Consider the following 144,179-nt stretch of genomic DNA (forward strand, 5'->3'; position numbering starts at 1 on the left):
GGCAGTTTTGGTGTAGTGGATCAATGGAATAGGACAGACAGCCCAGAGATAGACTCATATGTATAACTCTGTAAATGGTAGAGGTGGCATTACAAATCAGTGGGGAAGATATTTACAAGATCTGTATGGAGGATCTTATAAGTGAAAAACATTAACATTTAAAAATTGGAGAAATATATTCCACAGATAAGAAGACTCCATACCACAAAAATGTCAGTTGTCCCCAAGTTGGTCTGCAGATTAAAATCCATCTCAGTACAGTTTTTTTTGGTGAAAATTGACAAGCTAATTCTAAAATTTATATGGAAGAGCAGAGGCCCAAGGATAAGGAAGAGGCTCCTCAAGACAAAGCGGGAAAGCTTTCCCTAATACGTACCAGGACTTACTATAAAACTTTAGTAATTCAGATGAGTGAAACTGGCACAGAGATAGAAAATTTGACCATTGGAGCAGAACAGAGAGCCTAGAAGCTGAACATTTGTATGGAAACGTTGGTAGACTGTTTATTACCTAGAGGAGCACACACAAAAATCACCTGGAAATCTTTTTAAGAATTCACATAACCAACCTCACCCAAATGTACAGGATAAGACATCTCCAGGGAAGGTGCCCTTAAACACCCATCATTAGGGAACCCTATTGAAATATTTCATGATACAGAAATGTGTTCACAACATACTGATCAGCTGAAAAGTTACCTCTGGAACCCAACTTCCAACTTAAGGATGGACAAACTTCTGGGTGGCTGGTGGAAGAATAACCTCTCTTCAGGAAAGCCTCCACCTCATTCCCAGAGAGGTGAGCGCCTATCTTCAGGACCTCAACAGGAAAACTGTGTGCCAAGAGCCAAATTTCAGACAGCATACACTTATGTAGTAACAGCAGAGAAAGAACAAAGAAGCCGACATCTGGGTCCTGGTCTGACACTTAGAGGTACGTCTGGGTGGTGGCAGAAGCTGGCCTGGTGCTCCCAGCTAGGCCCCGGTGATCTCCTTCTGCACACAATCTTACAGAACCACATCAGACAAGCTCACTCTGACTAATGAAGGGAGACAACACAAGACTACGTCACAGTTTTGTCTAAACACAAACACAAGATCTCTGCAAACCACACGATACCAAACACCCCTCTCCTGGCTAATGGGTGACTGCAGCTTCTTCACCAGTTGCAGCTTTAGTCTAGCTCTAATCTTCCCTCCTTCTAGATAGGATCATGCTGAAATAGCTAATCAAAGACTTGACCCTACTTCTGAACAGCACCCAATCCAGAGTGAACCTCTGCATCTCTGGACTCCCCAAATCACCTAACCAAAGCCCAACGTCCAACACCCTCTCACTGAGCTGCCCCTCACTTCCCTAAGGTATGCCCGTGGTGTGCAGACTTCCTGTTGCAACAGCGTTAAACCCAGCCTGTTCACAGACAGGTGTGTGCCAGGAGGCGTTTGGCTGAAGGGCATCAACACAGTGTTGTCCCCTTCCACCAAAATTAGCATTTTGCAGGGTAAACTTAGAACCAAGGAGGTACTGTTACTGAACCAAACTTGGGTCTGCTCGCCTGCACACAGTAAAGCCAATCTACCAACACGGGGCCGTGGAGAAGGAAAGTGCAGTGTACTGCAGGGCTAAGCAAGGAGTATGGGTGGCTAATGCTCAAAAAACCTGAACTCCAGATGGATTTCAGGGAAAGGCTTTGAAAGACAGGGTGAGGCAGAGGGTCTCAGGGTACCTGATCCACTCCTAGACATTCTTCTGACTGGTTGGTGGTGAGGTAGTCAGGAGTCAACATCACCAACCTTCTGGTTCCAGCTGGTCTGGGGTCTATGTGCTTGTGGGCAGCACGAAGTCAACTTCTCCCACCTGGTGGCAGTTTCAGTATCTGCAGAACAGCTCAAAGGACTTGGCTCAGAATATTACCTATAGCCCTTGAGGAGGAACTAAAGGTCCTTGACTTTGTTTAATGGCTAAACTGTTATTATTTTTGTCTTGACTGTTTTCTTTTGTTTCTGCATTTTCTCATTCTCTGATTAAGTTTGCTCTTTGGAACTCAGGGAAGGCCTAGGCGGTTGAAGTTTTTCTACCAACAAGAGGCAGGTGGAGGATGTGGGGGTGGGGGTAGGGGGCGGGCCTGTCCAGGGAAGGACCAATAGGGGCCTGCATGGTTACACCTCAGGTTATACAGGTTATGGCAGGTACCTTGGTGATACTGCCAGTTTGGTTGCAGACCACTGCAATAAAGTGAATATCACAATAAAGTGAGTAACATGAATTTGCCTGTTTCCCAGTGCATATAAAAGTTATGTTTCCACTACACTGAAGTGTGCAATAGCATTATGTCTAAAAAAACACTGTACATATCTTAATCTAAAAATACGTTATTGCTTAAAAATGCTGACCATCGTCTGAACCTTCAAGTCTTAATCCTTTTGCTGGTGGAGGGTCTTGCCTGGATGTTGATGGCTACTGACTGATCAGCGTGGTAGCTGCTGAACGTTGGGTGGCTGCAGCAATTCTGATTGACATCTATACACTAATATGTATAAAATAGAGAACTAATAAGAATGTGCTGTATAAAAATATACATAAATAAAATTAAAGAAAAAAAAAAGTCAGCAATGAAGTTGCCACATCTATTGACTCTTCCTTTCATGAACGATTTCTCGTAGCATGCAATGATGTTTGATAGCATTTTACCCACAGTAGGACATCTTTCAAAATTAGAGTTAATCTTCTCAAATCACTATGTATGGCAGCTATAGCCTTACAAAATGTGTATCTTAAACAATAAGACTTGAAAGTCAAAATGACTCCCTGATCCATGGGCTGCACAATCGATGCTGTGTTAGCAGGCATGAAAACAACATAAATCTCATTGTACCTCTCCATCAGAGCTCTTGGGTGACCAGGTGCTTTGTCAATGAGCAGTCATATTTTGAAAGCAATCTTTTCTTCTGAGCAGGAGATCTCAACAATGGGCTTAAAATATTCAGAAAACCATGTGGTAAACAGATGTGCTGTAATCCAGGCTTGTTGTTCCATTTATAGAGCACAGGCAAAGTAGATTTAGCATAATTCTTAAGGATCCTAAGATTTTCAGAAAGGTAAGTGAGGGTTGGCTTCAACTTCAAGTCACCAGCTCCATTAGCCCCTAACAAGATAGTCAGCCTGTCCTTCGAAGCTTTGAAGTCAGGCATTGACTTCTCCTCTCTGGCTATGAAAGTCCTAGATGGCATCCTCTTCCAATAGACAGCTGTTTTGTCTGCACTGAAAATTTGTTTTTTAGTCTAACCACCCTCATTAATTATCTTAGCTAGATTCTGGATAACTTGCTGCAGCTACTACATCAGTACTTGCTGCTTCACCTGGCACTTTGATGTTACAGAGACAGCTTCTTTCCTTAAACCTCATGGACCAACCTCTGCTAGCTTCAAACTTTTCTTCTGCTGCTTCCTCACCTCTCTCAGCCTTCCCAGAACTGAAGAGAGTTAGGGCCTTGCTCTGGACCAGGGTTTGGCTTAAGGGAATGTTGTGACGGGCTTGATCTTCTATCCAGACCATGAAAACTTCTGTATCAGCGATAGGCTGTTTTGCTTTCTTATTATTGTGTGTTCACTGGAGTACCACTTTCAATTTCCTTCAAGAACTTTTCCTTTTCATTCACAACTTCACTAAATGTTTGCAAAAGGCCTAGCTTTCAGCCTATCTAGGCTTTCCACATGCTTTCCTCACTAAGTTTCATCATTTCTAGCTTTTGATATAATGTGAGAGATGTGTGACTCTTCCTTTCACTTGAGCACTTAAAAGGCCACTGCAGGGTTATGAGTTGGCCTAATTTCAATACTGTTGTGTCTCAGGGAATAGGGAGACCTGAGGACAGGGAAAGGACAGGGAAACAGCCAGCCAGTGGAGCAGTCAGAACACACACAACATAATCGATTAAGTTTGCCATCTTATATGGGCGCGGTTTGTGGCACCCCAAAACAATTACAGTAGTACCAGCAAAGATCACTGATCACAGATCACCATAACAAATATAATAATTGTGAAAAAATTTGAAATATTGTAAGAATTGCCAAAATGTGACACAGAGACACAAAGTGAGCAAATGCTGTTGGAAAAATAGCACCAGTAGACTTGCTCCAAGCAGGGCGGCCACATACTCAATGAAAAACAAACCAAACCAAAACAAAACAAAAGGCAATAAAGTGAAGCAGAATAAAATGAGGTATGCCTGTATTACTAAATGAAATTCTAAGGCTTGGTAAGGATACAGACACTGCAAATAACCTTCAAACAGGTAGAGGAACAAAGACAAATACACTGGACCCTTGAATGGGGGGTAGGAGAGCCCACCCTCCATACAGTCAAAAGTCTCTGTATAATTTATAGACAGCCCTCCATATGGGAGGTTCCAACCAACCTCTGCTCATGCAGTACAGTAGTATTTATTACTGAAAAAATTATGCGTATAAATGAACCCGTGCTGTTCAAGGGTCAACTGTATATATCCTTCACTTAGGTCTGTGACAACATCTTAAGCTATTTGGAACACACCTAGACCTGGGGTAAACTTAAAATAAGTTCGGTAAATCAGTGTCTGTATTATTTTCTGTCTACATTTCATTTCTGATGTTCTTGTTTGGCAACTCGAACTTTCTGTAGAGTAGGTATTTGTTATAAGGACAAAACTACATCCAAGGTAATAACTTCTTCTTAATTAACGAAATTTGAAGTTATCACCAAAGCAGTTAGATTAACAATGAGCACATACATAGCTTGCCCAACTACTCAAGATTAGCAAACTCACCTGTCTCATTTATTCAAAGTCAAGGCCCTCTGTATCCTTGGGCTCTGTGTCCATGGATGCAATCAACTGCAAATCAAAAATATTTGAAAAAAATTTTTTTCCAGAAAGTTCCAAAAGCAAAACTTGAATTTTCCATGCACCAGCAACTATTTACATAGAATTTACATTGTATAAGGTATTATAACTAATCCAGAGATTGCTTAAAGGAGAATGTGTGTAGGTTATATCCAAATACCATGTCATTTTAGATAAGGGACTTGATTTTGGTATCCTCCTGTAACCATTCCCTAAGATACAGAGGGAAAACTCTACACATTTGTTAACATTGTCCTAGCCCCTACCAACTCCACCAATTTTCCCAGTTTCTGTTACTGAAACTTCTAAAGCCATTGCTGCATAAGCTACCATTAACTTTGAGTATTATAGGAAGTTTAAGCACAGGAAAATTATCCACAAAATGTAGAAGATAGGGCTGAGGCTGGTTATTTCTGAAATCCTAATGAAATCTTGACATTAGAATTTACAGATTTACAATAGATTCATTGATTTCCAGTCTTAACGCTGATCTACTCCTCTTTTTTTTTTTTTTCAAAAAAATAATTACAGGGCTTCCCTGGTGGCGCAGTGGTTGAGAGTCCGCCTGCCGATGCAGGGGACACGGGTTCGTGCCCCAGTCCAGGAAGATCCCACATGCCGCGGAGCGGCTGGGACCATGAGCCATGGCCGCTGAGCCTGCGCGTCTGGAGCCTGTGCTCCGTAACGGGAGAGGCCACAACAGTGAGAGGCCCACATACCGCAAAAAAAAAAAAAAAAATAATTACAGAAAGAAATGATAACAGGGCATTTCTAAAAATACTGAGAGCTAAATGTCTTAGAACATTTACATCTCACGAGGGCCCATGTCTAGATTTTAAGAATTATAAAATAACTAATTTTGATATAGATATTTAGTGTTATACAATATATACTTGGTTATATATGGTTAAACATGAAAAGAACTAATTATAATTTATTTCCGGTAATTTTGCACCTTTATTGAAAGATACTTTTCCTCCCAATTTCTATTTTGAAAAGTTAAATAACTACTGAAGAGTTGTCAAAATAGAGCAATGAACAACCGTATACTCTACCTTTAGGTTCCCTAATTGGTAATACTTTGCCGCATCTGCTATCTCTCTTTCTCTGCCAGTGTATTTGTATGCATTTTTTGAGTTATTTGGTAATTAGTTGCAGCATCATGACTCTTCACCTCTAAATATTTCAGTGTGTACCTCCTAAGAACAAAGGACAATCTCTGCCATATCTGCAATATAATTAACATAATCAGGAAAAGTAATGTCAATGCTACCGTCTCATGCAATTTATAGAAAGTTCCCCCAACTGTCCCAATTCTGATCTTTAGAGTTGTTGTTTTTAAATCCAGTTTCCAATTAAAGATCCTATGTTACATTCAAATGTCACATATCTCCTCTAATCTAATACTATTCCTGGCCTGTTTTGTTTTTCACAACATTGACATTTTTTTAAGAGTTCACGTCAGTTATTTTGCAGAATGTCCCTCAATCTGGATTTGTCTGATTGTTTCCTTATGATTAGATTCAAGTCAGACTTTTTTTGGATAAATCCTACATAAGTGAGGTTGTGTCCTCAGTGTATCCAGAGGGTGCATGATGTCAGTTTGTCCCATTACTGGTAATGTTAAGCTTGGTCACTTGGTCATAGTAATACAAGATTTCTCTAGTGTATGGATAACTTTTCCTCTTCATGATACTTTGAGATTATGTAAATATCTTTACATAGATTTACATGTTTTTAATATATGTAAAACTTTTACCCAATGGTTTTCAAAATCCATCCATTTTCATGACATTTTTAATTACAAAAAACTTAGGAAATTTGGAAAGACTTGCTGCTGGTGATCTGTAAGGTACTGAGTGGGAAACCGTGATACTTAGAGTGATGGTATCTTAACTTTTCTTAATAAATATATGGGGGGCAAATTGAATAGAACCTGACTTTTTCTCTTATTGAAGAACGCTAATACCCTTATCAATAGTGCTACAGACCAGATGCAATTACCCTGCATTTGGACTATTAGAAAGTTTTAATGGAAAAACCCATAACTTTTAAAGATCTGTTTATTTCCTCCGCCACTGTATCTCACAGATAATTCACTGCACATGCTTTCTGATTTTTATTTTCTTCATTGCAAAACACACATTTGACTGGCTTAAGTTTACTGCGTGTCAGCTTGAGATAAAATGTGTTGGTTTTGGCTCACCTAATGAATTCCATTTTGGTTTCAATTTTATTATGTTACTAGCTTTCAAACATAAATCAAGTTCTAATGCTCTAATGGTACCAGCTCTGTACTATCCTTGGAAGAATTAAGAAAATAATCATTCAAATCATTTTCTGTAGGAGCCGTGGTTGAGAAAGGCTGAGCATCTAGTAGTGACACGTTGCCTCACTTCTCCACCTACCTGAAACCACACTTAACCTCACACCCCTAGATCCTTCCCCTGCCAAAAAAGCAAATAAATCTTCTAATCCAAGCCACCATATGCAAGTATGTTACTTTTACCAAGGTTTCAACTACTTTATTTCTTCCACCGAGGAAGATTAACTTAACATTCACCTCCTTTCCTGTTTTCTGTAACATATACCTTAGTTAATGATACCTGTCTCTTTTTCTACCTCCGCTTCTACGTTCCACATGCCATAAGCCCTGGACAAACAACATGGGCCTTGGGCTTCTGAGAATCAAGAGTTCAAACCTATAATTCAGCAAATCTAGATTTGAGGCCTTGGCAAATTCTTTGGTTTCTCTGGGTCTAAGCTTCCTCATTTATAAAATGAGAAAGAAAAAACTCTTACCTATTTCATGGGGTTGCAGAATGTTCCTTAATTTGGGTTTGTCTGTTATATGAATTGTATGTTATTCAGTTTTATATAACAATTATCATATTGCCTGAGTATATGAATTATAAACAGCATACGTAAGTGCCTGGTGCATGGTGGGCACACAGTGCTCACAGATGGTAGCTTTTATCTTTCTATGCTCTTTGCTCATCATCCAGAATATGAAGGTGAAAAAAAATCATCAGGTATGTGGGAAGCTTTGATTTATTCAAAGTCCAAATTCCACTGACTATATACACTTCTTGTGAAAAAGGAGCATACATATTTTTTAAAGTCAATAGCCTCAGAATTCATGTATTGAATTGACGACTGTCAATTTCCTGGATTTGCTCAAATCAAAGCAACAGAAGAAAGAAAAGGAATAAACCTGATGGTCAAATCACAATAGATGGTGAGTAAAAGGGAACAGTGGATAACTGGGAGATCAAATGGGAAATGAAGGAATTTTCTGTAATGATGGACATGTTCTAAATTATACTTTGAAAGCTGAGAGTAGTCTGGGTTAAAAGAGTATATGCACTTGTGAAACTCATCCAATTTAAGATTTGTACATTTGACCCCATGGAGATTTTGCCTTAAAAGAATTGTAAACAAATACTGACCTCCTAACATGAGTCATAGTATTTCTGGGTGAAGTGTACTAAGATCTGCATTAAAAAAAAAAAAAAAAAAAAAGATGGTTTGATGGAAGAACAGATGGAGGGACGTGATACAGCAAATATGGCAAAATGTTAACAACTGTAGAATACAGGTGGTGAATATATGGGTGTTCACTGTAGAAGTCTTTCCACTTTCCTGTATGTTCAAAAGTTTTCATAATAAAAACTTTGGACTATAAAACAAACAAATAGGGACTTCCCTGGTGATGCAGTGGTTAAGAATCCACCTGCCAATGCAGAGGACATGGGTTCGAACCCTAGTCCGGGAAGATCCCACATGCTGCGAAGCAACTAAGCCCATGCACCACAACTACTGAGCCTGTGCTCTAGAGCCCGCAAGCCACAACTACTGAGCCCGTGAACCACAACTACTGAGCCCGCACGCCACAACTACTGAAGCCCACGCTCCTAGAGCCCATGCTCCGCAACAAGAGAAGCCACCACAGTGAGAAGCCCGCGCACCGCGACGAAGCATAGCCCCTGCTCGCCGCAACTAGAGAAAGCCTGCGCGCAGCAACGAAGACCCAACGCAGACAAAAATAAATTAATAAAATTAAACAAACAAACACAATGTGAGAGGGCCACAAAGGCATTTGAAAAGCAGGATTCTAGGGCAGGCATTGCCTGACAGCTCACAGAACACCTCAGTGCCTCCTACCACCCCTTCCCAACTGTGTGGTCCCAGTGCAGGTTGGAAAAGAATTTCCAGGCACAAGGCAGAATGTGAGGAAGATAGAGTTTATTAAAGAGAAGGGTCGCTGCAAGAACAGCTGGCCGACTTCCTGGAAGCCAGGGAAAGCCGACCCTGAGCATGGGTTCCTTCTCTGGTTTGTTTGTTTGTTTTAACATCTTTATTGGAGTATAACTGCTTTGCAATGGTGTGTTAGTTTCTGCTTTATAACAAAGTGAATCAGTTATACATATACATATATCCCCATATCCCCTCCCTCTTGCGTCTCCGTCCCTCCCACCCTCCCTATCCCACCCCTCTAGGTGGTCACAAAGCAGCGAGCTGATCCGAGCCAGCAATCCCACTACTGGGCATATACCCTGCTTGTCTGTTTTTACAGCCAGAGAACAAAGGGACTTCTGAGTCACCCGCTGATTGGGTAGGATCTGCATGTTTCCAGTGGGATGAATACCTTTCTGTATATGGTATGGAAAAGGAGCAAGGCATGCTGCTTGGGAAAGCTCAGAGATGTTGCAATGGTTGCTGCATGACAGAGTCATTAAGGGTCTGGTAACTCTCTGTTCCGGCGATGTTGGCCCTTTTAGTTTATCTTGTTCATTGTCCTTGGAGCACACCACACCGACCACGCGAATCAAGCCCGAGGCAGCCTGGCCAGCCTCCGAGCCCTGGCGCTGGGGATCTGCCCCTTCTCTGCCCGGGTCGCCTCCTGCTCGCCCGGTCTCAGTCCGTTCTCAGCACACACTCATCACCTGGTTCCCAGAACTCAGATTGCGCAGTGGTCACGTCATCATCGACCAGGGCTCACAGTTACAGCGGCAGAGGCATCCCTAACCTCCCTCATCCGTAGCCTAACCGGCTCACCCTAATCTCCCAGCCCCCGGTTCCCTGGCCCCATTTCGCCTGACAAGTTTTCATAATCCTCTCAGGCTCCGCCAGCGGCGCCGCCAGCCATGCGGCCCGATCATATAAGGAAAATACAGCGGCTTCATCCGGAGCTGCATCGTGGACCCGGGGGCGCCCCTGACCTACGCCACTCGCTACACTCCACGCCTGCCAACCTCCCCGGGCCTGTCCCCCTCGCCTGCCCCGCAGTCTAGGCCTCTGCCCCTGGTCTGCGCAGCCGCTCTCCCCAGCCTGCGGGAGTCGCTCAGCCAATCCCCTCCCGCCGTCTTCCGAGCCTCCCCCACTCGACTTCCGGTCCGCAGGCAGCGCCCGGCCGCACCCCACCTCCTTCAAAGCAGTTCCACACTTTCGGCTGCCTGGTCACACGTTTAACAAAATTCAGGAGTGGGGGTGAAGAGGCACGTTAATTACCTGTTGGGGGTAGCGGGGCGTAGATAGGATGGACAGGGTAGAGTCAAATCATTCTCTTGACAAGACAAGAGAGACAAAGTCTTTAAAAACAGCGATATGAGGAAAAAAATCCGCTTGCGAGGAACGTTCTCTTGTCCAAGGCCGGTCTCCCCGGGAGGTTTTGGTACCCTTGGTTCCCACGGGGTGGCGCAGAGGGCCGCGTCCTGCCAAAAAAGAGAGAGAGAGCCCTGGCCGAGCGGCGCGAAGTAGGTAAAAAGGCGCGGCCGAGGCCACGCTGGCGCCGCCCCGCTCGCTTAAAGTCCGGGTGCACGGGGCGGTACGTCAGCGTCGCCGAGGAGGACCCCTGCGCTGCCGCTCGCCGCCATGGCCCTGCTCCGAGGTGACCCCTACAGCCTCGCCTCTCTCGCCCCTGGTTGGTGGGGGGTGGGGAAGGGCCCGGTCCCGGCGGGGAGTCGAGGCCTCCTAGGCAGTAAAGGGGACTTGATAAAACCCCAACCCGAAAGCACTGTTTGGGTTTAGGAGAAAACATACTTGTCAGGCACTAGCGACAGTGATCTCCCGGCAACTTCCAGCTGAGAGTTGAGACCACGGTTTGCTTACTTCTGACCTTGAAGGTCATTTGCCTTCGCGCGGTAGTGACCCACCTAGTTCGAGGTTAGTTATTTGGAAGACTGGGGCGGCGCCATAAGCACGAGGCGGCCTGGGGCGGAGGGGTGCCTTTCCCAGGAGCCCGGCGGCCTCGGACTTGGTCGGAGGGTGGGCGGGGCTTGGGGGAAAGGAAGGAATGTTGTCTTGCAGTTGGCAGGGCATTTCCGTTCCCCCCCACAGTGCTTGGTGGCGATCTGTTGGAGAACTTTCCTTAATCCCTTTCCCTTCTATCGAGTGAGTCCAGAAGAGTGCAGTCATTGAGTACATAAATTCTACAGTGATTAACTTAAAAAAAATATGTAAACTCCCTTTTCATAACATGGTCGCAGTCAGTGGAATAAGGATGAAAGCTCATCCTTACTTTATGTGTCCTTTGAAGAACCTTCAGATGGAACACTTTATATATCAAGGCCCCGGGCAGAAAAACACTTGGCGGGAACTGAGAACCATTATTCTGGTGGTCCAGGGCCCTGGGGGCTCTGTGAAGGAAGTGGGGTTTTATTCTAAATTCAAAAGAAGGCAATCTCCTACCTTAAAGTAGAATAACAGGATCTGATATCCAATCTGCCCCCATTTCCTCAGGGCTATGAGGCTGCCCATGTAGCAAGGAGGAGAATTTAAGAATCTATTGCAAAGGCCCAGGCAACATCAGATGATGGTTTTGACTCAAGTGGGGGGCAGTGGAGTTGGGGAAAAGGGGGAGGAATGATTTGAGATAGATTTGGAGTTGGAATTCACAGAACTTGGTGATAGGTTGGATGTGGCAGGTCGATGAGAAGGAAATGTCAAGAATGACCAGGTTTCTGGTTTGAGGAATTGTGTTCATGGTGATACTCCTTATGGAGTGAGGAAAACTGGGGAAGGGACAGATTTGTAAGAGAATATTGAGGTGCTCAGCAGATATCAGGTAGGCAGTTGGTTAGGGGGATCTGGAGCTCAGAAGAGCCAAAATGACATGTGAACAGTTCAAGTGAGAAATAGGTATTCTGAGACAAGAGGATTTCATTTAATTTGTCAGTGCTCTTTACAATTCTGAATTTAATAAAGCAGCATATTGATTTTTTTTAGATGAGGTATTCAGAAAACCCAAATTATTTAAAAGCTGCATGGTCATGAGCTATCATCTTTAAAAGAAATTATATTTTTATTGATTTCTCAGTATAAGAATTTATCAGTGGTTCTGACCACTTTATTTTAATACAGACCCCTTGAAAATTTGATGAAAACTATGAACCCAGTAAGGGGAAAGGATGTACATCAACACCTGCATTAAGGAAGTATGAAGTTTATAAATTTGGGATACCATTCACTATGGTGTTAAAAGTTAGTGATCGTATTTTTATCCATTTCCCTGTTTTACAGGGAAACTGTAAACTGTTTTACAGGGAATGTTTCCCTGTTTTACTGATGTCCAGAAAGGTAGAATGGCTTGTTTCTAATGGTAGTTAGTGTCTTGATTGTTATTGGTTAGTTAGAATACATTACAGATACACACTGCTCTCAAGTAGCATACTAGGTGCTTGCAGGACTAGTGGGTAAGAGAGAATGTGTGACTGATTCTTGTGGGGAAAAGGACACATTTGAATGGGAGCATAATTGATTTTGGTAAAGATTGTCATTAATTTATCAGATTTCTGTAGAACCAATATCCCGGGTTTTTATTAGCACCAATCCCAGGACTTGGTAGAAGGGTTGCACTCAACAAATATTAACTCTCTTACTGCTCCTTAGCTTTGCTGGGAATGCTTGTGCAACCCTTCAAGGCAGGTGAGGTGGGCAGGCGGGGGCGGGGGTCAGGGAGCTGCCAGGTTAATCCTGAAACTGAAGTGGATACAGAAGCAGCAGTTTTCCTTGTTAGCTTTGGTGGCTGTCTGCAGTTGCTGTAATTAAATGAGTAAATATTTGCCTAACAATGTAATAGAAAGGAAGGCAGAATTCCTCTTTCTCTTCTAGTGTTATTTTTCCTCTGTGGTCACATCTGCCACATTGCCAGGCCCTTTCCTGGTGTTTCTGACTCACTATGCTCTGGATTAATATGTCTTTTCATTGTCTTTCAGTAAAAATCTTTAACCTCTGAATTTTCAGAGCCTTTTAAAATACACAAGATCTTAGCTGGGTGTTACCGATTGTTAAGTTTCAGACCTTTCAACTTCCACATAAAATCGGCATCAGATCAAATAATTATTGCCATGGTATCCAGTTTATGAAATTACAGGAAAAAATCCTTTAGATTGTCTAGTCTTTGTACCTGCACATGCCAGATTATTTTTAAAAATACACTTAATAGCTTTTTCCCCACTCAAAATAATTGTATTAGTTCAGTTTTAGCCTTGCTCATGCTAACCTTTACAGCCTGGGAGCTTCAAGTAAGCAGACGTGATGTAAGGAAAGGGGAAGTTCTTGCTTTCATTTTCACACACGCACACTCTTTTGTAGATTTCTCATATTTCACCATACGCACCTCCCACACAAAAATGCTTTCTTAGATTATGAAATACAAGGAAAAAACTCATGACAGGAAATTTATGGAGAAGCAAATGAAATGTGCCTTCATTGTTTCTGAAAAGTCAACGTTCAATTCGAATCATTTTCATGTATGCAATATATCATTTTATCTGGCTTTTGAGATTCTGTCTTTCGTTTTGAGAAGTTTGACGGTGATGTGCCAAGATGAGTGAGTGTGTGCGTGTATTTTGCATTTATTCACTTTGGAGTTTACTGAGCTTGAATCTGTAAATTTATCTTTTAGTTTTATAGAAAAATTGAACAGAAAGTACAGAGCATTCCCATATACTTCCTCGCCTCACTCCGTTATCCCCTATTATTAACAGCATTAATGTGGTACATTTGTTACAATTGATGAACCAATACTGATATATTATTTTTAACTAAAGTCCACAGTTTACATTAAGGTTCATTTGTTGTGTTGTATAGTTCTATAGGTTTTGACAAATGTATAATGGCATGTATCTACCATTTTAGTATCATAAAGAGTAGTTTCACTGCCCTAAAATTTCCCTGTGCTCTACCCATTCATTTCTCCTTCCCTACCACCCCCAACCCCTGATAACCGCTGGTCTTTTTACTGTCTCCATAATTTTGCCATTTCTAGGTGTCATATATTTGGACTCATACAGTGTGTAGCCTTTTCATATTGGCTTCCTTCACCAGCAATATGCATTTAAGTTTCTTTCATGTCTTTTCATGACTTGATACCACATTTCTTTTTAGTGCTGAAGAATATTCCATTGTATGAGTGTACCACAGTTCATCCATTCACCTACTGAAGAACATCTTGGCCGCTTCCAAGTTTTAACAATTATGAATAAAGCCGCTATAAACATCTGTGTACAGTTTTTTGTGTGGACCTAAGTTTTCAACTCACTGGGGTAAATACAAAGGAGTGTGACTACTAGATCATATGAGTGGAGTATGGTTAGTTTTAGGTTTGGAAGCAACTGCCACACTGTCTTCCAGAGTGGCTGTACCATGTTGCATTCCCAGAAGCAGTGGGTGAGCTTCTTTTGGTCCACATCCTCACCAACGTTTTGTATGCTGGTGTTTTTTGGATTTTAGCCATTCTAATAGTTGTGGGATAGTATCTCATTGTTAGTTTAATTTGCAGTTACCTAACAACATGATGTCAAACATCTTTTCATAAGGCTATTTGCCATTTGTATAGTATCTTTGGTAAGGTGTCTGTTCACATTTTTTATGCATTTTTAACTGGGTTGTTAGTTTTCTTATTATTGAGTTTGAAGAGCTCTTTGTATATGTTAGATACCAGCCTTTATCAGATAAGTGTTTTGCAAGTATTTTCTCCCAGTCCGTGGCTTGTATTTTTGTGCTTTTAGTAATGACTTTTGAAGAGCAGAAGTTTTCAATTTTAATAAAGTCCAAATTTTTCTTTCATGGATTGTGCTTTTAGTGTTGTATCTAAAAAGTTATCACCAAGCCAAACCAAAGGTCGTCTAGATTTTCTCCTTTGGTATCTTCTAGGAGTTTTATAGTCTTTGAATTTTTTATTTAAGTCTGTGTTCCAGTTTGAGCTAATTTTTATTAGGTGTAAGGTCTGTCTACTTTGTTGTTGTTGTTTGCATGTGGATGTCCAGTTGTTCCAGCACCAGTTATTGAAAAGACTATCCTTTCTCCATTGAATTGCCTTTGTTCCTTTGTCAGACTTTGCCCATGTTTTTTGTTTTGTTTTGTTTTCCCCAATCATCGTTTTCCTGTGTTCTTCAGATCAGGTAATGTCTATTTATCTCTTTCAAGGTCACTGAATCGTACTCCTTTCACTTCCATTCTGCTTTTACACTTCTTTTTTTCACACTTGCTTTTTCCCATTTGGTGTATATTTTATTTCAGATATTTTTCAGTTTTAGAATTTTCACTTTGGTTCTTTTTTTTAAGCTTTTTTTTTTTCTTTGTGGAGATGTCCTATCCTTTATTATGAACAAAGTTTTCTATACATCCTTGAGCATAGTTATGATAGACAGCTGCTTTAAAATCCTTGTCTGCTAATGCTAACATCTGGGTCATCTTGGGGTTGGTTGCTGTTGATTTTCTTTTATCTCAAGAATGAGTCACACAAGGCATATGTCATTTTATTGCACTTTGCAAATACTGCGGTTTTTTACAAATTGAAGGTTTGTGACAACCCTGCAGTTGAGCAAGTTTATTGGTGACATTTTTCCTACAACGTTTGCTCACTTTGTGTCCATGTTACATTTTGGTGATTCTCGCAATGTTTCAAACCCTCCATCAGCAAAAAGATTACAACTCACTGAAGGCTCAGATGATGGTTAGTATTTATTAGCAATAAAGTATTTTTTAAATTAAAGTATGCACATTTTTTTAGACATAATGTTATTGCACACTTAACAGGCTACAGTAGAAGCGTAACTTTTATAGGCACTGGAAGACAAAAAAATTTGTGCGACTTGCTTAATTGCAGTAGTGTGGAACCAAACCTGTTATATCTCTTGAGATATGCCTGTATTTTCTTGTTTCTTCATACGTGAATAAATTTTGGATTGTGTGGTGGACAGTGCAGGTGAACCATTGTAGGGACTGGATTCTGGTACTTTCCAAAAAATATTGACTTACCGATTATTTAGTTAACTATTTTTGCAGGCAGTTAATTTGGCTGAACTCAAACTGCACAGTCTGTCTCCCCTGTAGAGGGCAGTAGCTCAGATCTAACTAATTCATTTAGGCTTAGCTGAGGCGGTTGTAGTTGTCCCCACAGGTTCATGATAAAGGATTCAGCCAGATATTTGGGCTCCCCACTGCGGTGCTTTTCTTTCACAGATCCCCCCCTCAGTTTCCAGTATCTGTGATTGCCATAAATTCAGTTCTCTGATTCTTCAAGCCAGCAAGACTTTGAGTTTCTGAATTCTCGCCATTCTATTTAGCGTGGGCTGCTGGCCTTCAAGTTAGAGGTTATAAATAACTTGGACACTCACCCTGTGCTATTCCCTTTTCCCATATCTACTCTACATCTGCCTACTTTTGTTCATTCTCCAAGGACTTGAGGAAGCCATTCTCATATATCCTCAGTGTCTACTGGAGAGTTGGTCAAATAGGAGCATACTAGGCGATGACCAGAGCAGGACTGTACCAAAATCAGGAAGAAGGCAAGCAAAGGGGAAAGGAAAATGAAATAAAGCAAACACCAGCATAAAAATAGGCAGAGACTATTAATCAAGGAGGATTAGAGGATGTTTACAGGAAGGCATAGTGGCCCAGAATAACCCATCTCAGAGGAAAACATTTGTAGTGCACCAAACCAATATTTATGGCATTTTGTAAGTATCTGAATATTTTATCTGTAAAGAACTGAGTGGATCTGTTCTAAAGTATAGTTATATATGTTGCTCCTAACATTCTTTTAGACTGTAAATTTCTCAACGTAGGAATGAAAGAAGAAGCTGGAATTTTTTTTAGGATAGATGTAGTTTGTTCCATGGAAAGAGATCTCTAACATAAACAGGAGAATTGTACCCAGATAACAATAGTGGTATAATGTTTGCATGGTCTCAATTATAGGTCAATATCTGGGTACAAACCCATTGTTAAAAGTCCCTTAGTTTCTTGGCAAGATGTGGAAATGTGTGCTCAGATTGTCTTTGGGAAAATTTAGTTAGTGTATACGAAGCATCAAGCATGAAGTCCATCATACAGTAAGTGCCCCTGTATGTTAACTGTAATATTTACCTTGCAGAGTTGTTGGGAAGATTAGATACTATATGACAAGTGATGAGATGTCTAGTACTCAGTAGGTGCCTAATAAATGTTAGTGTGATGAAGCTGCTGTAACCGATGTTGTTCCCCAGTATGCAGGCTTTGCATTTCACAACTCTAATGGGTGCCACTCATATCATAGTCATTGTAGATTTGTTAACCATATATATATATATTTTTTTTTTGGCAGGTGGCAGTAGAGTGCCTTGGGAGGGGACAATTTGTATTTATCTGTACAGGGACACCAATGGAACCAATAGTGATACGCAAATTTGTAGTCTTTGCAATAATAGATGTATAGATAATTCCTCTGTATCCTTTGTGGTTAGGTCAGATGTAGGAAACTTTGTTACATTCTAACTGACACGTTATAATAGGATATTAGCAAATTAGAGTGTCTTTAGGGAAAAACAACCAGAATTAATGTTAAATAAAGAACTGTTGAAAGAATGCTTTTTGTGTATTTGGGAAAAGAGTCATTAGGTCTGGGGAATTTTACAGGTTAGCTGACTCCAGATACTGGAGGGGCTACCCATGATAAAGGTCATCTGTTATGCTCATTTTATTCTAAGAGTAAAAGATAATAGTTCATATTATTTGAAATTTGTAATTTGAGTCATCCTCTGACTCCAGAAGCAGTGACATATGTAATACAAATTCAAAGCAGTGTATGTTCTAGAAGCTATATAATCTGTCTGAGTTTGGAATGCATTTGGATAGAACTACGATTGGTAGATGGAACACTTGGTAAACCAAGCCAGCTCAGTGTGAGAAAAAAAATCGTTAGGTTATGTTGCCTATTCACGGGCACACTGCTTCACACAATGGAGCATGCCTTCTTACTGAAAGTTCTTTAGCAGAAGGTAGAGAGGACCTCTTGTCAGGAATATTCTAGAGGATGTTCTTATAGGATGAGTTGTTGGCCTCAAACAACCTTAAGGTACCTTCTAGTTGGGAGATTCTTTGATTCTATGACTAGGCAATATACTCCAGCAAATAGAAGAAGCCTTTCGTTTTAAACAAATGTTTCTAGCATTGCAAATCATCAGATTATAAGAATGTTATCTAGCCAAAATGGATTTACATCGTAGCCTGCAGTGCAGTTCTTGGTGCCAGCATGTAGGTATTGATCAAAATGATAACTTTTAGTACTGCTTCTGTGAGTGTGACCCATTCTATGTATTATTATGTGACAAAGATTTTTAATTATTTAATTGAAAATTGTACTTTACAATAAGGTTCACAATGAAATTATTTAAAGCATGTTAGGGACACTGACTAACCTGTAGTTGCTCATAAATCTCTCCTCTTTGCAATAGGTGTGTTCATCGTTGCTGCTAAGCGGACACCCTTTGGAGCTTATGGAGGTCTTCTGAAAGACTTCACAGCTACTGACTTGGCTGAGTCTGCTGCCAGGGCTGCCTTGTCTGCTGGCAAAGTCTCGCCTGAAACTATTGACAGTGTCGTTGTAGGCAACGTCATACAGGTTAGTAGGGCTGAAGGGACATTTCATTCCTATTGCTTTCTTTTATCAGTTTCTAAAAATAATTCCTTTAACGTGTTGTAATGGTGTACTAGTTAATAATAGTTGAAGGTATTCATAATTTGAGGAGTCCTCTGACTCCAGAAGCAATGGCATGTATAATTCAAAAGGACATATATAATTCAAAAGAACATATATTCAGAAACTATATATCTATCTGGGATCTGTCTGGGACTTGGGATACATTTTATTGCTTCTTAAATAGCAAATTAATCTCCTTGACTTATTTGAAGTAAATTGGTTCTCTCTGTGTGCCACTAAGGAGGGTAGCAAACCCAAGCAATGCAACACATCTCCCATCATTTCTTACACACAGTAGGAGCTTGGTCAGTGTTTTGTGGGAAATGAGAAGCTCCTTTACCCTCTACCTTGCTATGTATGGTGTACAAAATAGATGATTCATTTGCAGTAATTGAAAGCTGAATATTCCTTCAAAGTGTGGCCATGAAGTGGGGACTGTCTTACTCTTACCAGACCTCATTGGTGGGACGGAGGCTCTACACTGAGTGCATTGCCACTGACAGTACTGGGGCCCTAATCACTGTTCTCCTGACTCGTTAAGGTGGTTCCAGACTGAGAAGGGTGAGGCAGGCTGAGAAGGCTTGAGGCTACTGCCACCTCCTGCGCTGAGCGCTTTCAGCTCTTAGAGCTGGGATAAGGCTCAGAAAAAGGTGCACAGTTGTCCCTTGTGAATAATGCTGCTTTGAACATCAAGTACAAGTTTTTGTGTGGACATAGGTTTTTATTTCCCTTGGGTGTATACCTATGAGTGTAATTGCTAGGCTATATGGTATCTCTACATTTAATTGTTTCAGAAACTTTCAGACTGTTTTCCAAAGCAGCTGAAACATTTTACGTTCATACCTACAGTGTATGAAGGTTCCACTTTTGCCACATCCTTGTCAACACTTGTTATTGTGTGTCTTTTTATTATAGCCATTCTAGTGAATATGAAGTAGTATCTCATTGTGGTTTTAATTTGCCTTTCCCTGATGACTGATGATGTGAACAACTTTTCATTAGCTTGTTGCCATTGCCGTATCTTCTTGGAGAGTGTCTAATTCATATCCTTTTCTCGTTTTTTAATTGGGTTATTTGTCTTTTTATTATTGAGTCATAAGTGTTCTTTATATATCCTAGATATGAGTCCCTTAACAGATACATGATTTGTAAATATTTTTCTATACTTTGCTATCTTTTCATTTCTTAATAGTATCTTTTGGAGTATGAAAATTTTTAATTTTGATGAAGCCCAATTTCAGTTGTTGTTGCTCAGGCTTTTGGTGTCATTACCTAAGAATCCATTTCCATATCTAAGGTCATGAAGACTTATCCCTATGTTTTCTTCTAAGTTTTATAGTTTTAGCTCTTACATTTAGGCCTTTGATTTATTTTGATTTAATTTTTATATATGTTTTGAGGTACAGGTCCAAATTCATTCTTCTGCATGTGGCTATCCAGTTGTTCTAGCACTATTTGTTGAAAAGACTATTCTTTCTCCCATTGGATGGTCTTGGCACTGTTATGGAAAATCAGTTGACCATAGACACATGATGTTATTTTTGGACTCCCAGTTCTTTTCCACTGATCTATATGTCTATCTTTTTTATGTCAGTTCCACACTGTCTTGATCATCATTGCTTCTTTGTAAGTTTTGAAATCAAGAAATGTGAGTCCTCCTACTTAGTTATTCATTTCAAAGTTGTTTTGGCTATTCTGGGTCTCCTGCAGTTTGATAATTTTAGAATCTGTTTACCCATTTCTACAAAGAAGTCAGCTAAGATTCTGATAGAGATTGTTTTGAATCTGTAGGTCAATTGAAGGAATATTGCCATGAACATGGCATGTTTTTTCACTTGTATAAATCCTCTTTAATTTTTTCAACAATGTCTTAGAGTTGTCAGAATATGTTTTGCACTTCTTTTGTTAAATTTATTCTTAAGTATTTTATTCTTTTAGATGCTATTGTGAATGGAATTGTTATTTCATTTTCAGATTGTTCATTGCAAGTGTATAGAAATGCAGCTGATTTTTCAAAAAAAGAAATGCAATTGATTTCTATATATTAATTTTATATCCTGAAACCTTGAACTCATTTATTACTTCTAATCATTTTCTAGTTGATTACTTAGGATTTTTTATATATAACATTATGTCATCTGAGAGTAGAAATAGTTATGTTTCTTTCTTTCCAATCTGGATTTCTTTTATTTATGTATTTATTTTTCTTACCTAATTGCTCTGTCTAGAACCTCTGATGTTGAATGAAAGAGGCAAAAAATGGATATCCCTGTCTTGTTCCTGATATTGTGGGGAAAGCGTCCAGTCTTTCACCATTAAGTATGATTATATGGGTTTTTCTAGATGCCCTTTATCAGGTTGAGGAAGTTCTCTTCTTTTCCTAGGTTATTGAATGTTTTTATCATGAAAAGGTGTTGGATTTTGTCAAGTGCTTTTTCTATGTCAATTGAGATGATCGTATGATTTTTGTTTTTTATTCTGTTGATACATTGTGATATATTAATTGACTTTCAGGTGATGAAACAACCTTACATTTCTGGATGACCCTTACACTGGTCATGGCATATAATTCTTTTTGTACATTGCTGAATTCTGTTTGCTAGTATTTTGTTGGAGATTTTTATATCCATATTCATAAGAGATATTAATCTGTACTTTTTTGTGATGTCTTTGTCTGGTTTTGATATCAGGATAATTCTGGCTTCATGATGAGTTGGGAAGTGATCCTTTTCTATTTTTTAGGAAGAGTTTGTGAATAATTGGTATTGATGCTTCTTTAAATGTTTGGTAGAATTCAGTAATGAAGCCAGTCTGGGCTTTTTTGGTGAGTAGTGTTTTGATTACTAATGAATTCAGTCTTCACTTGTTATAGGTCTATTCATATTGTCTATTTTTCTTTGAGTTGGGTTCGGTAGTTTGTGTCTTTCTAGGCACTTGTCCTCTTTACCTAAATTATCTAATTTATTGGCACACAACTGTTCATGGTAGTCAATTCTCGTTATTCACAGTAGTTATGTTTTATATAGTTGCCGTGTACACCGAATTAGCAACTATTGAACCACTGCTCCCAGGGGAAACGACAGGGTGAGGTTCCTGTGAGCCTCCGGTCACAACATTTTTGTTAACTGATCAGTACATAACCTTGTTTTATATATGTTTCTATTTAAGGACACTGTATTTAATATATATTGTTGATTCATTAGCATTAAACTCACAGCCAACAGCACTATCACTCATGCCTGAATGAAGTTTATCTAACACATATTTTCTCTGTGAGGCACGTCACTGCCTTCTTGCACTTAGGGATACTGGAGAGCAAGGACTTCAGCATTATATACTTGGGGGCCATTTTAAACAGTAAAATCGCCCACAAGAAGCACAAAAATGCATAAAACTAAATAGACTGCAGGAAGATCACTGTTTCTAGGATGAGAGCTGAAGCAAGAAGGCAGTGCCCCCTTGTTCATCCTTAGCTAGGAACGTGCATAACAGGCAGCTAAAATTTTTCTCCACTCTGCACATGTCTGCAAATGACCACAAAAGTGCTGCAAGTATTGATTTTGGGGGTTACAAATAAATTTTAGCAAGTAGGTGAATTTGCAAGTATATAATCTACACATAATAAGAATCGACTATATTTTGAACTTATATATTTATGTCCTGCCTATTTTGAGAGGTGTTAAGGTTCTTGGTGTTAAAGGCACTAATGTACCTTTATTGTAGAGAGAGCTAAAGCAAATTTGATAAAACGTAAAGAATTGGTCCATCAAGGTAACTTTAGGGTGTTCATTGTACTATTCTTGTAACTTTACATTTTATCAAATTTGCTTTAGCTTTCTCTACAATAGAAGCTGTTGTTATTGTTAAAAAGAAAAAAAAAGTTGTTTCATCCCTTCTTACTCAAAGTGTGTGGTCCTTGGACCAGCAACATTGGCCTCACCAAGGCAGTGGTTAGAAATGCAGAATCTCAGGTAGTCCTAGACCTATTTACTGAGAACCTACATTTTAACAAGATGCCCCAGTATGCATTTTAAAGTTTGGGAAGCAGTAGTCTAGTCCCACCTCTTATTCTCCTGACCATTGTTCATCTCTCCCCTTCCTAGGTCAGCCAGCCTCAGCCTTGGTTACACATTACAATCACCTGGGTGCTATTAAAAGTAACTACTGATGCATGTGGCCACCTCCAGCCTTTCTGGTTTAATTGGTTTGGTTAGGAGCTTGAGCATCACTGTGTTAATAAAGCTTCCTCGGTTATTCCACTGTGCAGCCAAGGTTGAGAACCATAGCCTCTAATGCTTCCTCTGTTAAAGAACGTACTACTTCAAGATAGCGTATTCCATTTTTAAACAGTTCTAATTGTTATGAAATTCTGTGTTCTACTGAGGATTTAATATAAGGATTTCTCATACTTTGTTTAAAATCGAGTTGGCCGAATTACAGTTTTTATTCCAATCATTAACACGTATTATATAAAATATCCTGTACCTGTATGCATTGTGTCCTACCTTAGAGCCATATAATTTATAATTTTTGAAAAATTGTGAACATTTTACTATATTGTGTCCTTCTTCTTAATTCCTAGATATATAGAGGAAATTCTTTTTCTTTCCCTCTGTTCCAGACTTCTTCAGATGCTATATACTTGGCAAGACATGTTGGTTTGCGTGTGGGAATCCCAAAAGAGACCCCAGCTGTCACTGTTAATAGGCTCTGTGGCTCCGGTTTCCAGTCCATTGTGAATGGATGTCAGGTATAGGTAACATCTTATTTAATTCTCTGAAAATATTAATAGTTATTAGAGGAAATGCCTCACTTCAATATAACACTGTAGGTTTTTAATTTTATAGTACTTATTAGGAGAGGTCAATATTTAATTTTTCTTGGAAAAATATTCATAGAAAATAGTTTCTTAAAAGCTAGTAATGAACCTTGAAAACATTATGCTAAATGGAATAAGCCAGTCACAAAAGGACAAATACTGTTTGAGTCCACTTATATGAGATCCCTCAAGTGGTCAGATTCAGAGAGACAGAAAGTAGAATGGGGATTGTTGGGGCTGGTGGGGAAGAGAGAATGGGGAGTTAGTGTTTAGTGGGTATGGGGTTTCAGTTTGGAAATTGAAAAAGACTTCTGGAGATGGATGGTGGTTGGTTGCATAACAGTGTGAACGTACTTAATGACCTGTATACTTAAAATTGGTTAGAATGGTAAATTTTATGTTATGTGTATTTTATCACAGTTTTTAAAAAGCTAGTCATGACTGTCATTCTTATTGAGTGCTTCCTATGTGCCAGACACTGTGCACATAGATTTACATTCAATATCTCATTTAATCTTCACAACTGTCCTATGAGGCAAGAACTATTGTTCCCATTTTACAGGCAAGGAAACTGATTATTAAAGGCATTAAGGTTACTAAGTTGTAGAGGAAGAATCTGAACCCAGGTCTGTGAGAGTGCCGGGCAAGGCAGTTTGAAACACTGAATAAAGACTCTAAGATGAGGATGGGAGCTGGAGAATTTAGAGGATGATAAGAAATGTATTTTATTACAAAGGAACTGAATGATACTATTGATAGAAGTACAAACTAGCATAATCTCTTCAAGGGATAGTTGGGCAAATACATTTGTTCCCTTGAGCATAAGGAAAAGGGATATAGTAAAATCTAAGTTGTCAAAGTCTTCATGTTATTACAAAATAAAAGATAAAACTTTGTAATGAATAAATCACTTTCAGGTTAATTTATTTCTGTAACAATATATCAGGTAGTGACCCTGATTTTCCTAGCAGTCATTTTAAACATCAGGCTCTTGGAGGGTTTTTTGTTTTTCTTTTTTCCCTCCAGATTTAAAGTGATTTATTTTCTAATAATAAAAACGTAACATGTTCATTATGGGGATTTTAGAAAAATAGAGAAGAAAAAAAATAAAAGTACCCTAAATTCCTACCTCTAGAGAAGGTCACTGTGTGAATTTTAGATATATATTTAAATAAATAATTGGGTACTTAGATTACATAATTTTTTACTTCATATCTCAACTTTTTTCTAATTCTTTCTTCCTCAGTCATTCCTGATGACTTTTGGAAGACTCCTTAGACCCGGTCTTTTTCCTTTTGGCTTAGGGATGAGCAAACTACAGCCCATTGGCAAATCTTGCCTGCTGCTTGTTCTTCTACAGCCTACAAGTTAAGAATATTTTTTACATTTTTAAATAGTTAAAAAATTAAGTGAAGAATAGTATTTTATGACACATGAAAATTATATGAAATTTAAATGCAAGTGTCCATAAATGAAGTTTTATCGGAACACAGTTACACTCATTTTATAACTGTGTTATCAAAGTTTTTCTGTTAGGTTACAAGATTCATAAACCTCTCTTGTTTCTGGAACCTCTCTCAGGCTAAGCTTTGAGGAAGAGAATCAGTAGCCATATTAGTTTGCCATTTAATTTAAAATTGTACATTTATCTTTAACTTGCAAAAACTTGGTTAATTATTGGTACTGAAAAAGTCCTCGTTTTTATAAAATTTTTGTTATAGGCATTTTTAATGTCTTCATAAAACCTCAGAGCTATAACATTGTTAATTATGCTTATTGTTGAAATAACATTGAGGTAAATGTTTTGATAGTGTACCCATGTAACAAGGGGTTTATAATATTTTAATTGCATAAATTTTAGTAATCAGAACTTTCACTGGACATTTGATACAGAATTGAAGGACAACTTGGCTCATTTACTAATCAATTTTGTTCATTTATAAGGGGCAAAATCAACTTATTTTCTTGTTTCTTTATATTACTGGACAGTCGTTCCTCAAATTTCAATAAGCTTCAATTTCATTTCCTGAATTCAGCCTCTGGGGTGCTGCACGGCTGTTGTAAAAATAACAGCAATTACATGTACAACCAGTGCAATGAAATATCCAGGAGCATGTTGAGTGTAGCTGCAGACAAGTGATTGATAAGCTGCAATTAGTAACATGCTATTTTTCGTGTAAATGTACAAAAACTAGTTATACGAGTTCACCTTTGATTTTCTTTGAGAACTTATACAGAACATTCCTAAAACATACATTTACAAACTTTACAATATGTTAAATAATTTATGGTTCAGGTTCATCTGTATACTGCTTTTTTTTTTTTTTTTTAATTATAACCATAGACAGCCGGTCACACAAAAGCTACAGATCACCACAACGAGATGCATGCAAATCTTGAATTCTTAGAGGATTTTTTTTAAAGATTAAACTTTCTTTTTAACCCATTATATAATAAAGAGAACAAGCTGATCAGGATAGATGACTCCATAAATCTCTCTAATTATTTCACACTAAAAGTAAAATTTGAATCTACTTTATTAACAAAAAAGCAAAGGTACATGCAGAATCCTCAACTGTAGCGTGTATTATCACACCACAATGTTAAATGTAGCTATTTTAACTGCACAACTTTTGGCAGCTAAAGCTGCATATATTATCCCACACGGATGATAGAAGGAGGCCAATCTTAACATATGCAAAGGAAATTCACAGCTTCAATAATATTCATTGCGATAGTTAATAACTCTGAAATTTCAAAACATTTTCTATTTTTTCTAATCTGAATCATCATGAATCAGGTTCCAATTTTTTCTCTTTTAGTCCTTAGAGAAAATAAATATTAGCTGGACCCTGGTGAAAACTCATTCTTTAACTCGGTCTGTAAAATAACATCTTGATCTTGATGAAAATGAACTAGGTCTAAATATACAGCTTTGGGGATTTCCTCAACTCCTTTTCATTTTGTCAATGTCTTTTTAAATTGTGGAAGTCAAATATAGACTTTGTTCTGAGCCATATGACTTGGAATTTTGTTCAAATGGAATCAAATTTGAATTAGGAACAAATTAATCTAATCTACTTTTATTACAGGTGTAGGCATACTACATACACAAGCTTCCATCATTGTCAAATATAGTAACATAATGCTATGGATGATAACTAGGATTGTCCTATTCTGAATCCATATAAATGAATGGTCTGCTTGTTTTGATATAACAAAATGTGGAAAATGTCTTAAAAATCGCATTTTCAAAAATAGATAGGAATATAAATCTAATTAATGTAATATATATTATAGCGGAGTAGGAGAGAATCAAGATGATTAAATGTTTCCGTAACCTCAAGGTAAGATTTTACTCCTCTGCCTAACACTACTAAATTCTTCCCTTTAAAACACAGGAACATTGTTATTACTAAATTTTCTGAGGGACTAGGCTAAATGCAGTTTCATCATTAATGTTATATTCATATTTAAGTATGACTCTAAGAAGAATATTGCTCTGACTTCTTTTAATACTATTGTTCCTGAGCCTTTAAGTCTTAAATTTCTGGTGGTTTCTTCAAGGCACTTAGATTTTATACACTGTCTTACTAAATATTGGGAAACAACAACACTAATAATGATTATTACTCTTGATTCCTTTGTGGTTGGAAAGAAAATTTGTGTGAAATTGACCTTGAACAACTTTCCACCAAGGAAATCATGTTTTTAGGCTTTTGTTGCTATTAATTTTACCCTTTCTTCAGCATACTTAGCTCATATGTTTTGCTTTTTCACCAAGCTTATAGCAAAGATGAATTGCTTGGCCAATTATCATATATGTGATGGCAGGACTGGTAAGACAAGAGAGGGAAAAAGTATATAAAAAAAGAGATTGGCATAATAGAGAATGAAAGTGGTACTTATATATTGATAACTGTATCCCTCCTTAAATGAGTTTGAGATCAGACAGAATTTTCCTTTGCTACTGTCTATATTTTATCACAGCTATAAATTTTGAGACCTTACGTGATTTTCATTACTGTAATGGGACAAAATATTTTATATTTACATTCTTGGGTTGGAGTCCATTTTGCTTTATAAAATGGGTGTATTCAAAATAGTAATTTATTTATTTATTTATTTAAACGTCTTTATTGGAGTATAATTGCTTTACAATGGTGTGTTAGTTTCTACTTCATAACAAAGTGAATCAGTTATACATACACAAATGTTACCATATCTCTTCCTCCTTGCGTCTCCCTCCCTCCCACCCTCCCTATCCCACCCCTCTAGGTGGTCACAAAGCACCTAGCTGATCTCCCTGTGCTATGCGGCTGCTTCCCACTAGCTATCTATTTTACGTTTGGTAGTGTATATATGTCCATGCCACTCTCTCACTTTGTCACAGCTTACCCTTCCCCCTCCCCATATCCTCAAGTCCATTCTCTAGTAGGTCTGTGTCTTTATTCCTGTCTTGCCCCTAGGTTCTTCATGACCTTCTTTTTTTTTTTTTTTTCTTAGATTCCATATGTATGTGTTAGCATACGGTATTTGTTTTTCTCTTACTAACTTCACTCTGCATGACAGACTCTAGGTCCATCCACCTCACTACAAATAACTCAGTTTCGTTTCCTTTTATGGCTGAGTAATATTCCATTGTATATATGTGCCACATCTTCTTTATCCATTCATCTGTTGATGGACACTTAGGTTGCTTCCATGTCCTGGCTATTGTAAATAGAGCTGCAATGAATATTTTGGTACATGACTCTTTCTGAATTATGGTTTTCTCAGGGTATATGCCCAGTAGTGGGATTGCTGGGTCATATGGTAGTTCTATGTTTAGTTTTTTAAGGAACCTCCATACTGTTCTCCATAGTGGCTGTATCCATTTACATTCCCACCAGCAGTGCAAGAGTGTTCCCTTTTCACCACACCCTCTCCAGCATTTACTGTTTCTAGATTTTTTTGATGATGGCCATTCTGACCAGTGTGAGATGATATCTCATTGTAGTTTTGATTTGCATTTCCTAATGATTAATGATGTTGAGCATTCTTTCATGTGTTTGTTGGCAATCTGTATATCTTCTTTGGAGAAATGTCTATTTAGGTCTTCGGCCCATTTTTGGATTGAGTTGTTTGTTTTTTTGATATTGAGCTGCATGAGCTGCTTGTAAATTTTGGAGATTAATCCTTTGTCAGTTGCTTCATTTGCAAATATTTTCTCCCATTATGAGGGTTGTCTTTTGGCCTTGTTTATGGTTTCCTTTGCTGTGCAAAAGCTTTGCAGTTTCATTAGGTCCCATTTGTTTATTTTCGGTTTTATTTACATTTCTCTAGGAGGTGGGTCAAAAAGGATCTTGCTGGGATTTATGTCATAGAGTGTTCTGCCTATGTTTTCCTCTAAGAGTTTGATAGTGTCTGGCCTTACATTTAGGTCTTTAATCCACTTTGAGTTTATTTTTGTATATGATGTTAGGGAGTGTTCTAATTTCATACTTTTACATGTACCTGTCCAGTTTTCCCAGCACCACTTATTGAAGAGGCTGTTTTTTCTCCACTGTATATTCTTGCCTCCTTTATCAAAGATAAGGTGGCCATATGTGCGTGGCTTTATCTCTGGGCTTTCTATCCTGTTCCATTGTTCTATATTTCTGTTTTTGTGCCAGTACCGTACTGTCTTGATTACTATAGCTTTGTAGTATAGTCTGAAGTCAGGGACCCTGATTCCTCCAGCTCCATTTTTCATTCTCAAGAGTGCTTTGGCTATTCGGGGTCTTTTGTGTTTCCATACAAATTGTGAAATTTTTTGTTCACGTTCTGTGAAAAATGCCAGTGGTAGTTTGATAGGGATTGCATTAAATCTGTAGATTGCTTTAGGTAGTAGAGTCATTTTCACAATGTTGATTCTTCCAATCCAAGAACATGGTATATCTCTCCATCTATTTGTATCATCTTTAATTTCTTTCAACAGTGTCTTATAATTTTCTGCATACAGGTCTTTTGTCTCCTTAGGTAGGTTTATTCCTAGATATTTTATTCTTTTTTTTGTTGCAATGGTAAATGGGAGTGTTTTCTTAATTTCACTTTCAGATTTTTCATCATTAGTGTATAGGAATGCAAGAGATTTCTGTGCATTAATTTTGTATCCTGTTACTTTACCAAATTCATTGATTAGCTCTAGTAGTTTTCTGGTAGCATCTTTAGGATTCTCTATATATAGTATCATGTCATCTGCAAACAGTGACAGCTTTAGTTCTTCTTTTCCAATTTGGATTCCTTTTATTTCTTTTTCTTCTCTGATTGCTGTGGCTAAAACTTCCGAAACTATGTTGAATAATAGTGGTGAGAGTGGGCAACCTTGTCTTGTTCCTGATCTTAGTGGGAATGGTTTCAGTTTTTCACCATTGAGGACGATGTTGGCTGTGGGTTTGTCATATATGGCCTTTATTATGTTGAGGAAAGTTCCCTCTATGCCTACTTTCTGCATGGTTTTTATCATAAATTGGTGTTGAATTTTGTCGAAAGCTTTCTCTGCATCGATTGAGATGATCATATGGTTTTTCCCTTCAATTTGTTAATGTGGTGTATCACATTGATTGATTTGTGTATATTGAAGAATCTTGCATTCCTGGAATAAACCCCACTTGATCATGGTGTATGATCCTTTTAATGTGCTGTTGGATACTGTTTGCTAGTATTTTGTGAGGATTTTTGCATCTATGTTCATCAGTGATATTGGCCTGTAGTTTTCTCTCTTTGTGACATCTTTGTCTGGTTTTGGTATCAGGGTGATGGTGGCCTCATAGAATGAGTTTGGGAGCGTTCCTCTCTCTGCTGTATTTTGGAAGAGTTTGAGAAGGATAGGGGTTAGGTCTTCTCTAAATGTTTGATAGAATTTGCCTGTGAAGCCATCTGGTCCTGGGCTTTTGTTTGTTGGAAGATTTTTAATCACAGTTTCAGTTTCAGTGCTTGTGATTGGTCTGTTTATATTTTCTATTTCTTCCTGGTTCAGTCTCGGGAGGTTGTGCATTTCTACGAATGTGTCCATTTCTTCCAGGTTGTCCATTTAAGTGACATACAGTAGTTGCTTGTAGCAGTCTCTCATGATCTTTTGTATTTCTGCAGTGTCAGTTGTTACTTCTCCTTTTTCATTTCTAATTTTGTTGATCTGAGTCTTCTCCCTTTTTTTCTTGATGAGTCTGGCTAATGGTTTATCAATTTTGTTTATCTTCTCAAAGAACCAGCTTTCAGTTTTATTGATCTTTACTATTGTTTCCTTCATGTCTTTTTCATTAATTTCTGATCTGATCTTTATGATTTCTTTCCTTCTTTGGTTTGAGGAACAAAAAACTTTGGGTTCTTCTTTGTTCTGCTTTCTCTAATTGCTTTAGGTGTAAGGTTAGGTTGTTTATTTGAGACTCTCCTTGTTTCTTTTTTTTTTTTTGCGGTACGCGGGCCTCTCACTGTTGTGGCCTCGCCCATTGCAGAGCACAGGCTCCAGACACGCAGGCCCAGTGGCCATGGCACATGCGCCCAGCCGCTCTGTAGCATGTAGGATCTTCCCAGACCGGGGCACGAACCCGTGTCCCCTACATCGGCAGGTGGACTCTCAATCACTGCGCCACCAGGGAAGCCCTCTCCTTGTTTCTTGAGGTAGGATTGTATTGCTATAAACTTCCCTCTTAGAACTGCTTTTGCTGCATTCCATAGGTTTTGAGTCATCATGTTTTCATTGTCATTTGTTTCTAGGTATTTTTTGATCTCCTCTTTGATTTCTTCAGTGATATCTTGGTTATTTAGTAGCGTATTGTTTAGCCTCCATGTGTTTGTATTTTTTACAGTTTTTTTCCTGTAGTTGGTATCTAGTATAGCATTGTGGTCGGAAAAGATACTTGAGACTATTTCAGTCTTCTTAAATTTACTGAGGCTTAATTTGTGGCCCAAGATATGATCTATCCTGGAGAATGTTCCAGGAGCACTTGAGAAGAAAGTGTATTCTGTTGTTTTTGGAAGGAATGTCCTAAGTATCAATTAAGTTCATCTGGTCTAATGTGTCATTTAAAGCTTGTGTTTCCTTATTTATTTTCATTTTGGATGATTCTTGAAAGTGGGGTGTTAAAGTCCCCTACTATTTTTGTGTTACTGTTGATTTCCCATTTTATGGTTGTTAGCATTTGCCTTGAGATGCTCCAATGTTGGGTGCATAAATATTTACAATTGTTATATCTTCTTCTTGGATTGATCCCTTGATCATTATGTAGTGTCCTACTTTGTCTCTTGTAATAGCCTTTAATTTAAAGTCTATTTTGTCTGGTATGAGTATTGCTACTCCAGCTTTCTTCTGACTTCCATTTGCATGGAGTATCTTTTTCCATCCCCTCACTTTCAGTCTGTATGTGTCCCTAGGTCTGAAGTGGGTCTCTTGTGGACAACATATATACGGGTCTTGTTTTTGTATCCATTCAGCCAGTCTGTGTCTTTTGGTTGGAGCTTTTAATCCATTTACATTTAAGGTAATTATCGATATGTATGTTCCTATTACCACTTTCTTGTTTTGGATTTGTTTTGTAGGTCTTTTCCTTCTCTTGTGTTTCCTGCCTAGAGAAATTCCTTTAGCATTTGTTTTAAAGCTGGTTTGATGGTGCTGAATTCTCTTAACTTTTGCTTGTCTGTAAAGGTTTTAATTTCTCCATCGAATCTGAATGACATCCTTGCTGGGTAGAGTAATCTTGGTTGTAGGTTTTTCCCTTTCATCACTTTAAATACGTCCTGCCACTCCCTTCTGGTTTACAGAGTTTATGCTGAAAGATCAGCTGTTAACCTTATGGGAATTCTGTTGTATGTTATTTGTTGCTTTTCCCTTGCTGCTTTTAATATTTTTTCTTTGTATTTAACTTTTGACACCTTGATTGAATAGTGTCTTGGCATGTTTCTCCTTGGATTTATCCTGTATGGGACTCTCTGTGCTTCCTGGACTTGATTGACTATTTCCTTTCCCATGTTAGGGAAGCTTTCGACTATAATCTCTTCAAGTATTTTCTCAGATGCTTTATTTTTCTATTCTTCTTCTGGGGCCCCTATAACTCAAATGTTGGTACTTTTAATGTTGTCCCAGAGGTCTCTGAGACTGTCCTCAATTCCTTTCATTCTTTTTTGTTTATTCTGCCCTGAGGCAGTTATTTCCACTATTTTATCTTCCAGGTCACTTATCCATTCTTCTGCCTCAGTTATTCTGCTATTGATTCCTTCTAGAGAATTTTAAATTTCATTTATTGTGTTCTTCATCATTTTTTGTTTGCTCTTTAGTTCTTCTACGTCCTTGTTAAATGTTTCTTGTATTTTCTCCATTGTATTTCCAAGATTGTGGATCATCTTTACTATCATTACTCTGAATTCTTTTTCAGGTAGGCTGCCTATTTCCTCTTCATTTGTTTGGTCTGGTGGGTTTTTACCTCGCTTCTTCATCTGCTGCATATTTCTGTTTTCTCATTTTGTTTAACTTACTGTGTTTGCGGTCTCCTTTTTTCAGGCTGCAGGTTCATAGTTCCCATTGTTTTTGGTGTCTCTCCCCAGTGGGTGAGGTTGGTTCAGTGGCTTGTGTAGGCTTCCTGGTGGAGGGGACTGGTGCCTGTGTTCTGGTGGGTGGGGCTGGATCTTGTCTCTCTGGTGGGCAGGGCCACGTCTGGTGGTGTGTTTTGGGGTGTCTGTGAACTTAGTATGACTTTAGGCAGCCTCTCTGCTAATGGGTGAGGTTGTGTTCCTGTCTTGTTTAGCATGGAGCATCCAGCACTGGAGCTTGCTGACCATTGGATGGAGCTGGGTCTTAGTGTTGAGATGGAGATCTCTGGGAGACCTCTCGCCGACTGATATCATGTGGGACCGGGAGGTCTCTGGTGATCCAATGTCCTGGACTCAGCTCTCCCACCTCAGAGGCTCTGGCCTGACACCTGGCCAGAGCACTGAGTCCTTGCCAGCCACACGGCTCAGAAGAAAAGGAAGAAAAAAAAGGGAAGAAAAATATACATTTATATATATATATATATATATATATACATAATATATATATATATGTATACATAATATATATATTATATATATATTTATATATATATTATATATATAAACAAATAAAAATTTTTAAAAATTAAAAAAAAAAAAGAAGAGAGCAACCAAACCAATAAACAAATCCACCAATGGTAACAAGCACTAAAAGCTAAACTAAGATAAACATAAAAATCGGGAAAGGAAGAAAAAAAAGGAAGAAAAGAAAGAAAAAAAAGGGAAGCTAAACTAAGATAAACATAAAAGCTAAACTAAGATAAACATAAAAATCAGGAAAGGAAGAAAAAAAGGAAGAAAAGGAAGAAAAAAGAGAAGAAAAAAAAATATATTTTTATATATATAATATATATATTATATATATTATATATGTATATAAAATCAAATAAAAATTTTAAAAAATTAAAAAAAAAGAAGAGAGCAACCAAACCAATAAACAAATGCACCAATGATAACAAGCACTAAAAGCTAAACTAAGATAAACATAAAAATCAGAAATAAATCAGTTGCAGAAAGTAAACCCCAAGTCTACAGTTGCTCCCAAAGTCCACTGCGTCAGTTTTGGGAACATTTGTTGTCTCTTCAGTTATTCCACAGATGCAGGTACATCAAGTTGATTGTGGAGATTTAATCCGCTGCTCCTGAGGCTGCTGGGAGAGATTTCCCTTTCTCTTCTTTGTTCGCACAACTCCTGGGGCTCAGCTTTGGTTTTGGCCCCGCCTCTGCGTGTAGGCCACCCTCAGGCATCTGTTCCCGCCCAGACAGGAGGGGGTGAAAGCAGCGGCTGACTAGGGCTCTCTTGCTCACTCAGGCCGGGGAGAGGAAGGGGCGTGTTAGTCATAATTGGAATGCCAGGCGAGCCCATGGCAGCAGAGGCTGGCATGACATTGTAACAGCCCGAGGCACGCTGTATGTTCTCCTGGGGAAGTTGTCCCTGGATCTCAGGACCCTGTCAGTGGCAGGCTGCACAGGCTCCTGGGGGGGTGTGAGTAGTGACTTGTGCTTGCACACAGGATTCTTGGTGGCAGCGGCAGCAGCGTTTGCAGTTCATGTCCGTCTCTGGGATCTGAGCTGATAGCCGTGGCTCAAGCCCTTCTCTGGAGCTCGCTTAGGCAGTGCTCTGCCTTCTGTGGGCACATGGGGAAGGAATCCCCTCTTCTCGCACACCCTGAAACAATGGTATCTTCTGTCTTAGGCAGTTCCAGACTTTTTCCCAGACTCCCGCCTGGCTAGCCGTGGTGCGCTAGCCCCTTAAGGCTGTGTTCACGCCGCCAACCCCAGTCCTCTCCCTGCGTTCCGACCGAAGCCTGAGCCTCAGCTCCCAGCCCTGCCCGCCCCGGAGGGTGAGCAGACAAGCCTCAGGCTGGTGAGTGCCGGTCGGCACTGATCCTCTGTGCGGGACTCTCTCCTCTTTGCCCTCCGCACCTCTGTTGCTGCCCTCTCCTCCGTGGCTCCGAAGCTTCCCCCCTCCGCCATCCGCAGTCTCTGCCTGCAAGGGGCTTCTAGTGTGTGGAAACTTTTCCTTCTTCACAGCTCCCTCCCCGAGGTGCAGGTCCCATCCTTATTCTTTTGTCTCTGTTTTTTCTTTTTTCTTTTGCCCTACCCAGGTACGTCAGGACTTTCTTGCCTTTTGGAAAGTCTGAGGTCTTCTGCCAGCATTCTGTAGGTGTTCTGTAGGAGCTGTTCCACATGTAGATATATTTTTGATGTATTTCTGGGGAGGAAGGTGATCTCCACGTCTTACTCCTCCGCCATCTTGAAGGTCTCTCTCCTGGAGGGTTGTTCTTTGCTGTTTTTCTGAGAAGTGCAAATAGTAGAAAAATTTGGAAGAATGAAACAGGTTCCTCTTTATGAGTCCTCTAGGTTAACCTAGTTCTTATAAATCTGTGGTCTCCTTCAGATTCATCCATTAATAGGGTAAATTTTACTTTTGCCTTTTTAAAGGATTTATTCTTTATTATCTGCTGGCAATCTGTACATTTATATCAGACATTAATATCTATGCTAATTTTCAATATTTGTATTGAGTTAAGAATTACCATTCCTCGTCAAAATGTAGGTAGGATTTGTTACTTCTGCACGAATGATTGAAGTCTGTTCGGTTTTTTTTCTCCTTGTATCTTGGGAATGGATATTTTAGCATTTGCTTTGCAATTACTTTACAAATATTTCCCTTTGAGACACTGTAATGGGGAAGTTTTACTGTTTAGCGAGGGTATGTTGCTTATTAGCTTTACTGTTGGTTTACTGCTTAATACATACTTTTAAGTACATACTTCTGTCACAATAAAAGGTTTCATTGTTGTCATTCATTTGTTTCTAAATAGGAAATTTGTGTTAAAGACTCTGAAATTGTCTTGTGTGGAGGAACTGAAAGCATGAGCCAGGCTCCCTTCTATGTCAGAAATATTCGTTTTGGAACTACGTTTGGATCAGATCTCAAGGTTGGAACCATTAAAATTTTTAAAGATTATTTCTTATGCTATTGTACTATAATTTCAATAACAGCATTTTGGGGTAGAGAAAAAATTTTAAACCAATTTTGTTAATAGGGGATTGGCAAAATATGAATGATTTGAAATTTGTAAACTATTTCGTAGTTGTTAATTTTGACATTTTAACTCACATAAAATTAGACTTTATCTCGGCACATCTTTGGTAGTGGCATTAACACCTGGGGAGATGGAGGAAGAGAAGGAGTGGATTAAAAAGATGGGCAAAGGTTGAATTAATCTCTCTACTGAATAATTGGTAAACCAAATAATTAAATCTTTACCAAGATTTATGGAAATTTTATTTCTGGAGCAATCTCCATTGAATAGATTTCTTCTTTATCACAGAAAACATTCTCCTCAAATATAGTTTATAGCGTCCCAAATCAGTCAGATAAAAAATGACCCTTTGAGAACTGCCTGAGTAGTACTGAAAAAAAGTGATAGGGACTTCCCTCGTGGGACAGTGATTAAGACTCCACACCCCCAATGCAGGGGGCCCAGGTTCGATCCCTGGTCAGGGAACTAGATCCCACACGCATGCCGCAGCTAAGAGTTCGCGTGCCACAACTAAGGAGCCCACCTGCCTCAACTAAGACCTGGTGCAACCAAATAAATAAATATTTTTTAAAAAAAGAATGATAGTATGCTGTCCTTTGGATTTCCCAGTCGTAATCATTGATTTATCCCGTTCACCCAGTTTCTCACCTTGCCTTTTTGAAAGTTGAAAGGAGTAAGACTTAGAAAATATGAGGTAATATTTAAGATACCTAATATATTTAAGAAAACCTTTGGGAAGACAGGTCAGTGACTCAAAAGGTGACAAGGCAGTCTGGAAGAAACAGGTGGAGTACATTTATCAGAGACTTAACTAATTGGATAACAAATACCAACCGTTACTCAAGGAGCCTATTCCAGGCTCTTTTCAACCTTGTAGTAACAGCTGATTGAACCAGCTGTTCCTACCACAGAAGGCATGGGATGGAAAAAGAGCAGAGCCGTATGCTTTTGTAAGGGGCTTGTAACTGCTTTACAAAGGTGGCTGCAGGGAAGTGTTGCATGAGGACACTGTGAAGTTTCTTACAAAATGGAACCACAAGGGTTTAAGTTTTGATTGTGGGGTGAGTTCCTGTGTGTGTCACCCTGCACGTTTAGCACTGTTGGCTCTCTTTAGAGCCCTGCATTTAGAGAGGAGGGTGTGTGCATTTTATTATGGTGTTGGATGGTTTTAAAAAAATGTCTCAGAACCGAATATAAATCTTAATACTAAATGCTTATCAGAAAATCTAATTTTACTATTTTTATTGGAACTGTTGATTATTTAAATTTAAAGAAATGATAGCATATTACTTTCAAAAGATACGCTTTACGGATCATTTTATTAATTTCTTTTAATAGCTGGAAGACTCTTTGTGGACAGGATTAACAGATCAGCATATCCAAATCCCAATGGCAATTACTGCAGAGAATCTTGCTGTAAAACATAAAATAAGCAGAGAAGACAGCGACAAATATGCCCTGCAGTCACAGCAGAGGTGGAAAGCTGGTCGGTGAAATTGTTTATTATAGATATCTATAGAAAGAAAACTAGGAAAGATTTTTATCATTTTAGATTATAAAGGTCATATTAGTTTAAAAGTATGCCTTTAGAAAACCACAGTTTTTCATTATTCCTTTTTTTTAATGATTAAATATTCTATAATTGCAAATTAACTGGGTGTTTCTCTTTTGAAGTATGTGAATACTACTTAAAAAGTAGTATGGTTAATTAGCCCTATCCGGACACTTGAATTTTGCCCCAAACTCGTCAGCAGAAGACTCTGAGGGCTATGATACACTCCATCAGAGACGATGGCTCACTGGGACAGCTGGGACAGAGAGGATGTCCTCCCCCGAGAGGCATATCATATGCACAAGAAGGGGATGATATGTTTGGGAAAGACCCATTGGGTATCCTTTTATGACTTCTCTCTCCCATTCCTAATTGAGAATCCTTGCGCCTGACTCAGAGACCCAGAACTAGTCCAAGGCCCTAGATGTGGTGCCATGGTGCCCTTGTGTAACATTGCACACTGCTGGTGAGCCAGTCCAAAACGAGCAACATGACAGCCATTCTTTTATCAGGATGGTGAGTTGAAGAAATTTGTTAGTCCTCTGAAAAGGGTTTTGAAAACTAAACTATTATAAATGAGCAGAAACTCTTATTTAGGGATATTAAATACTTGGAATAGTGAGGATAAAGTTCATTTTAGCATTTCAAGAGGGATAAGTCTAATGGAGCCAATCCAACTCATCCTCTGTTTTTTGGTTACACATTTAAGTGAAAGGGTATTGGTGTAGAGGTCAAGCGTTATCAGCCTATTTCTAGTTTTGCCACATACAGTTTTTCTGACTTCAGTCAAGTCATTTGTTCACCAAGTACTTATTCACTGAGCTAATAACACAGATAAAAATATTTGCCTTCCCTTTTTCCTAACAGAGTTGTTGTGAGAACCAAATAAGGAAAGTGTTAGCCTGCTATAAAGTGATATCAAAATTAAGGTCATATTATTCCTGGCTTATTCTATTTCTGAAGCTTTATATTACTATTGTCCAGTCCACTCAGTGGAGATGGAAGTAGGTAAGCTGTTTTACTTAGAATTGTGTCAGTAATAGCACGTATAATTTCTTCAGGTTGCCTGTCATTAAATTTCAGTCATAGATTACTTGGTGACATAGACAACTTGGTAACTTTTTTTCTTATTGTGGTAAGAACACTTAACGTGGGATCTATCCTCTTAATAAAATTTTAAGCGCACAATACATTATTATTGACTGTAGGTGCAGCTTGGTAACTTTTTAATTACTTCATGTCTCACCCAGAGAAGTTAAAAAAGGGCATGAAATCCATTCAGTGCCATTACACCTGTAGGTAACAAACACTAATAGTCTAGCAGTACCTTGTAAAAAAAAATCGGAAATTGTAATTTTAAAAAGGTACAGAACGCATCTGCATGGATGATAGTATATTAAATCCTCCAATAGGCAAGGTAAGTTATGTAAGTAATAAAGGCTTATATTAAAATAGACTGAGATATACTGAAATATAGGGACTGAAACTAAACTGAAATATTAAATTAAACTGAAATATGGGGACTTAATTAAATTAAACTGAAATATAGGGACTGAAACATTAAATTAAACTGAAATATAGGGACTTCCCTGGCAGTCCAGTGGTTAGGACTCTGCGCTTCCACTGCAAGGGGCACGGGTTCCACACCTGGTTGGGGAACTAAGATCCTGCAAGCTGTGTGGTGCAGCCTAAATTAATAAATTGAAGGATATATTTGATTTCATTTTTCTGCTTTCTGTTATTTTTTCCCCCTGTCTTATGAATAGTCTTTCTACTATTTCAGCTAATGATGCTGGTTACTTTAATAATGAGATGGCACCAATTGAGGTGAAGACAAAGAAAGGAAAACAGACAGTGCAGGTAGATGAACATGCTCGGCCCCAAACAACCCTGGAGCAGTTAAATAAACTTCCTCCAGTGTTCAAGAAAGAAGGAACCGTCACTGCAGGGAACGCATCGGTAGGTAGTGCCACGGATTATCTTGAACTCTTCCTGATGTGTTCAATGCAAAATAATCATGCAGTACCTTTTAGATACCTTTCATGCTAGTCTTTGCTTATCTAGCTTAAGCTAGTAGTGTTCATATTCTATTAATTTGGGTTTTCATAGTCCAAAATAAAATATTTTAGCCAGGAGCCCTTATATAATACTTTTCCAATGTCTTAGTCTTTTCAGAATGTTAGAAGGAAATCTACCTGGCTTATTATTTTAGTTTTTCTTCCTCACGTATACAACTCATCAGATTTCTTCTTACATCTACCCACATCTGGTTATAAGCTTTTTCTTGACATTCTTTCCTATTTTCCCTTAGTGAGGTTGTACTCTGTGCCTAAAACAATCTCTTTAACCCAGCAGTGTGCCACTAATACTACTTGTATCCCAAATTATGGCACTGCTTCCTATGTGTTGCCATAATCCTAATACCACTCCATTAGTTCAAACCTTGATTAACTCTATTCTTTTACCCTCTAGTTAACATCTGTTTTTGTTTCCAAGGGGATTTCTGATGGTGCTGGAGCTGTTATCATAGCTAGTGAAGATGCTGTTAAAAAACATAACTTCACACCACTGGCAAGAATTGTGGGCTATTTTGTGTCTGGATGTGATCCCGCTATCATGGGTATTGGTAAGTTTGTAGTGAAACAAACTGGTTCTGTTACATTTCTGAAGATAAGGCTTCTTTGGCATTCAGATTCCTGAAACAGTAGCCAAATCAAGGGCACTTGTAGAGAAAAGGAGATTGTTAATCAATCATTTAAACAACTTATCTTTATGAAAAACTGTGCCAGGCATAATAGGAAGATCAAGACCATGTAAACTCCTTCTGGGCAGTAATCGTGTCCCGTTGTCCATTTAAGATACATAAAATTAACACACGGTAAACAACATAGAAGGATTACGAGGTACTGATAAGACAGAAGATAACGTGAGATGGAAAAATCATGGGGTGAAATAGAGAAGATACACACCCCACTGGGTGTTTTACACATGGTCCTTAATATATCTCATTTAATCTTCCCACAACTCTAGTAACTGCTTTGTGAGTCTTTTTTTTTTCTTTATTACAGTCTTAAAAGCTTACTAGCTTTCAGCTACCCGCTGTCAGCAAAATATAACTTTCATCTTAGAAATGGAAGGTAGCTTGAAAAATTAAATATCTGTATGTTGGTATGGCATTCATCATTTTGGTATCTAGGGCAGTGGTTCCCAACCCCAAATGATGATCAGAATCTACCCATGACCCTACTCCACCCCAAGGTTTTGTTTCAGTAGGTCCAGGGTAGAGCCTAGGAATGTGGGGTTTTTTCAGTGTACCTTGATTGTTTTGATGATCAACCATATTTATTTGATAGAGGTAAGTAGTTATTTTATAGTTTTCAGTTTAACCTCATTTAAGAGGTTCTGATACATTTTGACATAGTTAGTGAGCAAGAAAATGTAGTTTTTCTTCCTTCTATTTCAGGGCCTGAATGTTTGCCCCGTAGTACAATAAATGCCATTGAAATGCCTCTTCAGCCAGGGCAGCTCTTGCTCTATCTGTTACAGGGTTTCATTTGTAGAAAGGATTCCAGTGCTTCAAAAGAAATGAGTTAAAAACCAGCTCAAAGCACTTCTGATGAGATGCTTATAGCCCCCAAAGGTACCCAAGGTTACACAGCTGTTAGTGGTAGGAGCTAGCACTAGGAGTCAAGTGTCCTTTTCCCAACAAGAATACTCTACCTTCCTGAGTCCCAGTAAATAGCAGAGTGGTATGGAAACAGTCCTTTAAAATTTAGCTTGCGTGGGCTTCCCTGGTGGCGCAGTGGTTGAGAGTCCGCCTGCCGATGCAGGAGACATGGGTTCGTGCCCCGGTCCGGGAAGATCCCACATGCCGCGGAGCGGCTGGGCCCATGAGCCATGGCCGCTGAGCCTGCGCATCTGGAGCCTGTGCTCTGCAACGGGAGAGGCCACAACAGCGAGAGGCCCGCGTAACGAAAAAAGAAAAACAAAAAAATTAGCTTGTGGCCTAGCATATTGTTACAATTGAGTGTAATGATTCTAGTTAATATGAACACATTTAGTCATGCTGACTGTGGTTATGAAGACATGGAAGTACGTACAATGGTTTTATACCCTCAGCTTTTAGTTCTGTGTACCTTTCACCCCTGTAGGATACTTCACCCCCTGACCATGCTGGATAACTGATGCTCTTCTATCGACTACCCATCCCATTTTCATGTCTTAGAGATACAAAGAGAATCTGGAATTAGATTCTGTATTAAATCAGTAGCCAGTATAGAACTGATGCTTTAAATCGAAAAGTGTTAATTGGATGGCCCTGCCAATCAGCAGACTGTTGTCCAAGAAACTTTTTAACTAGGTGACAAAATTAATTACATTGTATTTAGATTGTGTTTTGCTTTTCTTATAAAGACTGATTTCCCATTTTACCTTGGGTATGTTTGTGAAACTTGATACAGAATATTTGACTACTTGAATTCAACAAAACACAACCACATATTTTTCTTTTTAGACATTTATGGCAATTTCATTCTCTAAGAACCGATAGAGAAGTAGATAATCATCCCTAGCCAGATTTTTTTTTTTTGGAAAGAAATATCAATTTACTTAAAAATTATGAGCAGTATTAAACTGTCATTGGTGATCATCAGAAATCTGGGAGCTAAAGTTTATTTCAAAAGTTTTTTAAGGTGGATTTGCATTTCTTCAGTGGGGGTTATGTTTTACTTCAAATCTCTGCTTACCATTGGAGTTATAAACGTCTCCTTGCTTCAGATATCTTTTCCCTAAAGTGCCTGGTAGCTTCCTATCTTACTATGCCCATATGGAGTTACTACTGCTGTTTCTTGCCTTTTGTCCAAATGGGCCTGAAAATTCAGTGTAGCCACAGTCACTTCTATACTGGGAATACATATGATTTGTATCCCAGGAGAGCGCTCAGTCTGCCTTACCATTTGGTATTAAGAATGATCTATACATGGGAATTCCCTGGTGCTCCTGTGGTTAGGACTTGACGCTTTCACTGCTGTGGCCCCGGTTCAATCCCTGGTTGGGGAACTAAGATCCCACAAGCTGCACAAAGAGGCCAAAAATTTTTTAAAATAAAATAAAAAAAACAAACATTAAAAAAAAGAGCAAAAAAACACCTATGTGTGTATGTACATAGATGTGTATATAAATTTGTGGAACCAATGAGCTTCGATCTCTCAATATTACCATGAGGGAAATAGGAGTTCATTAATAAAGGAAGACTTTGTAGAAAAAAAAAAGAATGATCTATACAAAACCCCATATGACTCCTTTGGCTGTTTGAACTCTTAAAGTCACTTATGGTAGAACTTTTCATGTTAAGTCTCTTATCTACAACTTGCATGAACAGCTTTTCACCCTGGTCCCATTTCCTGTTTCTTTATTGTCATATCATTTAGTATTGTGTGCTATCAGGGTGGCAAGATTTTCAGCTACTAACTGTCACTTTATTTCCTCCTTACTTACCTGATTAGTAAAGATGGAGAAATTTGATACTTATAAGATGAAATTGGGTTTTGTTCTTATATAGGTCCTGTCCCTGCTATCAATGGGGCACTGAAGAAAACAGGACTAAGTCTTAAGGATATGGATTTGGTAGAAGTAAGTGTTCTACTTTTTTTACAGCACAGATAAACCACCAACTTCTATTGCATAAATGGCTTTAGTTTGATTTTTATAGCTCTTTTTGTTTTAGTACCATTAAACTTTCCAAATGATGTGAATCTAAATAAGTATTGCTTTCATTACATGCCTGTATTGGCATATAATCAGGCCATACCTGATTAAAATGCCTTATTTATATTTGAATAATTAAAAGAGCCTGATTTCTTCTACTAAAGTATAAACTCTTAGAAACTTTTTATGACGTCGTAAGATTCTACTACATTTTAGACTATTAATGTTCCTGTTGAATTGAATTGAATGTTATATAAGGTGGGTGAGAAATAAGTAACTTTACCCTTATTTTATGGATTAAAGTGAAAAAATACAGGTAAAAAATTGACCTAATAGAAAAACAATAATCTGATCCCAAATCTAAAAGATTCTTGCACTTCTGCCAAGTTAACAACCACCCCCATCCCCCAAACTTACCTTTGGCTTTTACACCATAGTGTGGCTTGATTTGGAATGCACCTATCATAATTTTTGGCATTGGAAACTTAAATTTATTGCAAGAGTGATTTGTTTAATGTTAATTTAAAACAAAGGCATCTTAAATATTTAGTACAATTAAAAGAAAGGATAAAGAAAATGCTTAAAAATGGATTATATACATTCTACATTTGGGGAGTATTTGAAAATTTTAGGTAATTAAGCTACTTGATATTGGGAAATAACTAATATAACAAAGGAAATCTCTCTATTTAAACTGATAGAGAAAGGGTCTTTTCACTCTAGGCACATGTGTGACATCCTCTGTGGTAATCTCTCACCAAGTAACTGTGGTTTCAGATGAATGGTTTATCCTTAAATCTCTTCTTCCATTCTTTGGTGGTCATAGCTCAGAGCTTCAAAGGGGGCTGCTTAATTACCATATTTGTATTAGCAAATAAGTACCATTAAATTTCTGACTTTAGATTTCACACTTAAAACTTGAAATATGTCAGCTCCGCAGAGCTATTCATCACCATTTATAGATGTATAAACACTCAAAGACATAGCTCTCAACACCCTGACATGATTGTCTTTGGGACTTCTGATGATCGTGAGGTCATTTTTCCTAGGTCTTTATTCCTGTCCTGCCCCTTTTCCTGCGTCTTTATTCCTGTCCTGCCCCTATGTTATTCAGAAGCAATTTTTTTTTTTAGATTCCATATATATGTGTTAGCGTACAGTATTTGTTTTTCTGTTTCTGACTTAATGCACTCTGTATGACAGTCTCTTGGTCCATCCACCTCACTACAAATAACTCAATTTCATTTCTTTTTATGGCTGAGTAATATTCCATTGTATATATGTACCACATCTTCTTTATCCATTCATCTGTTGCTGGACACTTAGGTTGCTTCCATGTCCTGGCTACTGTAAATAGAGCTACAGTGAACATTGTGGTACATGACTCTTTTTGAATTATGGTTTTCTCAGGGTATATGCCCAGTAGTGGGATTGCTGGGTCATATACTAGTTCTATTTTTAGTTTTTTAAAGAACCTCCATACTGTTCTCCATAGTGGCAGTATCAATTTACATTCCTGCCAACAGAGCAAGAGGGTTCCCTTACCTCCACACACTCTCTAGCATTTATTCTTTGTAGATTTTTTGATGATGGCCATTCTGAGTGGTGTGAGGTGATACCTCATTGTAGTTTTGATTTGCATTTCTCTAATGATTAGTGATGTTGAGCATTCATGTGTTTGTTGGCAATCTGTATATCTTCTTTGGAGAAAGCTCTGTTTAGATCTTCCACCCATTTTTAGATTGGGTTGTTTGTTCTTTTGATATTGAGCTGCATGAGCTCCTTGTATATTTTGGAGATTAATTCTTTGTCAGTTGCTTCATTTGCAAAAATTTTCTCCCATTCTGAGGGTTGTCTTTTGGTCTTGTTTATGGTTTCCTTTGCTGTGCAAAAGCTTTTAAGTTTCATTAGGTCCCATTTGTTTATTTTTGTTTTTATTTCCATTTGTCTGTGAGCTGGGTCAAAAAGGATCTTGCTGTGATTTATGTCATAGAGTGTTCTGCCTATGTTTTCTTCTAAGAGTTTGATGGTGTCTGGCCTTACATTTAGGTCTTTAATCCATTTTGAGTTTATTTTTGTGTATGGTGTTAGGGAGTGTTCTAATTTCATTCTTTTACATGTAGCTATCCAGTTTTCCCAGCACCACTTATTGAAGAGGCTGTCTTTTCTCCATTGTATATTCTTGCCTCCTTTATCAAAGATAAGGTAACCATATGTGTGTGGATTTATCTCTGGGCTTTCTATCCTGTTCCGTTGATCTATATTTCTGTTTTTGTGCCAGTACCATACTTCCTTGATTACTGTAGCTTTGTAGTATAGTCTGAAGTCAGGAAGCCTGATTCCTTCAACTCCAGTTTTCTTTCTCAAGATTGCTTTGGCTGTTCGGGGTCTTTTGTGTTTCCATACAAATTGTGAAATTTTTCTTCTAGTTCTGTGATGAATGCCATTGGTAGTTTGATAGGGTTTGCATTGAATCTGTGAATTGCTTTGGGTACTATAGTCATTTTCACAATGTTGATTCTGCCAATCCAAGAACATGATATATCTTTCCATCTGTTTGTATCATCTTTAATTTCTTTCAGCAGTGTCTTACAGTTTTCTGCATACAGGTCTTTTGTCTCCTTAGGTAGGTTTATTCCTAGGTATTTTATTCTTTTTGTTGCAATGGTAAATGGGAGTGTTTCCTTAATTTCTCTTTAAGATTTTTTGGCGTTAGTGTATAGAAATGCAAGAGATTTCTATGCATTAATTTTGTATGCTGCTACTTTACCAGATTCATTGATTAGCTCTAGTAGTTTTCTAGTAGCATCTTTGGGATTCTCTATGTATAGTATCATGACATCAGCAAACAGTGACAGTTTTACTTCTTCTTTTCGATTTGGATTTGTTTTATTTCTTTTTCTTCTCTCATCTCTGTGACTAAAACTTCCAAAACTATGTTGAATGATAGCGGAGAGAGTGAGCAACCTTGTCTTGTTCCTGATCTTAGAGGAAATGGTTTCAGTTTCCCACCATTGAGAACGATGCTGGCTGTGGGTTTGTCATATATGACCTTTATTATGTTGAGGTAAGTTCCCTCTATGCCTACTTTCTGGAAGATTTTTATCATACATGGGTATTGAATTTTGTCTAAAGTTTTTTCTACATTTTTTGAGAGGATCATATGATTTTTCTCCTTCAATTTGTTAATATGGTGTATCACATTGATTGATTTGTGTATATTGAAGAATCCTTGCATTCCTGGGGTAAACCCCACTTGATCATGGTGTATGATCCTTTTAATGTGCTGTCGGATTCTGTTTGCTAGTATTTTGTTCAGGATTTTTGCCTGTATGTTCATCAGTGATACTGGTCTGTAGTTTTATTTTTTTGTAACATCTTTGTCTGTTTTGGTATCAGGGTGATGGTGGCCTCATAGAATGAGTTTGGGAGTGTTCCTCCCTCTGCTATATTTTGGAAGCGTTTGAGAAGGATAGGTGTTAGCTCTTCTCTAAATGTTTGATAGAATTCGCCTGTGAAGCCATCTGGTCCTGGACTTTTGTTTGCTGGAAGATTTTTAATCACAGTTTCAATTTCAGTGCTTGTAATTGGTCTGTTTATATTTTCTATTTCTTCCTGGTTCAGTCTTGGGAGGTTGTGCATTTCTAAGAATGTGTCCATTTCTTCCAGGTTGTCCATTTTATTGGCATATAGTTCCTTGTAGTAATCTCTCATGATCCTTGTATTTCTGCAGTGTCAGTTGTTACTTCTCCTTTTTCATTTCTAATTCTATTGACTTGAGTCTTCTTCCTTTTTTTCTTGATGTGTCTGACTAGTGGTTTATCAATTTTGTTTATCTTCTCAAAGAACCAGCGTTTAGTTTTATTGATCTTAGCTATTGTTTCCTTCTTTTCTTTTTCATTTATTTCTGATCTGATCTTTATGATTTCTTTCCTTCTGCTAACTTTGGGGTTTTTTTGTTCTTCTTTCTCTAATTGCTTTAGGTGTAAGGTTAGGTTCTTTATTTGAGATGTTTCTTGTTCCTTGAGGTAGGATTGTAGTGCTATACTTCCCTCTTAGAACTGCTTTTGCTGCATCCCATAGGTTTTAGGTCATCATGTTTTCATTGTCATTTGTTCCTAGGTATTTTTTGACTTCCTCTGATTTCTTCAGTGATCTCTTGGTTATTTAGTAGTATATTGTTTAGCCTACATGTGTTTGTATTTTTTACAGAATTTTTCCTGTAATTGATATCTAGTCTCAGCGTTGTGGTTGGAAAAGATACTTGAGGGCTTCCCCGGTGGCACAGTGGTTGAGAGTCTGCCTGCCGATGCAGGCGACACAGGTTTGTGCCCCGGTCCAGGAGGATCCCACATGCTGCGGAGCAGCTGGGCCCGTGAGCCATGGCTGCTGAGCCTGCGCATCCGGAGCCTGTGCTCCGCAACGGGAGAGGCCACAATAGTGAGAGGCCCGCGTACCGCAAAAAAAAAAAAAAAAAAAACTCTGAAAGATACTTGCTACGATTTCAATTTTCTTAAGTTTACCAAAGTTTTATTTGTGACCCAAGATATGATCTATCCTGGAGAATGTTCCATGAGCACTTGAGAAGAAAGTGTATTCTGTTGTTTTTGGATGGAATGTCCTATAAATATCAATTAAGTCCATCTTGTTTAATGTATCATTTAAAACTTGTGTTTCCTTATTTATTTTCATTTTGGATGATCTGTCTATTCGTGAAAGTGGGGTGTTAAAGTCCCCTAGTATGAATATATTACTGTCGATTTCCCCTTTTATGGCTGTTAGCATTTGCCTTAAGTATTGAGGTGCTCCTATGTTGGGTGCATAAATATTTACAATTGTTATATCTTCTTCTTGGATTGATCCCTTGATCATTATGTAGTGTCCTTCTTTGTCTCTTGTAATAGAGTTTATTTTAAAGTCTATTTTACCTGACATGAAAATTGCTACTCCAGCTTTCTTTTGATTTCCATTTGCATGGAATATCTTTTTCCATCCCCTCACTTTCAGTCTGTATGTGTCCCTAGGTCTAAAGTGGGTCTCTTGTAGGCACCAAATATACAGGTCTTGGTTTTGTATCCATTCAGCCAATCTATGTCTTTTGGTTGGAGCATTTAATCCGTTTACATTTAAGGTAGTTATCGATATGTGTGTTCCTATTACCATTTTCTTAATTACTTTGGGTTTGTTATTGTAGGTCTTTTCCTTCTCTTGTGTTTCCTGCCTAGAGAAGTTCCTTAATGATTTGTTGTAGAGCTGGTTTGATGTTGCCAAATTCTCTTAGCTTTTGCTTGTCTGTAAAGGTTTAAATTTCTCCATCGAATCTGAATGAGATCATTGCTGGGTAGAGTAATCTTGGTTGTAGGTTTTTCCCTTTCATCACTTTAAATATGTCCTGCCACTCCCTTGTGGCTTGCAGAGGTTCTGCTGAAAGATCAGATGTTAATCTTATGGGGATTCTCTTGAATGTTATTTGTTCCTTTTCCCTTGCTGCTTTTAATATTTTTTCTTTGTATTTAATTTTTGTTAGTTGATTGATATGTGTCTTGGTGTGTTTCTCCTTGGATTTATCCTGTATGGGACTCTCTGTGCTTCTGGACTTGATTGACTATTTCCTTTCCCACATTAGGGAAGTTTTCAACTATAATCTCTTAAAATATTTTCTCAGTCCCTTTCTTTTTCTCTCCTTCTTCTGGGACCCCTATAATTTGAATGTTGGTGTGTTTAATGTTGTCCCAGAGGTCTCTGAGACTGTCCTCAATTCCTTTCATTCTTTTTTGTTTATTCTGCCCTGAGGCAGTTATTTCCACTATTTTATCTTCCAGGTCACTTATCCATTCTTCTGCCTCAGTTATTCTGCTATTGATTCCTTCTAGAGAATTTTTAATTTCATTTATTGTGTTCTTCATCATTGTTTGTTTGCTCTTTAGTTCTTCTATGTCCTTGTTAAACGTTTCTTGTATTTTCTCCATTCTATTTCCAAGATTTTAGATCATCTTTACTATCATTACTCTGAATTCTTTTTCAGGTAGACTGCCTATTTCCTCTTCATTTGTTTGGTCTGTTGGATTTTTACCTTGCTCCTTCATCTGCTGTGTCTTTCTCTGTCTTCTCATTTTGCTTAGCTTACTGTGTTTTGGGGTCTCCTTTTCATAGGCTGCAGGTTTGTAGCTCCCATTGTTTTTGGTGTCTGCCCCTAGTGGCTAATGTTGGTTCAGTGGGTTGTGTAGGCTTCCTGGTGGAGGGGACTAGTGCCTTTGTTCTGGTGGATGAGGCTCGATCTTGTCTTTCTGGTGGGCAGGACGCGTCTGGTGGTGTGTTTTGGGGTGTCTGTGGACTTATTATGATTTTAGGCAGCCTCTCTGCTAATGGGCAGGGTTTTGTTCCTCTCTTGCCAGTTGTTGGGCCTAGGGTGTCCAGCACTGTAGCTTGCTGGTCGTTGAGTGGAGCTGGGTCTTAACATTGAGATGGAGATCTCTGGGAGAGCTTTTGCCGTTTGATATTACATGGAGCTGGGAGGTCTCTGGTGGACCAATGTCCTGAACTCGGCTCTCCCACCTCAGAGGCTCAGACGTGACACCCGGCTGGAGCACCAAGACTCTGTCAGCCACCCAGCTCAGAAGAAAATGGAGGAAAAAAAGAAAGAAAGAAAGAGAACGAGAGAGAGAGACAGAGACAGAGACAGAGACAGAGAGAGAAAGAAAGAAAGGAATAAAGAAAGAAAGAAAGAATACAATAAAATAAAATTTTTTTAATTATTAAAAATAAAAAAATTTAAAAGTAGTTTAAAAAGAAACAGAGAGCAACCAAACCAAAAAACAAATCCACCAATGATAACAAGCGCTAAAAACTATACAAAACAAACAAAATGGACAGACAGAAAGAACCCTAGGACAAATGGTAGAAGCAAAGCTATACAGACAAAATCACACAAAGAAGCATATACATACACACTAACACAAGGAGAAAAAGGAAAAAAATATATATTTAAAAAAAAAGGAAAAGAGCAACCCAATCAATAAGCAAATCTCCAAATGATAATATGCTCTAAATACTAAACTAAGATAAACATAAAACCAGAAACAAATTAGATGCAGAAAGCAAACCCCCAAGTCTACAGTTGATCCCAAAGTCCACTGCCTCAATTTTGGGATGTTTCGTTGTCTCTTCAGGTATTCCACAGATGCAGGTACATCAATTTAATTGTGGAGATTTAATCTGCTGCTCCTGAGGCTGCTGGGAGAGATTTCCCTTTCTCTTCTTTGTTCGCACAGCTCCCAGGGTTCAGCTTTGGATTTGGCCCCGCCTCTGCGTGTAGGTCACCTGAGGGCATCTGTTCTTCACTCAGACAGGACGGGGTTAAAGGAGCCGCTGATTCGGGGGCTCTGGCTCACTGAGGCCAAGGGAAGGGAGGGGTACAGAATGCGGGGCGAGCCTGCAGTGGCAGAGGCCAGTGTGACATTGTAATAGCCTGAGGCACGACGTGTGTTCTCCTGGAGACGTTGTCCCTGCATCACAGGACCCTGGGAGTGGCAGGCTGCACAGGCTCCCAGGTGGGGAGGTGTGTAGAGTGACCCGTGCTCGCACACAGGATTCTTCGTGGCGGCAGCAGCAGCCTTAACATCTCATGCCCGTCTCTGCGGTCCACGCTGATAGCCACGGCTCATGCCCATCTCTGGAGCTTGTTTAGGCGGTGCTCTGAATCCCCTCTCCTCGCGCACCCTGAAACAATGCTCTCTTGCCTCTTAGGCAGTTCCAGACATTTTCCTGGACTCCCTCCCTGCTAGCTGTGGCTCACTAGCCCCCTTCAGGCTGTGTTCACGCAGCCAACCCCCGTCCTCTCCCTGGGATCTGACCTCTGAAGCCTGAACCTCAGCTCCCAGCCACCACCCGTCCCGGTGGGTGAGCAGACAAGCCTCTCAGGCTGGTGAGAGCTGGTCAGTACTGATCCTCTGTGCGGGAATCTCTCCGCTTTGCCCTCTGCACCCCTGTTGCTGCGCTCTCCTCTGCGGCTCTGAAGCTTCCCCTCACCCATCCCCAGTCTCTGCCAGTGAAGGGTCTTCCTAGTGTGTGGAAACTTTTCCTCCTTCACAGCTCCGTCCCAGAGGTGCAGGTCCCATCCCTATTCTTTTGTTTCTGTTTTTTCTTTTTGCTTTTACCCTACCCAGTACATGGGGATTTTCTTGCATTTTGGGAGGTCTGAGGTCTTCTGCCAGCGTTCAGTGGGTGTTCTGTAGGAGCTGTTCCACATGTAGATGTATTTTTGATGTATTTGTGGAGATGAAGGTGAGCTCCACGTCTTACTCTTCCGCCATCTTGAAGCTGTCCCCCCTGACAGTTTATTCTTTATTGTCTGTCAGTTTCTTGGAAGTGTGGCTAGTAGTACTGAGTGGTAGTAATAATAATAGCAACTATTTATTGAATACTTGCTTGTGTCAGATAATACACTAAACACTTAATACCCATGATTTCACTTAACCTTAACAATAACTCTTAAGATGATACGACAGTCACATTTTACCACTGAAGAAATTTGAGTGTCAAGAGAGTTTAAAGAACATCCATATAGCCAAGATTTGAACTGTCCATCTAGCTGCAGAACCTGTGGGCTTTCTACAGTATCCTACTGCCTCTAGTCCAGTATCCATTTATAGTATCGCTGAGGATTTCTTTTCTCTAAGGGATATATTACACTTAAAGTATCACTTAGTAAATATACCCGTTTTCAAACCTGTTATCTTTACAAAGAATGATTGAAGATAAAATAACCTTGCAATGTAATTTAAGTAGAACAAAAAAACGGGATAATTAGCCATTGACAGGACCGGACAGTTCTCAGTTAGAAATAAGTTTGTGAATAAGCATTTTTATTAGTGTTTTGATTGTTTTAAGGTGAATGAAGCTTTTGCTCCCCAGTACTTGGCAGTTGAAAAGAGTTTGGATCTTGACCGAAGTAAAACCAACGTGAATGGAGGGGCCATTGCTTTGGGTCACCCATTAGGGGGATCTGGATCAAGGATTACTGCACACCTGGTTCATGAATTAAGGTACGTGCTAGAAATTGTTGCTTTTCAGATTTGCCATCTTTTGTGTAAATGCATGAATTTGGGTTTCCCCAGAATAATCCAACATTTTTCATTCTTCTTCGTACCGCCTCGCACTACTTCTCACCAGGAACAGGTTATTTGGATACCCCTTTTTCAGTAGACCTTATAGATGACTCAGTTGACTTGTTGGTGCCTCTGCTCTTGGGATGCTCGCTCTTACTCACATTCGCAGTGCAGCCACTCAGCACGTGTTCACTGAGGGCCTAGTGTACATCTGGCCCCATCCCTTGTGCTGGTGCAGAGCAGTGAGCCCGTGATGAGGCCCTGGTTCTCATGGCACTTGCATTCTAGTGCCAGTTATAGGACTGAGACACAATTATTTAAGAAAACAAAATACTGATCTAGGTGCTGTCATTTAAGAAACCTAAGCAAACTGACAATTTGGGTCTGAGCTAAGGTTTTCCTTCATTGTTTCCAGGGTTCCAGGAGGAACCTTCTGTGTGTTTGATACTTTTCCATTTTAATGGAAGAGCTCCTTCTTCTGTACTGTGTATTTTGGATCATTTTGCTCTGTTAGTAGGGAAATTGCAAACAAAACCAAATATGTCAGGGCAGAAAATCACTCTGCCCCCCTGTGAAGTTAAGGTCAATGGGACTCTCCTGTTTCACTTAATGATTGAGATGAAATGAGTGACTGATGTGCACAAAAGATAATCCCTTGATGGTTTCTCAAGGTTATTCTATCAGGACTGAAGAATTAGAGCAGATGGTACTTTAAAGGTGTCTGATTTTTATGAAAGGGACATGAAATGTTTCTAAATTATCTGACCTTTCATATGGATGAACTTCAGTAATTATACTTATTCTAAGGTTCATAAAAATCTAAAATAAACCAAAGGGGCTGAGTATTTACTCCCCCTTCTTCAACTTCCAGTTTATCCCAACTACCTCCTGTCGTCACTCCTTCCTCACAGCAGCCTAAGCTTTTATATTTGTTTCAGCCTCTCTCTTCTTTGTTACTACTTTTTTTAAAAAAAGACTATCCAGCTTTCCAAATTCTTTCTCCTCTTTTCTCCAATATTGAGGACTGGAAAAAAGATTGAGCTGATGAGCTGAACAAGAATGAATAATGCAAATGTGACCATTATAAATACTATTTATTTAATTATCTAATTCTGTCCATTCTTTATTCAAGTAGATTTCAGCCACTGCTTTCTTTCTTAGGCGTCGGGGTGGAAAATACGCTGTAGGATCGGCCTGCATTGGAGGGGGCCAAGGAATTGCGGTCATCATTGAGAACACAGCTTGAGGAGAGCAGGGAGCCTGCCCTCGTCCACGCTCACATGACTTGGCCAGGCCACAGTACGCCAGGTGACCTTCAGAGAAGCTGTGAAGGTCATGCCATGCCCTGCACTGAGAGTGATTGAGTTTGGTCAAGGAATGGTGAGGCAAAGATGCATTTATCATGAACAAGAGCCCATGCCAGAATAAATTCTCTCAAGTTTGTACCAAATATGCTGCATTTCTGAACTAAAATCCAACTATAGAAGGCCTTAAACGGAATTGTATCCTTGCCAAATAACCACCGCTTATGTCTTAGATAATATGATTGCAGGGAGATTGAATAAATTCTGCCTTAACTTCAGCTAATCCTTTCCTATCGTTTCTTGTATTTTTCTAAATTTTTAATTGAGGTAAAATACACATAACATAAAAGTTACCATCTTAATCATTTTTAAGCCTATAGTTCAGTGGCATTAAATACATTCACATTGTTATGCACCCATCACCACAATGCATCTCCAGAATTCTTTTCATCTTGGAGAACTGAAACTCTACACCCATTAAACAACTCCCCATTCCTCCCTCTCTGCAGCCCTTGGCAACCACCTTCTGCTTTCTGTCTCTATGCAGCTGACTCCAACAGGTCCCTCATATAAGTGGAATCATACAGCACTTGTCCTTTTGTGCCTGGCTTATTGCACATAGCATAATGTTCTCAAGTTCATCCATGTTGTATCATGTGTCAGAATTGTCTTCTTTTTTAAGGCTGAATAATATTGCATTATAGATAGATAGATAGATACCACATTTTGTTTTTTCTCTCATCTGTTGATGGACATTTGGGTTGCTACCACCTCTTGGCTATTGTGAGTAATGCTGCTCTAAACATGGGTGTACAGATATGTATTCATGGCCTTGCTTTCAGTTCTTTCAGGTGTATACTGAGACGTGGAATTCCTGAATCATATGATAATTCTGTTTTTAATATTTAAAGGAATTGCCATACTGTTTTCCATAGCAGCTATACTATTTTACACTCCCACCATTATCGCACAAGGGTTTAAATTTTTCCACATCCTCACCAATACTTGCTGTTTTCTGTTTCTTTATTATAATAGCCATCTTAATTAGTATGAGGTGGGAGGATTGGTTCAAGACGGCGGAGTAGAAGGACGTGCTCTCACTCCCTCTTGCGAGAGCACTGGAATAACAACTAACTGCTGAACAATCATCGACAGGAAGACCCTGGAACTCACCAAAGAAGATACCCCTCATCCAAAGACAAAGGAGAAGCCACAGTGAGACGGTAGGAGGGGCGCAATCACAATAAAATCAAATCCCATAATGGCTGGGTGGGTGACTCACAGACTGGGGAACACTTATAGCACAGAAGTCCACCCACTGGAGTGAAGGTTCTGAGCCCCACATCAGGCTTCCCAACCTGGGGGTCCGGCAATGGGAGGAGTAATTCCTACAGAATCAGACTTTGAAGGCTAGCAGAATTTGATTGCAGGACTTCGACACGACTGGGGGAAACAGAGATTCCTCTCTTGGAGGGCACACACAAAGTAGTGTGCGCATCGGGACCCAGGGGAAGGAGCAGTGACCCCAGGGGAGACTGAACCAGATCTACATGCTAGTGTTGGAGGGTCTCCTGCAGAGGCGGGAGGTGGCTGTGACTCACTGTGAGGACAAGGACACTGGCAACAGAAGTTCTGAGAAGTACTCCTCAGCGTGAGTCCTCCCAGAGTCCACCATTAGCCCCACCAAAGAGCCAGGTGGGCTCCAGTGTTGGGTCGCCTCAGGCCAAACAACCAACAGGGAGGGAACCCAGCCCCACCCATTAGCAGACAAGCGGATTAAAGTTTTACTGAGCTCTTCCCACCAGAGCAACAGCCAGCTCTACCCACCACCAGTCCCTCGCATGGAAACTTGCACAAGCCTCTTAGTTAGCCTCATCCACCAGAGGGCAGACAGCAGAAGCAAGAAGAACTGCAGTCCTGCAGCCTGTGGAACAAAAACCACATTCACAGAAAGACAAAATGAAAAGGCATAGAGTTATGTACCAGATGAAGGAAAGATAAAACCCCAGAAAAACAACTACGTGGGGCTTCCCTGGTGGCGCAGTGGTTGAGACTCCGCCTGCTGATGCAGGGGACACGGGTTCGTGCCCCGGTCTGGGAAGATCCCACATGCCGCGGAGCGGCTGGGCCCGTGAGCCATGGCCACTGAGCCTGCACATCCGGAGCCTGTGCTCCGCAACAGGAGAGGCCACAACAGTGAGAGGCCCGCGTACCGCAAAAAAAAAAAAAAACTACAGTGAGGTATCACCTCACACCAGTTAGAAAGGGCATCATCAGAAAATCTACAAACAACAAATGCTGGAGAGGGTGTGGAGAAAAGGGAACCCTCTTGCACTGTTGGTGGGAATGTAAATTGATACAGCCACTATGGAGAACAGTATGGAGGTTCCTTAAAAAAATTAAACTAGAATTACCATATGACCCAGAAATCCAGAAAATTACTGGATATATACCCAGAGAAAACCATAATTCAAAAAGACACATGCACCACATTGTTCCTTGCAGCACTATTTACAATAGCCAGATCGTGAAAGCAACCTAAATGCCCATCAACAGATGAATGGATAAGGAAGTTGTGGTACATATATACAATGGAATATTACTCAGCCATAAAAAGGAATGAAATTGGGTCATTTGTAGAGACGTGGATGGATCTAGAGACTGCCATACAGAGTGAAGTAAGTCAGAAAGAGAAAAACAAATGTCGTATACTAACTCATATATGTGGAACCTAGAAAAATGGTATAGATGAACTGGTTTTCAGGGCAGAAATAGAGACACAGATGTAGAGAACAAACGTATGGACACCGATGGGGGAAAGTGGTGGAGGAGGGGTGGTGGTGGGATGAATTGGGAGACTGGTATGGACATATATACACTAATATGTATAAAACAGATTAATAAGAACCTGCTGTATAAAAAAATAAATAAAATTCAAAAAAAATTAGTATGAGGTGATATCTCACTGTGGTCTTGAGTTGCTTTTCCTAATTATTAGTGATGTTGAGCATCTTTTCCTATGATTGTTGGCCATTCATATATCTTTTTTGGAGAAATATCTAAGTCCTTTGCCCATTTTTTAAATTGAATTTTTATTTTTTGTTGTTGAGTTGTCCTGTATTTTTAAAAAATATTTTGAAACCCAGTTCAATTTGTGTGTTGAGTGACATTCATAATTCATTCTGAGATAAATGCCCAAGGTGCAAAATTACTGAATTTAGTCTTGATATTAATAAACGATATCATATTAGATTGATATTTCTCTTGAATAAAGACAGTGCTGATTATGTATTATAACTCCTCAAGTACATTTGAATCAGAGCACAGCTTCCTTAAGGAAGATTTATGTTCATTTTAAGGACCATATCTGTACATGGAAAATGTGGAGTTGAGAAAGGCTACAAGTCAAGTCTCAGAAGAAGGCCTGTGTCGCCCCTTCTCCCCCACCACCAGCACTTCCCAGCAGTCAGAAAGGAATGTTGTCATTAATGTTTATTACACTAGCCAACTAAAATGGGGAAACTGAGTCAGTAGAAAGTAGCTATTATAAACCAATGGGTTTATGCTAAACTTTAGAGAAGCCACAGACTGAAGACAACAAAGTTTTGCCTGGATTTCATCCCCCTCCTTTAACTTTCCCAGTTTACCTAAATTATGTCCTGCTCTGCACACCTCTCCCCAGGGGACATTTGGCAATATCTGGAGGTTCGTTGGTTGTCATGACTGGGGAGGGGGTGCGACTGACACCTGGTGGGTAGAGGCCAGGGCTGCTGCTAAACATCCTGCAACACACAGGACAGCCCCTCCAGCAAAGGATTATCAGGCCCCAAATGTCAGGAGTGCTACTGTTAAAAAATCCTCCTTTAACCCTAAATCCAACCATCCCCTTCTCATGTCACCTCCCCGTTCTGTTTGTTCATACACATACATGGGTACATGAATACACACACAGACACACACACACACAGACACACACACACATTTTAATATGAAAGTATTCAGCTTTCTAAATTCTCCTGCTGAGATTATATATAGACCAATATTGAGGATCGGGGGAGAGGCTGGGAAGGTGAGATGAATGTAGTAATACAAATATGACTGCTACTAATTCTTCAAAGCATAAGCTCCTCATAAACGCAGGATGTCTTCAGCATACCTCAAGGATAAGCCTCGTCTCTCTCTTGCCCCACAGTCTCAGGTCTGGGTGTGGGTCAGCGGCCTTGCTGCCCTCCACGCTGCCCCCAGAGCAGTCATCCCCTCCCTTTTGCAGAACCCTGTGCTCTTTTGAGGTTCGTGTTGATTAATGATACCATCCTGCTGCTCTCTTTATTTCTGTCTACTGGCTTCATGCTCGGGTCCTTCCTCCAGTGACTGTATTATCACTGCCTCTGTCGCCTTTTAAAAAATCATTAGATCATGTCTTGATTCTCGGAAACTTTAGCATCTAGTTGGCCAAAGACCTCACGTTTCCATGACCAGAATACCAATAACTTTTTCTTCATTCTGTATCCGATACCTGCTCCCTAGGTCGCGTCAACAGAGATTGTCACTGAGCAAATAGCCGAAAAGAGCCCCCTCCTAGGGAATCTCGCAGCACAGTTTTGGTAAAGGTTTATCGCTTTTCCCCATGAAAGTCTTAAGTAGGATTTATTTTATGAGATTTTTTTCTATTTTATTTTCTACTTGGATATTGCTAATGAATAGCTTTGGGGTATTATGTATCTAGGCAGCTTGCCCAAACCCTTTTATTAGTTCTAATCACGTAGACGATATCTCATTTATTTTTATCGCCCTTTTGCATTAGGCTGGGACCTCTAATGCAATGTTGGGAGGGAAAAAAAAACAAACCTAGAAATGTTCATATTAGTTCACCATTCAGTGTGATCCTTACAATAGGTGGCAGATAGATGCACTTTATCAAAGTCAGGAAGTTTCCTTCTATTCCTAATGTTGCTAAGAAATTCATGAATAGTTGACTCATTCTTCAAACCACGCTAACCTGGCTCTGCCTCCACCACTTCACTGATCTTGCGAATGTCACCAACCACCTTCACATTGCCAAATCTAGTGAAACTTTTCTGTCCTCATCTTCTTTGACCTCTCCCAAACATGACACAGGTAACCGTCCCTTTGGTCTGTTTTTGCAGCTGTTCCTCTACTAAACCTCTGCTCGTGAGTTTTTCAGAATTGGTCCTTGGGGGGGGGGGGGGCGGTGTGCTCTCCCTGGTGATGCCATCCCGAGTCACAGGACTCATCATGTTTACATCCCAACACTGGTCTGTCCTCTAGCTCCAAACTCCTGTACCTAACTGCCCTCTAGACATTTCTCTCAGGAAACCCTCTCCTCCTTCAAGTCCTTTCTTCCTCAATTCCAGTACTTCAGGTCAGAAATCTGGGCATTCCCTTGATTCCACCCTCTCCCTCACCCCTCATATCCAGCCCATCAGCAAGATTTATCAATTCTTTCAGAATGTAGCTCAAATCCACCCACTTCTTCTCTCCACCTCCACCACTTTGCTCCAAGCTACCAGAATCACTTGCCTGGATTACAAGAGCCCACCTCCATTCTTGCCCCTCTTCAATCATTCTCCAAAAAGCTGCCGGGGCATCTTTTAAAAACACGAATTATATTAGGTCACCCTCATCTAAAGCCCTGAAACAGGTTTATATCACGCTTGGAATAAAATCCAGACCCTTTTCCCACCGTGGCCTGCTCATGGTGACCCCCAGCCCCTGAGGAGGTCTGGCCTCCACTTGCCTCTAACCCGAGCTCAGACTGTTCCTCCGGCTCCCCGTGCTTCACAGATGTTGCCTTTCTTTGGGATCCTCACATGCCATGCTTGCTCATCCTTTAGGACTGTGCTAGATCTCCCCTCTGCCTGCAATGCTGTTTCCTCTGCCTTCCCAGGACAGGACCTTCCCTACTCGTCCATCAAGTCTCAGATGCTCTCTCTTTAGGCAGGTGCTCTCTGTTCCCCCTAAGTTCCTCTCCCCAGACCTTTATGGAACTCTTCTGAGCTTGTATTCCCTTATTAGATTGTTTATCGTCTGTCTCCCTTGTTAAATTGTAAATTCCAAGAGGGCAAGGACTTCATGTGCCCAGCACAGTGCCTGGCACAAAATAGGCGCACAGTAATGTTGTGGGGATGGATAAATGGATGGGTGATGATTGAAGAAACTGAAGCATGAGAGATTTTTCTCAGAGTCACAGAGAAGTAGAGCAAGCAGCAAGTAGCTGCTCACATACAATTTACCTCTTCTATCTCCACAGATGATCATGGAAGTGGCTGTGTGCCTGGTCATACACACCTGTGTGCCTGTGTGTTTTCAAGAGAGAAGGGGTAGAAAACGGGGAGATTCTAATGGTGCTTGCTGCCTGGCACTAAGGATCAATAGAAACACTAGAGTGACCTTGGGCAGTTTACTTTGAACCTAACCAACTACATGTGGTAGAGAAGAGTTGGGAGAGAAACCCAAATGCATGAGGTTGCCCCTAGGACGACCATAGAACTTACCATCCAAGCCAGGTCTTTTTTTTTTTTTTTAGCTGTATTTACATGAAAATTTATTGTTGACAAATTTTACTGTTTTTAAAAGCGTCAAAAAGTGGCTTAAAATGTGAACTGAATACATTTCCAAAAAGAGATTTTCTAATAAAAAAAGTCAAAGGATACAATTAAGTTTTTAAAAATTACTCTATATTTTAAACTTCCTTTCTGATTGTAATACTAACGTGTGGTTCATTGCATACATAAAAGTTAACCATTACTGAAATGCATCATTTAAAAACTAACATCCCCCTAAATCAGTTAGGAGTCATTCAGAATAATTCCTTGAGAGACCACACACTAATTGAAATGATGCTACTGTTGTTCAACATTATCTTTTTATCTCCAGTTTTTATTTTTTGGAGCAGTGGTAAGTTCATGTGGTTCAAACTTCAGAGTATAAAAGTGAGAAGTCATGGTTCCTCCCCACAGGCATCTGGTCCTGTTGATTTTGGGTCCACCTCTGTGGATGTCTTGTATGTGTACAAGCAAATGGGCATGTACCTGTTTGTGAACTCATTTATGTATGCCGCCCCATTTTACCTCAGTGACAGTGTAATATGCACACTGCCCTGTACGTGCTCTTCCAGGATTTTTACACTGAGAATTGCCTCCAACTGCTGTGAACATATCTCTGTGTCTCCAGATTCTTCATTGTGCCTGTGTTTATTTAAAAAACAAAGTAGGTTACCCTACATACTCTCATAGAACCTGCCTCTCAAACTTGCTACAGAAAATGCTTTCTGTTTTTCCGTGTTCTTTGTCACGTCTGTTTGCTGTTCCACTGTAGTTGGTTTAACCTGTTCCCCATTACTGGAAGAATCAGTGGTTTATAATTTTTACTTCTTAAAATAACACCAAGAATAACATCACTGTAGGGAAATCCTTGTGTGTCCGCAGTTATTTCCCTGGGATAAATTCCTAGAAATGGGATCAACAGAGCAAAGATTATCCGCATTTTAAAGGTCTTCCATGTGCACTAACAGATTGCGCCACAGAAAGTTTGTATCAATAACATTTCCACCAGGAACGTACGAAGCTGCCCCTTTGTGGGTCCACACTGGCTGTTGTCACGTTTCTCAGTATCTTTCTGGAAGTAGCGAAAACATTGACTTTTTCAAAGGACAGGTACTTAACATCATGAGATTGTTTATTTATAAGACTAAGATGTAGCCTTTGAAGTCAATTCCAGAAGAGTAGTTTCGTGTGACGCGGTCCAGTTCAGTCACCATTCACATGCCAGACACTGGAAGAGATGAACCAGGCACGGTCCCAGCTCCTGAGGAGCCTGGTGACATGCAAGCCAGGTCATTTTTGAGAAGTAAAAGGGGACACTGTTAATAATTACCCTGCAGCAACGAGTATAAACTGGAATTATTCTGGCCAAGAATAAACAAACAGTATTTGTTCAGTTCAAGAGAGCTGAACAAATACTGTTTGAGTGTGATTGTTGGATTTGAAGATTATTAAGTCAGGATAGACTTGTCGAGCACTTGGGAGATGAGCAAACATTTGAAAGAGGTGACAGGTACCCGAGAAGAGTAGGAGAAACAGCCAGTGCACGGCCCTGAGAGAGAAGCGCTCCTGCTGTGCAAGGAGGCCAGCATGGTGGGAGCAGAATAAGCAAGAGGACAGGGGTTGCAGTCAGAGAAGCACCCTGGGTGTGTACCATATAGGGCCTTAGACGACATTGCAGGCACTTTGGCTTTTATTCTGAGTAAACGGGAGCCACTGCAGCCTTCTGAGTAGAAGAGAGACTTCATCTGACACATTTGAAGGACACCTCAGTCTGTTCTATTAAAGTGAACTGTAAAGGCACGAAGTTGGGTTAGGTTGCTACTGCAGTAATCCAGGCATCTCGGCTCTACAGTCAGCAATAGAGTGGTGAGAAGTTGTCAGAGTCTGGTTATGTTCTGAAGGTAGAAGCTTATTTCCTCATGGATTGCTGCTCCTTGGTAGAAAAAGGAGTCAAGGATGACTCCTGGGCCTTTCATCTCAGCCACTGAGATGCAGGAAGGCTGCATGTGGAGCAGGTCTGGGGGGAGGTTCAGGAATTCAGTTCAGACATCCAAGCAGAGATGCTGAGCATCCATCTGGCTTTAGGAAGGAGCTAGATCAGAGAGCCATTGACATATAAATCGGATGTGATCACGAACTAGGGGCCTCACCATAGACAAAATGAAAAGACAGCCTATAGAATGGGAGAAAATATTTCCAAATGATATGACCAATAAGGGGTTAATATCCAAAATATATAAATAGCTCATACGACTCAACATCAAAAAAATAACCCAATTTTAAAATGGGCAGAAGACCTGAATAGACATTTTTCCAAAGAAGACATACAGATGGCCAACGGGCACATGAAAAGATGCTCAACGTTGTTAATCATCAGAGAAGTACAAATTAAAACCACAATGAGACATCACCTCACACTTGTCAGGCTATTATCAAAAAGAACACAAATAACAAATGTTGGCGAGTATGTGGAGAAAAGGGAGCCCTCCTACACTGTTGGTGGGAATGTAAATTGATGCAGCCACTATGGAAAACAGTTCTCAAAAAACTAAAGATAGAACTGTCAGGATGTCCCTGGTGGCGCAGTGGTTAAGAATCCACCTGCCAATGCAGGGGACACAGGTTCGAGCCCTGGTCTGGGAAGATCCCACATGCCACGGAGCAACTAAGCTCACGCGCCACAACTACTGAAGCCCGCGCACCTAGAGCCCATGCTCCGCAACAAGAGAAGCCACCACAATGAGAAGCCTGCGCACCGCAGTGAGAAGCCCGCGCACCATAACAAAGAGTAGCATCTGCTCACCACAACTAGAGAAAGCTTGCGTGCAGCAATGAAGACCCAACGCAGCCAAAAATAAATAAAATTAAAAAAAAAAAAAGAACTACCACATGACCCAGCAATTCCACACTTGGGTATCTATCCATAAAAACCAAAAACACTAATTTGAAAAGATACATGTACCCCAATGTTCATAGCAGCATTATTTACAACTGCCAAGACATGGAAGCAACCTAAGTGTCTATCAACAGATGAATGGGTAAAGAAGTTGTATATATATATATATATATATATATATATATACAATGGAATATTACTCAGACAGAAAAAGAATGAAACTTTGCCATTTGCAACACCATGCATGGACTTGGAGGGCATTATGCTAAGTGAAACGAGTCAGACAGAAAGACAAATACTATATGATATCACTTATATGTGGAATCTAAAAAATACAACAAACTAGTGAATGTAACAAAAAAGAAACAGACTCATGGATACAGAGAACAAAACTAGTGGTTGCCAGTAGGGAGGGGGAAGGGGGGAGGGGCAAACGGGGTCGGGGATTAATAGGTACAAACTACTATGTATAAAATAAGTAAGCTACAAGGATATATTGTACAACACAGGGAATATATCCAATAGTTTATAATAACTATAAATGGAGAATAACCTTTAAAAAGTGTGAATCACTATACTGTACACCTGAAACATATAATATTGTACGTCAACTATACCGCAATTTAAAATGTTAAAAAAAAGAACTAGTGGCCTCCATCCTAGATAGATTCAAACAAGAAAATTTTCCTTCTATTAACACTCTGAGGTTTTCATTTTTATGACTTAAAAATTTTAATGAGAATAAGAATAATCTATAAAACCAGGTGTATCTATACTGCCCTTTTGCAGAGTGATCCAGTTCTTTCACAAGTTTTATAATTTTATATAATAAGGGCCATCTCTTAAACCTTCATGGAAAAAAAATGTAAATTCCTCACTAAATTGAATAACTTAAAATGAAGGATGGGAACATACGTTTTTAAAGGTACCCTAACCTAAAAGGAATGCCTTTGTAATTGAGAAATAATTGAAATAATTTTTATGAAATGAACAATGACTATTTTCCTTTCTCTCCATCTCATTTTTTATTCTTCAAGTGAATCCTGCATTTTCATAAATTGGGTCGATTTGCAATGAGGAGTCTGCGTGCACAGCGGCGAGCCCAGGGGCACTTCTTCCTCTAGGTGGTGCCACAGGCCTGTGCTGCCTCGGTCCCTTTCTCAGCAGCGTTTCCAAGATGCTTCTCTCAGCAGACTTGGCCCAACTCTTGGTCTTTCTCACTTCCTGGGAATTGAAAGGAGAGAAGAAGCCAGCAGTAAAGAAACCTAGGGCAGCAGCGGGGGGACCAAAAATCTGTCCCACCTGCTAGCCAATGCTCCAGGTCCCTCTGGCCAAGGACACCGCCCTTTATTTCTCCTCAGTGAAAACATGGCAGATGCAGAGGCCCAGAGCCTAGGGAGTCCAGTGTTACACAGTCTCTGAGCTGCTGGTAACAGACCACAGGCCCCACTGAGGTGGTGAGCGCTGGGCCCTACCAGGTAAGGGCACAGGGAGAGAGGCTGGGACACAGTCTGGAGCAGAGAGAAGGTGGGGCAACATTCGTACTCCCTGTGCTTCGCCGTCGTGGACACTTGGAGGCCGGGGGCTCCTCTTTTTCACTGTGGACCCTGTATTTATTCGAGAGTGTCCAGCTGCCCCCAACCTTTCCCGGCTGACAGAGCAAGGGCTGCCGGGAGCTGCTTGTAGTCTCCCCTCCACACTTTTGTGGACATAAACTGAGTGGGGCCATAACCAGGGAGGTCTGAGGGTTGTGGGGTGCAGCTCGGACACATAGAGCAAAGACAAGTGGGGAGATCTGTGTCCTGTGCCCTGGCCTTACTTCCCCAGGGATAGGCACGCTGTCTTAGACTCCGCATACACCCCAGTGCCTCTGCTCTGAGAGCCTCAGTAAGGAAACAAGATGGATGTAATACTTCTCAGGAACACGGCCAGAGGAAGACAAGGCCCCTTCTACCTGTGCTCGGCAGCATCAACTCTCCCCAGAGTTCTGCCATGTTCCAGCAAGTGAGAGCAAAGGAAAGTAATGAGATGGGGTCCTCCAAAGCCATGCTCTGGCCCGTCTTGGCACAGTCGACATGCAGACACATCCAAGAGGCCTAAAGCTGTTGTAGAACAAGGGGTTCTGGCAGGGAAGTAAAAGCCAGGCTTGTGCTTTGAACATGCAGTTCCTCTGGAGTCTTTTAGAAACACAAGACAAGATAAAATCAGAAATTACATGATGAGGGAGCATGCTGATACTAAGAGCAAAGAGCAAGCTATGCTGACTATCCACACACGCACACGCACACACGCACACACACACACACGTGCACGCACACGCACACACACACACGTTGTTCCTCACACTGCATTTCTAGGTTGCAAAGAGAAGCCAAGTCCCCAGGAGCTGAGGCCCACAGCAGATGAAATAGGACTCAGAGTCCAGCCAGCCTTTAGATTTGTGCCTGGTCTGCCATGTGCCTGGTGCTGGGAAAGAAGGGGATGTGGGAGCTGGGACCACAGTCATACCATCCTCCAGGGCTCTAAGCCTGCATCTTCAGGGACAGCCAGCAGCATCCAGCAATTAAGTAGCATCCCAGCCTTGCCCTGGACCAACTGCATCTCGGTCATTACCAAGCCTGCTGTCTGGTTCTCATAGGCAGCTCAGAGCCTAAGACTGTGTGGATTTGCCCAGCCCTGAGAAGAGGCAATCTGCCCAGTGGGAGGAACTCTGTTCCGCAGGCTTCTGTGTGTCCATATGAACATGAGCTCCCAGATGTGGGCCTGGGCCCATCAGTCCGGGGAGGAAACGAGACCTCCAAGTGTAAAGACAATGGCTGAGTGAGGACAGACCAAGTTATGAAGTGGTGTTTAGCCCCTTTGAGCTTTCTAAATGGCTGTTTTGCAACAAATAGGAGGCAGTCTTTACATGGGTGCAAAGCAACTCCAGCAACTTTTCTTCAAGACACAGTACAGGGTTAAAATAGAAATATTCTTGGGCTTCCCTGGTGGCACAGTGGTTAAGAATCCGCCTGCCAATGCAGAGGACACAGGTTCGAGCCCTGGACCGGGAAGATCCCACATGCCGCGGAGCAGCTAAGCCCGTGTGCCACAACTAATGAGCCTGTGCTCTAGAGCCCACAAGACACAACTACTGAGGCTGTGTGCCACAACTACTGAAGCCCACGTGCCTAGAGCCCATGCTCTGCAACAAGAGAAGCCACCGCAGAGAGAAGCCCACACACCGCAACGAAGGGTAGCCCCTGCTCGCCACAACTAGAGAAAGCCTTCACACAGCAATGAAGACCCAATGCAGCCAAAAATAAATAAATAAAATTTTAAAAGTAATAAAATAAAATAGAAATATTCTTAAGACCAGAAATGTTAAGCATAAAGAGACAAAAAACACTGTAAGCTGTAGCACACTGCTTTTAACTGTTTAAAAATACACATGCAGAGGAAAGATAACTAATGCTATTAAAATGCTAATGGTGTTCATATTAAGATGGTGGGATTATGAAATACATACATGGAGTACCACACAGCAGTGAAAACAAACTACTATAGGCACATGGATGAATTTCACAGCTATCGTGTTCTTGAAAAAAGACATCAAACTACATACTATATGATTCCATGTATATGATGTTCAAAAAATGGGCAAAACTAATCCATGATGACAGGTCAGAATGTGGTTAGCTTGGGCCATGAGGGTGCGTACTAGGCTGCTGGGAACGTCCACATTTTTATCGGGGTGGTGGTAACACAGATGTGCACATATGTAAAGATTCACTGAGCTCTATACTTAATGGCTTGTGTACTTTACTGTATTTGTTGTATGTGTTTAAAAAAATACCATCAGTGGTTGTCTATAAGTGGTGAGGTGGGCGATTTTTCTCTTATTTTACAAATGTTTATAACACGTTTCTGTTTTTTGTATTATTTTTTAAATGCCATATTTTAAAAGAGATATGTTCAAGAAACATATAGGAAAGTGTATATCTGATAGAATCAGAATAGGTTATTAAAGTAAACCAAGGGTATCTGAAGTATATTTGAGGAGACTGGGTTAACACCCGTGGCTAACCAGGCCTCTCCATGGCACATATGTCAGTATCCCTCATTTGAATAGAATTGTTTCTGGACAGATCATGGGCCTGATATAGTGGATTCATGACAGAGCCGTTGTGCCGTTTTTCAAAACGATGAAGATGCTCTTGGAAGTGGGAACCACAGAATTTATAGAAGTGTCGGGTCACAGCTGAGGGGCCTTAAGAAATCTAAGAAAAGGAGAATGGAACAACAATAGCGTGTTCGCAGCATATACAAATATTGAATCATGTTGTACACCTGAAACTAATATAATGTTATATATCAATTACATCTCCATTTTTTAAAAAGTAAAAGATAAATTTTTTAAAAGTCAGCATGCTGAACTCCACATCCATCGCTAAAGTTCAAAGCTCCAAGGAAGGATGACATGCAAAACTGCCAGGGTCTTGTACTTACACCTTAGGGTGAACACATTGCCTGAGCAGTAATACTGCCCCTTCCTGAGAAAAAGTGGTTCCAGGAGGTTCCATGCTATGTATCATGTGACCCAGGCCACAGCTGATTGGCCAGAAATTGGTACCACAGCCAAAGCAGGCATTTGTAGGCTAGCCAGTGGCCCTCAGGGTGGCAGGGGGTGGGAACCCTGCCCAGTTGGGACACTATGCACTTATAGTGACTAACTGACCTGGCAGTCGGCTTCTTGCTCTGAGGCGCCGGGTTGTCAGTCATTCCTGGAGGCAGGTTACGATAGTGGAAGCCAAGAAGGAGAAGTGAAAACAGGAGGGTCACCACTGGGCCGATGACTACATGGCTACTGAGGTCACTCCCAGGGCTTTCTCACCTCCCTGGTCAAACCCCATCACCTGAGCTGAGCTATGAGTCTCTGTTTCCCGCTCCCTGAAAGAATGCAACCAATACACGAGTTCCCTTCCCACCCATCCTGTTCACCTCACCCTGAGCCGCCCCTGGGTGGGGCTGGGCTTGCAGGGATTCCAGACTCTCACCCCCAGCCTAGCTCTGGCAAGTGCCTGTGTGTCTTGTCTGGCCGGGCTCGGTCCTAACCGCCCAGCCCACATGTACTGGGGAGACTCAGAACACCTGGGCTGCCGGGCGCTGCCCCTTGAGATCTGTAGACCCACGTGCTGGTCCACAGAAGAATTCTCAGTGACCACAGCCATGCTGGAATTTACTAACAGAGCAGCTGTCCTGCTCCCCGGAATGGCCAGAGGATGGGGGGGTCTGATTAATAGAGAAACCACAAGCCATATTTTTTCAAATCAAAGTTATCAGGAACTGTAAGATGAACATTATTTCACACATCCCTGAAAAAGAAAATAAACCCACACGGAGAGTCTCTTAGAGACAGCAGAGGGCTCGGTGTACCAGTAACAAGTGATGACCCCGCCTCACGGTGGGAACAGCAAGGAGACTTCATGTTCACCCCGGTACTGAGTGGAGGGAAGGGAAGGAAGTCCGAAAATTTGAACTGCAGGCTCCTCCTCACACAGGCTTTCGGTATGAATTCACACTTCCCATGCGGTCCAAAAAACCACCCTGAAGCCAAGACCCTAAAGTGGTACTCAGGTGCCCAGCAGAAGTGACTGCAGCCCTCTCTGGAAGAGCCTACCTTCAATTTAAGTGAGATGCATCCCAGCTTCAGAGATGCTAACAGCACGAGCATCAGAGAATCAGCGAACTGGGATGGCTTTAATTTTATAAAGCATCAGAAAGCAATAAAATGTACCAAAGATTAAAATTGCTTGAGTGTCTCTGACTATGTCTGACCGTCGGCAGCCCCTGGAGTCTTCCAGGGTATCGGTGTCCTTACGACAAGCGGTGGACAGCAATGCAGGCAGGAAGCAGAGACAGTAGTTTTCTCCTTGAAGAGATGCAACAAAGGGAATTCCCCTGTTTAATTTCCATCCAGAAACCGGCAGAGGAGAGAAAAACAAATGGCACAAGGAAAATACGAGTACTGAGAACAACTGAAGAGAGGGCGACAAGTACTGAGAACAACTGGAGAGGAGGGCGACGTGTGGGCAGGACACACAAGTCTGCTGCCCGGGCCCGGGGTTGAGGAGTGGGGTGCGCGGCGGTGGGGAGTGCGCGTGTGGAAGCATCAAATCCACAGGCATACCCCCCAGTACTTCTGAAAGGGGCTCCTTTGCTTCTCATACAGGTAGAGGACATGAAGGTGCCTGGAGTGATCATATCCTATCTGGGAACCCATGGGAAAAGCCCTGAAATGATTAAATGCAAGACGGTACAGAATTATACGCTATCTGGTCTGGACTATGGGAGTCAGAGAAGAGTTGCGGTCACGCTGAGAACTAAGGAAGGGTTGCCTTTCTCCTTCTCCTCCTTCTTCTTCTCCTTCCTCCTCTTCCTCTTCCTCTTCTTCCTCTTCCTCTTCTTCTTTTGCTTGAAAAGAGGTTTGCATAGAGGAGATGGGCCTCAGAGGATTAGAGTGGTGCCTGATGCCCATGGTCCTTAAATCTTTATCTCCTTCTTGGGACGCTGTGCCCAACACTGCAGCTGCAGGCTTCTCGGCCGAGCCCTCCACCGCACCCCTGCTCCAGGCAAGGGCTCATTCTGAGGCTCCCCACACTGCCTTCCAGGCTGCCCCACCTGCAGACGGGGTGCAGGTCTCAGCAGCCGCCCCCTCCCTGCTCCAGGCCAGGGGACTCTCCCATGGCTCAGGTGCCTGCCCTGGAGAGAACCAGGGAAGGCGGCAGAAGCTCGGGCACACACAGGCCAGGTGATGGAAGGCCCAGGGCCCACAGCGGGCACCCAGAACCCTTGAGGAGCCAGCTCTGTGCTCCATCCAGGGCTCTTTCTCCAACACTGAATCCAACCCTCCAAGTCCTGCACATCTGCCAGGCCTCATTCCCCAGATACTTAATGAGCATCTTCAAGTAACAATAAAACCCGGGAGAAGGGGGGCAATTATCAGCAACATTCCTATGAGTTAAGTTCATTCTAAAGGAAGAAAAAATAAACAGCGCACAGATGCAGAGGCTGTGATCGGCCAGGAGGGGCGTGTTAGAGACCCCCCTTTGAGGTCCACAGGAAATTCCATCCTTGGGAGCCTGGAAGGCCTAACCCCTTCTCCACCTGGAACCCTGAGACCCAGAGAGGGAAATCGTTCGCCCAAGATCATGGCTCCCATCAACAGCTGAGCTGGCAGAAAGCAGCTGCCCTGGCTTGCAGGCTGTAGGCAGAGTGGTCTCTCCAGCACGGGATGCCATTCCAGAGGTCACGGCCCTCATAGGGTGGTATTTTATCTCTTTCTCTTGCTGTTTTGTAAATTCTCAAAGCTGATCTGCTGACCTCCCAGAATGCCTTTTATAGCTGAGCAAAATAAGCTGAAATATAGCCCCAGACGTTCCTAAAAGGAATCTACAGGGACCTCACTTCTTTTTTACTCTGCGGTACGCGGTCCTCTCGCTGTTGTGGCCTCTCCCGTTGCGGAGCACAGGCTCCGGACGCGCAGGCTCAGCGGCCATGGCTCACGGGCCCAGCTGCTCCGTGGCATGTGGGATCTGCTCGGACCACGGTACGAACCCGTGGCCCCTGCATCGGCAGGCGGACTCTCAACCACTGCGCCACCAGGGAAGCCCCGGGACCTCACTTCTAAAACCTCCCAAGACTCTCCTCCCAAAAAGTTCCAAACCTGGACACCTCTCTCCCAAAACATCCGGACTCCAGGTTTGCTATAAAAACTTCAACAAGGTCTGTCTAGTTCCGTCCAAGCCTGATCCTCCTCCTCCCGGAAGTCAGCCCGATTTCTGTCAAGTCCAGGAGAACCTCAGCTTACGTGGGTTTCTCTCTGTGGTGGCTAACTCAGGGTGCGTCACCTTCCCGTCACCTGGGGGTGTCCTGAACAGCTGTGTTAAGGGCCGCTCAGCAGCAGCCCCCAGCCCCATCAGGCTGCCGGGCCCCCAGTCAGGAGAGAACGGTTGCCTGTGTCGCCAGGCCATCCCTTGGGGGGCGGAGGGGAGAGTTCGGGAGGGACAGGGACCTGGGAGATCTGCCCTCCGCTAGGACAAAACCACGACAGGAAACACGGGGTCTTAGGTTTCCTCGCTGGAGATGGGGGAGGAAGAGAGATGCGGAGAAAAGGAGGTGCGGACGGGCTGGGGAGGGCGCAGGGAGGGGAGAGAGGGAAGCAGGCCGAGCCGGGCGGGGCAAGGAGAGGCCCTGAGGCGCGCGCGAGGGGAGCCGAGCGGAGATTGGCCAGTGGGCCTCGGGCCACCGCTCACCCCGGGAAACCTGAGCCCGGCCTCCACCGCCACGGGAGGGGCCAGGAGAGAGGCTGGAAGATGCTATGGTGCTGGCTTTGAAGCCATGAATGTCAATGTCGGCGTCAGAACAGCAGCTGCGCTTCTGGATCAGTTTTATGAGAAAAGAAGACTGCTCATTGTCTCCACGCCCACAGCCCGGAACCTCCTTTACCGGCTGCAGCTGGGGGTGCCGCAGCAAGCACAGTGTGGCCTGGATCTTCCGCACATCACCGTAGTGGAGCTGGTAGGTGTGTTCCCGACCCTCATCGGCAGGATGGGAGCAAAGATTATGCCTCCAGCCCTAGCTCTGCAGCTCAGGCTGTCGCTGAGAATCCCACTCTACTCCTTCAGTATGGTGCTAGTGGATAAGCACGGCATGGGCAAGTAGCGCTACGTCTCCCTGGTGACGCCTGTGGCCCTCTTCAACTTGATCGACACTTTCCCCTTGAGAACAGAGGAGATGGTCCTGCAAGCTGAAATGGGCCAGACCTGTAACACCTGATGTGATGGGTCCTCTCTAGGCAGTAGTTCCCCCTCTCTTTCTATATCCGTGCTATGCACACAGGAAGGCCTGAAAAATATCCTTGATGTACAGATTTTTATTTGTAATTTTTAAAGTCTATTTTATTATAAGCTTTCTTTGCACTTAAAATATTAACACTGCTTTTTGTACTTTGAAGTATTCCAAAAAAATATGAATGATACTGACTCTCTTAACTCCATCATGGCTGGTTAATTTGGTAGAGAAAATAGAACCTACAACCATACACATGCTTTCAATGCCTTTTATACAGTGTGACACATATTTATCTATCTTGTTTTTTTTATAAAACTTATTAATAAAATTCTTTTGCTCCACAGGCTCCGGAAGCGCAGGCTCAGCGGCCATGGCTCACGGGCCCAGCCGCTCTGTGGCATGGGGGATCTTCCCGGACCGGGGCACGAACCCATGTCCCCTGCATCGGCAGGCGGACTCTCAACCACTGTGCCACCAGGGAAGCCCGGAGCAGGGTGGGCAGGGCGGAGGCGACGCTGGGCCGCAGCCAGGGCCTCCCGGAGCCTCCCCGCGCCCTGCCTGCCGGGGCTCTGCCTGGCCTTGCGCTTCCCTCGGACCATGATCGCCTCCGTCACCTCCCAGTGGCAGCCTCTTCACACTCCCACCCTCATCCCCTCCGGCCACCCTGGTGCTTCAATTGTCCCAGTGCTTCCGGCCGCAGAGAACCAGAAAACCTGAGAGTTAACCGAGTCCCCCCCAGGTCTAACCTTAGGGATGGTCTGAACTGCTGCCTCGCTTTACCCAGGAGGGGCTCCCATATTTGACCCACAGGGTCAGTTTTTCACCCTCAAGATAATGGCACAGCTGGAACTGGAAAGCTGGCCTCCTAGCCCCTTCCCTGGCCTCTGGGTGCCCCCTGCCCCCCACCGGGGCCGTTCCACCTGGCCTTGTCCTCTTAGGCCTCTTCCACCTCTGATTCTTGGGCAGTGTTCTCAGCGTTTATCCGCCGGTGTCCTATTGGTCCAGCCCCAGAAGCTGTAGTGATATTTTGCTGTACCTGCTGTCTGCCCCGGTGCATGTATGTGCATTGAGGACCTGTTTGGAGGCCCAATGGCCTTAATCCAAAGATTCTTTCTAACGGAGGAGTTCTGGGCACTTAGATGGCTATGTTTTAGTTAACAGAGCCTTTGGGCCCCTTCAGATCCTCCTACCCCAGCTCAGGGCTGTCCCAGCTACCAGAAGCCACAAGAGCAGAGCCTGTCACCTCTCTTCTGGTGTCCTTCTCCATGGGCCACTGGTCAACAGGACAGTGAAGGGTCCCCCGTGGTGTGAGTGGCGGGGCGTTGGGGGGAGGCTGTTTGGCCTGGGCTGAGAGCCTGCCGGCCGCCCCGGGGAGGCTGCTGCATCGCCTGCACCTGCACCTCAGAAAGCCTGTGAGAAGCTCCTTCGACAACAAAACACTCTTAGGCAGCAACACAGATGACCTGAGCTAGACCTGAAGCGTGAGGCCTCACAAGGGACAGCGGGAGATGGGGAATTAGCCCTCGCCTGACACTTGCTTCCCGACCACTTCGTATCCTGGTGTCTATAGTGGCATCTCCCTCAGCTGCCCCAAATGGGCCGACTCCGGTATTCCAGTGAGGCACCTGAGGAGGAAGCTGCTTGAAAGGTGGGAAAGAAAGTACAAAAGGATTTGCATAAAGAGAATAGCTGGCATTTATGTATTTATTTAACATCTTTATTGGAGTATAATTGCTTTACAATGGTGTGTTAGTTTCTGCTTTATAACAAAGTGAATCAGTTACACATATACATATGTTCCCATATCTCTTCCCTCTTGCGTCTATTGAAGCCTTGCTTGGCAGGCCCTCAGAGCTCCCAGCACCCAGTGGGGCAGGAACTATTATTATCATCATCCCCCCTTTCAGATAAAGAACAAGAGGCACGGAGAGTGGAAGGGACTTGCCCAAACTCACAGAGCTCACTGGTAGCGGAGGCAGGATTTAAACACGCGGCCAGACCCACCACCAAGCTACCATTGCCACCAGACCCTTGCACCTGCCCGCCCCTCACCCTTCAGCCCCTGTCTCTGTCCCAGACGGACTGTCTACTGCAGGAGTCCAAAACCTCCTGAGGCAGGAGATAGATGGGCCCCAGGCTGAGTAGCTGGAGTTCGTCCCCTGTGGACAGGTACTCCAAAATAGCAGGAGGGAAGAGAAGCTGAGCCCTGCCCAGATGAGAGATAAAAGACCACATATTCCTCATTCTCGATGTCAAGGAGACTTTCCCGACTACACATGTGCAGAAAGGCTCCTTGAAGGTCAAAAAGAGAGGGGGCACCACCGCATATTATGTGATGTCAACCTACCCATAGGCCTCTTCACTAGAATCCGTCTTGGCTAAGAGACGCATGCACACATGGGAGGACCCTGAGACAAACCAAATACGGACTCAGAACCATGAAAAGCAAGATGACCGGCCAAAGGAAATCCGGAAGAAACGCCCCATAAAAGTGATTCAAACTACCATGAGGGCACCACTCTCTCTCTCTCCGAGCCTGCCCGTGTGTCTATCCACAGTACTCTTTTTCCTCCTAATAAACCCTGTACTTGTTTCACTACTTTCCACCTCTATGTGGAAATTCATTTCTACACAGCTGACCTACACAGGGCCTTGTCAATGGCCACTGGTCCCTGGTGGTCTAGTGGCTAGGATTCAGTGCTCTCACTGCCGCGGCCTGACTTCAAACTCTGGCTGAGAACCTAAATCCTGCTTCAAGCAGCTGCAGGCCAAGGCCACCCGAGAGCACTCCCTCCACCCCAGGAGCCTCCCAGCCCCCAGACGCAGCCCACACAGTTGACGTAAGGTCAGCTCCGTCTCTGGGTCTCAGAGCATGTGATGCCTCCAGCTGTAAGGAGCCTATTTACGGTCTGGAATTCCCAGTCAAGCCTAACCCCAAATTAACTGGACTGGTGTTAAATCCTGTGCACGCAGTTGGTCCCCAGCGCCTCCGCAGATGCTCCTGGGCTGAAGCATGGGCTGGGGTTTCCTAGCGAAGTACGTTTGGCAGATACCAAGTTAAAGCTGTAGGTTTCTTAACTGTGGGACTTCTCAGAGCTTTAAAAAGATAAATGCTCACTGGTCATTTGTAAGAGGATGAGGTAGTATGCAGATTCAGAAGCTTCCCAAAGGCATGTGACCAGGGACCAAATGCTTTATCACTGAGTATTTCAAAGGAGTCCACTTTGAGAAACACTTCCTAGAGCACTGTAATTAGTCCTGTTCCTACACAGAGGCTCTACGTATCATCATCCATGTATAGTAGCAGAAGGAAGTGCTGCAAGGATGGCATAAACCTCCTGAGATTTCATATCCTCATGTCCCCAGCAAGTTCAACCCAATCCCCCGCCCTCTCTGCTCCCCACCTTGTCCCCTGGAGTTGATCTACTTGAACTTGTTTACAATTTGTGGGCAAGTTTACATTCTGGAAAACCACCCCAGATCAGCCAGTAGAAGAAAAGATAAAGTCAAGTTTCTGGACAATCAAGAAGTGAAATCATCCCTTGGGAACTTTTGAGTTGATTTTAATGGAACCAGAAGGGGGGATAGTAGTGGGGGAAGCTGTGAAAACACTGGCTTAATGCCATCTGGCTCCTGATAATAAGAAAATGCTGAACCTCATGAAGTTTGTAGGATGCCTTCACATCCATTGCTTTCTCTGATCCTCACAATAGTTCTGTGTCGTAATTAGGACAAATATTACTGCCATTTGCTGGTTCTAGAAACTGAGGCCCAGAGAGAGTAAGTGATCTCTCTGAGCTCACACACCTATTTGTGGGTATACCCAGAAGCATTTTGAAGCTGGGTCCAGGGCTCATTCATTGGCCCCATTTCCAGTTTTTCTGCAGTGCTATTTCCTTCAAGGGGGTCTAAGCAAATGTGCTCTTGTTGAGGACGGAGGCTGTAGGTAATGCTCAGTCAGACATAAGGGTGTTCCTTGCACCCACTGCCTGTGCAGGAAGATTCATCTGGAAGCCACAGATGCAAGCCCATGACCTCCTCCAGGAGCTGCCCACTCAGCCGCGTGAGGCCACGGTACCCCACAGTCTCCCTGTTAGCCAAACCTCCTGCTTGCACGGCTGCCAGGGAGCGCTCTGGGTCGGGGTTAGAGAGCCCGGGTCTGACCCCGCTCCAGCCCTGCACGAGCCACATCGTCACTCCCTGAATTTCCACTTCCTCCGGCCGAGCCCAGGAAGTAAGCTCCCCCTGCCTGCTTGGCAGGTGTCTGGCGGGAGTGCACTGGAGACAGACTGTCCAGAGCTGCCCAGGGCTACCGAAGTGTCCTCTTTGCTGCCGCTGCTCCCAGGGTTCTGAGCCTCAGGACAGCTTCCTCCTGGCTTCTCGGAGGGCATAATTGCAGATTTCTCTAACTGACATCTCACAACCAGCAATGGCAGGCCCAAGGGACTTTGAGCTACCTTTCCCTAATACTGGACGTGGAATACAGCCCTGGATGTGGGACTCAAGGCCAGCTGGATGGGCGGGGACTGACTCCACCCCAAGGAGCGTCTCCTCTGTGCCCTCACATGCCACCAGACAGGGCGCAGTGGGGCTTCAGGAGAGGAATGTGAACGCAATGCAAGAATTAGAGGCCAGCAGGAAGGGCTGCCCACTGCCGCTCAGCCCTCAGCCACCCCACCTGGCTCACACAACCCTCCTAGAGGACACCAATCCCACTGACGCCACCTCGTCCTTCCTGGATAACACGTGCAGGTGCTAGATGCATCCCGAATGCACGAGGCAGGGGTCCTGGCTGCTCCTGACGGGCTGTGAGCACCCTGCACCCCAATATGTCTATTTGCACAGTTTAGATTTCCTAGCAGGTGAGGATGCCTGCTCAAGGCAGTTTAGGGGCAGAGTCAGAGATGATGCTGGCTCTCCAGCCTCCCTCAAGTGAGCCTGTGAGGAGATGGTGCAGACAGAAGCCAATGGAACTTTCTCCAAGCAGCCCTGAGGGGCTTGAGCTGCAGGGCTGACCTGACAGATTCAGGGTAGAGAGGAGCACATCTCCCCTCCCCACTCAGGACAACAGCGTGGCTCTGTACTCGAGCCTGTGGTAGGAGGCATGGTTTGGGGGACCAGCCTGCCTCCACTCCGCCTTGGGCTTGACTGTTTGGGGCAGCGATGGGTTAGTTCAGTGTTACCGAGCATCAACCGCAGAGCACCAGGTCCTCAGGATGCCAATACACGGTTAATAAAAGGGGTTCCATGGTAAATGGAGTTTGGGAAAGAGAACTAGGCACCCTTGCTGCAGAACTTCTCAGAGCCTTGAATATGATGATACATGTTCATGGGCTCGACGAGGAGGGAGTAGTACGCAGGTGTAACTGCAGAGCATCTCACAGTATCACTGTCATCTGGAAAATACTTTAGGAAAAGGTAAATTTACCAAAGGCCACAAATAAAACTACACACACATTCCCTCCAAGTTGCCCTTTCTTATTAGTGCAGGATCCTGGATTAGCTTCTTCTATTATGGAGCTTCCACTTAAGGGAAGGCCAGCAGAGTCCTGGAGGGCAGGAGCAATAAGACAGATGGTGGGCTTCCCTGGTGGCGCAGTGGTTGAGAGTTCGCCTGCCAATGCAGGGGACACGGGTTCGTGCCCTGGTCCGGGAAGATACCACATGCCGCGGAGCAACTGGGCCCATGAGCCATGGCCGCTGAGCCTGCGCGTCCGGAGCCTGTGCTCCGCAACAGGAGAGGCCACAACAGTGAGAGGCCTGTGCACGGCGATGAAGAGTGGCCCCCGCTTGCCACAACTAGAGAGAGCCCTCGCACAGAAACGAAGACCCAACACAGCCAAAAATAAATAAATAAACAAATGTGGGGTTTAAAAATAAAAAGAAGACAGATGGTCAAGGGGTGTCACAGTCCTGGCTCGGGCCAGTGCTGACTGCAGTATGGCTGGTGTGATGGTGATGCGTCTAGCTACTCCATGGGGTGAATCTGCAAGGCAGAGGTGCAGGGCCTCTCTGGATTCCTCTCACTCTTTACTGCCCCAGCCCACCAGCTCTAAGTCCCATTGACCATACCTCCATATCATATCCCAGGCCAGACCTCTTCCCTCCCCTCACTGTCACCATAGTCCAAGCCACCTGGACATGCAGCAGCCTCCCAAGGTGGTCTCCTAGCTTCCGCTCCTGTGGCCCTAGAGGTCAAGTCAAACCCCTGCTCCAGACTCTTCATCACATCCAGAGAAACATCCCAAGTCCTTCCCTGGCTTAAAACGCTCTGTCTGCCCTAGCCCTGCCTACCTGACAGCTGCATCCCTTACCCGCTCATCTCCACCCTGCTACCTGTCACATCAGCCACACAGGTCTTTCTTTCTACTCATCAAACACATCGAGCTTGTCCCGGCGCAGACCTCGACCAGGCTGCTCCCTTGCCCTGGCTAGCAAGCTCCCCCTTGTCGTTCAGCTGTTTCTCCTCATTCAAGTCTCAGCTGGAAGGTCAAGACCATCCTCGACTCACCCTCCTGCCACCAACCACTCCACTTCACACCATGTGAATGATCTCCATGGCATTTATCCTGATGCCAGTTTTCTTCTTATTTGCATCTGATTTTGTTTGTCCGCCTCACCAGAGTGTCAGTCCTGTGGGGCAGGGGCGTCTGTCTTTACCACCACTCAACACCCTACCCGTGCTGATAGCAGGGCCTGGCACACAGCGGACACTCGGCAGAGGGACATTGGTCAGTGACCTCTCCCAACCTCACCTCCTGGTCTGAAAATGGGTCCCAAGAGGATCCCCAAGTCAGTCCCCAGCTCTCCTGTTTCATTTTCACAGCAGTTCAGGGCAGAAGGGAGATGGGATGGAGGAGAAAATGATCCCCAGAAAATGCCAAAGAGGCAAAGCTCTCAGAAAGGAGGACCTTCTGATTCCAGGAACCGGTGGGGCGTTTCCTGACCCGGGCTCTCACACAGGCTGCAACGTGATTCCAAGTCAGAACGGTCAGGGCTGCTCAGTGACAGGCGGGCAGCAGGATGGGAATAGGTGGGCCCGCCTAGCTCTTTCCACGAAGGACAGGAAGCTCATAGAAATCAGACCCTGTCCCTCTGCCAGGCCAAGGCCAAGGGTGGGACAAACTTCCCTCCCATCCAAGGCTGCCCTTGGCTGAGTTCTTCCCCCTTCCAGGTGGCCTTTGATAATCCTTTTAACCAAGGTGACCATATTGCTGAAACAGGAACACCTTGAAAGTAAAAGGGAAGCTATCAACAGGCATAACTCAGGCCTGTTCCCGGCAAACTGGAGCACAGAGTCACACTGATTTTAACCCCATTTCACCAGATTAAAAACTCACAAAATAAAAGACAGGGAAAGAGACCCCAATATACTCCTAGAGAGGCTCATTCTCCAATCCTGTAGATTCTGGAAATTGTTAGTAGTGGGGGAGGAGAAGGAAGATTGGGATTTCTAGTCAGTCCCGAGACTCGGGTTACAGAGGACAGGCCTAGGCAAAGGTGATGCCAGGAGGGGTTACAGTGACCTTGGACACCTGCCACTTCCCCCGCCTTCAGTGAGGGGGTGCAGAGGGCAGGCCCTAGACAGCAGGAGGGCTCTGAGAAGAGGGAGGCGGCAGACACCCCTGCACCTCCCCCGCTGCAATTCCTTAGTATTTGTCAGGGGAGCGCAATCCACGAAATAAAGCCCACGGTGAGTCTGCTGAGCCCTGGAGACCCCGGAGCCGAATGCAGTTGATACAGGTACGCGCACGCGCGCGCATACACACACCGATCCAGCCCCGCCCCCCAGCCTCATGACGTCAGCAGGCTGTTCTGGGAAACTCTCCTGAAACGCTTTCTTCTGGCTCAGATGACACTTGACCCAGAAGGTGAATTAAAGCCATTATATTTATGTTTGATTTGAATTTGAGTTTAATTTTTTTTTAATGCTTCTTTCTCCCTCCAAAGGTCGCCAGTTTCTCTCAGGGCTACCTCAGGACTGATTCACATGACTTCTTGCTTTCCTACTGGCTTACTTGATTTTACTGGTTTTTCTTTGGTTCAACTGTCTGCACTTGACTGGTCCATGAACTGTCCTGATAGAAATGTTGGAGTTTTCTGAGTTTTTCCACCAAGGTGCCACGTCTAGCCTGGGACCACCTCCAACCCTAGCTGGGCTCTGGAGTAGAGCCTATGTGAGGGGCTGGCCACGGTTCTCTCCAAAAAGATCATTCACTGGGTCCCCTGCTCTCCCTGCGTTAGAGGGTCTCCATGGGGCCCCCTGGACTGAGAGGCCCCAAAGATGTGTAAGTGGAAATAAGATTCACAGGGCCAGTGATTTGGTAGTTATGGAGACTGATCTCATTCCATAGTGTTCAGTGACAGTGGTGATTTTGCTATTATTCACCAACAACACATACTTATCGAGGTCCTGCAATGTCAGGCCCTGTTCTAGGTGTGGGAAGCAACAGTGAACAAATGCAGCTGGGTCCCTGCCCTCACGGAGCTTACATTCTATGCGGGGAGTAGACAGTCACAGGTGGGGATATACTATCGTGCCAGGCAGTGGGAAGTTTAGTAAAGAAAAGTAAAGCTGGGTGAGGAGGTGGAAAGCGGCTGGAACTCGGGGGACAGCACTGGTTCACATCAGCCACAGAGTGCAGGACACAGGAACTCCTGGGGGGCAGAGTCCCAGGCGGGAAGAGGAGCACGGGACTGGGGGGGAGGTGCAGACCTGCCTGACATTCCCAGCCCAGCGGAAGGCTCTGAGGCTGGATAGTGAGAGGGTGGAAGAGGCTGGGGTCAGTGAGGCCACTGGCAGCGGCCAGGGGCCAGATTACAGGCCTTACCGGCCGTGGGCAAAGGACTTCAAGCTCCCAGTTGAGCAAACGCGTGATCAGGCCTTGCACAATGCTGGCACGTGACAAAGGGCAGAGGCAGCAAGGATGATGCGGATGCCGACAAGCACATCTGCTTGGCAGATGCTTCCCTCTCTTCTTACTCACGTGCTTGGCTGGGAGCCAGCAGGGACGGCAGGTGTGAGACAACCCACCAGGACTCTCTTCGATAGTTGTGCAAACTCAACTCCGCTCAGGGCACTTTCCCATCCGTGCTTTCACCTGCTCTTTAGGGCAACCCCGTGCGGTAAGTGGGCAGGGTGTTGTGATGCCGTTCGCATTCGTTGCTTAACCTCCACAAGCCTCAGTTTCATCATCTGTAAAATGGGGTGAATACCCACTCCCACAGAAGCACCTTGAACACTAACCAAATCTCAATTGAAATTATCTCCATTTCACAGATCATGAAACTGAAGCTTGAGCTCAAGTGCCCACAGTTGCTCCCCTTCTTGCAGCCCAGAGAATGGGGGCTAGTGAGTCAAGTGTATGTTATGACTAGATGTCTGTACCCACAAGAGTGTTCATTCACCCGTGAGCAGTCTTGATCCAGGTGTCTGAGTCAGTGGCTACATGTAGACAAGCCTGATGTTAGGATGATAATACCAAACTCCTATCTTCCTCTGAGGTCATGAATTAAGGGTAATGGCGTGAGTTTACCAACACTTATCACTGATTTTCTAAGTATCAGAAAGCTAGGGAAAACCTTCATGGGCCTTTGCCAAGAGAGTGAGTGTAGATCTCCACCGCAGACCCAGCATCTACACAGGCCTTCTCTTGCCCCAGTCCCCAGACACTCTCAGGAGAGTGTCTGAAACTCATATGAAACATCAATAATACGTATGAGCGTGTGCACTGGAGGAAATGCGTGCTTCACGGAAATGAAAGGGTAGGATTAGGACTCTATAAAAATATGTATTGAACAACCACAAACAGTTAAAAACGATTTTAAAAGGAAATTTTTGGCTAGAAATTAGAAGAGTGATTGTCTCCGGGGTGGGGGGAAATTGACTAGAAAAGGACATGAGGGAACCTTTTGGAGTTAACGAAAATGTTCTACATTTTGTTAGAGGTGGTGATTATTACACAGCTAATTGTGGAAACTCATCAAACTGTACAACTGTAGTCTGTATATGTAACATATGTAACTCTACCTCAGTAAAAAAGAGTATTGGAAAAAAGGGTACTTTTTCCAGGAGCAACAAAAATGTAAAGAATGAATAAATCTAACTGAAGGTGTGTGGAATTTTAATGGAGAACCGTATAAAACTTAATATTGAGAACGATGGAAGAAATTAAATAGATATGCCAAGCTCACGGGTAGGATGATTCAATATTATAAAAAATGTCAATTCTGCCTAAATTAATTTATGAGTTTATTTAATGTTAATCAAAGTCCTGACTTGATATATAATTGCTAAAATGTGTATGTAGAGCGAAGGGCCAAGGTAAGCCAAGACAGTTTTGAAGAACAACTTGCCCTATTATATCTCAAGAATTACTGAAAAGCTATAGTGATTGGGGCAGTGTGGCATCAACTTAGTGACGGTCATCAGGAGAGAGACGACTCAGTAACAAACACCGGGCTGTCCATGCTGCTCTGAGGCCTGGCTGGGAGTCTATGTATCTGAGCAAGGTTGTGTCCTTGAAATGACTCTGTCCGTCCTTGAACCCCGCCTCCACTGAATAGTCCCTGAGTGAGCAGGCTAGAATTTCAGACCAAGCTGACATTGGTTCTTCGAAGTCAACTGATGCCTGGAAGCCAGTCCAAGGCAGAACTCCACTGTCAGTGAAGTCAGCTCTGGAGGCTTCATCTTGTCTTCCTGCATCTTTGGCCCCCTGGGGGGCCAGGTGTCCAGAGACCAGGCATCCAATGAGGCACCCACTGTTCTGGCTATGGGTTTTCCCCCACCTCTGCCAAGGATCCCTCATCTGACCCTGGGCAGGTCACTTAACCTCTCTATATCTCCAGCTACCTCTCTGTATCCACGTTTGGATAACTCTGTATCACAGAGTTATCGGGGGTGGAAGGGAGGATTTGATGTGCCAGTGTGCAGAAAAGCACCTGCTTGAGTGTAAAGCCCTCTTCAACTGTAGGAGGCTGTGGCCAGGAATCAAAGCCTCGATGTAAGGATGTAGCTTTTGAAGGAGAGTTTGGGGCATCAGCTAATAGGCAGGAGAATTCTTTAGGGGTGGAGTGGACAGGAGGCTCTGGCAGGGCCTCTTGAAATTATACCAGAGGGATCCACCATCAAAAGTCTAATCATGCTCAATGCATGACTGCTTGGGGTTGAAACTCAACGTTGCCATCACTGGTGGGGAATTGTTTAGCAGGGTTGGACACAGTCAGATGAGACCAGCTTCTTTCTTATCATCCAAGACAAAACCTGTCATTTTCCTGTTCTCTTCACTGTCACTTGTTATTTAATGTTATTTGTTGTCATACGCACCTGCATGCATTTGTCATTTACAAGTGTTTGATTTTTTTAATGTTGTAATCAAATTATGAGACTTCACACTTTTCTTTTTTGTCTCACTTATGTGTGTGTACGTGTGTGTGTGTCTTATGTAGAAGCCTTCTCTTCCCCAAGATCGTCAATATATTCTACATTTTCTCCTAAAGTATTTAAAGCATTCTAAAATGATTTTGGTCTTGAATCCATCTCCCATTTATATACTTTTGTGATTGATATGATATAGGGTGACAGCTTTTTTTTTTCTTATAGGATAACCAACTATCTCGACACTGAATCGTATCTCCCTACCTACTGATTTGAAATGATATTTTTAGCAAATATTAAATTCCCATATGTGCATGAGTTTGTTTCTGGACTTTCTATTCTGTTCCATTGATCCAATTGTCTTTTCCTGGACCAATAAAATACCTTTTCTTTTATATTTTAATGTCTTCGTGGCTCACTGTCCTGTCTGTAGATTGACTGCTATTACTGAGCATTCATCTTTTCACAAGACTCAGAATAAACTTATCATGATACTGAATTTTGAAACAAGCATCCCAAAATGTACTACCCCAAGTGTGTGTTTTCCCCATTATAGATTACACTTTTTTTTTTCTAAGAGCAGGGCTTCTTGTAAGAGCAATTTTAAAACTGCCCTTTGGGGATTGTCTTGCCAGTTGTCTTCCACAGCCTGTGAAAATGTTCCTGTCATTACTATTCATTCTTACAAACAAAACAAAACAAAAACATGTTGCTACCCAGCTCAAGAACCAGGCACTTCTCCAAGTGGGGCCTGAAGGCCTGGAGCCTGGGGACCACTTGGGGGCGGGGGTCGGGAAGCGCTAACCCAGGTGCTGCTGACACAGGCCCAGAGCAGGGTGGGTGGGGGCGCAGAGAAGGGGGAATCAAAAAGACACTTTGAAAGATGAACTGGGTGTCGGGAATGTACCCCTTGCGCCACGTCTGCCCCTTCCTGCACCACCCATCCGTCCCCCATCTTTCTAGAACATGAGTCTAATTATATCACACGTCTGCCTGCTGGGATTCAAGCCCCTTAGTGTTCCGGCCCCAGCTCACTGTCTCAGTGCCTGAGTCTCACTGCTGAATCCCTAAAAAGGCCGTGGGGTCCCTGCTCTCTGGGACTGTATTTGAACTGAGCCCTCCACCAGGTACATCCTCCTCCACTTAGTTGTTAGTCTGCTCTGGCTGCCCCAGCAAAGTAGCACAGACTGGGTAGCTAAACATCAGAAAATTCTCACAGTTCTTGAGGCTGGAAATCCAAGATCAAGGTGCCAGCAGGGTAGGTTTCTTCTGAGGCCTCTCTCCTTGATTGTAGATGACCGTCTTCTCCCTGTGTCTTCCCAAGGTCTTCCCGCTATATGTGTCTGTGTCCTATGGGATAAGGGCCCACCCCAATGACCTCATTCTAGTTTAATTCCCTCTTTAAAGGCCTTATCTCCAAATAGAGGCAAATTCTGAGGTACCGGGGATGAGGACTTCAATATATGAAGTTACAGTTTAGCCCATAACATGTGGCAGAATCCTACTCAGACTTGAGGCCCTCTTCATTGTGTCTACAAGTTCCAGCTCATCCCCTCATTCCAGCTGGCTCTTTCCTGGGGACAAAACGAACACCTCCCTTTTCTGTTCAGCCACAGGTTGACTCCTATCCCTCTTGCAGCATCTATCGCAACGCCCTCTAACGAGCTGTTCATGGGCCTGTGTGTTCCCTGCTACACTGTGAGCTACTTATACAAACCAGTCCTCTTCAGCTCCTGGCTTCTGTATGATAGTAAACATGTGATCTCCCCACCTTGGGTCTCAGGTATTCCACATAAATGAGAAAAGCGAGGCTCAGACTTGGCAAGTCTCTCCTCGGTGACTGCCCTCTGCATCAGAGTGCCTGGCATATGGTGAAGACTACAGCGCTCTTTGCTATTACCTGATCTTTGTTCAAGGGTGGGGCGTGTAAGTGTGACTGTCTGCAGAGATGTGAAATCACACACAGCTGGACTGAGATTGGTGGGAAGGGAAAGTAAATGTGCTGTGTGTCAGAGAGAGCTCTTGAGATGGGCCTTATTCCAGAAGAGGTGGTGCAATCGTCATTAGAGTAGAACAGCGTGAAATTGGCCTCTCCACTGTGCCACGTTCACAGGTGAGACAGAGGACTGTGGGCTTTGGCTGCTCAGACAACTTTTCTGTGCGCGCTGCGAAGAAGAGCGGCATCAAGCAGCTGGCGGTGGGGCTAAGCCCAGCCTGCCCTGTGATGCTGGCTCTGCTCTCCGCCCAGCCAACCAGCCCCAACATCACTGGCCACCCTGGGGTCCTGCTTCCTCTCCAAGTGGCAACTAGATCATCAAAAAAACCTGCAGTACATTCTGCAGACACCAGATCCCTGCCTTTAGGAAAACCTCATGTCGAGTTCACTTGAGTGGGAAGTAGGGATGTGTGCAGCTGTCAAAGTGAGAGGAACAGACAGTGAAGACTCCAAAAGGACAGTCCCTTCCTTTCTCCGGGCTAACTTCACTCCCAGGAGTGGACAGCTCCTGTCAGTACTCATTACACTTCCCTCTCCTGGAGGCAGGCTTTCCTGCGTTCAGGTGCCAACACCCTATCTCCAGCCATCCATGTGGTTCCAGTGGAGCCACCCATCAGGGTTCCCCGTCCGCTTATAACCACAGGAGTGAGCATGTGACCCAAGCTGGGTCAATCAGAATCCTTTCCTGAAGTTTTTCATGTTGGAGTCAGAGGGAGAGGCTCAGCACCATGACAATAATGAGGACGACACTGATAATAACAGCAGCTTTAATGATTAACACTTTAAAATGTCAGCACTGTGTTGTATTATCTCCTTTAGTTCATATGAAGTAGATTCTGTGATTAGCCCATTTTTCCGATAAGGAATCTGAGACTCAGAAAGTTTGCCCAAATAAAGGCAGAGCAAGGATTCGAGCCCAGACAGTCTGACTCCAGAAACGGCATGCTTGGGCACCTCCCCTTCGTGCCTCTCTCACAGTGAAACTGTAACACACAGCCGGCAGAGGTTGGTAGCTATGTTCCCCTGCAGAGGAGAGCCTGCAGAGAAAAGCAGATAGGAAAGATGGAAGTAGTCATCTGGAAACATTTGGGTTCTTCGTTCTGCTTCCTTTGCTTCTTTCCCCATCTCTTGTTTCAGCTACATGAGGCAATAACTGATCTGTTTTCCTAAAATGGTCCAAAATGAGTCTCTGTTGCTTGCACTCTGCCTTGCAATCCCATCTCCTGCCACCTACCTTTCTATCCTTGCTTTTCTCCCCTTTATCTTCCACCTCTCCTTTCCCTGACCCCTTTCATGAATCTGCTAAAGTACTAAAGTCTCCCTCTGCCTAAAAGAAACATCCCCTCTACCCTACTAAGTCTTGAACATCTTTATCTTTCCCTCTTCTTCCACACTGTTCTGGAAAGAGCTGTCACAAGTGTATCATCTGTTTATTCCTTTTCCTCTTGCACCAGGCTCCTGCCCTTACCTTCCCGTGGAGGCCAGTCTTTCAAGACCAAATGCAGTGGTCTTTTCTCAATCTTCATCCTCTTTAACCTCTGTGGAACATTTGGCCCTGTTGATTCCCTCCTCCTTGAAATCCTCTTGCCTTGGCTTCCTTAACATTGCTTGATATTTTTCCTACCTCCTCACCCCCCCCCTTCCTCTCTTTCCTTCTTTGTATTCCCTAAGTGAATAAGCTTCCTAAGATTTGGATCTTGGCTCACATTGGCATTGACATGTTCTTTCCTGTGTTAAAAATTAAATACAGAATAGAGACAGGACTTGAAAATTCCCTGAGCAGACAAAACCATTTAAGCCACATAAACAAAATTTAATTTAGTTTATTCTGCAAGGCAAGCAAAACTTTATTTGGGCTACTTCTTATAAATGCCTGATAATCATAAAAGAAAATTAAGTCATCTTCCTTAAAATGATATGAGATAATTGCTTTTAACCCATCCTCTGCCATATGGAAACCCCCACTGAAATAACTAATCATTCATTGTAAAGATTAAACAACTCTCCACTTTCCCTTTATAAGCGATCCTGTAAGGTCATGACCCTGAGCTTCATATCAGTCTTTGAATGTAAAAGCTCCCAGTCCATGAACTGCTCTTATATGCATAATAAATTCTTACTAAACACTATTTTTGACTTGGTGGGTTTAATTTTGCTATTTCTGGATTTTTGACAGTTTCTGGTGTCAGAGGTGGGATCCAAAGACTCTCCCACCCCGACCCCAGCAACTCTGAGGTTGGTGAGCAAACCAGGTGCTGTATCCACAGAACCCTTTGAGCTCGCTGATTTCTCAACAACGGTGGAGTTCATGGTCAGGTCTCTCCTGGATCTGAGCCCTGCTCCCTTTTTGCATTTTGAGCTCTCTGACTTAATTGTGCATACCTGTACTTTGTTTGTTGAAGCTTTTGTTTGTTAAGTCACCCTCATCTGTTCCAAAGGGGGTGGAGAGTTCACGCTATTTCCTGTGTTTTGTAACAGCTATTGAAAAAAAAGGCCCCTCATAGTTAAGTGATTTGGAGAAATCTAAAGGTAAAGATGGGGGTCTACCTGGTCTAAAACTTTTTCTCCACCTTCAAAAACTCCTGCTTCCTATATGTATACCCTCTATAAACCAGGATCTTGTGCCTTTTTGGAAAATAGGTGAAATTTTGGATAATTTGGAATTATAATGGCCACTTTGAGGAATCTTTAACTTAGATAAGATAATCCACCTTAAGGGGCACCCTTGAGAAGAGAGGGTCCCAAACCTCTCAGACACAGTGGAATGCATTCTTTGATTGGTGTGAAGAAGCTTCTGATAGACAAAAATGACTCCAAAAATAGCTTATCTAAAAGATTCCTTACAGTGCACAAATTTTAAAATTTTAGTAAAATACTTCGGTCATCTGAGCAGGTAATCTTAGTCCATCTGCCAGAAATACAATCTGGATCCAGGTATTCTTTTGAATTTTGCATTATTGTACCTGAGACATGGTTAAAATTTTTAAATGAAAGCTATAAGATTTCTTTTTGTGTCTGTCTATATGTTTTTGTATATCTATGTATGTATGTATATTATATATATGAAATTATTTTTTTAAAATTCTATTGAATTGGCTTAAAGCAAAATAAGAGTTTATATGAATTAACTACCGCTAAAACTCTCAGAATTGTAGAAACTAACGCAAATGTTTTTCAGGTTCACATAATCTGCGGTAATATTGGATAAATAAAAACTAGTTTAAGTTTGTTGATTTAATAAAAACAGGCATGTCTTCAGAATTGTTAGCATTAAAGGTAATGCAATCATACAATTTTTTCTACTTGTGTTTACCAGACAAATAAGCTCATGCTATCTCTGTTACAAAATTTGTCAATGAGAAAAATAACTTAAGATGATGATTAGCTGTTTAATATTTAATCCAAGCATAATTGTTAAAAACAAGTAATTTAAATAGGTACAAATAAGATTAAAGTTTGTACTCAGTTAAGCTAAATAATGGATGTTCATTGACTATCTAGATAGTTTCCAAATAAGGTAACACACTGAGACATTCATTGCTAAATATAAATTTATATACTTTTGGCTTCTTAAGTTTTTACTGAGAGACAAAAGATATTTAGATCCAGTAATAAATATGTCTTTGCCACCTTAAAAATTGCACTATAAAAATCATACATCTCTAAAATATTATAAGTTTTTATAATTGTGTTTTTATAAATTCACTAATTTACTACAGGATACTACAGGATATGATAGACAGTTCACAAATGCCTGCTTCCTAGTTTTCACTGAAAAGTAAAGGTTACTGATAGTTAAAATTTATAATCAATATATAAAAATAAAACTACTAGACACAAAGAGTGAAGGGAAACAACTCTGGGAAGAAAATGGGCTGTATTTTTATATGAAGAGTATACAAGAAATATAGGATGTATTTTTGTTAAGGAAGAAAGAGAGTAATTTTATCCTAAAATAAAATGACTAGTTTTTCCAGAATAAGAAAAGAAAAGGGGGCTTCCCTGGTGGCGCAGTGGTTGGGAGTCTGCCTGCCGATGCAGGAGACGTGGGTTCGTGCCCCGGTCTGGGAAGATCCCACATGCCGCGGAGCGGCTGGGCCCGTGAGCCATGGTCGCTGGGCCTGCGCGTCCGGAGCCTGTGCTCCGCAATGGGAGAGGCCACAACAGTGAGAGGCCCGAATACCACAAAAAAAAAAAAAAAAAAAGAAAGAAAAAGAAGAAGACGAAGCCTAAATGGATACAAAATATTGCAGAAAGTTTGAGGAAAAGAAATTTTATGTTGTGAGATCAAAGCTGGTTAAAAGTGAATAAATTTATTTAAAAAGGTTTTTTAAGTGAACTCAGTAATGTACAAACCTAGAGTTTAATTTTCTCTCTGTTAAAATCACAAAATTTCTTAGGTTATTGATCTATTCTTAGTAAAAGATTATAAAAAGTTTTTTTTTTTACCTTTAATGTAATCTGCCTAAGAAACAAAGATTTGTGTCCTATGAAAATATTTCCTGCACTTCACATTGTCTTTATTAAGTCTTTGATTACTTAGAAAAACTGAGTTTTTTCAAGATTAAAAAAGCTAAGGTTTGGAGGTTGTTTTTTTTTTTTTTACAACTATGTAATTTTCTGCATTTGCCTTTAAAGTCTTTTAATTGTCATTTGGTTGAATAACTAAGTATTGTTTCACAGTGACTTGTGCTCCTATTTGATCAAGTGCTTTAAATCTTTGGACATTTTTGATAAACTGTCCAAAATCAAATTCTAAATGAAGTCTTTTTTACCTCAAACTAATTTGGGGATTTTTCAGGGGGCCCCTGGAAGATCTCAAAAGATGTGCTCTCTCTCCTTATAAAAAGAGAAATGTTAATTTATTTACTTTTATTTGCTATGTTAAATTGCATGGGAAATATTGTCAAATAAAAAGTAATGCTTGGGCTTCCCTGGTGGCGCAGTGGTTGAGAGTCCGCTGCCGATGCAGGGGACTTGGGTTCGTGCCCCGATCCGGGAAGATCCCACATGCCGCGGAGTGGCTGGGCCCGTGAGACATGGCCGCTGAGCCTGCGCGTTCGGAGCCTGTGCTCCACAATGGGAGAGGCCACAACAGTGAGAGACCCAAGTACTGCACACAAAAAAAGTAATGCTTAACCTTCTTAGCTTATATTTACAAGGGTATATATTATAAGTAATTCAAAAATTACATGAGGGCTTCCCTGGTGGCACAGTGGTTGAGAGTCCACCTGCCGATGCAGGGGACATGGGTTCGTGCCCCAGTCCGGGAAGATCCCACATGCCACGGAGTGGCTGGGCCCATGGGCCATGGCCGCTGGGCCTGCGCGTCCGGAGCCTGTGCTCCGCAACGGGAGAGGCCACACCAGTGAGAGGCCCGCATACCGCAAAAAAAAAAAAAAAATTACATGAAATTTCTAAAAATCTTTTTTATCCTGGTATAATGCTATCAGTCATAATTCTACCTATTATCTTAAAATATTGTATATCATAAAATTAATCAAATTTACTTGTCAATTGCATAATTTTTTAAAATAAATTCTCACCAGGTCTTTAACTATGGCTAATTTTAATCTTTTGTCATTCACAGTTATTGTTTTACTCTTGATTCTTCTCTGAAAGCATTTACAATCAACTACAGGCAAAATGCTTAATCTTCAAAGAGATTCATGGAAATGACCTTGACAGGTATTTTAGAATACAGGTTTCTTGTAGCTTTTAAATCATAACACTGAATTGGGTATTTCTAAAATTCTAATGGAAAACTGACTGATTCATAAAACTGCTAACTGAAAAATCAAGCAGGAATTATTTACATGGGAAAGAATAAACTGACGAAAATGATTATAATTTTTATGACAATTTAAAAAATTGCTGGTTCTTTAATGGTTTATTTTCCAGAATTAAAGAACCCTTTTTTCTCTTCTCTTTTAATCTATCTATAACTTACTGCAATCCGGTATACTTTTGTAAACCAAAGTTGAAACATTTATCTTTTTCTCCCTGCCTGATCCCTCCAGAATTCAGAAACTCTTATCAAATATTATTATTTCTCAGGACAATATGTGTATTTACATAAGTCCAAAAAGAATCTGTTCTCTTTGTAACAGGATACAATTGGACATGTCTTTGGCTGGCTTCTTAGCCTAAAGAGACTTTTAAAGGTCTAATATGAGATTCCTTGTTACCAATTTTAAGGAACTAAGGTTGACTTTATGGAACCAATAAAGCCCCTTGGATATTACCAAAGCTTTGACTGGAGTGTCATATTTGAGGCTATACATAGAATTACTATTGTTGCTATAACTGTATAAATAATCAAGCCAAGTTTAATAAGACTAGATTTATTTTATAAACAAATTAGTTTCACTGTAATTACCTTTGATAAAAATGGGGTGACTTATAAAAATTGTGTTTCAGTAGAAAGCTATAGTGTACCTGTTATTAGATTCTAGTTCTGTTGGTTGTCTTTGAGGTTTTGACATCTACCTGCAGACCTCAGAGAAACCACCACAACGGGTTATATATGGACAACCTTATGCCTGTTGCTGTGTGGGACACTCAAGAGAGTTCATCATAAAAGACAGTCCAGGGCTTCCCTGGTGGCGCAGTGGTTGAGAGTCCGCCTGCCAATGCAGGAGACACGGGTTCGTGCCCCGGTCCGGGAAGATCTCACATGCCGCAGAGCAGCTGGGCCCGTGAGCCATGGCCACTGAGCCTGCGTGTCCGGAGCCTGTGCCCTGCAACAGGAGAGGCCACAGCAGTGAGAGGCCTGCATACCGCAAAAAAAAAAAAAAAAAAAAAAAAATGACAGTCCAACTGCAAACCAGGACAATCCATCGGATTGAAACTATCACCCTCTTCCCATTATTTAAAGATGATCCTAACTCAAAACTAGAAGTTTTCTCAACTGCTGCTCTCCGAATTCAGAAACTGTGTTTATAATCTGCTCCAACTACTGACCTTTGTTATTCTTTTGTTTCCATAGAAATGCTTCTTATAAATTACCTGCTTGCTCACCACGAGTAGAAGCCTAATTTAGGTGGAAGCTCACCTGTAACACCGCCTCCTGAAATTAAAATCCTCATGTTCATCCTGTCCCAAGTAATCATGAGGACATGTGTCTGCTCACCCAACATGTGTTCCTATGTAAATAATTCAGAAAAAAAAAAAGGAAACCCAAGTACAAATTATCCAAAAAAAAATGTAGATTGACTTAGAAAGATAAAATCTGAATCAGATTGTAACTTTTTGATTTATTCAGTTGGTTAAATCTTGACTCCCGGGAATCTCTGCTCTGGGGAACTTTTCAATCCTTGGCTATTATTCTCTTATAGTCATCACATTAACCTCTCTAGCGCACTGTATTCTCTCCAGGGTTTTAAATACATTTTGGCAGCCACTTACATCCCAAATGGAATCCCTCAGGCTCAGACAACTGGAAAAACTCGGCGATCTGACCTCCCTGTCTATGATAGCAATGCAACAGTGACTCATGACCATCTGTCCTGAAGACTCAACTAGCAGAAACAGTGACTATGTGATTCGTCCACCCAGCTCCATCAACAGTGGTAAGTGAGAGTGATGCTATACTAGTTGTTCATACTCTTAACCTGCTGAAAGAATGACCAAAGGAGGGGATTGTTAAAATTAAATACAAAATGGAGACTGGACTTGAAAATTCCATGAGCAGACAAAACCACTTAGGCCACATAAGTGAAACCTAATTTAGTTTATTCAGCAAAACAAGCGGAACTTAACTTGGGCCACTTCTTGTAAATGCCTGATAATCATAAAGGAAACTTAAGTCAGCTTTCCAAAAATGATACGAGTTAATCACTTTTAACCAATCCCCTGCCGTCTGGAAACCCTCGTCATAAATAACCAGTCATTGTAAAGGTTAAATAACTTCCTCACTTTCACTTTATTAGCTAACCTATAATGTCATGACCCTGAGCTCCATTTAAGTCTTTGAATTTAAAAGCTCTTATATGCACAATAAATTCTTACCAATTACTGTTTATTGATGATGGGTTTAATTTAGCCATTTCTGGATTTTTGACACCTGTCAATCCCATTTGTCTCCTTGTTTGCACATCCCCACTATGACCCTAAATCAGTACCTCTGTCCCTGACCCCTCCCCCTCCAGCCATGATGGCCCACTGACAGCATCTTCATGCTCCGCCAACACTTACGTTCAACACACCACAAACAACCCCTGGATAGTCATTAAGAGAAAGATAACATTGGACCCATCCCTCATACCATACACCAGAATAAATTCCAAATGGATTACAAATCTATATTTAAAAAGTGAACTCATATAAACATTAGAATAAAGACTAAATCTGCAAGATTGAAATCACACACCATTTACTAGGAAAAATCAATAATAGTAAACCTTCAGACACATTCTGGCTAAACTATTAAACTTAGAAAATAAAAAAGTATATATTTTTCACATCCAGGACAAAAAGAAATTCGCTTGCAAAGAGAAAAAGTGTGCAGGTTTCACGTGTCTTTCCAGCAGCAATCAGTGCCAGAACAAAGGAGAAACGTCTACAAGGAAAAAGAATATGATCCAAGTGGATTCTACTCAGCCAAGTTGGAGCTTAAGTATCAATATAAAGGCAAGAGCTCACATTTTCAGACGTGACTCGGAAAATACAGCATCTATGAGCCCTTTTGAGAAATCTACTTGATGGCGAAATCTCACTCACTAAACTATGAATTGAAATAAAGAGCCCTGTTATTCTGAAGCCATAGAAATGGGTCTGGTGGGGAACACAGAATCCATTTAGATATAGGAGCACTATTAAACATCTGAGATAATTATGGCTTCAGAATGCAGAATGAAATTGTTACAACTCTGACAAAATTGACAGAGTTAAAATAATATAAGCATCAAAATTCGGAGGAAGGAGAGGTCAGGATGAAGGATATATCTATTTGTTAATCCCCTATCTTTCCTAGCAAGTAATCAACCAATCCTCTCTATATGGAAACTAGCATTTTTTAAAAACCCACAATGACTCCAACTTCTTAAATTTCCTTACATTTCATGGCATCTTTTAGGAAATTTTTTCCCTTGTAGAGAAAAAAAAAACAAACAATTACCTTAAGTAGTTTGATCTAAGCATTTGTTTCTATTAAATTCATTCGAAGTTAAATGCAGTATTTATTTTTAAAAATATGTCACATATGGAATGATACTATCCTTACAGAATTTTTTTTAACATCTTTATTGGAGTATAATTGCTTTACAATGGTGCGTTAGTTTCCGCTTTATAACAAAATGAATCAGCCATACATAGACATATATCCCCATATCTCTTCCCTCTTGTGTCTCCCTCTCACCCTCCCTATCCCACCCCTCTAGGTGGTCACAGAGCACAAAGCTGATCTCCCTGTGCTATGCGGCTGCTTCCCACTAGCTATCTATTTTATATTTGGTAGTATATATAAGTCCCTGCCACTGTCTCACTTCATCCCAGCTTTCCCTTCACCCTTCCCGTGTCCTCAAGTTCATTCTCTACGTCTGTGTCTTTATTCCTGTCCTGCCCCTAGGTTCTTCATAACCTTTTTTTTTTTTTTTTAGATTCCATATATATGTGTTAGCATACGGTATTTGTTTTTCCCTTTCTGACTTACTTCACTCTGTGTGACAGACTCTAGGTCCATCCACCTCACTACAAAAAACTCATTTTTGTTTCTTTTTATGGCTAAGTAATACACAATTGTTTTTATATCTCTATCTTTGTCGTTATCTGGATCCTTCTTTCTATATATGCATAAAGAGCTGTCTGGAATGATGTCAACCAAATGTTATCATCAGTTAATTTTAGATAGTAGAATTTTTGGTAATGGGCTTCTTCCTTATACTTTCCTGTATTTCTTATATTTTTAATAATAAGCATGGGTAGATTATATTAAAATAATGATACACTTAAAGAAAATAAAGGGATAAACAAAGAGATATCAAACAGAGACATTCAAAAAGAAAGCAGATAGATTTACTAACATCAGATAAAGTAGAATTTAAAGTCAAAAGTATTAGAGTTATGAGAAACATTATAGTATGGTAAAAGCTACAGTTTGAAGAAAACTATAAGTTTTGATATTCCCAACAGCATAGTTACAAGATACGTAAAAAAAAACTACCAAAAAATACGAGGACTTAATTTAAATCATGTGCACACACTATATATACATATTGAAATACTTTAATATACTTCTTCTGAATTTGACAGATCTAGTAAAACAGAAATAAATGACTAGAGAATCTGAATATTACAATCAACAAACTTGATCTGGTACATACACAGAATTCTGTGTCTTAACTAAGGAAAAATAGACGTTATTTTATTTTGCTCTTGGAATCTTTATAAAAATTGATCATATATTTGGCTCCAAAGAAAACCTATCAATGAAATATAAAAGTGGAGATTTACAAGCCAAATGTCCTGAGCGTAGGGCAATAAAATTAGAAATACATGGTAAAAGCACACCTTAAAAAGTCTTAGTACTTTGGGACTTCCCTGGTGGTTCAGTGGGTAAGACTCCCCGCTTGCAATGCAGGGCGCCCAGTTTCAATCCCTGGTTGGGGAACTAGATTCCGCATGCGTGCCGCAGCTAAGAGTCTGCATTCTGCAGCAAAGATCCCACGTGCCACAACTAAGACCCAGAGCAGCCAAAAATAAATAATAAATAAACATTTTTTTAAAACTCTTAAGTACTTAGAATTAAGAAGCACTCTCGTAAACACCTCCTGCATCAGAGGAATTCAAAATTTAAATTGTCTAGAAAATAATGGAAAGGAGATATATGTGAATGAATGAATACTTGAAGGAACCAAGAGGGCGGGGAGGAGAGAGAGAGAAAAGAAGAGGGGGGGAAAGAAGAGCTCACCTAACTAAATATGCCTGGTTATTTAAAAGAGCCATCAGTTGAATGCCAGTTAATAAAATCACAGCAGGAAGAAGTAGGTCTAGACTCTGGTATCATCCTGGCAAGTCATTTGTTCCTCTGGACCTCAGACGTCTATCTCCAAAATGATGGATTCAACAAGATGATCCCTAGGGTCTCTCCTGCTGTTTCATAAAATATTTTTTAACTGTTCCAATCAGTTGCTCATGTTTACATGTTGGGAGATTCGACATGAAAATCCAATTTATGCCTTTTTTAAACACCAGAGGATTAGGTGACACCCTGGACTCTGGGTTTAGGCCAGCCCTTTAGAAGGGGGGACACTCTCAGTCTACCATCTTCCCCCACATCAGCCCGGCCCCATCACTTTGGGGTTTCCAGCCCCTGAGCAGAAGAGCTGCAGAATATCAGTTGTCACCTTCTCCAGAGAAAACCCAAGGCGCCTGGGGAAAACAAAACCTAAAAAGGATTTTTGAAAGGAAATCTTCATTTTTGTTCTTTGTAAAAATTTCCATCCAGACACAGTTTAAATAGGCCCAACTGTTTCCAAGAAAACAGGATGAAAAGTTGGAGAAACTCTCCCCATCCCCAGATGTACAAGTTATGATTACAGGCACCCAACCTCTCCCTGTCAGTCTGAGTCAACAGTGTTTAGGGTGGCTGGGCTGCGAAACACCATCTGGTAGAGGACTTCATGGTTTGGCTGAGTTACATTCTTTCACAATATAAGGGAGTGGGAGGTATAGACGAATGCTCCAGAAAAAGGTACTGAAAATTTACATAAGCAACTATATGTGGTCTTCTTAGGGCAGCCTAGTCCAGGAAGCTTCTCCCAGATTCAAAGGCGATGTTCTTCAGTATTAAAATGAATTACTTTTCTTTTCTCCTCTCGGTGGGCCAAAATTTCCTTTGCATTGCTTTACAATTTCCTTTGCATTCCCAACTACCAGGGCCTCCTTTCTCATGGTGGCTGTGCCCTGGGCATCCAGTTTGGCCAAGTGCCTGGAAAGGGGCCAAGGACCTGGGCCTATTGTCACAGAGGTGTGTGAAGATGGGTGGGAACATGCTGGTCTCTCAGACTTGATAAGTGAGGAAAGATAACCCCAAATCCCACCCTCCGGAAAGAACTGAGGCAGGAGATAGATGGGCCCCAGGCTGAGCAGTTGGAGTTTGTCCCCTGTGGACAGATACTCCAAAATAGCAGGAGTGAGGGAGGAGGCTGAGCCCCACTCAGATAAAAGATAGAGACTGCATATTTCTCATTCTTGAGGTCAAGGAGACCTTCCCGACTATACATGCACAGGAAAGCTCCTTGGAGGTCAAAATGGGAGTGACGTCAACCTACCCATAGACCTCTTCTCTGGAATCCATCTTGGGTGAGAGATGCGCACACACACGTGGGAGGATCCTGAGATATACCAAATACAGACTCAGAACCAGGCAAATAGAAATGATTGGCCAAAGGAAACCTGGAAGAAATACCCCATATAAGTGATTCAAACTATCACAAGGGTGCGACTCTCTCTCTGAGTCAGCCCCTGTGTCTATCCACACATACTATTTTTCCTCCTAATAAATACTTTACTTGTTTCACTACTTTCTGTCTTTATGGGAATTCATTTCTGCAAAGCTGAAGGGCCAGGGCCTTGTCACTGGCCACTGACTCTGATTCAGCCCTCTGACTGCCGCAGCCTGACTTCAATCTCTGTCTGGGAACCAGAGTCCTGCTTCAAGCCGACGCAGGCCAAGGCCACCCGAGATCAGAACTACTATGACCGTCTTTCTTTCTTTTTTTTTTTTTTTTTTTGCGGTACGCGGGCCTCTCACTGCCGTGGCCTCTCCCGTTGCGGACCACAGGCTCCGGATGCGCAGACTCAGTGACCATGGCTCACGGGCCTAGCCGCTCTGTGGCATGTAGGATCCTCCCGGACCGGGGCACGAACTCGCGTCCCCTGCATCGGCAGGCGGACCCTCAACCACTGCGCCACCAGGTAAGCCCTGACCGTCGTTCTTTCTTTTCTTTTCTTTTCTTTTCTTTTTTAAACATCTTTATTGGAGGATAATTGCTTTACAATGGTGTGTTAGTTTCTGCTTTATAACAAAGTGACTCAGTTACACATATACATATGTCCCCATATCTCTTCCCTCTTGCATCTCCCTCCCTCCCAGCCTCCCTATCCCACCCCTCTAGGTGGTCACAAAGCACGGAGCTGATCTCCCTCTGCTATGCGGCTGCTTCCCACTAGCTATCTATTTTACGTTTGATAGTGTATATATGTCCATGCCACTCCCTCACTTTGTCCCAGCTTACCCTTCCCCCTCCCCATATCCTCAAGTCCATTCTCTAGTAGGTCTGCGTATGACTGACTTTCTAAACCCTTCTGTTAGTCTGTATATTGTACAGGTAGAACTGTACACTTTATACAATCGTCTATCTACAATATGCAGTTCGAGATAAAGGATCGTTCTGTTTTCCACTCAGCAATATCTGGTGAATATCTCTCAATAAAAAGAATGTATAGATAAAGATCTGCATAAATGGTGGCACTGAACATAGGCATGATTTAAATCATTGGCTTCCTGTTTAGTTTTATCCCTTTACAATCCTAACAACAGAGTATAAAATTGCCCGGCTTTCCTAGACCTTGACCACACTAGGCTTTATTGTTCTATTTAATCTTTGCCAACCTAAAACTTACAAAATGGATTCTAAAATTGAAATTAGATTTGCCTTTCTCTGATTAACAGTTAACTATCGTTATCTTTTCATAGTATTAGTCAGTTGTACCTCTTCTTCCATGATTTACATGATCTTGTCCTCTGTCAGTTTTTCTAATGGGATGCTGTGATATTGATTTATAATAAGAAATGTATATTTGGTCTTTGTCCCTGGTTCCCAAACCTTGGAATTTCCTAAATGGTGAGACAGATCAAGGTGTCTTTTGTTATGTTAATTGAGTGACATTTGGGATGCCCCCAAATCAACTAAGAACGGGGGAGGGGGGGGGCTGGTTGCCAGGGGAACCAACTCTGTGATGGGAGAACTGGAGCTTTCAGTACTACCCTTTCACCTCCAGGGAGGGGAGAGAGGCTAGAAGTTGAATCTATGGCCAATGGCCAATGATTTGATCATTGCCTACGTAATGAAGCCTCCATAAAATCCCAGAAGAACAGGATCCAGACAGTTTCTGGATTGGTAGACCGGTGGAAATTCCAGAAGAGGGGCACCCTCAGAGAGCATGGAAGCTCCACGCCCTTTCCCATACCTTGCCGTAAGCATCTCTTCCAGCTGGCTGTTCCTGAGTATATATCCTTTTATCATAAACAGGTAATCTAGCGAGTAAATGCTTTTCTCAGTTCTGTGAACTGCTCTAGCAAATTAATTGAGCCCAAGGAGGAAGTCGTTGGAGCTTCCAATCTATATCAAGTCGGTCAGAAGGACAAGTAACAACCTGGACTTACAACTGGCCTCTGAAGTGTGTTGGGAAAGGGGGGTGGAGAGCCTCTTGTACAACTGAGCCTTTAACCTATGGGATCTGACACCGTCTCAGGCAGATGGCATCAGAATTAAGTTAAATTGCAGGACACCCAGCTGGTGTTGAAGAATTGCTTGTTGGTGTGGGGACCACCCCCCAACCCACGCGTAGTGAAATTGGTGACCAGATCTTTAGTTGGTGTCAGAGAAGTGGAATTTGCTAGAATGGCCTTGGCTCGTGGAAATATGTGGTCTGGAAAGAGAAAGGATGACGGAGCAAGGGATGAAGAACCTTTGATTGCTGGGTGGCCACATGGTCACCGGTGGTATGGAGTAGCTGCTGTACTGCAATCAGTTACTCTGCAGTGCCTAAATGACACTGAAAGAGAGGAGCTGATTCAGATCCTGATACTAGACCAAGGTCGGAATTTGGTCAGTCTGAGCTGGTCACCAGCCTCACAGCCACCCTCTAAGGTAAAAGTTTTGCAGGGAAACAGAAAGGACCTCAAAGACCTCTGGTCTCCAGGAAGGTAGTCGGTTGGGGGGGAAGGACAAAACCAAAAAACTATTGAAACCAGGGGGTATAGGGCTGTTGACGAAAAAATTAATCAGTTGATCTAAGAAAGAAATGGAAATTTTTATTCAAGCCAAACGGAGGGTCATAACCTGGGAGCATCCTCTCGGAAAGCTCCGAGAACCAGAACCGTTCCGCCCATTAGAGATCAAAGCATATGTATATATGTTTTTGAGACAGAGGGCTGTACATTAAATGACCATGTATTATTGACAGTTTACACAATCCATATCTACATGTACAAAGCGAGTAGTGGGTCATGGGTCATCTCAGCCCCTTGCAAGATTAAGGAGATGTGACCCTTTACAAGATTAGAAAGAATGTTGTCTCCTAAGGAGGTCTGGTTAATGCAGATGCACAACACACACAAAAGGGGAGGGAGGAGGTCCAAATGGGCAAAGAAAAATTTTATGTTTAAATTTTTCTTGTCTTGCCATAAAATGTGAATTTTATTTCATCAGTGTGAAAGAGTCATAACATTGATCATCGGTATTATGAGCTTCCTGAAGAACTGTTACTAAAATGGATTGTGGGAGTAACTAATTTGAGGGCTGTGTCTTCGGTTTTGAATGCTGTGGAGGGTAAGAGCATGTTTGGGTTGATTCAGGACCCACAAGGCACTGTTGAACAACCCCAGATGGTGATACAAAATCCAGGTGAACACGAGGTTATTCCCAGGGGAAAAGCCAGCCTGGTGGACTGGATAAAAGCCACTGTAAGGTCTATTTATCCTGAGAAGAGGGACTCTCCATTTCCCCCTATGAATGCCAAAGGAGAGCACCTGAAACAGCTGATATGCTAGCCTCCTAGAACTGGCTTTAAAACGACCGACTGCGATGTTCACCCCCTGAATATATGCCCTTTACCCAGGTCATGATGCCGAGCAGGGCCCTGTGGGGCTTCCGGGCATGGAGGACTTTTGTCCCGCATTTCTTGTAGGCAAGACTCCAGCCTCCATGACCTTCCCTGAGTTCCAAAGGGCAGATTCGAGCAGTTGCTAATCAAGAGAGGAGCAGCCACCTGAGGCAAGATTAAAGGGACCAGAGAAACTCATCAAGACTAGGAGACCCAAGCACCTGAGACCCTGCACACACCCTCATCTTGTCAGCCACCCCCCCCCTTGTGAAACTTTGCCGAAGAAAGAATGCAAGACTGTTACTACCTTGATCCTTATCACATACCCCTGATCACGAGTCCTGACTATATAACTTCTCCCTATTCCCCAGGGAGGGGGGCACAGCTCTTGAGGTGCTAGCCTACTGTGTTCCCTCTCTGCCTGGCAAAGAAATAAAGCCACTTTTTCTTTTTCCTCTATAACTCTGTCTCCAAATTTCTGTTTGGCGTCGGTGCACAGAAAGCCAAGATTTTGGCAACAGTCATGGTAAATACTGTGGTTAAGGAGATCCCTTTCACATGGACGCCCCATGTAACCTTATTGTTGCAAAACTGAATAACAGTCCAGGAAGCCTTATCAAATTTGTTGTCTCAATTTTCCCCCATGGGTCTTACAGATGCTAATGAAAGCAGGTTAAATAAAAAGAGAATGAGAAGAAGTCAAAGGTACCTTCAAGAGACTCTTCCCCAGGAGGTGGAAATTTTTAAACTGTTATTAAGAAATAAAGTGAATTAAGCAATTTTTGATAAGAATGAAACAAAAAGGGAGAAGGGGAGTGTAATGGGACTCATCCCAGCAGCATGGCAATCTTTAGAGGGTTATCATGAAATGGGAAGAGTGAAATGGACATTGATGGGATTAAAACAGTTTTTAATACAGCACTACCAAAGAGACCCCCTTCTGGTCCCCCAACTTTAAGGGCCCCAACCAAGTCTGCTCTATTTACAGAGAAATTTGAAAGTCTGGAAGAGATTCCAGTGGAAAACCTGACCAGCGATTGCTTGTGGCAAGAGTTAGGCTGAGTAATCAAGATAAAGATTGATGAAAGGGCCAGGGTCCCTTGACTCAACCCCTCACCTGGGATCCAAAGCCTTTTGCACAAAAGTGGATAAAGTGGTCAGCAGGTAAAAAAGAGACATTTCCAGGACTCCCTGATACCGGAGCCCCAGACACTATGGTACCAAAACCCATTGGTGAAACCCAGGTTCAGGCTACAATTAGACTGACAGAACATAAAAATGTCAGCGTGGATAGGATTATGAAAGTTGTAATGTTTAAGCAGGTATAATGTAAAGGAGTTATGGCTCTTTACCTGGATGTTCGATGGGAATGGATATCATGTTTAGTCAGGGAACACATCCCCTACTTAGTATTATAAAACCAAAACTTGTTGATAGAGTCCTAATGGAGGCTACAGGTAGAAACATAAGTGTTGATGGAATTAAGGTAAAAGGTTGTAGGAGAACTGGTATGTTTGAATAGGCTTTATGTGAAGTGGTCGTTTCCCTTACCTAATATTGTAAAGCAGCAGACATGTAAATCCTCCCTTCAAGAAGTATTAATTAGACATGCTAAATGAGAACTGCCCACACAGTGTAGGACAGAAGCTAGAGAGCTGGGAGGGACAAATCCTCTGTGCCATAGCCCTACATGGAGCATAGACTGGGACTTACAGTGAGGACCACTGGGGCTCTGGACTAGAGAATTTCCCTTTGAGGGGCAGTTACTACCTTGCTACTGGACATTATTAATTGAAGCTACTCCTATGACTGAAGGACAGAAAATGATCTTGAAATCTGAAATACCCACAATGTCTAGGGTGATGTTGGAGAAGTGCCCTAATGGGGACGGCAGCATTCCGAAGAGTTCCATAATAATATGTAAATGGTTAATACAAGATCATGCTATCTAGGCAAGACAAAGAGGAGATACTGTCACGGAGCCTCTTTTCCTCTAGGGCTGACTTTGGAGCCACCTGAGGAGCTGCTGGAACCAACTGCCATGTGGACAGAGCCCTATGAGTGGTTATTGACTGAACGGCAAACTGCTGCTTGGTTTAGGGATGGCAGTTCCAGGGTAAAGGGACAACATCCTGTTTGGAAGGCCACCACTCTGACTGAAGAAGGTAAAACCAAATCAGCTCAGTGCGCCGAACTGCATGATGCTTTCCTAGCAGCGGTACGAATTGAGTAGCGGTAAGAGCCCCAATGTTTGGGTTTTTACTGACTCATGGTCAGTGGCCAATGGCCTGGCCGTACGGTCAGGCAGAAGGGCAACAGAAACTTGGCCTATTAAAGGGGTGTCTGTACGGCACACAGCCCTGTGGAAATCAGGGTACATTAAAGAAGGGGACGTTGGTGCCCAGGTTTGGAAGGCAATTGGAGTCAACAAGAAAATCTCCCCATGTGCTCACTTAAGGTGGCCACCTGCGCCCTTGAGAGCGGGTCGTGGGCACCGCAGCAATGCAGGAATGGGCTGAATCTGTAGTTCTCCCATACACTCTAAGGCACACAATGTCAGTGAGAACCGTTCTGTCTGCCAACAAGAGACTGCAAACAAGAAAGAAGAGCAAAGAGAGTTTGCAAGAGAGCAAGTCTACAAAGATGAACCCACTTCAGTCACTGACCCACAGTGCGCTCTGTGATTCAGACAGAGGAAGTTAAGGACAGGTTGCTCTGTGCTTTGGACAAACAGGCCCCTTAGAGAGTTACGTGTATCTCAGGAAGAATTTTAATGAACCCAGCTTCTTGCATTTTCCCACACATAGAAAAGCACTACCATCATTAACTTGAAATATCTGTTCTTTGCGACCAGCAGTCATCTCTTACCAAGAAGTATGCTTGTCTGCGTGTATTCTGTATCGACCCCCTCAAAATTTTTAAAAGCATTTATAAACTAGCTTCCCCCACACCTGCCCAGACTTCTTAGGAGCAGTTTCTCAGAGCTACTGAGAGGCTGTCTCCCAGGCTGTAGTCCTCAGGAAGACCCTGACTAAAGCTTAACTCACAATTCTCACATTGTGTATCTTCTTTCAGTTGAGAAGAGACAGAGGCTGCAGACGGCTGTGTGGCCGATTTCCCTGGTGAGAAGGCTCTGAACATAGCTGGCAAGTGAGACTGATGCTGGTAGCCCTGGGGAGGCGGAGGCGGAGGGGTGTGGGCGCTGCAAATAGGTCCTGACAGGAATAGACACTGACGCTAGACTGAGGTTTTCTCACCCAGTGAGAGATACAAATGCTCAGGGTCTTATAAAAGAACCGGAACAGGCGTTATTGCACCAAGGTAGATGGCTGAACATCCTTATCTTCAGACCAAGGAACACACTTTATGGCCCATAATATCCAACAAACACACAGAGCGGGATCGTCCTCAGAGTACTAGTTTGCTAGAGAATTGGAACAGGCAATTCAAATGTTGGTTGTCTAAAGCCGGGAGTTTAAAGCATGAAGGGCTGGCTCAGATGTCTTCACAAGCCTATGCTCACACTCAACATGAACATGAGTGGCGCTAAAGGAGTGTCCCCACTGGACAGGTTTCTCTGTTTTTCTGGTGGATCTGGGGATGGGGTGAGGGAAAATGTGGGTATTCCTTCTAGCCCCCCATCACCTCAAATTTTTCTTTCTTACTTGATGCTGTGGTGGCAGGACCAGGGCTACACCTACAAGGGCTGGAAGCGAGGATGATTCCTCAGCAAGAGACTGTAAGCATGTTTTTAACCTTTATGTCAGACAGAATTTCTAAGGGCCTGATGGGGTGGGATGTGCCTTCACCCCACCTGGCAAAATTGGGTTGAACAGTGAATGCAGTCATATTGCCAGATGGTAAAGGTAGCCCCCTGGTTCTTGGCCTGTGTAACAGGCATGAGCGGAAGGGAAGGCACTTGCTAGACTAGTGTTGCCACCTGCAGTGTAGACCAGTGTAGTGGCCCCGCCTGTTGTCCCTTCTGAAGGTAGAATGGTTTGGGTATAAATGGAGAAAAGGGAAAAGAGTAGCTGAAGGTGAGGGAATGAATGGATGGATTATGTAATAAGGGAAATCCAACATTAACACCTTGAGAGAGGTCCAGAGAAGGTCCAGAGATGATATTGACTCTTAGTTCAGTCATATCTGATGCCTGAAAGCGTGCAGCTGTGTTTGCAGACAACGCTCCTGCCTTGGGAAGCTGACAAGGTAGAATGGAAGACTGGAAACCCAAGTGGCTTTGCCCGGGGAGACACTTTCATACGATATGATGACGGACTGGATAGTTATTAATGACTGAATGAGATTCTGGTAATGTGCCAGTGTCTTTTGAGACCTTTATGATTGTTTTGCTATAAGGGATGAATGTATGAAGAGCAGGGAGTAGACTGGGATATTGTGATTTATAATAAGAAGTATATATTTGGTCTTCATCTCCATTTCTAGCACAGAGCTTCTAAAACCCTTGGAATTTCCTAAGTGGTAAGACAGATCAAAGTGTCTTTTGTTATGTGAATGAATGAATTTGAATTGTCCCTAGGTGACCTAAAGATGGGGGCTGGTTGCCAGGGGAACCAACCCTGTGATTGGAGGGTTAGAACTTTCGGTCCCATCCTTAGACCTCCAGGGAGGGGAGAGGGGCTAGAGGTTGAATCTGTAGCCAGTGACCAATGATTTGATCATTGCCTATGAATGAACCCTCCATAAAAACCCAGAACCCCCAGTGAGGTCAGCCAATTTCTCTGCAAGTCGATGAAACCTGGAATGAACGCTCCATATGAGGTATTTCTAAAGACTCAAAGACCAATAAGAGGTGATGAAACTCATGGAAAAACATCATGTGTTTGGAACTGTTTCATTTTTTGAGCGTTTTATATGTAAAAGAGCTTGCTAGATTAGAACACCTTTGCTGGAGGAAAAGTACCCAAGAAAAGTAAGTGGGCCACATGGGAAAACCATTAGCCCCAGACACCATGTACCAGAACCAACCTACAAGCTGGAGCCTTATATTGGGAGCAGGCACTTTCCCAGGTGTCTTCTATTGTGGTGTAAAAATTAGCCTTTAAAACGACACTCACATTTATTACCTCACAGTATCTGTGAGTCAGAAATCAGTATAGGCATACCTCAGAGATATTTGGGGTTTGGTTCCAGACCACAACGATAATGCAAATACCTCAATAAATTGAGTCACATGAATTTCTTGGTTTCCCAGGTCATATAAAAGTTGTTTACACTGGGCTTCCCTGGTGGCGCAGTGGTTAAGAATCTGCCTGCCAATGCAAGGTACACGGGTTCGAGCCCTGGTCTGGGAAGATCCCACATGCCGCGGAGCAACTAGGCCCATGTACCATATAACTACTGAGCTTGTGCTCTAGAGCCTGCGAGCCACAACTACTGGACCTGTGTACCGCAACTACTGAAGCCCACGCGCCTAGAGCCTGTGCTCCACAACAAGAGAAGCCACCGCAAAGAGAAGTCCGTGCACCATAACCAAGAGTAGCTCCCACTCACCGCAACTGGAGAAAGCCCGCACAGCAACGAAGACCCAACGCAGCCAAAAATAAATAAATAAATTTTATTAAAAAAATGTTGTTTACACTACACTGTAATCTATTAAGAATGCAATAGCATCATATCTAAAAACACAATGTACATACTTTACTTTTTTTTAAACATCTTTATTGGAGTGTAATTGTTTTACAGTGTTGTGTTAGTTTCTGCTGTATAACAAAGTGAATCAGCTATACGTATGCATATATCCCCATATACCCTCCCTCTTGCATCTCCCTCCCATCCTCCCTATCCCACCCCTCTAGGTGGTCACAAAGCACTGAGCTGATCTCCCTGTGCTATGCGGCTGCTTCCCACTAGCTATCTATTTTATATTTGGTAGTTTATATATGTCAATTCTACTCTCACACTTCTTTCCAGCTTCCGCTTCCCCCTCCCAGTGTCCTCAAGTTCATTCTCTACATCTGTGTCTTTACTCCTGTCCTGCCCCTAGGTTCATCAGAACCATTTTTTTCTGTGTGTGGTACACGGGCCTCTCACTGTTGTGGCCTCTCCCGTTGCGGAGCACAGGCTCCGGATGCGCAGGCTCAGTGGCCACGGCTCACGGGCCCAGCCGCTCTGTGGCATGTGGGATCCTCCCAGACCGGGGCACGAACCCACGTCCCCTGCATCGGCAGGCGGACTCTCAACCACTGCGCCACCAGGGAAGCCCAGAACCATTTTTTTTTTAGATTCCATATATATGTCTTAGCATACGGTATTTGTTTTTCTCTTTCTGACTTACTTCACTCTGTATGACAGACTCTAGTCCATCCACCTCATTACAAATAACTCAATTTCATTTCTTTTATGGCTGAGTAATATTCCATTGTATATATGTGCCACATCTTCTTTATCCATTCATCTGTTGATGGACACTTAGGTTGCTTCCATATCCTGGCTATTGTAAATAGAGCTGCAATGAACACTGTGGTACATGACTCTCTTTGAATTATGGTTTTCTCAGGGTATATGCCCAGTAGTGGGATTGCTGGGTCATATGGTAGTTCTATGTTTAGTTTTTTGAGGAACCTCCATACTGTTCTCCATAGTGGCTGTACCAATTTACATTCCCACCAGCATTGCAAGAGTGTTCCCTTTTCCCCACACCTTCTCCAGCATTTATGTTTTGTAGATTTTTTGATGATGGTCATTCTGACTGATGTGAGGTGATACCTCATTGTGGTTTTTTTGTTTTGTTTTGTTTTTTTTAGCCATACTCAGGCATCTCACTGTTGCGGCCTCTCCCGTTGCGGAGCACAGGCTCCGGACGCACAGGCTCAGCAGCCATGGCTCACGGGCCCAGCCGCTCCGCAGCATGTGGGATCCTCCCAGACCGGGGCACGAACCCGCGTCCCCTGCATCGGCAGGCGGACTCTCAACCACTGCGCCAGCAGGGACGGCCCCTCGTTGTGGCTTTGATTTGCATTTCCCTAATGATTAGTGTACACACACCTTAATTTAAATAACCTCATTGTTAAAAACTGCTAATCATCATCTGAGAGTGCAGGGCTGCCCTGAGTCTTCAATTCATAAAAAATGCCATCTCTGCAAAGCACAGTCAAATGAGGTACAGTTTTGCCTTCATAATAAACAAAACAAGGGGCCAACTTGGGATTTTCCCTTCCTCCTCTTACCTACTGTAAATACAAATGTGATAGCTGGAACTACAGCAGCCATCACATCACTGTGAGGGAAGACCAAGAAAATTGCAGTGACATCTGCTCTGGCACAACTAGTTCATTGAACCAAGGTCTCTCCATGCTTCTTGTCTTAAAAAAAAAAAAAAAAAAAGCCCTATTAAAAGAGCAGCTGAATTTTCTGCTTTTGCAGGTGAATGTCTTCATAACTGATAACCAAGACTTCTCAGTACATTTAATATGCTTGTGTGTATTTTGAATCTCTAAGAAGGGAAGCGAGTATGTAGCGATTCCAAACTTGTAAAACTGAGGTGTGATTTTTTTTCAAAAGCAATTTTTGTGGGACTAGAATATGGCAAAGGTGATAGGCTATCACTTTGATGATTATGTTATGATTGGATAGATAATTATGTTTATTATGAAAGCATAAACTTTCTCAGAATCCCCTAAGTTCTACCCTCTTAGGCTTCCATTTATATCTCATGGGTTAGAACAGGGTCATATGCTCACCCCTATCTTCAAGGAAGACTGTGGAAGTGAATATGTAACAAATTCTAACCTTGAGAGTGAGAAATGGCAAGGTAGAAGGGAGTTGAGAGAGACTTTGGGGGCAGCCAACAAACAGTGTCCACCACATGCAGCCTGAAAGAAATGTGCTTAACTTTTCCACCTGGGCTTCTAACATCTAACCACAGAAACACGCCTCCAAAAATCCCGGTGAAACCAAAATCTCTTGGGGTAACAGAACCAGGAAAATTAAACTCCTACATTTTTAGCGTAGACATCTGACACTAAAGTCTTCTCTGTTTCTCCCCATTCTGCAGAACAGCTTCTGGTCTCAACCACGGGGTGAAGAGCAGGCCTTCCTGGATGCTGAAACTTATCATGCATCAGCTACCACTGCCATATTCTAAAATCTTCTTGCCAGGGAAGCGAACCTTCCTTTTCCACCAGTTCTCCAAGAGAGTCAGGTGGAATTAGGACTTTATAACCTTCTGCCCCCTTAACTTTGAAGCACAATGACCCCAAACCCATAGCCCAGTATCTCTTCTTCCTGTACCACAGCCAAGCAAGGCTCCCCAGCCAACCCCTTGTTGCTGGGAATGGCACAGAGCTACTAGAAGGAAACTGGCCCCTAGTCCAAATGGCCAGTGTCTTATAATAACCTCCTTTCAAACCCTTTCTTTCCTTCATTTCCGTTTCCCAGTTTCTCTTTCACTTCTTCTAACCCAGATTGGGTGCCAAGAAGTCTCGCCAGTCTCTTTCTTGGTTTCACATTTCCAATGAGACCAATGTCCCTTTATCCCCTCCAGTTAGGGCCCCAGGTTTCAGTTAGCAACTGCACTGATTTCTCTGGCGTACACTTGACATATTTAAATGTCTGCAGCCCTCTAGCTATCATCAGTGTGATGGGGCACGGTGGTCTTGTAGAAAGAGAACTGGATGGGGTATCCAGCTGTACCCTAACTAGCATGGCACCCTGGGCAATTTAGCACAAGAGCCTTTGCATTAAGAAGGGGCTGCGGTGGTGGCACCTGGTCCTCCAGCCCGTGCAGGATTCCAATGGGAATCATCAGACTGAAAGAGCATTTTAAGAGCTCTCGCAGCAGATTTCACTCGGGGAAGCTTGTCATTGTAAGAAAGTTCAGTACTCTTAGAATCCACATTTGTTTCCATTTAATTTTCATTTTATATTGGAGCATAGTTGATTTACAGTGTTGCATTAGTATCAGTTATACAGCAGTGACTCAGTCATACATATACATGTATCCATTCTTTCTCAGATTCTTTTCCCATATAGGCTATTACAGAATATTGAGTAGAGTTCCTTGTGCTCTACAGTAGGTCCTTGTTGATTATCTGTTTTATATATAGTAGTGTGTATAGGTTAATTCCAAACTCCTAATTTATCCCTTCTCACACCTTCCCCCTTTGGTAACCATAAGTTTATTTTCAAAGTCTGTGAGTCTGTTTCTGTTTTGTAAATGTTAATAAGTTCATTTGTATCATTTTTTTAGATTCCATATTTATGTGATATATGATATTTGTCTTTCTCTGTCTGACTTACTTCACTTAGTAGGATAATCTCTAAGTCTATCCATGTTGCTGCAAGAGGCATTATTTCATTCTTTTTTATGGGTAATAGTTCATTGCACATATGTACCACATCTTCTTTCTCCATTCCTCTATCGATGGACATTTAGGTTGCTTCCATGTCTTGTAAATAGTGCTGCTATTAACATTGGGGTGCGTGTATCTTTTTGAATCAGAGTTTTCATCTTTTCTGGATATATGCCCAGGAGTGGGACTGCTGGATCATATGGTAGTTCTATTTTTAGTTTTTTTAAGGAACCTCCATACTGTTCTCCATAGCGGTTGTATCAATTTACATTCCCACCAACAGTGCAAGAGGGTTCCCTTTTCTCCACACCCTCTCCAGCACTTATTGTTTGTAGACTTTTTGTTGATGGCCATTCTGACCAGTGTGAGGTAATACCTCATTGTAGTTTTAATTTGCATTTCTCTAATAATTAGTGATGTTGAGCATATTTTCATGTGCTTTTTTGGCCATCTGTATGTCTTCTTTGGAGAAATGTCTCCTTAGATCTTCTGCCCATTTTTTGTAGAATCTACAGTTTTGAGCCTGAATACAGGTGTCCACTGTCCTCATTTTTCAGGTGAGAAAGATAAGACTTCCAAAACCCATAGTTAGCATAATCAGAACCCAGTGGGTTTTTTTTTTTTTTAAATCACAAGTCTCCATCCATGGGAAGTGTTCATTCATTCATTCTTGCATTTATTCATCACTGACTCATTCAACATACATTTATTGAGTATCTTCTATAAGTAAGGTAGTGTGCTAGGCATCGAAGACAGAAAAATGAAAATATACAGCTGCTGTTCCAAAAAACATCCAACCCAGAGAGGAGACATCCCTGTCACCAATAACAACACAACCTGAGGACAACTGTGCTTTTGGGGTAGCAGGTGGCTTATGGGTGGTTTCAGCGGTTGGGTGGGGGTTGTCCAGCTGGGCTAGATCCTTCCAGAAGGGCCTTGAAAGCATCTCGGGGCACAGAGGATGTCATTCTAAATAGAAGTCCCAATGGGTGACAGAGCTGACCACTGTTAACTGTGGCCCTCAATGGCGGCAGAGAAAAGGATGACCTGTCTGACTGAGCTTTGCTGGCCTGGGCCCTGCAAAAAAGCAGAACTTCCTGTTTTCTCAATTTCACACTTTCCTGTCTTTAGTTCTCTTGCTGTCTTCTCCTCCCTCCACAGGGTGTGTACAAAGGATGTGGGACAGACGTGGAAAGGAAAACATGGGTCTCCCAGGAAGGGGTGGGAAGGTTGTAGGTGAAGTGCAGAGGATGAAGAGGCCCTGTGTTGGTGAACAAGGAGGCCTTCCTGGAAGAAGAAGATGTGAAGGGATACTGGGAACACACAGTTCCCTGTGTGTCTTGGGAACAAGAAGTAGTTCAGTTTTGCTCAGGGGTCCCATGTGGCAGGTATGGTGTAGGGGAGGGGAGGAGGGGGACAGGAATGGCAGGAGAAAATGCTAGACAGCTCAGCCAGGGTTTTATAAAGGGTCTCATAACATCTGCCCATATTGGTCCTGTCTCAGTTTACTAAGGCCTCATAAAATAAATGCAGTGCTTTCTTATTCTCCATATATCCTCAAGTATATGAACATAAACATCAAAATATACATTTGAAAATATTCATCTCTTCTCCAACCTGAAAACCCTGGAGTAGCCCATATGGCCAAATGGCCCTTAGCTCAGACCCTGAGGTACTTAATCTAAACTTCTCTCCGGAAGGCATCACACATTGGAAAAAACTAGTCGTGGAGGAGCGGTGCTAAGGACCCACAACCGCTTAAAGCCAGGCCAGCTAAGGTTAGGAAAAAGCTGTCATCATCCAAGAGTCTCTTGCTTCCAAGCCACTCTCACTTTATTGTTCAGTATAACTGCCTCACCTCCTGGCACTGAATTTCTTCCTCCTAGGTACTCTTTCTGGGTCTTGCTTGGGACTTGCAAAAGTGCACATGTCACTGCGTGTTGCAGTTGATTTAATAATGTATTCTGAGTCTATAAATTCCTTGAAAGCAGGAACTGTGTGCTAAAAATTTTGTTTCTTTCCCAAAGCATAACACAGGGCCTGGCATACAGTAGAAGTCCAGTAAATGTCTGTCAAACGGAGCTGTGCTTTGAGAGCATCACAAGAGGGAACTGCAGGAGGTGGATCTGCATCCACACGAGCTATCAGAAGGACCGTAGCCAAAGAATGATGGTAGAAAATAACCACAGGGGGACGGCCGATTTGCCACTCCAGGGTATGCCGCAAATGATAGAAAATCTGACTCAGATTTGTTATGTAGGAAAGGGATATTCCAGGTCTTTAATGACTGAAAAGTCCTGGGACAACTTCAGGTGAGGCTTGATCCAGAAGCTCAAACAATGTTGCCAGGATTCAGTCTCTATCTTCAGTCTTCATTCTCATTCTCTACGTGAAGCAAGGGATCCACGGCAGGTCTAGACCCACACTGCCCAGGTCTGTGTGTAGCTAGAGAGGACATACCCCGACTGACATAATTCTCACCCTGAACCAGTCACTGTAGCTGGGAAATGAGATGTTCTGATCTTACAGCTGTCAGATATAGTGAACGGCCAATCTGCAGGTACTGTTCTCATAGCACATGACGTAAGTAGCTCACTGGTACAAATTGGCCCTGTGCATGTTTAAGTAGGGTATTGTGGTTGAAAAGTAATGGATTAGGCTCCCCAGCCCCCTCAGTAATTAGTATGTGATCAGGCAAGTCCCTTCCCACAACTTCTCAGACTTCAATTTCCTTCTCTGTAAAATGAAGCTGCACTTGGTCCCCACGAGAGATCCCTCCAGCTTCAGTGCTCACTCTTCAGTGATGTCTCTTGGGTAAATTACATGCCAAGTTCCAACCTATGGCGACAGCACCCTGGAGCCCTGTCTGCCTTGCTCCTATCCAAGGCACAAACCCGGTGGATTCTGGAGCCATCCCCACCTCCAGGTTTCCTTACAAGCCTGACACCTGGAGTGCTAGGGCTTTGCCCCTCTGGCTTCCAGGAGCTGCTGCCACCCCAAGGCCCTGAGTGCTGAGCAGTGAAGTTCTGTGTGGAGAACTTTCAGCCTTAGGAGGCTTGCTGATGTCTGTACAAACACCTAAGGTGATCCCTGGGAAAATGTCTGAGGTTTTCTGATTCAGGTTGGGGCTGAGTGAGCGTGGTAAGTTCGAGGACTTTAGGGTTGATCGAGGAAGAGACAGGACCATGAGAGGCAGCCACATGTAAACTTTATTGGGTGACACTTGGACAATAGGAGGTGAAGGCCCTTCCAGCAAGAGACCTTCTAGAGACCCTGGCAAAAGGCCACCACCCAGAAGGGGCATGAGGCAAGAGAACTCCGGGGCAGGGCGGGTGCGGAGGGCGGAGAGGGTGCTTACATATCTAGGTGGTGTCGCTCAGAAGCAAGGTTTGGCGGGGGGGGGGGGGGTTTGGGGCGGTCTCTGGGTCAGATCATCTCTGGTTGGCAGATGTTGTGTGCAGTTTCATAGGGTATGCAATGTAGGTAGGCTCTAAATAGCTAAAAATGTCTCTTTGGATTATATTTAAAAGAAGTCAGATGTGTAACAATTTGAGCTTGGCACTGACAAGCTTTGGACTACTGGCCCTAGCCTGCTGTGATAAATATGGGAACATTAAATAAACATGGGGACCCATCAATAAACATGGGAACATTTTAGGCCAATACACTAAGGCCATATTTGGTCCCTTTACATAACAGTGAGATCCAGATGAAAGGTCTCCGGGATGAGCATTTACCAGCAGGCTAGGCCAGGTGTGAAAGCCACACTGGAGGGTGTTGAAATTATTCTCAATAAACTAAGCCCTCCTGGGATGGAGAAAGTTCTCACTGTGATTTTCTTTCAAGGAATTAAGTAAACAATAACGCTTTGAGTATGAGTGGAACTTTATCCTTTCATATTTCATTCTTACAACACCCTCCGAAAAAATCAGAATAGGAATGTTAGTGGCATTCCTCCCCCTGCCACCAGCATGTAAGGAGTGAGGGCATAGACAGACGTAGGAACAGAGGACAGTGATAGCCAGGACTGAGATCTGGTCTCCCAAACTCCTGCCCATTCTATTTGCCACACCGCTAGGGGAGCAGCTGTAGGTCAAGACTGTTCTTTCCTGCCTGGGGTTCCTGCCTTGCACAGATGCACAGACTGACAAAAGATTCACCCCATGATCTTGGACCATTTTGCTCCTTTTTTTTTTTGATGGAATGGGGCAGTTCTTGCAGAGGATGGAGAGAGAGTAGCAGGCTGGGTTTCTAGTTTGTCTCACCAAATTTCTCAGCTGGGCGGGTTCTTAAGAGTCAGGCATTTTGCAGATGGGGGAGAAAGCATCCTGCCCAGGGCCGCACAGCTCAGGGCCCACAGTGCCTTTTCCTCAGCGGCTACACTCCAGCCTTTGAGCCCTAGGGGACGCCAGCTAGCCTCACCTTTCCAGGAATCCAGTGCTGAGAACAAAGCTTCCAGGAAGATGCTACCCACCAGAAGTCCAGTGGCAGTAAGGGGCCAGTCTCCCTTTTTTCAAGGCATTGTTCCCTTAGCTCTCTGTAACCCCTCCATCCCATGGGCCCTGCCCTGTGGGAGTTTTGGATCATAGCTATTTTCCCCAGGGATGTCTTCATTATCCAAATTCTTTCACCTTCACTGGGCAATGGCTCTCCAAGGGTGGCTTCAGGCTCTGAGGCTGGAGATGCCCTAAATTCTCTTCTGGGAGCAATTTCCTGCCCTGCTGAGGTCCAAGTTCAGCCCTGATAGCCACTGCCTTCAGCCAGGGGTGGATCCAGGCTTTGAGGGACCTGGAAGCTTATGCAGTTTGAGGACCTTCTTTAAGAAAAATAATGCAAAATCACACGTACAAAATGCCCCCAAGCCTCTAGGAGGGGCCCTGCCAATGAGGAGCCCGCACCCCTGGTCCCAGCAGTCTGGGGTCCTCTCTGCAGCTGCCTCTCTCTAGGGAGTGGCTGGTTGGTGCTCCCAGTGGAAGGAGCAGAGCAGCTGAGGGCACCCCAAAGGCCTAGCGAGGGGCGAGGAGTCCTTCGTGACCTCCAGTAGTTGCTGTGATTGTTTCATACTTAAGTTACCTGATTTCAAGCCTCATTCAACAGAGTAAGGCGGATTCTCTTTACTCTTGGCCAGAGAGAGAGGACCTCTGCCAACTGGCTGAGGAAATCCCTCACCACCCTTGTGAGTGCCAACAGATCAGCGTCCCCCAAAATGCCCAGAGTCCCCCAAGGATATGCACTCTGGCCCAGACTTGCTGCCATCTTGTGTGGCCAGCCATTTCCAGGACGGTCCTGGTTTTAGGACTGAAAGTTCCATGTCCAAGAAAACCCCTCAGTCCTGAGCAAACCAAGACATTGGTCACTTCACTGCCTCCTCCTCACAGTGGTCAGTCAGCTCTGGGCCAGATCTCAGCCCAGTTCTCAGAGCCCAACCTTGGGTTTGGATGATTGCTCCAAACAATAGGCCAGCTGAGGGAGTTGCCCTGTGGTCTAGTGGCTAGGATTCAGGCTTTCACTGCCGTGGCCTGGATTCAATCCCCGGTTGGGGAACTGAGATCCCACAAGCCACGTGGCACAGCCAAGATTAAAAAACAACAACAACAAAAAACAGGGTAGGTAAGACTAAGGATCTACAAGGGCCTGTCCTGTTCCCAGCCGTGTCCCTGTCCAGTTCAGGAAACAAGGCCTGCTTATTATTTCAGCAGACGAGGAGGAACCTTGTGAATGAAATAGGGCAGCACCATTGCCAGGGAAAATAATAATACTAGTAATAGTAGTATGATTCAGTCCTAACAAGTGCCAGGGTCAACACTGGGGCTTTGTACGGCATTTACTACGGCATTTACTCTTCGCTCCAAACTATGAGGTAGGGATTTCCACGCTGATTCTGCAGAGGGGAACTTGGAGTTCGGAGATGCTAGTCAGCCCACGGTTACGTGTCAGTACAAGCTCTTTCAACCATGTCACCCTGGCCTAGGAGGCAGGACACCTGATTCTCATCCCAGCTCTTTTGTTAACTAATTGTGTGACCTCAAGCAAACGCTTTAGAACCGGGAACCTCAGCCTCGCTGAACAGTGAGCTCTAAGCTGGTGCTCTCAAGGTCTTTCAGGGGTCTGGGCTCGGCCAGGGCTGAGTGTGAGGGTCAGCTCTGCCGCTTACAACGCATGCGGCCTCGGATAAGTTGCTGGACCGGCTTCCACCTGCACGATTGTAATACTATCTTAGGCAGTTTGTGGAAAGGGTTAAATGGAATAGTCCATGGAAGTTCAGCACCGAGACTTTTATATATTGACCTAAAAACAAAACAGTTGTTATTGTTCCTGCCGTGGTTCCTCCAAGCCCTTTTCACTAAGCCTGTAGAACTTCGATATTGTCCCAAACACATTGTATGCAAAGATATTAGAGACGGCTTCTTTACTCTTTTTCTCAAATATGTTTCCAGAAAATGGAAAAGTTGTATCCATGGTAACTAGAGGGAGGTGGCCAGCAGAGATGGAGGGGAGAATCATTGGCTCAGAACTGGCCCTGAAAATGCGAGCCCGTTGTAACCATGGCCAGCCCCTTCTAGACAGCTGTCATGGGAGAACCTGTGAATCCACCGTCTAGGATTTCAGAGAACCGAGGCCTCACGTTTTCACATAGGACCCTACCCTTGTTGGGCTGCTTTGGGACCTGCCTGCCAGGCCCAAATCTTAACATACAAACCAGGAATGAGCTGCTACTATGGAAAATGAGATTTTTACTGTGGGATCAAGAAGCCACCACACATTTTCAATCACATCAGGACCGACACCCCCGGGAGTGACCAGTCAGCTCATTTAAACGAGGTGTGGGGTAGTGGTCGGTGTTTCAGTGTTTCAGGGTCAGACCCTCACACTCAGATTTTGCTGGCCACCCTGCGGCTGTCTTTATCATTTTTCCAACCTCTTCCGAACTCCGCAGACAGTTTTGGGAAGCCGTGCACACTGCCAGGGGCCGAGGAGAAGCTGGGAGGCCACGGTGGTGGCGATGAGCTTCAGCATCACCCGAGCCAAGGCATCGCTGGAGGCTCTGGGGCTGCTCCCTTCCAATAGGAGAAAGGCCAGTTTTCCTCCGGCATCAGGAGATCCTCTCAGCCAATGCGAGGCCAGACCCCAGTGACTCACCCTGCAGTGTGTGGTTTCTCAAGCAGATGTTCCCAGACCACATGAAAGGCTGACAGAGTATTACTATAGGGTTTAATGTTCCTTCTTTTGTTCACATTCCTAATATAAGGAAGTGGAGGTTGGGGATTGAAGGAAGCATTGTGGTACAGCCCTGCCCCTTCTCCCTGGCAGCTCGGTTCTTGCTGGCCCCCTCAGGTGCTGAGCTAGGGGTGCTTCCCCCTCCAGTTCTCCTTGCTTCTCCATCCAGGATGTTAATTTTACTGGAATTCCTTTCACTACAGTAAATGGGGCCAGAGGTTAAGGAGGAGGGGAATAAGTCTGGAACAACTTGTTTGTACCCCTCCGGGTCCCCGGGAGGCCTCCTGGGGGCACCCAGCACTCTGTTAGGACCCGGGGACACAAACCAGTCTCCAACCTCCAACCTCTGGGATGGAGACTGAGCCAGGAAAGGTGGGTTAAGTCAGGAAGTAGAATGAACCCTCTTTCCTCTACTTCAAGATACATTTTTTAAGTTTTTCAAATTATTCTTTATTTTCTTATTAAAATATTAAACATTAAAAAGTAGAATAGTATAGTGAACCTCCATTTACCCATCACCCAACTTTAACAATTATCCACACGGAGCATTTCTGAAATTGGGATACATTTATAGTCAGTGGGTATATTTAATACAGCGTTTCCTTCCCCGGCCAAAGCTATTATTAAATTAACAAGGTGTCTAACAACTGGTTAAGGAGGAACAGGTTGACACAAATGAACAAGGAAGAAAATCAAACAGGAAACAACCTTGCCCTTGAGCAAATTTCCTTACATTTTTATCACCCACGATCTTTTTTGCTATTTTCTGTCAATTGGCCTTGGGTTTTGAAGGTTTTTATCTATCAAATTCCAGTTATTATTAAATAACTCCATTTTTAAAAATAATTAAAAACGAATAGCAACTTGTACACCAAAGTAATTAGCAGCATTATACACAATAGCTAAAAGGTGAGAGCAACCTAAGTGTTCACTGAGGGGTGAATGGATAAACTAAATGCACTTTAGTATATATTCCATACAATGGAATATCATTCAGGCTTAAAAAGGAAGGGCATTCTGACACATGCTACAGCATAGATGAACCTTGAAGACACTGTGCCCAATGAAATAAGCCAGACGCAAAAGGACAAATACCGTATGATTTCACTTAGATGAGGTTCTTAGCGCAGTAAACTTCATAGAGATACAAGGTGATATATAGGTTACCAGGGGCTGGGGGCAGGGAAGGATGGGGAGTCATTGCATGCAGAGTTTCTGTTTGGGGTGATGGAAAAGTTCTGGAAATGGATAGTGACAATAATTATACAACATTGTGAATGTACTTAATGCTACTGAACTGTAAACTTAAATGGTGAAAATGGTAAATTTTATGTATATTTTACCACCATAACTTTTTTAAAGGTAAAATTATTAAGGATTTCAAGATGGTGACAGAGCCTTAAACCAAGCAAGGTCCTTTCCGTCTCCTGCTTTAGGTCTTGATTTCCCTCCAGTGAAAGCAATGCTTTTCACCTGTCTTACCTTTCTTCCTGTTAATGTAAGAGTCAAATGAGGGACTTTCCTGGTGGTCCAGTGGTTAAGAATCTGCGTTCCAATGCAGGGGACGCAGGTTCTATTCCTGGTCGGGGAACTAAGATCCCATATGCTGCAGGGCAACGAAGCCCGTGAACCGCAACTACTGAGCCCACGGGCCACAACTAGAGAGAAGCCTGCGCTCTGCAACGAAGATCCCACGTGCCGCAGCTAAGACCCGGCACAGCCAAATAAATTAATTAATTATTTTTTTAAAAAAAGAAGAGTCTAATGAGAAAAAGCCATGTCCTGATTCCTGGGTGAGCATCAGGGTGATTCAAATGTGAGCCACTGAGATCAGGGGGCAAATGGCACAGGGAGGTGGCCCTGTGTGCTCCCACCCCTTACAGGGTGCCAACTGCTCTGGACCGAGTGTTGCAAGTGGGTGAGTCAGAGCGGAAATACTGATAAGGGGCAACAATCAACAGCTCAACCCCTGCCTCACTCCTGGAAAGGGTCCAGGGTTTCTCCTTTGTGAGTCATTATAAGAAAGGAAGAGCCTCTCAACTTCCGGACTTTCTTTCAATCTCTCCTTATAGATGGCAACGTTAGCTCCCTCAGCTGTCATAGTGCTGCCCTCCTGCCATTCTACCAGCATTCCTCGAGGCAGGAGGCACTTAGCAATGGCTGTGAGAAAGGTCAGAGTCACATTTGTGGGCTCCCGGGTTGCAGGGAGTGAAGACTCTTGGCTCCGATTTATCTTTTCTTCTTTCATTTCCCCCAGATTTCCTGTGTATTTAGACTTTCCTTGAAACTGTCAGGAAAATTCACCATGTAAATAAAAGCAAAAACCCAACAAATGTCAAGAGCAAGACAATATAGCTCTTGTCTTAAATGACTAAATGCAGAAATACAGAAATTCTCAGCAGAACATAGGCATTGTCGTGGGTCAAAATAAAAAGACTGATCCAGGAGTTACCCCAGTCAAATAACTTTAATCCAATCATGTGGGCTTTGAGCCCTAGTCTCTTCTTGTGTCAATGGGGATAATGTTTACTACTTCCCAGAGGTGCTGTGGAGACCAAATGGAATTGGCTTTAGAAAGTCCATAAACCCCACACAGATGAAACTCACAAGGAACTGCCCCTCACATCATGTTGGGCACAGAGAGACCCCCTGATCATTGCTCATTCCACCCCACAGGACCAAAGGCCAACGGTTGGTTGTATGCAGATAGCCAGGAGGGCTTTTAGCAAAGCTACATTCTACTCTGCAATTATGCCTACATCTGTTGTCCTTCCAGCAAGATGTTTGTCCAGTGAGTTTGTGTACCTGGCCCCCCTGGTTCGAGAAGAACTGTCTTAAAAGTGACACCAGGATTGAGGGCCACTGTCATAGTGCCTGTGTTGGAATTTGTTTATGATACTTTGGTATAAACAGTAGGATGTAGGTATGTGAAAATCAGCTTACATATTTTTATGCTTAGAATAGGTGATACATTCACATGGTTAAAAAAAAATCAAAGTATAAAACGTATTACAGTGAAAAGTCTTGATTCCACTCCTACATTTGTTGGTCCTATTTCCAATCCCCTTTCCCACCTCTATCCTCAGAGGGAACTTATTAGTTTCTTGTGTATCCTTCCAGAGACTCTTTTCGCAATTATAAGCAAAAACAAATATAAATTCTCATTCCCCTCCACCTCCACATACACAAAACGAAACATATTCCTCACCTCCACAGCTGCACCTTGCTCATTTCACCGAATCCTGCATCCTGGAGGTCTTTCTGCACCTGTTCCCAGACCAGCTTAATGCTTTCATTTCAACAACAGAGTGTTTCATTACACAATGGTACCACATTTTATTTAAGGAATCCCATCGGTGCACATTTTGTTATTTCCAGTTGTAAGCTAACTTTAATGCACATCCTAGGAGTGGCCAGTTAGCATTTGAAGCAGTCCACATTCCAGAGATGGTGAAAGCAAGATTCAAATGTCTTGGCAATCTAAATGGTTCAATAATTAACATAGAAACTTTGGAAAAAAATTTTTTATTGGGGAAATGAATGTGGTTAGCCAGAAAAATACTACAATACCCACCACCCTTGCAAGACCAGACATAACCCCTCAGGAGTACTGCCTAGGTCTAGAGCAGCCTTTGCAAGATACATCAGCTTTAAAGGACCAAGTTCCTCTCTCTCTCTCTCTCTCTCTCTCTCTCTCTCTCTCTCTCTGCATTTGGAACAGTGATTTATCAAAAACTTTTAACAAAATCCAATGGCTGCTTTCAGTAATTTGGATTTAACCATTATTATTCTTTTCCTCTAACTTCTTTATATACCTTTCCTATGTTTATAATGTTAAAGAATGATTAAAATAATATAACCATATTGCAGACAGTGGGAAAACAGAGAAGAGGTAAGATTGTTCAATTATAATCCCATCGTTGTAACACAGCCATTCAGGTGTATTCTCTCCTAGTTTTGTTTCTCTACTTAGCTAATGTCAGAGTGAAGGTAAAATACTGTGTGCTCCGTTGTGGTTTTTTCCCTTTCACATTGTGCCATTAACAGATTCTCCCTGGAACTCTGTGGTCACCATAAATCATTCTAGTGTTTGTAGAATATTAAAAGATGAATATCTTTAACACTGTTCCTTACTTTGTTTTAAACTTTTACTTTCAGGAGAGCTATTCATTAAAAAAAAAAGTGTTGGTTTTGTCTCCCTGTGCCCAGTTTTGAATGTCCTGTTTAGCTGTCTTCATCTTGGCTTTTGGTATCTAGGTCTCTGGAGAGTCCCTGCTTCTTCAGGGCTCTTCCTTGTAGCTACTCCACAGGGAAGGCACAGAAGTTGTTCCTGATCATATTTAACTTATGGGAATTTAAACCTGACCTCTAGACATCACTCCTCTTGCATCGCTTATGGTCGACAGCAGTGGATGCCATCGGGTCTGGAACAGTGTGGCAAGGCCTGGGAAATGAAAGTGTGGGTCATTTACAGTGGTTCCTGACCAGTGAGTCAGGCAACAGGCTGACGGTTCTAAACGGACAGCGCAGGGGGCAGGCAGCCAACAAGCATCCCATAAATAGCTGTGTCCTTGACATGCCTTCCCCTCCACAATCTGAGCAGAGAAGGAGCTTGCACATCGGCTTCCCGGCAGCCCCTTGGCAGTCTCCAGCCCTTTTCTGGCCCTGGCACCAGGGAGCTCATGTTTTCCCAGAGTCAGGAAGCCCCCAGGAAGTGCCGAGAGTCGCCCTGGTCCACAGGAGCTTGGCAGGATGCTGTCCTGGGATCAAGTTTCTGGCAAAGTGCCTAGAACTATAGGCTGTGGTTTTTCTCAGTATATAACCCCCACCTCCCCCTTCTGACTATGCGAGTGAAAGGAGCTGACTGTGGAAGCAGCATCCTATGAGGACAGGGCACAGGGACACGGTGGATCCCAGCAATGGTGTTGCTGGTGGCCTCTTCCCAGTCTCCTGTCCTCAAAGGAAACCAGGATCGAAAAATATGGAGCCTGGTCCAGCCTGGTTCATACCCAATCAGAAACCATGGCATGAAGTGAAAACTCTTCACAAACACATTTCTGAAGGTCTATTATGTGCCAGACACTTTGCAAGGTTCTAGGCTAGTGGGAGAGAGGAAAGATCTCCACCGGAACCGACTTGGATATTCTAAACGCTCTCAAGGTGATTGTATGAGCCGAGAGGAGGGAGTTTCTCACTGTGCAGGGGAGCCAAGAAAGGCTTTACAAAGAGATGATGCCTGAGCCAGATCTTGAAAGGCAGATTTGCCAGAGAGCAGATGACGGTCCCCTCAGAAGGAATGATGGGGTGAAGGCCCTCAACGGTGGGCTCTTCAAACTTCTTTAACTGAATTGCAATCATGCCAAGATTTTGAGTAAATGACTCTGAGGTCACTTTCCTCAACTGGAAATCTCCCAGTACAGTAACATGCTCTTTCTGGGAACTTAAAGGGGATTTCGTTCATTTTTAAACTAATAAACACTACACTACCCCAGGAGGCTGAATTAGGTTTTGAAGTCAGCGAAGCTGAGTTTTCCAGCTCAACTTCCAGTTGGAACAAAATTAGTAAAGAATGTGTTATATCAAGAGAGAGTCATTTTACTGAAATGCCTTGAACTTTTGCTCACAGAGATAGCAAATCTCAGCCAAGAAATCTTAGTGCTGACTTTGACTTTGGTTGCATCTTACATATAGCTCCTCCCTGAGTCAGAAACCTGGTAACAGGGCTGACCAGAGATGGAGGTGAGTGGGCATGGAGAAAAAGCTATTGAACCCACTCTGCAAATGGCAAGCGCAATAAAGTGAAGACAGCCAGACTGCCCACACCCTGTTAGAAAGTCTCTTTAAACTCTGTGGATTAATTAACAGCTGTTTAGGGGCATTTCTAGAAAGTGTCCGGAAACCAAGCAAGTCTGAACTCAGCCAAAACTGTGTCTTCACCACTACTTAGAAACAAGCAGGTCCCCCACCTGCAAACTGCCCTTAACCTGTGCAGAGGCTGCTTTCCAGGCACGAGGCAGCTGACCAGCCTTATCTAGGTCTATTCAGACCCACCTAGAAGCAAAACAGCTGTGAATTGCTCAGGGGGGTTATAACTTCCTTATCTAATATGTTCATTGATAGGACGTTCCTTCTCTCTCACCTCTCCTCTACCTTGTCAAATCCCTGACCCCTACACCTCTGTCTGACCACCAACACAGAGAAGCAGTACAGCTTCAAAGTTGCTCTGGAGACTGACGCCTGCGCAGAAAGATCACATTTCAGAGATGGACGTGGCAGTGTTTGTCTCACCACCATCCAGAATCACTCCATGTGGCGAAAGACAAAAATGCAAACCATGTCTGTTGAAAATTGGAAATATTTGAAGAGATAAGATATATGTATGAAAATAAAAAGATATATGTACGAGGTTCTCCTGGTATTCCATTATATTTTCCCCTTTTCATTGCTGAAATCTTCTAAATATTTTATTACTTAAAAATTCACAGAGCCACATAAAATGATGTTCATCATTACGGATCATTAGTGCAATGCAAATCAAAACTATAATGAGATACACTTCACATCCATTAGGATGGCTGTTATCCCCAAAATAAGGAGAAAATAACAAAAGCTGGCGAGGAAGTGGAGAAATTGGAACACTTGTGCATTGCTGGTGGGTAAGGTGCTGCAGCTGCGGTGGAAAAAATAGGGTGGTTCCTTAAAAAATTAAACATAGATTACCATATCAACCAGCAGTTCCACTTCCGGGTACATACCCACAAGAATTGAAAGCAAGGTCTTGAAAAGATATTTGTACACGAGTGTGCATAGCAGCATTATTCACAATAGTCAAAAGGTAACAACAACTCAAAAGTCCATGGATGGATGAATGGATAAATAAAATGTGTTGTTTATACAACAGAATATGATTCCATCTTAAAAGGGAATGAAATTCTGACCCATGGCACAACATGGGTGAGCCTTGAAAATATTATGCTAAGTGAAATAAGCCAGGCAAAAAAGGAGAGATATAGTATAATTCCATTTATATGAGGTACCTGGAGTAGTCAAATTCAAAGAGACAGAAAGCGGAATGGTGGTTACCAGGGCTGGGAGATGTAATTGTTTAATTTTGTACAGAATTTCTGTTTGCGATGATGAAAACCTTTGGGAGGTAGGTGGTGGCCATGGTAGTATAACAATGTGAACGTACTTAATGCTACTGAAATGTACACTTACAAATGGCTACGACAGTAAATTTTATGTCACATATATTTTACCACGATAAAAAAAAATTGAAAAATAAATAATAAAGGAAAATTTCACAGATATCTTAGAATGAGTTAATTATAAAATATTTAAGCAATATAGATAAAGCCAAAGTTCTGCTTGATTATACTATGCTCTCACCAGACACTACCCTCGTGGTCAGTTTGAGGAATTTCCCTGCAGGCAGTTTATGTATATCTCCAGTGAGGCACATTTACTTATAGAATTAACATATTTCCGTTTTTTTTTTCAATTTTCACATAATTATTGTCACACTCAGCATTGTGTCCAATCAAATTAAATTCCACTCTATTTGTCTTACTACATTTATTTCTGCCTTTATCATTGGACTTTCTTACCATTTCTTCCTCTCCTTCATGTTTTCTAAGGCTTAGCCTTTTCCTCCCTGCCTGATGATTCTAGGCCAGAGGGTCTCCCCGTTTCTTTATTTAAAAAAATATTTATTTATTTGGCTGCGCCGTGTCTTAGTTGTGGCGAGTGGGGTCTTTGTTGCGGCATGTGGGATCTAGTTCCCTGACCAGGGATCGAACTCGGGACCCCTGCATTGGGAGCACCGAATCTTAGCCACTGGACCACCAGGGAAGTCCCTCTTCCCTTTCTTTAATTCCTAACATTTTAGAGGCATAAGGACACTTAGAATGTCTTTGGTGTGGGCTTGAAGTAGCACCGACTGCCCTGCCCCAGCACTGAACTTCATTACCCCCGTCTTGCCTCTGATTGGATCATCATCTCACTCAATCATGAGCTTCCTGTGTGTTTCCCAGCGCCCAACACAGCACCAGGCACTAAAGTTCCTGAGAAAGAATACAAAAGCAAAAATTAAAGCAATCAGACCAACACCTTGCTGCGTGTTGAGTACTTTCCTGGTGAATCTGAGTCCTGCTGGGGACTTGGAGGCTCGCGGCAGAGACGGAAGTAATGTCTGCCTTACTTCTGTTTTCCACCTGACAGCACAAGTGTGTTTTTTCCATTTCATTCCACGGTTTGGAAAATCCATGAGCCAGAACCCAGCTCCATCTGCTGACCGCATGATGACCCCCCTCTCTGGAGAAGCGGTTCCAGGGCACAGGTCCTCTGATACTGTCTTCAGCGAGCCCCAGGTGGGAACAAGCCCTTCCAAGAAGACGATTTAAACATTAATCAGAAATAAAACTCTACGAGGGTGGAGGTGAGAGTCGAGTATTTTTTGAAAGACTCATTAATGGGAGCATGACCAGGCCTGCTGGTGAGGACCCAGCAAGTTAGACTATGGGACTCTTGCTGGCAGTCACTTGAAAATAGAAAAGTGTGGATTCTAATGTTTTTTGCCAGCAAAAGGCAAAGAGGTTTGCTCCGGTGGCCTCCTGGAAACTCTGCAGACTCTCGCCAGCTGGGTCATTGAATGCCAGCAGGACAGGGGTTGGGTCCAACACTGGTCACAAGGCTCTGGCGAGAACGAGGTCCCAGGACTAGTTTTGGTGAGAATTTTTGTGCTTTTGTAAGTAGCTCTCCAAGATAGAACAATCTGGTGGCCTTTTTCTTCCTTTCTTTTACAACTTTATTGAGGTATAATTAACATACAATAAATTTACAGTTTACAGTTTGATATGTTTTGGTATACATATATGCTTATAAACTGTCACCTTAATCAAGATGTGGAACATTTCCAACACCCTAAAAGTTTACTAGTGCCCTTTGGAATCATTGTCTTCCTTCCCAGGCAACCGCTGATCTGCTTTTGGTCACTATAGGTTAGTTTGCGTTTCCTAGAGTTTCACACAAATGGAGTTGTATAGCATATACTTTTGTTGGTTTGGCTTCCTTCAGCTCAGCATCACGATTTGAGATCCATTCATTTTGTTGCACATATCAATAATTCATTCACTCTTTTCATCGCCTGGCAGTGTTCCATTGTACAAACACATAATTTGTTTTTCCATTCTTCAGTTGATGGACATGGTGGTTGCTTCCAGTTTGAGGTTATTACCAAAAAGGTTGCAATGAATATTTGTGTACAAGTTTTTGTATGAACCTGTTTGCATTTCTCTTTGGTAAATACCCAGGAGTACAATGGCTGGGTCATATTCATGTTTTTATTTTCTTTTTAATTTCTGTTATTTTTAAAATTTTTATTGGTGTATAGTTGTTTTACAATATTGTGTTAGTTTCTACCATACAGGAAAGTGAATTATCCATATGTATACATATATCCCCTCTTTTTAAGATTTCCTTCCCATTTAGGTCACCACATAGGAGGTTCTCATTAGTTATCTATTTTATACACATTAGTGTATATATGTCAACCCCAATCTCCCAGTTCATCCCACCCCCCCTTTTCCCCCCTTGGTGTCCATACGTTTGTTCTCTACATCTGTGTCTCTATTTCTGCCTTACAAACAGGTTCATCTGTACCATTTTTCTAGATTCCACATATATGTGCTAATATACGATATTGTTTTTTTCTCTTTTTGACTTACTTCACTCTGTATGACAGACTCTAGATCCATCCACATCTCTACAAATGATCAGTTTTGTTCCTTTTTGTGGCTGAGTAATATTCCATTGTATATATGTGCCACATCTTCTTTACCCATCCATCTGTCGATGGGCATTTGGGTTGCTTCCATGACCTGGCTATTATATTCATGGGTTTTTAAACAGACCCCAAAGGAGCCCTGGGGTTTCTGCTTAAGCTGAGATAGGAGCAGGGTCCCAGGGTCCCGGGGTCCCAGTTTCCATTTCAAACACAGCAGAAGTTCCAAGGGCATCCTCACATGGTTGGCTTCCCCTGTCAGCTTTTCGTTGAAGAAATGTTTGCATAGCCAAGAAGAAAAAAGTTTGAGAATCCAACTCTTTCTAACTACCCCACCCCATTATTTTATAGATAAGGAAAACTGAGTTTGCAAAAAGCCCATGGCCAAGGTTGGTAGACGGGATGTCTCTGCACCTTCCTGGGCCTGGGACTCTAGGTCAGTGACCTTGGCTTCTTCCCATTCATGACTTCCACCTCCCTGGGGAGTGTGGAAGCTGCTAGTAGTATCAGGTTGGCATCCGATAGAATCATATCTCAAATACGTGGACATTTCCTTTAAAAGCCTGTGAAGCCGGATATAGCAGACAATTTAGGCCAAGGGGTCATCACTGTGGAGACTTTCCACAACTGCAGAGCACTCTTCCAGAGAATTATACTTAGAGGCCCTTGAGTCAGTCTGAGCCAGACAATGTCAGAGGGGAAGGGCTATCGTTCCTGTGTGTCTTTCACCCTCCCGTAGGAGAGAGGGGAGGCTTCTCTGGGGGCTCATATTATTTTTTTTTAATTTTTATTTTATATTGGAGTATAGTTGATTTACAATGTTGTGTTAGTTTCTGGTGTACAGCAAAGTGATTCTGTTATACATATATCCATTCTTTTTCAGATTCTCTTCCTATATAGGTTATTACAGAATACTGAGTAGGGTTCCCTGTACTATACAGTAGGTCCTTGTTGATTTCTTTACTTCACTCCTCCTGCAAGGAAAGTGAAAGTCCTTTCCTCTAGGCCACTCCAGCCTGGCAGACCCCATAAGCACCAAGCCTGAGGACGAGAGCTGAGCCCTTTCACCTCTGTTTGCCCACAGCTGTTTGAGATGATTGGCACACAGTGTGTCTTCCTCTGGTCCCTACTCTCAAGCAGTTTACAGTTGAGGTGGGAGAGAGAGGCCGGATCATGCAGAGTCCTGAAGGCAGGCTCAGACTTGGTCTCCAGTGCCAAGGGAGGCCAGAGGGGTTTCCACCGGAAAGGCCTGGTCATATTTCAACATAGCTGAGCACACCTGGGAGTTAGGGAGGACTGTGATAATCCAGCTCTCCAGGATCAGCCTCTGGTGAAACAAGACCAAAGGAGGTCAAGTATGAAACAGAGGTACAAGCAATCTGATGTGAAAGTCAAGAGGTTAGTCCCAACTGGAGGATTCACAGCAGGTTCCCCGGAAGAGGTGGCATTTAAGCAGGGCCTTGAAGGGTGTGGTGGTTTGGCTGGGCAGAGGGATGAAAGGAAGGCTGAGAGGTCTGGAAGCGGAAAGCTTGCCTCAGGGCCAGGTGGTCCGTCAGAGTGGCCAGCTGAGAAGCACAGTGTGATAACAGGACGCAGAGGATCTGTGGCTTTCTGTGTAGGGAGAGGGCGCTTTCGAGCAGGGATCTGGGGCCAGGCTAGCTGCCCAGGTAACACCAGGGCGCCACTCATCTGTGGGGGTTTCTGGAAAACCGAGCTTCACTAATGTCTCATATGCAGGTCCTGAATTGGGTTCATCTCTGAGCAGAGAAGCAAGGGCCACTCAGCTGCATGTTTTCACCACCCCCATCCCTTTATTCAGAGAGATCAGGTTGCAGGGTACTGATGAATAAATGAATGAACAAATGAGTGAATGAACGGATAAATGTGTAATCGAAACCTTCTAAGGGAACTCACAAAAATACTGTGTGTGTGTGTGTCTGTGTGTGTCTCTGTGTTAAAGGAAGGTGCTCCAAGCCCACACTTTGTCTTGGGGTCATGGGGGTGGGAGTGCTTCTGAGCAGAAGCTTCAGGGTTGTTATCCTGCAGCTCCATCCCCATCATGGATTTCCCATACACACTCCTCCACCCCCAGGCTCCACACACAGGGCCAAGGCCTAAATTCCCCAACACTGGCAGAAACTCCACCCCTACCCTGGTACTGGGCCCAGATTCCAAGACTGTGAGGACCCCACGCTCTCCCTTGCAGGCAGCAAAAGGCTCAGGAGAAAGCCTTCCACATTTCTCCAACCAATAGTACTCTTCCTGCCAGCATCTTCTTCCTACTGAATCCACGTGTGAAGCCCACCAGCTAAAGCCTCAGCCCACCCCAAGCCGTGCCATGCTTTCTCCTTCCCCTAAACACCTTTGTCGTTCCCCAGCTCAGCCCTTAAACCTCACCTGAGTACACCAGCTTCCTGCTTAATCTCACCCTTGCACCTCGTGATCTCAGAAGGCAGGACAGAGCAGTGGTGCCCGGGCCATCGGGCAGGACCGAATGGAATCCCAGCTCCTTCTCATGGCTTCTCCAAACCTCATCTGTAAATGGGAAGAGTAATTACTTACCTCACAGGATTATAAGAACCAAATGGCCAAATAATAAATTCCAGAAAGGGTGTGAAGGAAAGGGAATCCTCCTGCACTTTGGGTGGGAATGTAAATTGGTACAGCCACTACAGAGAACAGGATGGAGGTTCCTTAGAAAACTAAAAATAGAGCTACCATATGATCCAGCGATCCCACCCTGGGCATATATTCAGAGAAAACTCTAATTCAAAAAGATACATGCACCCCAATATTCATAGCAGCACTATGTACAATAGCCAAGACATGGAAGCAACTTAAATGTCCATCAACAGATGAATGGGTAAAGATGATATGGTACACATATACAATGGACTATTACTCAGCCATAAAAAAGAATGAAATAGTGCCATTTGCAGCAACATGGATGGAGCTAGAGAAGATATGCTAAGTGAAGTAAGTCAGACAAAGAAAGACGAATATCATATGATATAGCTTATACATGGAATCTAAAAAATATGATATGAATTATTTACAAAAGAGAAGCAGAGTCATAGACATAGAAAACAAACCAACCAAAGGGGAAAGGGAGAAGGACGGATAAATTAGGAATTTGGGATTAATAGATACGCACTACTATACATAAAATAGATAAACAACAAGGTCCTACTGTATAGCACAGGGAACTATATTCAATATCTTGTAGTAACGTATACTGGAAAAGAATCTGAAAAAGAATATATATACATAATATAACTGAATCACTTTGCTATACGCCCGGAACATTGTAAATCAACCATACTTCAATTTTTTTAAATGGAGGGAAAAAAACTTAAAAAAAAAAAGAATAAAATGGCAATTTACTATATGAGAAGTGATTACCCTTCAGTCTACAAACATGAGTGAGCAAAATGATTTATTTTTCTTTCCCTTTAAAAAGTAACGCAACTCTGTCTCCCAGTTTCTGTCCTAGACGCAGCAACCTGGAAAGCGTATTGTTTCCACCACTGCAAAGATTTTTTTTTTTTAAGCTGGAAAAATGGCAAGTTGACAACTTTTATTGAACGCATGAGAGAGCTGAGGGCAACCAACTAGAATGAAATCCAAGAAGAAACAGGTGTCCTCAGGGAGAGACAGGGAATGAGTACTGGCTTACCTGGGGTAGACACAGCTGGACAGCAGTAAGAATTCAGCTGGAACACGTAACAGACTAGTAGAGACAGAGTGTGGGCTGCCAAGAATATGTGAAGCCCAAGGGGGAAATTTGCTTTTCTCTCCAGACCCCAAGATTAGGGAGAGTCCTTGAGAAAGCATCTCTTGTGATCCAGGCCTGGGGGAAGTGAACATCTGCCACCATGGAAGGGACACGAAACCCCACCCAGATGTTTCTCCCCCATCCCCACTATGGGACAAAAGCCTTAATCTGTAGGGGAAAGGGCAGCAACACCATAGCCATAGGATGCACCATTTATAACCAATTTGAAGATGAATAAAATATTAACATACATTTTGTTTCCCCTAAAACATTATATGTAAATCAACGCAGTGCTCTGATTACCATCCTACACGTGCGTTTAGATTGCAAATGAGCTCAGTTTTAAACCCTTTTGTAAGAGCAAGTGAGAGATGCATTATGTGGCCATATTGATATTAATGATGGTGACCTCCAGAATTGCCCCTTCCCAAGAGCACACACAGACACAAGAAGTTACTACACAATAGTTTTGCATATATCCCATTGGTCCAAACTTAGATCATGTCTGAGAGACTGGGGAATGGTCTTTATTCTGGGTGCCCACACGTCCTGCTCAAAATATCAATTACTGTGGAAAAGAGTAGCATGTATCTTCCTTGTTAAAAAAAAGGCCTCGTTTTCTATCACTATTTTTGCTGTAATTCCACTTTGATTTTCCAATATTAATTCCATATTAATATTGTTATACTATTTTTTTGCATGGTAAATTTGTTCCCATTTCTTTCTTTTCAACTCTTCTGAATGAATTTGTTTCAGCAAAGTGTCTTGGCTATAGCTCGTAGCTGGATTTTGTTTTCTTTTTTATTCAGTGTGATAAACCCATCTTTAAATAGGTAACATATCCATTATATTTATCGTGAACCATCTTATTTTTGCCTTCTGTTTGTCATGCATTTTTCCTTTATTTTTTTTCTTTCTTTTCCCACTGTCTATGCTGTATGTTGAGCTGGATAGTGTTGTATAGATCTTTCCACTCCCTTATATCACTCTTCTGTGGGGAAGCTATTTGTTCTACTACTATTCATGTAGTAGTTTCCATTTAAATTTTAATGTCATATCAACCACCTGAGGCAGGTAAAATGTCTCATGCTCAGAGATATTCAGGTTTGGTCAGGAGCCTGATGAAACTCCCTGGGATGTGCCTACTGGTTCTGATCAGCCCTTCTGGTGTCATGTATATACGCCTAAGTCAGCCATTGCCACAGGGATGGGAGTGGTGGAGGTAGCAGTACTCTCCTTGGTCATGCCTGTGTCATGGACCAACCTGGTATTCAGGGGGAGGGATTACACTCACCCACACAACAGAGACTAGGCACGGGAAAGGGGTGTTATTGCCAAAAGAAGGGGAATTAGATGCCTACCCAGGAGGGTCCATCATAAATATGTATGCACCTAACAACAGAGCTTCAAAATGCATGATAGAATTGGTAGAACAGGAGAGACAGACAAATCCACAACTCATTGGAAAGTCCACTGCTTTGTTTTCTTTGTCTCCGCAGCATTGGAAAACTGGAATATAATTAATATTCTCTCACATCCTTGAAAAATTGGAAGATTAATAGCTCCTTGCCCTCAAGGGAGGGAAATTAATTTTTTCCTTTGTTCATTATTCTGATTTAGAATTTAATGGGCCGTAGAAATGGTGGCAAAAGAAAAAGAAAAAGGAGAGGGTGCCTTTGAGATTGAGCAACGGAGGGAGGGATTTCACGCAGAGTAAGAGAAGTCAGCGATGGGAGTGGAAGTGAATCTAAGAGCAGAGCCACACCCCACTCAGTGGCAGAGTTCAGGGACGGAGGAGTTAAGGCCTCATCTGTGTGGCAATGTGGAGTTCTAGGGAGGCGGGTGTGCAGGCATTGAGAGCTTCAGCCTTTCCAGAATTTTTTTCACCTAGTTGAATGAGAGCTGCTGGACCTAAAGCAAGATGTAAGCTATGACAGGGGGGTCTAGGCAGTCTTCAATGGGGATAGGCTACTAATGAGGGCAGGGCCTTCCCTGATGTCTTGGTGCAGCCTAAGACCCCAGAACCTATGTAAAATCTGTTGGGAAGTGGAGGGGATGGGGATGGAGATAGAACAATGAGTGAAACTGGATTATCATCGTGGCCCAGTGGTAGATGGTAACAGTATGCTGCTCCCATGACAGGAACAGATGGTGTTTGCAAATCATAGATGAGCCTCTATGTTGCATCAAGAAGAAAAAATTTCTCCACAGAGTACAAGTAGAGCCCCCATACCCCGCCACCTTCTCTTACTCAGCCTCTCAGCTTAAAAGGCTCTTGGAAACACAACACACTCCGAGCCCTAAACAATCCTGTGTGCAGAGCTCTCCTGGCCCGCTGGGCAGGACGAGGCACGGCCCCCGGGCGAAGACCGCTGCCCAGCACGTCCCAACCCGAATCGTCGGCATGATCCCCTCGACCTCCACGTTGCACGTCCCGGCTTCTCTTAGGTGTCCACGCAGAGCTGTGCCTTTCCCTTCCTTCCCAGCTAGAGTTACATGATATGACATCCCTGACCACACCCTTCAACAACCCACATGCTGACTAGCTTTGGAAGGCCAGTCTAAACCAGTTGAGTCCGTGGCTGCCTCTTTTTAAAGTTGTTTATTATGTGTAACTTGCTTTTTACTGCACTTTAGTTTAAAACTTGGCTTCATGTAAGGCCTGTTCTTAATCTTCGAGAACCAAAAATGCCTTGTTAGAGTGCTAAGGAGTGTAAAAAGCAGTGATTCCATAAATGCAACGGCTTCCTGTCCTACGTGCTGTCTTACACCCTCATTCTCTCCATCCCTCTGGGTTACTCCCTCTGCTGTCACTGGTTAATCACTGGGTGCCAAGGACTCACTGAATAAAAGCTTGGCACGTAGAATAAATGGGGTGGCGGAACCTTGTGAATAGTCCTCTACTTAGCCTAAGAAATGCAGGTTTAGTTCTCCTCTTCCGAAGGTAAAGGTATTTCACTGGAGCTGTACTTGATCTATATATACTTTAAAAACAATACTCTTTTATAGACACCAGGAATAAAGGAATACAGTAATCAGTTACTTAATGTTTAGATCTGCCCTATTTAATGTAACACTTGGCAACCGGAAGAAGCATCTTTAATAATCAATCTTTTGTTAGCATTTTTCTTCTTTACATTTTTTTAAAAGTCAGTTCAAATCATTTTCCAACTTCATGAAATCAATAATGACTTTTAACTGAAATAACAATTCAGCATAAAGGTTTGAATTCTGCACCAGATATCTTTCTTTATTTCTTTACTTATGGCTGCGTTGGGTCTTTGTTGCTGCGTGCAGGCTTTCTCTAGTTGCAGTGATCAGGGGCTACTCTTTGTTGCGGCACTCAGGCTTACTCATTGCAGTGGCTTCTCTTGTTGGGGAGCATGGGCTCTAGGTGCACGGACTTCAGTAGTTGTGGCTCGCGGGCTTCAGTAGCTGTGGCTTGCAGGCTCTAGAGCACAGGCTCAGTAGTTGTGGGGCATGGGCTTAGTTGCTTTGTGGCATGTGGGATCTTCCCGGACCAGGGCTCGAACCCGTGACCCCTGCACTGGTAGGGAGATTCTTAATCACTGCGCCACCAGGGAAGTCCCTCTTTATTTTATTTTATTATGATTATTTTTAACATCTTTATTGGAGTATAATTGCTTTACAATGGTGTGTTAGTTTCTGCTTTATAACAAAGTGAATCAGCCGTACATATACTTGTATCCCCATATCCTCACTATGTGTAGTTATTATCAGTTCTCTGAAATGTGCTCCTGTTATTTCAGGAAGAATTTTCATGTTTGACATAACATCATGGTGGAGTTTTGATCTGTCTTTTGAAACATTAGTAGCATTTTAAAGATTACTTGAGAATCAAATTTTTATAGATTAAACAACTTGTGTTTTTAATATTTTATGGGACCTATCTGTTTACCTAATGTGTGTTATGTACATAAGTGTTGCTGAAGCTGACAAACATGTCACCTACATGCATTCTCCCTGTGCCATCATAGCTGCAGTTAGATTTATGGTACCCGGCAAGCAGATCAGACCCAAAGCAGGACCTTGTAGTGTTTCCTCATAGAATATTTCTCTGTAGTCAGTTTCTCAAATTAATTTGCTACATGAGCCAAATAGCCACAATTCACTTTTTGGACACACTGATACCGTAATTAGAGAATTAGGAAGTGTAGAAAATTAAAGCTTAATGCCGGTGACAGTTAAACATAAGACTGTTTCATTTTTCTCTTACTATGAAGGTCCTTAGATACTAAAGGTGATTTTTCCTAAAGAAAGAAATGCATTTCTTAAATAATAAGACTTGAAAGTCAAAATGACTCCTTGATCCAGGGGGTACAGAATGGATGTTGTGTTAGCAGGCATGGAAACAACATAAATCTCGTTGTACATCTCCGTCAGAGCTCTTGGGTTACCAGGAGCATTGTCAATGAGCAGTCATATTTTGAAAGGAATCTTTTTTTCTGAGCAGGAGGTCTCAACCGTGGGCTTATAATATTCAGTGTACCATGTTATAAACTGTCATCTAGGCTTCATTTTTCCATTTATAGAGCACAGGCAAAGTAGATTTAGCATAATTCTTAAGGGCTCTTGGATTTTCAGAATGGTAAATGAGCATTGGTTTCAACTGAGAGTCACCAGCTGCATTAGCCCCTAACAGGGGAGTCAGCCTGTCTTTGAAGCTTTGAAGCCAAGCTTTAAGCTCTCCTCTTTAGCTATGAAAGTCCTGGATGGCATCTTCTTCCAATAGAAGGCAGTTCTGTCTACATTGAAAATCTGCCGTTCAGTGTAGCCTCCTGCATTATTATTATTATTTTTTTTTTTTTGCGGTTCACGGGCCTCTCACTGTTGTGGCCTCTCCTGTTGCGGAGCACAGGCTCCGGACGCGCAGGCTCAGCGGCCATGGCTCACGGACCTAGCCGCTCCGCGGCATGTGGGATCTTCCCGGACCAGGGCACGAACCCGCATCCCCTGCATTGGCAGGTGGACTCTCAACCAATGCGCCACCAGGGAAGCCCCTGCATTATTTATCTTAGCTAGATCTTCTGGATAACTTGCTGCAGCCTCTATATCAGCACTTGCTGCTTCACCTTGCACTTTGATGTTATGGAGACGGCTTCTTCCCTTAAACCTCATGGACCAACCTCTGCTAGCTTCAAACTTCTGTTCTGCAGCTTCCTCACCTCTCTCAGCCTTCATAGAATTGAAGAGAGTTAAAGTCTTATTCCGGATTAGGCTTTGGCTTAAGGGAATGTTGTGGCTGGTTTGATTTCTATCCAGACCATGAAAACTTTCTCCATTTCAGCAGTAAGGCTGTTTTGCTTTCTTATCATTGTGTGTTCACTGAGTAACACTTTTCATTTCCTTCAAGAGCATTCCCTTCGCATTCACAGCTTGGCTAACTGTTTGGCCAGGAGGCCTAGCTTTTGGACTGTCTTTGCTCTTGACATCCTTCCTCACTAAGCCTAGTCATTTCTGGCTTTTGATTTAAAGTGAGGGATGCGTGAAGTCCTTTCACTTGAACACTTAGAGGCCAGTGTACAATTTTTAATCAGCTTAATTTCTTTTCTAAAAATTAATTAATTTTTTTTTTTTGGCTGTGTTGGGTCTTTGTTGCGCACAGGCTTTCTCTAGTTGCGGTGAGCAGGGGCTACTCTTTGTTGTGGGGTGCAGGCTTCTTATTGCGGTGGCTTCTCTTGTTGCGGAGTATGAGCTCTAGGTGCGCGGGCTTCAGTAGTTATGGCACGCAGGCTCAGTAGTTATGGCTTGTGGGCTCTAGAACACAGGCTCAGTAGTTGTGGCACACGGGCTTAGTTGCTCCACAGCATGAGGGATCTTCCCGGACCAGATAATAGACCCGTGTCCCCTGCGTTGGCAGATGGATTCTTAACCACTGCACCACCAGGGAAGTCCCTGACCTAATTTCAATACTGTTGTGTCTCAGGGAATAGGGAAGCCCAAGGGGAGGGAGAGAGATGGGGGAACAACCATCAATGGAGCAGTCGGAACACACACATTTATTGATTAAGTTCGCCATCTTATATGGGTGTGGTTCGTGGCCCCCCAAAACAGTTACAACAGTAACATCAAAGATCACTGGTCACAATCACCTTAACAAATATAATAATCATGAAAAAGCTGGAAATATTGTGAGAATTACCAAATGTGACACAGAGACACAAAGTGAATAAATGCTGTCGGAAAATGGCACCAATAAACCTGCTCGACACAAAGTTGCTGCAAACCTACAACTTGTAAAAAACATAATATCTGCAAAACGTGATAAAGGTGAAACACAATAAAATGAGATCAGCCTGTATACAAGTCAGAATGAACTTTTTTTTCGCGGCACCCTACTTGATGAGAGAATTCTAATCAGTGGCAAAATGTCCTTGAACACAAGCTTTCATTTCCTTCTACTGAGTGGTCAGAACTAATGTGAAGGTTTGCTCTGCCACCTTCAAAAATTCCCTCTTCCTCTTCTCTTGCTCCCTTTGCCCCCTCATTCTCATTCTTGTGCCTGTGCAAACATTTGAGTAGCTGCTAACTGCTTTCACTTCTGCTGCGGAAATTACGACACAATTCTTTAAAAGGGAGAGAAAAGGGAAAAAAACATAGATCTTCTGATACCACGTCATTGGACTTTGGGGGGTCAGCAATCTTTCAAGTCCAGTAGGACCAAAAAATTCCCATGTGAGAAGCACTGGGGCATGAGTGGGGAAGAAATTAAAAGAGTGAGAAAGGGAATAGGGAAAGAAAGAAAGAAAGAGAGAGAGAAGAGAGAAGAGAGATGAAAGAAAGAAAGAAAGAAGGAAGGAAGAAAGGAAGGAAGGAAGGAGGGAAGGAAGGAAGGAGGGAAGGAAGGAGGAGGTAAGGACAGAAAAAGAATTGATTAGTGTGAATATTCATGCATTCATCTCTTGTACAAATCCCTTGTTGAGTGTAGGAAATTGCCCAGCACAAATCATATGTTGATTTCCTCTAAGGTCTGACGTGACAGCAAATACGTGCTGAATCAGTAGCTCTGAACTGAACCGGGAAATTCACCAAAATTAGGAAAGTCACAGTACTAGTCAGGGCCACTCCAAAAAAAGTTATACCCAAGAGGAAGAATCCTCTGGTCTGAATTTTTCTCCTCTTGTGAAATTCTCTGCTTTATATCCAAAGCAAAGAACACACAAGTAGCAGCTACTTGTCCATCAAATGTTGTGCAGTTGGTTTCTTCTGGAAAAAATAACCTGCTGAATATTTAAGTTAGATTTTATTCTTCTGTTGCCCTCAGAGCATTAGCCCACAAAAGGGTCCAGCTTCTGTGATGACTGCTACAGAAACAGGTGCAGTCAATGTGCCATAGATATTAACCTTTTAAAAATGTCCATTATCCTTGCTATAAGTTAATTTTTATGAGGCCAGGTCTATGTCTCTTTTATTCACCATTGGACAATCCTTTGTCCAATCCTCCTTTGTCAAAAACTAGTTGACCATAGTTGAGTGGGTTTATCTCTGGGCTTTCTATCCTGTTCCATTGATCTATATTTCTGCATAGTAGAAGCACAGTAAATATTTCTTGAATATACAAATTAATACTGTTGGCAAATCCAACCTACAGCCATGTAGCAATGACAGAAAACACTAAACTAACTGATAATTATCATTATAATGTGCTGAAAGAGCTTTGTCATAAAGAAGTTAGGCAGTCCATTATGTACAATGTCTAGTGCTCAAGCTATTTGCCTTATACATTCACTAACACCTAAAAAAGGATGTTGATTTGCATTTCTCTAATAATTAGTGATGTTGAGCATGTTTTCATGTGCATCTTGGCCATCTGTATGTCTTCTTTGGAGAAATGTCTATTTAGGTCTTCTGCCCATTTTTTGATTGGGTTGTTTGTTTTGTTTTGGCTTTTGATATTGAGCTGCATGAGCTGCTTGTATATTTTGGAGATAAATCCTTTGTCAGTTTCTTTGTTTGCAAATATTTTCTCCCATTCTGAGGGTTGTCTCTTCGTCTTGTTTACAGTTTCCTTTGCTCTGCAAAAGGTTTTAGTTTCATTAGGTCCCATCTGTTTATTTTTATTTTCATTACTCTAGGAGGCGGGTCAAAAAAGATCTTACTGTGATTTATGTCAAAGTGTGTTCTTCCTATATTTTCCTCTAAGAGTTTTATAGTGTCCAGACTTACATTTAGGTCTTTAATCCATTTGGAGTTTATCTTTGTGTGTGGCGTTAGGGAGTGTTCAAGTTTCATTCTTTTACATGTAGCTGTCCAGTTTTCCCAGTACCACTTATTGAAGAGACTGTCTTTTCTCCATTGTATATTCTTGCCTCCTTTGTCAAAAACTAGTTGACCATAGTTGCGTGGGTTTATCTCTGGGCTTTCTGTCCTGTTGCATTGATCTATATTTCTGTTTTGTGCCAGTACCATACTGTCTTGATTACTGTAGCTTTGTAGTATAGTCTGAAGTCAGGAGCCTGATTCCTCCAGCTCTGTTGTTCTTTCTCAAGATTGCTTTGGTTATTTGGGGTCTTTTGTGTCTCCATACAAATTGTAAGATTTTTTGTTCTAGTTCTGTGAAAAATGCCATTGGTGATTTGATAGGGATTGCATTGAATCTGTAGATTGCTTTGGGTAGTATAGTCATTTTCAAAATATTGATTCTTCCAATCCAAGAACGTGGTATGTCTCTCCATCTGTTTGTGTCATCTTTGATTTCTTTCATCAGTGTCTTATATTATTCTGAGTACAGGTCTTTTACCTCCTTAGGTAGGTTTATTCCTAGGTATTGATGTATCACCTCACAAGGGTCAGAATGGCCAACATCAAAAAAATCTACAAACAATAAATGCTGGAGAGGAGAAAAGGGAACACTCTTGCACTGTTGGTGGGAATGTAAATTGATGCAGCCACTATGGGGAACAGTATGGAGATTCCTTAAAAAACCAAAAATAGACTTACCATATGACCCAGCAATCCCACTACTGACATATACCCTGAGAAAACCATAATTCAAAAAGACACATGCACCCCAATGTCCATTGCAGCATTATTTACAATAGGTCATGGAAACAACCCAAATGCCCGTCAACAGATGAATGGATAAAGAAGATATGGTACATATATACAATGGAATATTACTCAGCCATAAAAAGGAACGAAATTGATCATTTGTAGAGACGTGGATGGACCTAGAGTCTGTCATACAGAGTGAAGTCAGAAAGAGAAAAACAAATATCGTATATTAACTCATATATGTGGAATCTAGAAAAATGGTATAGATGAATCTGTTTGCAAGGCAGAAACAGACACACAGATGCAGAGAACAAACATATAGACACTAAGGTGGGAAAGGGGGAGGGGGATGAATTGGGAGATTGGGATTGACATATATACACCAATATGTGTAAAATGGATAACTAATGAGAACCTGCTGTATAGCACAGGGAAGTCTACTCAATGCTCCGTGGTGACCCAAATGGGAAGGGAATCCAAAAAAAGAGGGGGTAAGTGTAAACATATAGCTGGTTCACTTCACCCTACAGTAGAAATTAACACAACATTATAAAACAATTATACCCCAATAAATAAAAAAAGGATGTTGAATTAAATGAGCAAGAGTGACATCACAGAGGAATAACATGAATCCTCTCTAATTTTGTAAAGGAAAGTATTCAACATAATCAGTTCCTTATTATTAGTTATAACTAACTTATAATATATCTCATAATATTTTGATTGAGGACTAGCGAAGTAGACTATACATGCTATAATTATAGACTAAATACAAGTTTTCTTCAAAATATTCAATGAAAATTATTTCAGACTCTTTTTTAGGATCTTATATCTGTTTCATTTTTTCATGAACACTGTGAGTATCCTTCAATGTGATTCAATATTGTACCGGATTTTTTCATTGAGATATAATTGACATATAATGTTATATTAGTTTCAGGTACACGACAGTGTATGTACTGCAAAACGATCACCACAATAAGTCTAGTTAACATCCGTCAGCACACAGAGTTAACACCTTTTTTTCTTGTGATGAGAACTTTTAAGATCTACTCTCTTAGCAACTTTTAAATATAGAATACAGTGCTATCAACTGTAGTTGCCATGCTGTACATTGTACCCTAGGACTTATAACTGGAAGGTTGTACCTTTGGACCACCCCCAACCTCCACCTCTGGCAACCACCAGTCTGTTCTCTGTATCTATGAGTTTGGTTTTTACTTACTTACTTATTTTAGATTCCACATATAAGTGAGATCATACAGTATTTGTCTTTCTCTGCTTTACTTAATTTCACTTAACATAATGCCCTCAAGGTCGATTCATGTGTCACAAACAACAGGATTTATATATATATATATATATATATATCTCTCTCCAAGTTTTCTGTATCCATTATCCATCAATGGACACAGATTGTTTCCATTTCTTGGCCACTGTAAATAAAGCTGCAGTGAACATGGGGGTGCAGATACCTTTTCGAGTTAGCGTTTTGTTTCCTTCATGTAAATACCCAGAAGTAGAATTTCTAGATCATATGGTAGCTCTATTTTTATTTATTTATTTATTTATTTATTTTGCGGTACGCGGGCCTCTCACTGTTGTGGCCTCTCCCACTGCGGAGCACAGGCTCCGGATGCGCAGGCTCAGCGGCCATGGCTCACGGGCCCAGCCGCTCCGCGGCATGTGGGATCTTCCCAGGCCGGGGCACGAACCCATGTCCCCTGCATCGGCAGGTGGACTCTCAACCACTGTGCCACCAGGAAAGCCCGGTAGCTCTATTTTTAATTTTTGAAGAAGCTCCATATTGTTTTCCACAGTGACTGCACTGATACATACCCACCTATAGTGCACAAGGGTTCCCTTTGCTCCGCATCCTTGCCAGCACTTGTTATTTCTTGTCTTTCTGATAATAGTCCTTCCTAGTTTCTTCCTCCTATTTGCTTCTTAGAATGCATCTATGCTTTGGACCTAGAGATGGTGGAGGGCTAAGGGGAAAGAGTCTGAGTCCCTGAGGGCTCCATGGGACAGAGCTCCCCAACCAGCTTGACAATGTACATCTGTGGACTTTCTATCTTTTCTTGAGGTATTTAGTTACAGCTAAACTAATCTCAGTTATATACACTGATGCTATGTTATTTTTTTATGCTCACATATCTCTTTCTTAGTGGGATTAGATGTCCCTTGAGGAGGAAAGTGGTGGCTAAGAACTTCTTGGTATCCCACTTAATATCTAGCTTTGTGACTGGCTTTCACAATGGCCCAGTCTAGGACCAAGGCCTGGTGAGTATGTGTTGGCTTTGTAAAAATTCTAGAGACTAAGTATTTGTATTAGTCTCCAATGGTTACCATAGGACTGGAATCTCTCACCTGTGCCAATCAAAGACTGCAGGTCTAAATTTAGAAAGAGCTCACACTGTCTGGAAGCCTAATTTCTTTTGGAGATTCTTACACAGCTGGGCGCTGTCAGAAACTCTTTTCACAAGTCTGCTGTTCTCCACCCTAACTCACATCTTCCCTTCCAAACCCTCTGCCTCTTGTCTGGGACCCTGGGCATCCCCAGAATCAAACAAGTTAACTTGCACTGAGGGTCTGTCTGCAGTGCGCTATTGTTAGCAAAGGTTGTCACTTTGGGAGGAAAGCACAATTAGTTCAAGATTAAAATGGTGCATATCTACCGGCAGTTTCACAGAATTCACGCCATGGAACACAATTCCTCTTATTCCTGGCTCCTCCCTCCTTTGTTGACCCTCGTTCACTGAAGTGCCCTGAGAGACGGCTCTCTGTCTGGACCCTACATGAAAGGGTCAGTGCTCACAGAAATGACGTAATTCCTTAGGTGCTGGAGGGAAATGAGGAGGCTTGGCCACTAAAATGTTTGGTAGAACAGTCAAAGCAGAATTTGGGGAACCTTGTGAAGGAGTTTATTTTCTGAGAGGGGGTTTATCTTTGTAGAAAGCACAAACAGAACCCGACATGCCCTAGACCAGGGCGTACAATAAATATCTTATCTTCTGCAGGCCATATGGCTTCTGTCACAACTAATCACTCTGCCATTTAAGCATGAAAGTAGCCATGGACGATACACCAAAAGTTGGACACAGCGTGGCTGTATTCCACTGAAACTTTATTTACAACCCAGGCAGTGAGCCAGAAGAGGTCCACGGGCTTTAGTTTGGCAACACCCGCCCTGGGCCAATTCCAGAAGCTTGAGGTCTCCCCTGTAGTGGACAGACTTTTCTCCTGCCTTTGCCCAGACTGGTGCTCTGGCTGTGTCGGGCCACTCCACAGGCCCCGCAGAGGCCTCCCACTGGAAGATGCTGCCAAAGCCCGACCTGAACGGTCACTGCCCTGGGCCAGGTTTGTCCTTGTCAGCATCCTCCCTCTCTGTCCAGGGATGCCCGGCTCCTTCTTGAAGCCCTCTTGCTTGCAGGCTGCCCAGGGACCCCCTTCAGTGTCCACCCGGGATGCCCATCCTGGACAGTGCCTGTGCTCCTCTGACCTCCTTGACCTCTTTTCCCACTGAAACTGACCTATTGGGAGTGGTAACTCAGCCACCTCATAAGCCTAAAAGTGTTGATCACCCATCATACACCCATTCAGCACTAATCCAATGGAACAAAGCCATAAGGTGGTAGGTATTTCA

General features: G+C 42.6%; 1 protein-coding gene, 1 long non-coding RNA gene and 2 other non-coding genes across 4 annotated transcripts; 1 reads left to right on the plus strand and 3 right to left on the minus strand.

The window, feature by feature from the left end:
- Positions 1–9,791: 9,791 nt before the first annotated feature.
- LOC114902493 lies at positions 9,792–9,873 on the minus strand. The gene has a single exon (XR_003795512.1).
- Positions 9,792–11,118, minus strand: LOC114895841. Its single transcript, XR_003793657.1, has 2 exons — positions 10,922–11,118; positions 9,792–10,617 (listed from the first exon to the last, which is right to left on the minus strand). It is a non-coding gene; the product is annotated as an uncharacterized LOC114895841 (long non-coding RNA).
- LOC114902518 lies at positions 9,951–10,091 on the minus strand. The gene has a single exon (XR_003795530.1).
- On the plus strand, positions 10,617–54,215 carry ACAA2 (acetyl-CoA acyltransferase 2). Its single transcript, XM_029223442.1, has 10 exons — positions 10,617–10,769; positions 18,601–18,767; positions 23,467–23,595; positions 36,039–36,155; positions 37,602–37,749; positions 39,599–39,774; positions 40,312–40,441; positions 43,376–43,446; positions 52,411–52,565; positions 53,790–54,215. The coding sequence occupies exons 1-10, from the start codon at positions 10,754–10,756 to the stop codon at positions 53,872–53,874; spliced, it is 1,194 nt and encodes a 397-aa protein (XP_029079275.1). The 5' UTR covers positions 10,617–10,753; the 3' UTR covers positions 53,875–54,215.
- Positions 54,216–144,179: the final 89,964 nt, after the last annotated feature.

This window comes from Monodon monoceros, unplaced genomic scaffold, assembly GCF_005190385.1.
Source record: "Monodon monoceros isolate NGI ecotype Baffin Bay Population unplaced genomic scaffold, NGI_Narwhal_1 Super_Scaffold_1, whole genome shotgun sequence".
Taxonomy (NCBI): Eukaryota; Metazoa; Chordata; class Mammalia; order Artiodactyla; family Monodontidae; genus Monodon; species Monodon monoceros.

Bases quoted from the DNA above. Each gene is read 5' to 3' on its own strand.
- ACAA2 (XM_029223442.1), top strand. The intron at 23,596-36,038 runs GTATAGGTAACA...GTTTCTAAATAG, and splicing joins CCATTGTGAATGGATGTCAG to GAAATTTGTGTTAAAGACTC. The intron at 39,775-40,311 runs GTAGGTAGTGCC...TTTGTTTCCAAG, and splicing joins TCACTGCAGGGAACGCATCG to GGGATTTCTGATGGTGCTGG.